The 144,179-nt window shown below is 39.4% G+C and overlaps 2 protein-coding genes across 4 annotated transcripts in view; one reads left to right on the top strand and one right to left on the bottom strand.

Moving 5' to 3' along the window:
* Positions 1 to 60,330: 60,330 nt before the first annotated feature.
* Positions 60,331 to 122,478, top strand: GPHA2 (glycoprotein hormone subunit alpha 2). Its single transcript, XM_053689261.1, has 4 exons — positions 60,331 to 60,482; positions 100,095 to 100,195; positions 118,743 to 118,927; positions 122,341 to 122,478. Exons 1-4 carry the CDS (start codon positions 60,331 to 60,333, stop codon positions 122,440 to 122,442), a joined length of 540 nt encoding a protein of 179 aa, XP_053545236.1. The 3' UTR covers positions 122,443 to 122,478.
* A 10,775-nt stretch (positions 122,479 to 133,253) lies between these two features.
* The window catches only part of PPP2R5B (protein phosphatase 2 regulatory subunit B'beta), a 150,301-nt gene continuing 139,375 nt past the window's right edge, over positions 133,254 to 144,179 (bottom strand). For all 3 annotated transcript variants that reach the window (XM_053720128.1, XM_053720129.1, XM_053720130.1), the window contains exons 11-14: positions 140,167 to 140,286; positions 136,569 to 136,696; positions 135,630 to 135,731; positions 133,254 to 135,473 (exon numbers count right to left, since the gene is read on the bottom strand). In XM_053720128.1, coding sequence (XP_053576103.1) covers positions 135,338 to 135,473; positions 135,630 to 135,731; positions 136,569 to 136,696; positions 140,167 to 140,286 — 486 coding nt within the window. In that variant the 3' untranslated portion in view covers positions 133,254 to 135,337. The remainder of the gene's footprint in view (positions 135,474 to 135,629; positions 135,732 to 136,568; positions 136,697 to 140,166; positions 140,287 to 144,179) is intronic.

The raw sequence follows: 144,179 nt of genomic DNA, 5'->3' as shown, positions 1-144,179 counted from the left end.
AAGGCACAAATGGTTGTAAATGCTTCTTTGGGATCCCCTTTGTTCAGAAATAGCAGACTTATATGGCTTTGGCATTGCTTTTTGGTAATTAGAAGGCCACTAAATGCTGCTGCGCACCACACGTAAATTATGCCCAGCAGTGAAGGGGTTAATTAGGTAGGTTGTAGGGAGCTTGCAGGGTTAATTTTAGCTTTAGGGTAGAGATCAGCCTCCCACCTGACACATCCCACCCCCTGATCCCTCCCAAACAGTTCTCTTCCCTCCCCCACCCCACAATTGTCCCCGCCATCTTAAGTACTGGCAGAAAGTCTGCCAGTACTAAATAAAAGGAGTTTTTTCTTTTTTTTAATAAAAAAAAATTAAAATGTTTTAGCTGTGATGGACCCCTGCCTTAGCCCCAACCTCCATGATCCCCCCCCCCAGCTCTCTAACCCTCTCCCCTACCTAATTGCCGCCATCTTGGGTACTGGCAGCTGTCTGCCAGTACCCAATTTGCCCCAAAAACAAGTGGTTTTTTTGCACTTTTTTGGCCATTTTTAATGTTTTCTGTAGTGTAGCAGCCCCCCACAATACCCCAACCCCCACCCCCACCCACATCCTTATATATTTATTTATTTTTTCATACCTCTTCCTTTCTCATTGGTGTCAGTGGCCATGTAATCGGGCGCGCACGCGCGCCCCCGCACACTCCCGGCACCCGGCGTGCACATAGCACTTACAGGAACCGGATGCCGGGTAGCGATGGGCCGCCCACCCGCCTCCCTGATATGCTCCCACCCACCAACGAACCGGCACCATCGCTACCGGTGCAGAGAGGTCCACAGAGTGGCTCTCTCTGCATCGGAGTCTTCTGAAAAGGTATTGCAGGATGCCTCCATATGGAGGCATCACTGCAATACCCTGAGAGCTGCTGGAAGCGATTGCGATCGCTTCCAGCACTCTCTTAGACAACTGACGTACCAGGTACGTCTATTGTCATTAACTGTAAGTTAATGCATGACGTACCTGGTACGTCAGTTGTCATTAAGGGGTTAAAGGGACAGGGAACCACAAAATTTTCTTTCATGGTTCAGATAGAAAATACACTTTTAAACAACTTTCCAATTTACTTCTATGATCAAATTTGCTTCATTGTCATGTTATCCTTTGCTGAAGAAACAATATTGTACTACTGGCAGCTAGCTGAACACATCTAGTTAGCCAATCACAAGAGACAAATGTGTGCAGGCACCAATTAGCATCTAGCTCCCACTAGTGTAGGATATGTGCGTATTCTTTTTCAACAAGGGAAACCAAGAGAACAAAGCACATTTGAAAATAGAAATGAATTTAAATAATATGCTATATCTGAATCCTGCAAATTTAATGTTGACTTTCCTATCCCTTTAATGGGAAAAGGGCGGTTGTTTAACCTTTGAACTGCTGACTGACTGTAAAGACTCTTGCTTAGAAGTGAAAAGTTATTTTGGATCATTCTGTTTGTGCTTAACATTTCCTGACAAGGTCCACTCCATTACAGAACATTGTATTTTTATTGTTACTTAAAGGGACACTGAACCCATTTTTTTTCTTTTGTGATTCAGATAGAGCATGAAATTTTAAGCAAATTTCTAATTTACTCCTATTATTACATTTTCTTCATTCTCTTGGTATCTTTATTTGAAATGCAAGAATGTAAGTTTAGACGCCGGCACATTTTTGGTGAACAACCTGAGTTGTCCTTGCTGATTGGTGGATAAATTCATCCACCAATAAAAAAAGTGCTGTCCAGAGCTCTGAACCAATTAAAAAGCTTAGATGACTTCTTTTTCAAATAAAGATAGCAAGAGAACGAAGAAAAATTGATAATAGGAGTAAATTAGAAAGTTGCTTAAAATTGCATGCTCTATCTGAATCATGAAAGAAACAATTTGGGTTCAGTATCCCTTTAATATTAGTTTACCTTAGAGAGTAACATTATACCCTCATAACATTATTGGAGCTGGATGTAGGAAAAGAGTACCTATCTATGGTTTGCAAAAGGCCTATTGGACCCCCTTTTTTATTGTGTTTATATTCAAGTGTCCAATAAGCATCAAGCTCACAATTGTCCATTGTCCAAAGGATACCAAGAGAATGAAGTAAGTTTGATACTAGAAGTACAATGAAAAGGCTCCTAAAACTGCATGCTCTGATGCCAGGAAAGTTAAATTTAAATACATGTCCCTTTAAACACATTCAAAATATTTCTTTTGCCTGAAAAAATGTTGAAATAAAAGCTTTAAAAATTAAAAGGGACATAAAACCCATTTTTTTTTCTTTCATGATTCAGATAGAACATACAATTTTAAACAACTTTCAAATTTACTTCTATTATCAAATATGCTTCAATCTCTTGATATTCTTTGTTGAAGAAGCAGCAATGCACTACTGAGAGCTAGATGAACACATCAGCTGAGCCAATGAAAAGAGGAATATATGGGCAGCCACCAATGAACAGCTGACTCCCAACCCCTTAGCCTACCTAGATATGATTTTCAATAAGGAAAAGCAAGAGAACTAAGCAAATTAGATCATAGAAATAAATTGGACAGCTGTTTCAAATTGTATGTTCTATCTGAAATCTCCTATTTTAAATAACAAACATCACTACAGTGTTTCTTTACTACTTGGCTGAGATTGAGGTCAAATTACTCTCATCCCACAGAGTAGTCAGGTGTATGCTGGTGTTTAAAACAACATTAAAATTTAAGCTATGGTCACTTAGCTGTGATTTAGGAGCTAATGTCATTACTTCACGCTAATCCTTTTAGCCATTTTCCTTTAATGTGCACCAAGGTTCAGAACTCTTTCTTGTAATTCCCATGAGGTTTGGTAAAATTACCCAGTGCAAAATAATAGCATAGTACGTTTCAATTTGTAACCAATGCAGATATCAAGAAACTAAAGATAATTGTGGTAAGCTGTACAAAATATGTGTTTTAGGGACTATGCTTTCCTTTTAGATGGTTTTAGACCAGTGGTCTCAAAGTACCGGCACTAGGGCCATATGCGGCCATCAAAATAGTTTAATTTGGCCCTCCCTTGTTTATTAGGTAAATTATTCATTTGGGCCTATCATTTTTTTAGGGTTTTAAGAGGTGTAACAAGTTGATGTTTTATATAGTCACTCACAAGATAAATATAAAGACCAGCATGCATTGTCCATTGTAGACTCACATTATGCACTGATTGGATAAATATCACTTTTTATTCAGTTCCAGAATGATCACTTCACTTGGCACACACAAGATAAAAAATAAATATTTACTGTGTATGTCTATCGGGAACTACAACTCCTACCATGCACTTCTACTTGGGTAAATGTCACTTCCAGTTTCTAGTACATACAGCCCCAGAGCACTCTGTTCATGTGGCCCCCATGGGAGAAGACAACTTGGCCAGTAGCCCCAAGATACAATGAGCTTGATACCCCTGGTTTATACTAATATTCTGCAGGAAAGTTCTCATTGGTGGATGACACAAGAGGAACACTAAATAATACTTGAATGATTCAAATAGAGCACACAATTTTAAAGAACTTTCCAATTTGCTTCCATCATCAAAATGTGCTCAGTCTTTTCATAAGCACACTTTCTGAGGCACCAGCTCCTACTGAACTTGTGCAAGAATTCACAACATATACATATATATATATTTTGTGATTGGCTGATGGCTGTCACATGATACAAGGGGAAGGGAAATGGAACTAACTTTGAAATGTGTCAGAAAAAAAGAATCTACTACTCATTTGAAATTCAAAATATTGCATATTTGCATTGTCTTTTTATTATGCAATATTTCTGTATTTATTGTTCCTTAAAGAGACCTATTGCTTTCTTCTCTTGTTATCCTGTGTAGAAAAGTATTCCTAGATAGGCTCAGGAGCAGCAATTGCTGCTCCTAAAGGGCATTAACTCTTTCAGGCTAGGAAAGCCTTACACTAACTTTTAGTTAACTGAACATAACATTATCAAGGCCAGATTGGCCTACCAGGGTACCAGTAGATTCCCTGTGGGCTGCAGCAGCTGGGGCTGGAAAGCTACAATTTAAAGGGGTGATTGATAGATGCAATTGGGTTGTAGGGTGCCTATATAACAATAATCTGGCACTTTTTATATTACAATCATATAATATATCATATATATTATACTTAAAATAAATATTGGAGGAAGGAGTATCCCTGTAATCTCCTTTGAGAAAAATAGGGTGTGCACAATCTACTGACTAAACGAAAAATAGGGCTCGTCTCCAAATTATACAGTTCTGCTTTTTATTCCCAGCCTGGCCCTGAGCATTATGTTTCTTCCTTCCTGGTTATAAATTGTGCAAATAGTAAACTGAATGTAATTTGATTACTGTTTTCAGTGAGCATTAGCACCACAGCAAAGAGTGGAGGCTCCTCCATAGGAGCACAGCCGCACGTGAACCCCCAAAAAGAATTTGAACCCCCCAAATAAGAAATAAATAAATAAATAAATTAACAAATTAAATAAATTAATCTTATTGGCTTAATAAATCTAATTATATCATTTTTCATTTTGGATTAATAAATAAAATTGCACACCATACAGTTCCCAATGTGCGCCGCCTACAACCCAGCCCATAGCCTTGCTAACCGCACAGCTTTCAGTGTGCGAGTGAGAGCAAGCTGTCATGTCACGTGACGCTTGCACACTGAGAGCTTTGTGTGTGGGAGGCACACATTGGGAACTGTAGGGTGTGCTATACTATTACAGAGCATAGGAGTTTGTTCCACTTCCTGCTGCCCTATTACTGTGCGGGAACTCTAGCCTAAACTTGCCTTGTGTGGCTCAACTGACAGTGAGTGAGAATGCCAGTCAGGAGGAGGAGGTGGGTAATCAAATATATGCTGTGAGAGTGTCTCTGTAGTCATTGACTCACAAGTCAGCCAGGGTACAGACCGTGCCGGTAGGGTTGCCACCTAAGCCATGTTTTTCTGGACACTTATGAGTTACACATGCTGCAGGGTGTGCAGGGAGGAACATGTATTGTGTTTCTGGACAGCACTATTCATATTCCTCCCTGCACACCCTGCAGCATGTGTAACTTATAAGTGTTCTGTATTTTAAGGGACGGGTGGCAACCCTATGTGCCGGTGTTGTGTCAAAATGCAACTCTTGCAAGCAGGGTGGAGACCGATGTTCTTTGTGGAGCTCTGCCCTTGGCGTGTATGTTTGTTTACCCTTTCTGTTCCCTAGAAGTTTCTTTAGGGGGCTTGTATATTACAACGTCTGTCTGCCAGTGTCAATACAGGACTCAAATGGTTAAGACCCTCTCTTATTGACTCCTTCCAAATCCCTCTTAAAACAATGAGTGAAGGTGTGACCTGTCAGGAGGAGACAATCAACAGACGTTATAAGTCATTTAGCCCTTGTAGCCAATGCCTCATTCAAAGTAATAGTGATTACTATTTCTCTGATGTGGTCACAGGAGAATTAAGCTCCTTTCTGTTACCTTCCACAGAGACAACAGAATCCTAACTGCTTTTACATTTTGCATTCAAAACTGTACTTCAACAAAACTATTATATAAAATAAATAAAAGGAGTATTAGAAGTAATTCTGCCATGAGAAATAAATGTTCTCTCAGCTATATTTGTGCAATCAAATGTGAACCTTCATACTTACTTATCACTAAAGGGACAAAAAAGAGCAATAATAAAATGTTTCAATACATTGACCAAATGATGGTTGGCATATGTACATAAACACCAATTACCAGATGGATCTAACTTTAACTATGTGTTTAACCTCTGTGTAGCGGTTAAACACATAGGTATATACACACACACACAAATATATGTATATATGTGTGTGTGTGAGAATATGTACAATTGAAATTGTATTAGCACTATTTCTTAAAAACTCATACTATAAAGTCATTCAGTCATTCACATTAAATTATTTTGCAGACTTACAATACATTTCAAAGTTTTTTTTAATACTCTGCATTGTTTTGTGTTTTTACTTTTTTAAATCATGTGTCTTTTATGCCATTATTTATTTCCTATATATATATTAATTTATTTAACTATGAGGCATTTCACAAGGGCTGAGTTGCTGTACTTCGGCCATTAAAGGGACACTGAATTCAATTTTTTTCTTTCATGATTCAGATAGAACATGCAATTTCTCCAACATTGGTGTGTCCGGTCCACGGCGTCATCCATTACTTGTGGGAAATATTCCCCACAGGGAAAGGCAAGGAGAGCACACAGCAAGAGCTGTCCATATAGCTCCCCCTCTGGCTCCGCCCCCCAGTCATTCTCCTTGCCGCTTTGAACAAGTAGCATCTCCACGGGGATGGCGAGGAGTTTGTGGTGTTAGTTGTAGTTTTTTATTTCTTCTATCAAGAGTTTGTTATTTTAAAATAGTGCTGGCTTGTACTATTTACTCTGCAACAGAAAAGTGATGAAGATTTCTGTTTAAGAGGGCTATGATTTTAGCACAAGTAACTAAAATCCATTACTGTTACCACGCAGGACTGTTGAAACAAGAGAACTTCAGTTGGGGGTAACAGTTTGCAGACTCATCTGCTTCAGGTATGACTAGTCTCCTTCTAACAACACAGGATAATGCTAGATGACAGTCATTTTTCCCCTCAGGGAAAACGGTAAGCCATTTTTCTTTCACCTCAGCAAAAAAGATAACAGGCTTCCCCTTTTTGTTTTTTATGCTGGTAGACACTGTCAGGGGCCAAATCGATTGGTTTTTATTGCAATATCATGGCATATGAAATGTTTTATGAGCTCATATACACTTGGGGACGTTTTTTATTGATTTGGCTTGTTTTAGACACCTAAATCTAGTCAGGAAGGCCCCTTCACTCTAGTGTACTGAGGGAGGAAGCCTCATTTTGGCACTTCAGCTGCGCAGTTGATTTTCAAGGCAGTGCATGCAGTCTCATGTGAGAGGGTCCTGTGGCTCAGAAAGTGACTCCAGAAAGCTTATTTCTGTGGATGGTGACCCCTAAGGAAGGTAAAAGCTACAGCAATGCTGTAGCAGGGATTGTGGTGTATAAAAACGGTTAAATCCAACAATTTGCTCCGGTTTGCTTGTTTTAAGAGCTAGAGTCTCCATATTTGCTGTGCAATACTTTCTAAGCATTAAGACACTGGGGTCCAAATTTCATAAAAATCGGATATTGCCTTCATAGTTTTTTGAACATTCAGAAATAAAGTGTGTCATTTTATTATTTAAAGAGACAGTAACATTTTTGTTTAAAATCGTTTTTATTGCATTGTTTGCCTGCCTAAATCTGTTTAACATGTCTGGGCCATCAGATAACCTATGTTCTGTGTGTGTAGAGACAAATGTGGTTCCCCCTTCGAGTGTTTGTGATGATTGTGCCATAGCGTCCAAACAAAATAAGGACAGCTCTGTTACATTTCATAATGTTGCCCAAGATGATTTATCTAATGAAGGTAGTGGGGATAGTTCTACATCCTCTCCTTCTGTGTCTACACCAGCTTTGCCCGCGCAGGCGACACCTAGCGCGCCAGTGCTTATTTCTATGCAACAATTGACAGCAGTAGTGGATAATTCTATAGCAAATCTTTTATCCAAACTGCCAGCATTTCAGAGAAAGCGTGATTGTTCAGTTTTAAATACAGATAAAAAGGATGAACAATCAGACGCTGACGATGCCTTATCTATTTTACCCTCACATCAACCAGAATTGGCTGTGAGGGAAGGGCTGTCTGAGGGTGAAATTTCAGACTCAGGAAAAATTTCTCAACAGGCAGAACCTGATATAGTAGCATTTAAGTTTAAGCTAGAACATCTCCGCGCTTTGCTTAAGGAGGTATTAGCTACTCTGGATGAATGTGATTCTATGGTAGTACCAGAGAAGTTGTGCAAATTGGACAAATTTTTAGAGGTCCCAGTGCACGACGATGCTTTTCCTATACCCAAGAGGGTAGCGAGCATAGTGGATAAGGAGTGGGAGAAGCCAGGTGTACCCTTTGCCCCACCTCCTATATTTAAGAAAATGTTTCCCATAATAGACCCTAGAAGGGACGCATGGCAGACGGTCCCGAAGGTTGAGGGAGCTGTTTCAACACTAGCAAAGCGCACAACTACTCCTATAGAGGACAGCTGCGCTTTCAAAGATCCTATGGATAAAAAATTGGAAGGATTGCTTAAAAAGATTTTTGTTCAGCAAGGGTTCATCCTTCAACCAGCTACGTGTGTTATTACTGTCACTTCAGCGGCGTCCTTTTGGTTCGAGGAACTAGAAAGGTCGCTCCAGAAAGAGACTTCCTATGAAGAAGTCATGGACAGAATTCACGCATTAAAGTTAGCTAATTCCTTTATATTGGATGCCGCTTTTCAAATAACGAAATTGGCGGCGAAAAACTCAGGTTTTGCTATAGTAGCGCGGAGGGCGCTTTGGCTAAAATCCTGGTCGGCAGATGTGTCGTCCAAGACTAAGTTACTTAATATTCCTTTCAAGGGTAAGACCCTTTTTGGGCCGGAATTGAAAGAAATTATTTCAGACATCACTGGGGGTAAGGGCCATGCCCTCCCACAGGATAGGCCTTTTAAGGCTAAGAACAAGTCTAATTTTCGTTCCTTTCGCAATTTCAGGAACGGACCGGCTAATAACTCCACTGCCGCTAGACAAGAAGGTAACGCGGCATAGCCCAAACCCTCTTGGAAACCCATGCAAGGCTGAAATAAGGGTAAACAGACCAAGAAACCTGCTGCTGCTACCAAGACAGCATGAAGGGGTAGCCCCCGATCCGGGACCGGATCTGGTAGGGGGCAGACTATCTCTCTTCGCTCAGGCTTGGGCAAGAGATGTTCCGGATCCCTGGGCACTAGAGATAGTCTCCAAGGGATACCTACTAGACTTCAAGGGACTTCCTCCAAAGGGAAGATTCCACCTGTCTCGCTTATCTTCAGACCAGATAAAGAAACAGGCATTCTTACATTGTGTAAGAGACCTATCAAAGATGGGAGTGATAAACCCAGTCCCCTCCGGGGAACAAGGTCTAGGTTTTTACTCAAACCTGTTTGTGGTTCCCAAAAAAGAGGGAACTTTCAGGCCAATTCTGGATTTAAAGATATTAAACAAGTTCCTCAGAGTTCCATCCTTCAAAATGGAAACCATTCGGACAATCTTACCAACAATCCAGCAGGGTCAATATTTGACTACCGTGGATCTAAAGGATGCATATCTGCATATCCCAATCCACAAAACTCATCAGTTCCTGAGGTTCGCTTTTGTGGACAAACATTACCAGTTCGTGGCTCTTCCATTCGGTTTAGCCACCGCTCCCAGAATTTTCACAAAGGTGCTAGGGTCCCTTCTAGCGGTCCTAAGGCCGAGGGGCATCGCTGTAGCACCTTATCTAGACAACATCCTAATCCAAGCGTCGTCTCTTTCCAAAGCAAGGGCCCACATGGAAATTGTGTTGGCTTTTCTCAGATCTCACGGGTGGAAGGTGAACATAGAAAAGAGTTCACTGTCACCGTCCACAAGGGTTCCTTTTCTGGGAACAATAATAGATTCTGTGGAAATGAAGATCTTCCTGACAGAAGTCAGAAAGTTAAAGCTTCTAAACGCTTGTCGAGTTCTTCATTCTATTCCTCAACCCTCCATAGCTCAGTGCATGGAAGTAATAGGACTAATGGTCGCAGCAATGGACGTGGTTCCTTTTGCTCGAATTCATCTAAGACCATTACAGCTGTGCATGCTCTATCAGTGGAATGGGGACTATACAGACTTGTCTCCCCAAATTCAAGTAGACCAGGTAACCAGGGACTCACTTCTCTGGTGGTTGACCCAGGATCACCTGTCTCAGGGAATGAGTTTCCGCAGACCGGAGTGGGTCATTGTCACGACCGACGCCAGCCTCTTGGGTTGGGGCGCGGTCTGGGACTCTCTGAAAGCTCAGGGTCTATGGTCTCAAGAAGAGTCTCTTCTCCTGATAAACATTTTGGAACTAAGAGCAATATTCAATGCGCTCCTGGCTTGGCCTCAACTAGCGGAAGCCAGGTTCATAAGGTTTCAGTCGGACAACATAACGACTGTTGCGTACATCAATCATCAGGGGGGAACAAAGAGTTCCTTGGCGATGAGCGAGGTGTCCAAGATCATCAAATGGGCGGAGGATCACTCCTGCCATCTATCTGCAATTCACATCCCAGGAGTAGACAACTGGGAGGCGGACTATTTGAGTCGTCAGACTTTCCATCCGGGGGGAGTGGGAACTCCACCCGGAGGTCTTTGCCCAGTTAACCCAATTATGGGGCATTCCGGACATGGATCTGATGGCCTCCCGTCCGAACTTCAAGATTCCTTGTTACGGGTCCAGATCCAGGGATCCCAAGGCGACTCTAGTGGATGCATTAGTGGCGCCTTGGTCGTTCAACCTAGCGTATGTGTTTCCACCGTTTCCTCTCCTTCCCAGGCTCATAGCCAGGATCAAACAGGAGAAGGCCTCTGTGATTCTGATAGCTCCTGCGTGGCCCACATTCGAACATCCAAATCTAGTTTCTCTGCAGCTGACTGCTTGGAAATTGAACGCTTGATTTTATCCAAGCGTGGGTTTTTCAAATTCGGTGATAGATACTCTGGTCCAAGCCAGAAAAACCTGTGACTAGAAAGATTTACCATAAAATATGGAAAAAATATATCTGTTGGTGTGAATCCAAGGGATTCTTCTGGAGTAAGATTAAAATTCCAAAGATTCTCTCCTTTCTCCAAGAAGGTTTGGATAAAGGGTTGTCAGCGAGTTCTCTAAAGGGACAGATTTCTGCTTTATCTGTCTTGTTACACAAACGACTGGCAGCTGTGCCAGATGTACAAGCTTTTGTTCAGGCTTTGGTCAGAATCAAGCCTGTTTACAGACCCATGACTCCTCCTTGGAGTCTAAATTTAGTTCTTTCAGTTCTTCAAGGGGTTCCGTTTGAACCTTTACATTCCATAGATATTAAGTTACTATCTTGGAAAGTTCTGTTTTTGGTTGCTATTTCTTCTGCTAGAAGAGTTTCTGAATTATCTGCTTTGCAGTGTAATCCACCCAATCTGGTTTTCCATTCAGATAAGGTTGTTTTGCGTTCTAAGCCTGGTTTTCTTCCAAAAGTTGTTTCCAACAAGAATATTAACCAGGAAATAGTTGTTCCTTCTCTGTGTCCGAATCCAGTTTCAAAGAAGGAACGTTTGTTACACAATTTAAATGTAGTTCGTGCTTTAAAGTTCTATTTAGAAGCAACAAAAGATTTTAGACAAACCTCATCTTTGTTTGTCGTTTACTCTGGTAAGAGGAGAGGTCAAAAAGCTACTGCTACCTCTCTTTCTTTCTGGCGGAAAAGCATTATCCGATTGGCTTATGAGACTGCCGGACGGCAGCCTCCTGAACGAATCACAGCTCACTCTACTAGGGCTGTGGCTTCCACATGGGCCTACAAGAACGAGGCTTCTGTTGATCAGATATGTAAGGCAGCGACTTGGTCTTCTCTGCACACTTTTGCCAAATTCTACAAATTTGATACTTATGCTTCTTCGGAGGCTATTTTTGGGAGAAAGGTTTTGCAAGCCGTGGTGCCTTCCATTTAGGTAACCTGATTTGCTCCCTCCCTTCATCCGTGTCCTAAAGCTTTGGTATAGGTTCCCACAAGTAATGGATGACGCCGTGGACCGGACACACCAATGTTGGAGAAAACAGAATTTATGCTTACCTGATAAATTACTTTCTCCAACAGTGTGTCCGGTCCACGGCCCGCCCTGGTTTTCCTAATCAGGTTGAAATTTTTTTTCTTTATACACTACAGTCACCACAGCACCCTATAGTTTCTCCTTTTTCTCCTAACCGTCGGTCGAATGACTGGGGGGGCGGAGCCAGAGGGGGAGCTATATGGACAGCTCTTGCTGTGTGCTCTCCTTGCCTTTCCCTGTGGGGGAGAATATTTCCCACAAGTAATGGATGACGCCGTGGACCGGACACACCGTTGGAGAAAGTAATTTATCAGGTAAGCATAAATTCTGTTTTTAAGCAACTTTCTAATTTACTCCTATTATCAACTTTTCTCAGTTCTCCTGGTATCTGTATTTGAAAAAGCAGGAATGAAAGCTTACATTTTTTTTTTAAATGGTATTTCATTTAATTTTCAAAATTTATATATTGTGAACCCCCATTTGAATAACCCACGAGCCGCCACTGACAGCAAGATGGTCATCTAACATCCTCTCTACTCTAGGCCTGAAAATGTGTATTTGAAACACTATTACCTCCTTCCATGATATGTCAGAAGGACTTATATGGAGAGCAAAGGACCAGTCACATAACCTGTGACCTCTGTGTAAAGTGAATAATGTATGGGGTTTGGTAAGGGTTGTGAATTATGTATGTGTTAGTGTAACTGTTATAATGTAAATGGAAACACAGATGTGTAATAATTGCCCCTTATTACCCCCTAGAGAATGTGAACTTAGAAGAGGCAAATATGAGAGCAGGTGCTGAGCTAGGGGATATTGATAGGCAGGAGTAGATAAGATATTCCAAGTAAACCATAATAACTATTATTGTAGAATTTTTTATTTTATTTGTAGATACAACTTTTTGAGCATACAATGACACATTTGATGTTAAATGCTAGGTAAATAAACCTTTGTTTTTCTCACAGGAAAACATCACAACATTGGGAGTACTGAGAGCCAAACTGATAAGGTACAATTCAATACTATCCTTCACTTCTAATAACTGCAGGTCTAAGACTATCTATCTATCTATCTATTTATCTATCATATATCTATCTATCTATTTATTTATCATATATCTATTTATTTATCTATCTATCTGTATCTATTTATCTATCATATATCTATCTATCTATCTATCTATCTATCTATCATATATCTATCTATTGTTTCCTTACATTCCTCCTCCAATGGATTTATTCTTCCCTGTACCTCTATGATGTACTTTTAAAGTCCTTTTGAAATTAGTACTATTATTATTATTATTAATAATAAGTTGCTAAAATATTCTGTATGAGACTAAGGTTGTTCTTCTCAAGGTCACAGGTCACCCGTATAATATCACTGTATATACACTTAGAATAGCAATCAATCTTTCCCTAGCACGTACTATAACCAAAATAGATAGATTAGATACCTATATACACAGAGAGAAGTGCTCCCCAGGAAAAAATTCCAGTATCTTGTTCTTTGACACGTCACCACCTCAGTTTCTCTTTAGCATCTCCTGGCTGGCCAGTCTGTGTATCGGAAGAGAAGTCGAGGAAAGCTCAACCCTGTAATGCTTACGTGAAAGGAAAAACAAACCTCCAGTCCAGACCTCACTCTTAGCGGTATCCAGAATAAGGCATACAGGCAAAAAAATATTCTTTATTATTCTATATTTAAGAGCTCCGCACACACACACACTTGTACAAAGACCATCTGATGCATTTCGCCCCTCTGACGCTTTCTCAAAGATTTTTATTTAGATTTTTTTGCCTGTATGCATTATTCTGGATACCGCTAAGAGTTGCATCTTTTACAGGAACTTTCCTGAAGAATATCAGTGTCATCCTGCCTAAAAAAGGTCTGTCCACCCTAAAATACCAAGCAATCCTCCTCTGAACGAGAAACATGGCAACCCTAAACAATTGGCAGGGAGTCAACGTCTGGTTTCCCCCATCACCCTTAAGGAGACTTTCCCCAAGGCCATAATACAAATATAAAGAGTAAGAAGCCGTCAACCAGGGACAAACAACAGCTCAGTAGTTTGTTCTTTGGTGGACCACCACCTGGAAACAGATTAGACAGATAATTCACCTATGCATTAAATAAAGTAAAAACTACAAAGTGCAAAACACTACTGTATGCTTTGAGGTGGGAGAGTTTCAAAAATTATATAATGTTTTTTATAATTATATTTGTTTTAGTGTAGGGATTACCCTCCCACCTGACACCTCCCCCCCCCCCCCCCCGATCACTACCTTATCCCTCCCAGACCGCTCTCTAACCCCCCTTCCATTGCTTCCAGCCATGCTTGTTACTGGCAGCCATTTCACATGGTGCAAGGGGGTTAAAGTGAATGTAAAGTTGAATGAATGAGTGTCCAGTTTATAAAAATATTATTAAAAACAGGGGCACCTTCATTCATTAAACTTTACATTGCAGCGTTTTTTTAAAAATACTTACCTTTTTCTTTAGGAAACCCAGACCGACGATCCTTCGCACGCAACTCCTCTGTACTTAGCATATTGATGACGAAACCGGCTTCCTCCAATCATTGTGTGGCCTCAAGAGCTGGATGCTCCGGGGTGCACACCATGATTGGAAGAAGCCGGTTTCGTCAGTGCTGTGCTAGTACAGAGTGAGAAGCGGACTGAGGATAGCCGGTCGCTGGTCTGAGTTTCCTAAATAAAAAGGTATTTTAAAAAAATGCTGCAATGTAAAGTTTAATGAATGAAAGTGACCCTGATTTTAATAGTATTTTTAAAAACCAGGCACTCCATTAAAATGTACATTAACTTTAAATACTTGCAATAAAATTAGATGCATTTATAGTACAGTCATGGACAATTTCTTAACATATGGGAACACCAGCATCAAAGGCCACATATAAATGTATGGGTATTAAACAAACAAATAATTATATTAAAGTGAATGTAAATTTTGATGATAAAGTGCCTGGTTTTTAAAAATACGATTAAAAACAGGGGCACTTTATTCATCAAAATTTACATTTCACTCGTGTTGTGAAAATACTTACCTTTTAATCTTGAGAGCCGCTTCAGCGATTCCCCCGGTTGTCGCAAGCCTCTTCATACGTCAGAAATGACAGATCGGTCATTCTCCAATCACGGCTTCCCCTCGGCAGAATCAGTGTCTGATTCAACGATGTGATTGAAGGAAGCCGGATTCCTCATTTTAAACCCAGGAAGAGGCTTTGCGATAAGCGGGGGAAGCGATGCAGCGGCTATCAAGATTAAAAGGTAAGTATTTTCACAACAGGAGTGAAATGTAAATTTTGATGAATTAAAGTGCCCCTGTTTTTATTCGGATTTTTAAAAGCCGGGCACTTTATCATCTAAATTTACATTCACTTTAATTATAAAAATATCCAGTGACATAGGGCCAGCTGTAGTTGAAATCAAAGTTCAGATCAGCACTTCCGCATTGTGCAAAGAAGCTGAAATTCAGACTTGCAAAAGGTGAGGGGGCTTACACTTTCAGGATCCCTCTCATAGAGCCACAAATAATGGATATGGAAAATACAAGAGAAGGTTGCACTCCATAAAGTATGAACAGTCTTTATTAAAGCTACAGCAACGTTCCTGCCCCTTTCTCAAGCTCAGAGAGAGCTTTATTGCAAGTATTTAACACCCTTGCGAAATAAAGTTCCTAGTTTATGGAGTGTTACCTTCTCTTCTATATTCCTTAGGGACAGCTTTAGGTTAGCTTGCAGGGTACCCTCTTTCTGCTGTTATCGCCCCAAGAGCTCGTTTAAATTGTAAAAAACAAAAGAATGCTAATGGGGAGCTCCTCTGTATAAAACATAACCTTTATTGCTACAATGCCGTAGTCTGTTTGGGAGGGCCGTTAGATGTATTGACGAGTTTATTGACTGCAAGGTTGGCTTGCACTTAAAGGGACAGTCTACACCAAAAATGTTATTGCTTAAAAAGATAGTTAAGGCCTTCACTACCCATCCCCCAGCTTTTCATAACCAATATTGTTATATTAATATCATTTATAACATCTAAAGCTCTAAGGGGTTTATTTATTATATATCGAGCAGACATGATTCGCTATAGCATATGCTGTCTGCATTTATCACTGCACAAGCATTTCTAGTGAAATGCTTGTGCGATGCCGCCCCTGCTCACTGGCGGGCAATTGGCCCCTAGCTAAAAGGTGGCAAACAGGTAAAGGAGCAGCGGTCTTATGACGAGCCTGAAGCATTGGAACTCTGAAACAGCATCCGCTGCTTAATAAACAGAGCCCTAAATTTCTGCCTGTTTTTAAGCCCCTGCAGGCCGTCTTTATCTCAGTCTATTTTATAAGCTTTTCACAGCAAGACAGAGCTAGTTCATGTATACCATATAGATAACACTGTACTCACTCCTGTGGAGTTACAAATGAGGCCGCACTCTTGGCTAAACTGCAAGTTGTAAACAGCCCTGAGATCAGGGGGCAGTCTGCAGAGGCTTAGATACAAGGTAATCACATAGGTAAAACGTATATTAATATAACTGAGATAAGGGGGCAGTCTGCAGAGGTTTAGATACAAGGTAATCACATAGGTAAAACGTATATTAATATAACTGAGATAAGGGGGCATTCTGCAGAGGCTTAGATACAAAGTAATCACAGAGGTAAAACGTATATTAATATAACTGAGATAAGGGGGCAGTCTGCAGAGGATTAGATACAAGGTAATCACAGAGGTAAAAAGTATATTAATATAACTGAGATAAGGGGGCAGTCTGCAGAGGTTTAGATACAAGGTAATCACAGAGGTAAAAAGTATATTAATATAAACGAGATAAGGGGGCAGTCTGCAGAGGTTTAGATACAAGGTAATCACAGAGGTAAAAAGTATATTAATATAACTGAGATAAGGGGGCAGTCTGCAGAGGTTTAGATACAAGGTAATCACAGAGGTAAAAAGTATATTAATATAACTGAGATAAGGAGCAGTCTGCAGAGGATTAGATACAAGGTAATCACAGAGGTAAAAAGTATATTAATATAAACGAGATAAGGGGGCTGTCTGCAGAGGTTTAGATACAAGGTAATCACAGAGGTAAAAAGTATATTAATATAACTGAGATAAGGGGCAGTCTGCAGAGGCTTAGATTCAAGGTAATCACAGAGGTAAAAAGTGTATTAATATAACTGAGATAAGGGGCAGTCTGCAGAGGCTTAGATACAGGGTAATCACAGAGGTAAAAAGTATATTAATATAACTGAGATAAGGGGGCAGTCTGCAGAGGCTTAGATACAAGGTAATCACAGAGGTAAAAAGTATATTAATATAACTGAGATAAGGGGGCAGTCTGCAGAGGCTTAGATACAAGGTAATCACAGAGGTAAAAAGTGTATTAATATAACTGAGATAAGGGGGCAGTCTGCAGAGGCTTAGATACAAGATAATCACAGAGGTAAAAAGTATATTAATATAACTGAGATAAGGAGCAGTCAGCAGAGGCTTAGATACAAGGTCATCACAGAGGTAAAAAGTATATTAATATAACTGAGATAAGGGGGCAGTCTGCAGAGGCTTAGATACAAGATAATCACAGAGGTAAAAAGTATATTAATATAACTGAGATAAGGGGGCAGTCTGCAGAGGTTTAGATACAAGGTAATCACAGAGGTAAAACGTATATTAATATAACTGAGATAAGGGGGCATTCTGCAGAGGCTTAGATACAAGGTAATCACAGAGGTAAAAAGTATATTAATATAACTGAGATAAGGAGCAGTCTGCAGAGGCTTAGATACAAGGTAATCACAGAGGTAAAACGTATATTAATATAACTGAGATAAGGGGGGCATTCTGCAGAGGCTTAGATACAAGGTAATCACAGAGGTAAAACGTATATTAATATAACTGAGATAAGGGGGCATTCTGCAGAGGCTTAGATACAGGGTAATCACAGAGGTAAAACGTATATTAATATAACTGAGATAAGGGGGCAGTCTGCAGAGGTTTAGATACAAGGTAATCACAGAGGTAAAACGTATATTAATATAACTGAGATAAGGGGGCATTCTGCAGAGGCTTAGATACAAGGTAATCACAGAGGTAAAAAGTGTATTAATATAACTGAGATAAGGGGGCAGTCTGCAGAGGCTTAGATACAAGGTAATCACAGAGGTAAAACGTATATTAATATAACTGAGATAAGGGGGCAGTCTGCAGAGGCTTAGATACAAGGTAATCACAGAGGTAAAATGTATATTAATATAACTGAGATCAGGGGGCAGTCTGCAGAGGTTTAGATACAAGGTAATCACAGAGGTAAAACGTATATTAATATAAAGGAGATAAGGGGGCATTCTGCAGAGGCTTAGATACAAGGTAATCACAGAGGTAAAAAGTATATTAATATAACTGAGATAAGGGGGCAGTCTGCAGAGGTTTAGATACAAGGTAATCACAGAGGTAAAAAGTATATTAATATAAACGAGATAAGGGGGCAGTCTGCAGAGGTTTAGATACAAGGTAATCACAGAGGTAAAAAGTATAATAATATAACTGAGATAAGGGGGCAGTCTGCAGAGGTTTAGATACAAGGTAATCACAGAGGTAAAAAGTATATTAATATAACTGAGATAAGGGGGCATTCTGCAGAGGCTTAGATACAGGGTAATCACAGAGGTAAAACGTATATTAATATAACTGAGATAAGGGGGCAGTCTGCAGAGGTTTAGATACAAGGTAATCACAGAGGTAAAACTTATATTAATATAACTGAGATAAGGGGGCATTCTGCAGAGGCTTAGATACAAGGTAATCACAGAGGTAAAAAGTATATTAATATAACTGAGATAAGGAGCAGTCTGCAGAGGCTTAGATACAAGGTAATCACAGAGGTGAAAAGTGTATTAATATAACTGAGATAAGGGGGCAGTCTGCAGAGGCTTAGATACAAGGTAATCACAGAGGTAAAACGTATATTAATATAACTGAGATAAGGGGGCATTCTGCAGAGGCTTAGATACAAGGTAATCACAGAGGTAAAAAGTATATTAATATAACTGAGATAAGGAGCAGTCTGCAGAGGCTTAGATACAAGGTAATCACAGAGGTAAAAAGTGTATTAATATAACTGAGATAAGGGGGCAGTCTGCAGAGGCTTAGATACAAGGTAATCACAGAGGTAAAACGTATATTAATATAACTGAGATAAGGGGGCATTCTGCAGAGGCTTAGATACAAGGTAATCACAGAGGTAAAAAGTGTATTAATATAACTGAGATAAGGGGGCAGTCTGCAGAGGCTTAGATACAAAGTAATCACAGAGGTAAAACGTATATTAATATAACTGAGATAAGGGGGCATTCTGCAGAGGCTTAGATACAAGGTAATCACAGAGGTAAAAAGTATATTAATATAACTGAGATAAGGAGCAGTCTGCAGAGGCTTAGATACAAGGTAATCACAGAGGTAAAAAGTGTATTAATATAACTGAGATAAGGGGGCAGTCTGAAGAGGCTTAGATACAAGGTAATCACAGAGGTAAAACGTAAATTAATATAACTGAGATAAGGGGGCATTCTGCAGAGGCTTAGATACAAGGTAATCACAGAGGTAAAAAGTATATTAATATAACTGAGATAAGGAGCAGTCTGCAGAGGCTTAGATACAAGGTAATCACAGAGGTAAAAAGTGTATTAATATAACTGAGATAAGGGGGCAGTCTGCAGAGGCTTAGATACAAGGTAATCACAGAGGTAAAAAGTGTATTAATATAACTGAGATAAGGGGGCAGTCTGCAGAGGCTTAGATACAAGGTAATCACAGAGGTAAAATGTATATTAATATAACTGAGATAAGGGGGCAGTCTGCAGAGGTTTAGATACAAGGTAATCACAGAGGTAAAATGTATATTAATATAACTGAGATAAGGGGGCATTCTGCAGAGGCTTAGATACAAAGTAATCACAGAGGTAAAACGTATATTAATATAACTGAGATAAGGGGGCAGTCTGCAGAGGATTAGATACAAGGTAATCACAGAGGTAAAAAGTATATTAATATAACTGAGATAAGGGGGCAGTCTGCAGAGGTTTAGATGCAAGGTAATCACAGAGGTAAAAAGTATATTAATATAAACGAGATAAGGGGGCAGTCTGCAGAGGTTTAGATACAAGGTAATCACAGAGGTAAAAAGTATATTAATATAACTGAGATAAGGGGGCAGTCTGCAGAGGTTTAGATACAAGGTAATCACAGAGGTAAAAAGTATATTAATATAACTGAGATAAGGAGCAGTCTGCAGAGGATTAGATACAAGGTAATCACAGAGGTAAAAAGTATATTAATATAAACGAGATAAGGGGGCAGTCTGCAGAGGTTTAGATACAAGGTAATCACAGAGGTAAAAAGTATATTAATATAACTGAGATAAGGAGCAGTCTGCAGAGGATTAGATACAAGGTAATCACAGAGGTAAAAAGTATATTAATATAACTGTGTTGTTTATGCAAAACTGGGGAATGGTAATAAAGGGATTATCTATCTTTTAAACAATAACAATATTGGAGTTGACTGTCACTTTAATAGTCATGGAGCATTTGCAATGGGAGCACAATGAGTACGATTTTTGTGTTAGTACTGCCGTAAAGTATATTGCGCTCCTAAGAACTTTATCACACTTTTGAGTGTAATTATTTACACATTCTGGGGTCAATTTATCAAGCTCCTTCAGGCTGGCTGGAAACCGAAGTTATGAAGCAGCGCTCTAAAGACCGCTGCTCCGTAACTAGTCCACCTGCTCTGAGGCCGCGGACAGAAATCAACCCGCAGGGGGCGACATTGCACCAGCAGTTCACAAGAATGATAAATGCCGACAGCGTATGAATGTGCGGCAGACATGATACGCTACATCGTATCATGTCCGTCCGCACTTTTATAAATATACCCCTCTGACTGTAATACCGGCAGTGCAACAGCACAGGGGTTACTTTGATGTTAGTTTTAAATTGTTACCACCTTTTTTGCCCACTCACCAGAATTCCCCAAAGCACACATTCTTAGTTCCACTGTTTCCTGCAGACACAAAAACTATGGCAGACACTCTTAGTTCCACTGTTTCCTGCAGACACAAAAACTATGGCACACACTCTTAGTTCCACTGTTTCCTGCAGACACAAAAACTATGGCAGACACTCTTAGTTCCACTGTTTCCTGCAGACCCAAAAACTATGGCAGACACTCTTAGTTCCACTGTTTCCTGCAGACACAAAAACTATGGCACACATTCTTAGTTCCGCTGTTTCCTGCAGACACAAAAACTATGGCAGACACTCTTAGTTCCACTGTTTCCTGCAGACACAAAAACTATGGCACACACTCTTAGTTCCACTGTTTCCTGCAGACACAAAAACTATGGCACACACTCTTAGTTCCACTGTTTCCTGCAGACACAAAAACTATGGCAGACACTCTTAGTTCCACTGTTTCATGCAGACACAAAAACTATGGCAGACACTCTTAGTTCCACTGTTTCCTGCAGACACAAAAACTATGGCACACATTCTTAGTTCCACTGTTTCCTGCAGACACAAAAACTATGGCACACTCTCTTAGTTCCACTGTTTCCTGCAGACACAAAAACTATGGCACACACTCTTAGTTCCACTGTTTCCTGCAGACACAAAAACTATGGCAGACACTCTTAGTTCCACTGTTTCCTGCAGACACAAAAACTATGGCACACATTCTTAGTTCCACTGTTTCCTGCAGACACAAAAACTATGGCAGACACTCTTAGTTCCACTGTTTCCTGCAGACACAAAAACTATGGCAGACACTCTTAGTTCCACTGTTTCCTGCAGACACAAAAACTATGGCAGACACTCTTAGTTCCACTGTTTCCTGCAGACACAAAAACTATGGCACACATTCTTAGTTCCACTGTTTCCTGCAGACACAAAAACTATGGCAGACACTCTTAGTTCCACTGTTTCCTGCAGACACAAAAACTATGGCAGACACTCTTAGTTCCACTGTTTCCTGCAGACACAAAAACTATGGCAGACACTCTTAGTTCCACTGTTTCCTGCAGACACAAAAACTATGGCACACATTCTTAGTTCCACTGTTTCCTGCAGACACAAAAACTATGGCACACACTCTTAGTTCCACTGTTTCCTGCAGACACAAAAACTATGGCACACACTCTTAGTTCCACTGTTTCCTGCAGACACAAAAACTATGGCACACACTCTTAGCTCTGCCTTTTTCTCAGGGCCCACAAAAGAGGTCTGCATGTGACCTATAAGCCATCTTTGATATTAACATCTTGAGTACTAACGACGGCTCTGAGCTGACGCAGAGTTTCCCACTCTGGTGCTAACGACATCTCAGAGCCGTCGCTAGCACTCTCCAACCTTGAGGGAGATCTGGGGGCTCCCACCCGGCGATCGTGCCTGTAGAGTGACAGGCATCGCTGGGGCTTACTGTTTTGCATGATGACGTCACTGCGCAACTTTATTTATACTTAACAATGTTAAGTATAGGAGCAGGGGGCATGCTGCTTAGAAGCCTGTATCTCAGGCATATAAGCAGCTGCAGACCCCCAAGACCCACCGTTGGAAAGGTAATCTTTCCAAAAGTGTAAGTCTTGGGGGTCTGCAAAAAATAAAAAAAAAAGTTTAACAAAAATTGTTCAAAAAATAAAATAAAATAAAAAAACATTAAAAAATCTTAGCACCCAGGTGGGAAAGTGCTTAGCACTCAAAGGGTTAAAGGGATATGATACCCAAAAATATTATTTTGTGATTGAGACAGAGATAACCATGCTTGCTTTGTTCCCATGATATTCTGTGGTGAAGAGATACCTAGGTAGGCATCTGAATCACTATATGGCAGGAAATAGTGCTGCCATCTAGTGTCTTGCATATGGATAACATACTTGCAAAACTGCTGCCATATAGTGCTCTAGAAATGGCTAAACTTTTATCCCTAATTTTCAACAAAAGATACCAAATATTGATAGAAGTAAATAAGAAAGTTGTATAAAATTGCATGCTCTGTCTGAATCATGAAAGAAAAAAAAATGGGGTTTCATATCCCTTTAAACATTTCTAGATATTATCACAACGATTGTAAACTGCTGTTTCTGTAAATAGCCCATAGATTACTAAATACACAATAGAACTGAACTTGTTTAGTGTATCCATTTAATTGTAGCAAAGAAAAAAAATTAAATGGACAAGAAACCCAACATTTTTCTTTCATGATTTAAGTAAAACATACAATTTTATACAATATTGTCGAAGTTGCTTCATTCTCTTGGTATCATTTGCTGAAGGAGCAGCAATGCACTACTGGTTGCTGACTGAACACATGAGTGAGCCAATGACAATCAGTATATATATATATATATATATGCAGCCACCAATCAGCAGACAGAACCTAGGTTCTCTGCTGCTCCTGAGCTTTCCTAGATAAACCTTTCAGTAAAGGATAACAAGAGAAGGAAGCAAATTAAGTAATTGAAGTAAATTGAAAAGTTGTTTAAAATGTTCTGTCTAAATCAGTGTTTCTCAACTCCAGTCCTCAGGACCTTTAACAAGCCAGAGTTTCGTGATATCTTAAAGGGACACTGAACCCAAATTTTCTCTTTTGTGTTTCAGATAGAGCAGCAATTTTAAGCAACTTTCTAATTTATTACTATCAAATTTTCTTCGTTCTCTTGGTATCATTATTTGAAAAGAAAGAATGTAAGTTTAAAGGCCAGCCTATTTTTGGTGAACAACCTGGGTTGTTCTTGTTGATTGGGGGATAAATTCACCCACCAATAAACAAGTGCTGTTCAGAGTCCTAAACCAAAAATTGTCTGGCTCCTTAGTTTAGATGCCTTCTTTTTCTCTTGTAAGATGTATCGAGTCCACGGATTCATCCATACTTGTGAGATATTCTCCTTCCCTACAGGAAGTGGCAAAGAGAGCACCCACAGCAGAGCTGTCTATATAGCTCCTCCCTTAGCTCCGCCCCCCAGTCATTCTCTTTGCCTGCTTAACTGCTAGGAAGGGTAAAGTGAGTGTGGTGACAAAAATGTTAGTTTTTATTTTCTCAAGCAAACGTTTGTTATTTTAAATGGTACCAGTGTGTACTATTTACTCTCTGGCAGAAAAGGGATGAAGATTTCTGCAAGGAGGATGATGATCTTAGCATTTTGTAACTAAGATCCACTGCTGTTCTCACAAGGGCTGAAGAGTACAGGATAACTTCAGTTGGGGGAACGGTTTGCAGGCTAAACTGCATTGAGGTATGTTCAGTCTATTTTTTTCTAGACAAACTGTGTTATTTCTAGAAAAGGCTGGCAATATCCAGTATTCAGTAAAAGAGGAATCCAAGCTTGCATAAAGGGCTCATAGTTACTGGTGACTGATAGGAAAAAACGTTTTGGTTTAATTGCAAATATAACGTTTTTTGAGGGACTTTAAGGGGTCTTTGTGGCTTGTTTAAGGGTTATTAACCAACATGGCTAGTTTAAGAAGCACTCTGTTGTGTTTCTTTTAGGCCCCATAGAGTGAGGTGGGAGGGGCCTATTTTCGCGCCTCAGTTGCGCAGTTTCTTTACCTCAGAAGCATCCAGCTACTTCTCCAGAGGTTTCTACTGTATTTGAGGGCTGTAAAGAGGTTTTTTTCCCCACAAATCATTCCTAAAGGGCAGGTAGGCGCCACAGCAGAGCTGTGGCAAGGTGCTGAACGTTATTTTACAGGTTTTGAAGTTTTTTCAATCCGGTTTTTACATTAAGGGGTTAATTGTTTATTTGCAAAGTTACTAAGGCTTTATGATGCTACTGAAAAATTTTTGTTTTGTTTACTGTTTTGCAGAGTTTGTGCAGCTTTTTTTCTCTTAAAGGCACAGTACCGTTTTTGTTTAAAGTGTTATTTACTTTGATTAAAGTGTTTTCCAAGCTTGCTTGCTACATTACTATCCCGTTTAACATGTCTGACACCAAGGAAAATCCTTGTTCAATGTGTTTAGAAGCCATTGTGGAACCCCCTCTTAGAATGTGTCCCACTTACACTGATATGTCTATAAATTATAAAGAGCATATTTTAGCACTTAAAAATATTGCAATAGATGATTCTCAGTTAGAAGGAAATGAGGGTTTAGCATCTAGCTCTACCCAAGTGTCACAACCAGTAACACCCACACAAGTGACGCCAAGTAACTCTAATGCGTCGAATTCATTTACTTTACAAGACATGGCCACAGTTATGAATAAAACCCTCACACAGGTTTTCTCTAAACTGCCTGGTTTACAAGGAAAGCGTGACAGCTCTGGGTTAAGAACAAATGCTGAGCCGTCTGACGCTTTAGTAGCCGTATCCGATATACCCTCACAATGTTCTGAAGTAGGGGTAAGGGATTTGTTATCTGAGCGAGAGATTTCTGATTCAGGAAAGACGCTCCCTCAGACAGATTCTGATATGACGGCCTTTAAATTTAAGCTTGAACACCTCCGCTTATTGCTCAAGGAGGTATTAGCTACTCTAGACGATTGTGACCCTATAGTAGTCCCAGAGAAATTGTGTAAAATGGACAGATACTTAGAGGTTCCTGTTTACACTGATGTTTTTCCAGTCCCTAAGAGGATTGTGACTATTGTTACTAAGGAGTGGGATAGACCAGGTATTCCGTTCGCTCCCCCTCCTGTTTTTAAGAAAATGTTTCCCATATCTGACAGCATACAGGACTCGTGGCAGACGGTTCCTAAGGTGGAGGGAGCTATTTCTACTCTTGCTAAGCGTACAACTATACCTATCGAAGACAGTTGTGCTTTCAAAGATCCTATGGATAAAAAATGAGAGGGTCTCCTAAAGAAAATTTTTGTTCATCAAGGTTTTATTCTCCAACCTATTGCATGCATTGTTCCTGTAACTACTGCAGCTGCTTTCTGGTTCGAGGCTCTAGAAGAGGCTCTCCAGGTGGAGACTCCATTAGAGGATATTATGGATAGAATTAAGGCCCTTAAGTTGGCTAATTCTTTCATTACAGATGCCGCTTTCCAAATGGCTAAATTAGCGGCAAAGAATTTAGGTTTTGCCATTTTAGCACGCAGGGCGTTATGGCTTAAGTCCTGGTCTGCTGATGTGTCATCAAAATCTAAATTGTTGAACATCCCTTTCAAAGGAAAGACCCTATTCGGGCCTGCACTGAAAGAAATTATTTCAGACATCACTGGAGGGAAAAGGCCATGCCCTCCCTCAGGATAAAACAAATAAGATGAGGACCAAACAAAATAATTTTCGTTCCTTTCGGAACTTCAAGGGTGGTCCCGCTTCAGCTTCCCCTGCAGCAAAGCAAGAGGGGAATTCTGTCCAATCCAAGTCAGTCTGGAGACCTAACCAGGCTTGGAACAAAGGTAAACAGGCCAAGAAGCCTGCTGCTGCCTCTAAGACAGCATGAAGGGGTAGCCCCCTATCCGGGACCGGATCTAGTAGGGGCAGACTCTCTCTCTTCGCTCAGGCTTGGGCAAGAGATGTTCACCATTCCTGGGCTTTAGAAATTGTGTCACAAGGATATCTTCTGGACTTCAAAGACTCCCCCCCCCCCCCAAGGGGGAGATTTCACATTAATCAATTGTCTGCAAACCAGACAAAGAGAGAGGCGTTCTTACGCTGTGTAGAAGACCTACATACCATGGGAGTGATCCACCCAGTTCCAAGAGCGGAACAAGGGCTAGGTTTTTACTCCAACCTGTTTGTGGTTCCCAAAAAAGAGGGAACTTTCAGAACGATCATGGATCTCAAAATTCTAAACAAATTCCTCAGAGTACCATCTTTCAAGATGGAGACTATTCAGACTATTTTTCCTCTGATCCAGGAGGGTCAAAATATGACTACCATGGATTTAAAGGATGCGTATCTACACATCCCTATTCACAGAGATCATCATCAATTCCTCAGATTCGCCTTTCTGGACAGGCATTACCAGTTTGTGGCCCTTCCTTTCGGGTTGGCCATGGCTCCCAGAATTTTCACAAAGGTGCTAGGGTCCCTTTTGGCGGTTCTAAGACCGCGGGGTATAGCAGTGGCGCCTTATCTAGATGACATCTTAATTCAGGCGTCGACTTTCCAGCTAGCCAAGTCTCACACGGACATCGTGTTGGCTTTTCTGAGATCTCACGGGTGGAAGGTGAACATAAAAAAGAGTTCTCTCGTCCCTCTCACAAGAGTTTCCTTCCTAGGGACTAGGGACGACAGATGCCAGCCTGCTAGGCTGGGGTGCAGTCTGGAAATCCCTGAAAGCACAGGGCTTATGGTCTCGGGAGGAAACTCTCCTCCCGATAAACATACTAGAACTGAGAGCGATATTCAATGCGTTTCAGGCGTGGCCTCAGCTAGCTGTGGCCAAATTTATCAGATTTCAGTCGGACAACATCACGACTGTAGCCTATATCAATCATCAAGGAGGAACACGGAGTTCTCTAGCGATGATGGAGGTAACCAAAATAATCCAATGGGCGGAGGATCACTCTTGCCATCTCTCAACAATCCATATCCCAGGGGTAGAGAACTGGGAGGCGGATTTCCTAAGTCATCAGACTTTTCATCCGGGGGAGTGGGAGCTCCATCCGGAGGTATTTGCCCAGCTGACTCAGCTGTGGGGCACACCAGAATTGGATCTGATGGCGTCCCGACAGAACGCCAAACTTCCTTGTTATGGGTCCAGGTCCCGGGATCCCCAGGCGGTACTGATAGATGCTCTAGCAGTGCCCTGGTCCTTCAATCTGGCTTATGTATTTCCACCATTTCCTCTCCTCCCACGTCTGGTTGCCAGAATCAAGCAGGAGAGAGCTTCGGTGATTCTGATAGCCGCGCAGGACTTGGTATGCAGACCTGGTGGACATGTCATCTGTTCCACCGTGGACTCTGCCAATGAGGCAGGACCTTCTAATCCAAGGTCCATTCAAGCATCCAAATCTAATTTCTCTGCGTCTGACTTCTTGGAGATTGAACGCCTGATTCTATCAAAGCGTGGTTTCTCTGAGTCGGTCATTGATACCCTGATTCAGGCTAGAAAGCCTGTCACCAGAAAAATCTATCATAAGATTTGGCGCAAATATCTTTGTTGGTGTGAATCCAAGGGTTACTCATGGAGTAAGATTAGGATTACTAGAATGTTGTCCTTTCTCCAAGAAGGATTGGAGAAGGGATTATTAGCTAGTTCCTTAAAAGGACAAATATCTGCTTTGTCTATTCTTTTACACAAACATCTGGCAGATGTCCCAGACGTTCAAGCGTTTAGTCAGGCCTTGGTCAGGATCAAGCCTGTATTTAAACATGTTGCTCCGCCATGGAGCCTACACTTGGTTCTTAATGTTCTTCAAGGGTTCCGTTTGAACCTATGCATTCCATTGATATTAAGCTTCTATCTTGGAAAGTTTTGTTTTTAGTAGCTATCTCTTGGGCTCGAAGAGTTTCTGAGTTATCTGCTTTACAGTGTGACTCACCTTACCTTGTTTTCCATGCAGATAAGGTGGTTTTGCATACCAAACCGGTGTTTCTTCCTAAGGTTGTTTCTAATAGGAATATCAATCAGGAGATTGTTGTTCCTTCTCTGTGTCCTAATCCTTCATCAAAGAAGGAACGTCTGTTGCACAATCTTGATGTGGTTCGTGCTTTTAAGTTCTACTTACAAGCAACTAAAGATTTCCGTCAAACATCTTCATTGTTTGTTGTTTATTCTGGTAAACGGAGAGGTCAAAAGGCTATGGCTACCTCTCTTTCCTTTTGGCTGAAAAGCATTATCCGTTTGGCTTATGAGACTGCTGGCCAGCAGCCTCCTGAAAGAATTACTGCTCATTCTACTAGGGCAGTGGCTTCCACATGGGCTTTTAAAAATGAGGCTTCTGTTGAACAGATTTGTAAGGCGGCGACTTGGTCTTCGCTTCATACTTTTTCCAAATTTTACAAATTCGATACTTTTGCTTCTTCGGAGGCTATTTTTGGGAGAAAGGTTTTACAAGCAGTGGTGCCTTCCGTTTAGGGTACCTCCCTTCATCCGTGTCCTAAAGCTTTGGTATTGGTATCCCACAAGTATGGATGAATCCGTGGACTCGATACATCTTACAAGAGAAAACAGAATTTATGCTTACCTGATAAATTTCTTTCTCTTGTGATGTATCGAGTCCATGGCCCGCCCTGTCTGTTTAAAACAGGTAGTATATTTTTAATTAAAAAACTTCAGTCACCACTGCACCCTATAGTTTCTCCTTTTTCTTCCTAGCCTTCGGTCGAATGACTGGGGGGGCTGAGCTAAGGGAGGAGCTATATAGACAGCTCTGCTGTGGGTGCTCTCTTTGCCACTTCCTCTAGGGAAGGAGAATATCCCACAAGTATGGATGAATCCGTGGACTCGATACATCACAAGAGAAAGAAATGTATCAGGTAAGAATAAATTCTGTTTTCAAATAAAGATAGCAAGAGAACGAAGACAAATTGATAATAGGAGTAAATTAGAAAGTTGCTTAAAATTGCTGCCCTATCTGAATCACAAAATAAAAAATTTGGTTTTAGTGTCCCTTTAACTAGGACACAGGTGAAATAATTAGCTGATGGGTGAGAGCAGGTTAGTAACCATGGTTACTGATCAGCTGATTATTTCACCAGCTGTGCTCTAGTTTCGATATAATGAATATCTGGCCTGTTAAAGGGACATGAAACCCATTTTTTTTCTTTCATTATTCAGATAGAGAATACAATGTTAAACAACTTTCTAATTTACTTCTATTATCTAATTTGTTTCATTCTCTTGGTATCATTTGTTGAAGGAGCAGCAATGCACTAATGGTTTCTAACTGAACACATGGGTGAGCCAATCACAATCGATATATATATATATATATATATATATGCATTCACCAATCAGCAGCTAGAACCTAGGTTATCTGCTGCTCCTAAGCTTACATAGACAAACTTTTCAGCAAAGGATAACAAGAGAAGGAAGCACATTAAATGATAGAAGTAAATTGGAAAGTTGTTTAAAATTGTATTCTCTATCTGAATCATGAAAGAAAAAATTTTGGATTTCATGTCCATTAAAGGGTCCTGAGGACTGGAGTTGAGAATGTCTTATTATGACTTTACTGTCCCTTTAAACTATACATTACAGCTAAAAGGGATAGGAAACCCCAACATTTTCTTTAGTGATTCAGACAGAGCATAGAATTTTAGAAAGGTTTCTTATCTACTTCTATTCCCAAACATGTATTGTTCCCTTCATATTCTTTGTTGAAGAGACACCTAGGTTGTTGTCAGCAGCACCACATGACAGGAAATTGCGCTGCCATCTACTGCTCTTAAAAACGGATAACATTCTTGCAAATCTGCTGCCCTATAGCACTCCAGAAACGTGCACGCTCCTAAAGTTACCTACCTGCTTTTCAACAAAAGATACCAAGAGCACAAAGAAAATGTGATAAAAAGAAAATTGTTGATTTTCGTGTTCCTTTAAAACATGGCAGGTGTTACAATTTGACTGATGATATTTTTCCAAATACATTAAATGCAGGTTATGCTTAAATAGTTTTTGTCGTTGTTTGGCTCTATAAATGTGTAGGAATACAAACAAGATAATATAAAGGTGTTAATAATGAGATTACTGTTAATGAGAGTCATAAAAAGCCTACACGCATGAAGTCTCAGACGCACATTAACAGCTGCACGTACACTAATTAAAGAGGAAACAATCCCGGATTTGTTTTATAGGGAATTCACTTTGTGCAAATCTGCTGTACCATATAATGCTTCAATTACCTCTCCATATATGTCAACCTGTCAAAAAGAAAAAACGCTTTTGTTTGGAAAGGTTAGCTAGGCCTTTTTGCACGGAGTAAATGTTATTGTTTGACTATGTATTTATACGTTATGTATAGGTTATAAACAATGAAGATACAGATGATGAAAGCTGCAAAAAGGATGAACAAGGTATTTTTTATATTTTTTAAACATTTACTTAGTAACATAGTAGATGAGGTTGAAAAAAAGACAGCAGTCCATTGAGTTCAACCTATACAAATCCTAAAGGGACACAGAACCCAATTTTTTTCTTGATTCAGATAGAGCAGCAATTTTTAACAACTTTCTAATTTACTCCTATTATCAATTTTTCTTCGTTCTCTTGCTATCTTTATTTGAAAAAAGGAGGCACCTAAGCTTTTATTTTGGTTCAGGACTCTGGATAGCACTTTTTTTATTGGTGGATGAATTTATCCACCAATCAGCAAGGACAACCCAGGATCTAAACTTTACATTATTGCCTTTCAAATAAAGATACCAAGAGAATAAAGAAAATTTGATAATAGGAGTAAATTAGAAAGTTGCTTAAAGGGACATAATACTCATATGCTAAATCACTTGAAACTGATGCAGTATAACTGTAAAAAGCTAACAGGAAAATATCACCTGAGCATCTCTATGTAAAAAAGGAAGATATTTTACCTCACAATTTCCTCAGCTCAGCAGAGTAAGTTCTGTGTAAAAAAAATATACTCAACTGCTGCCCAGCTGCAGTAAAAAAAAAATAATGAAGAAATGAACAGCAGCAAATCAGCATCAACAGTGCTGAGGTCATGAACTCTTTTACTGTGATCTCATGAGATTTCACTTAACTCTCATGAGATTTCATTGTAAACTTCCTTAAGCTGAATAGGGAAATAAGATGAGAGTGCACAAGGCTCAATCCTTCAGCTGTCCCGGGACAGACATACTGATTTGCTGCTTAGAAGTCCTTTACAATGGGATGTGGCTACGGAGGAACTTTTGACATAAAATATCTTTCTTTTTTACATAGAGATGTTCAGGTGATATTTTCTAGTCAGTTTTTTACAGCTATACTGCATCACTTTCAAGTGTTTCAACATTTGGGTATTATGGCCCTTTAAAATGTCATGCTATATCTGAATCACAAAAGAAAAAAATTGGGTTCAGTGTCCCTTTAATATACTTACAATAAAAAGCATCTGTGGGATTATGACTGAATGCCTCTAAATCAGAATCCCCCCTAAACGCGCTGAACCTGCCGAACCGCCGAGCTTCCATCAAAGATGGAGATTACTGGAGAAGCACATTTTTATTATCAAAGCCAGTGATGACCATACTTCCTAACAGAAGGGGGGGCACAAATCAATATTTTGAGAGCCTCAAGGGCCGCATATAAATTTATAGCTATTAAACACTCAAATAATATTTTCTAAAAATATCAAGTGGCACAGTGTAGACTAAGATAAGGTTGCTGGTTACCCTCTACTTGCTGTTCTCCACTCCAGAGGGATCTTTTGAGTTGTTGCTACCTTGTTTGCCTATTCACTAGAATTATATATTTTTCCTTGGACCATAAAAACTATGGCACGCATTCTTAGGTGAAGATTTAACAAGCAGTGGATGCTGCTTTCTACACCCATCGTTTCTGGCTCACCATAAACGTAAGTTAAAAAGCAGCAGTCTTAAGACCGCTGCTCCTTAACTTCTCCGCCACCTTTTAGGTGGCGGACTGAAATCATCCTGATCCTGATTGACACCCCCTGCTAGCAGATGATTGGCCTCCGGTGAGCAGGGGGGCGGCATTGCACAAGCATTTCACTAGAAATGCTTGGGCAATGATAAATGCCGACAGCGTATGCTGTCCACGTTTAGCGAATCATGTCCGCTCAACATTTAATAAATTCAGCCCATTTTTCTTTTCTTTTTTTCCTGGGGGCCATAAAAACATGGGCTGCCAGTTGGCCATCCCTGTTCATAGATTTTCCTCAAGCTAGGGTGTCTGTAATTATAATGTATTTGGAATATAAGGCGTAGGGCAGGCTATTTAATTATTGTATGCAGCTTTATAATACACAATTTATATTTTTTCCCACATTGTACAGACCTATTCTATTTTCAGAAGGACATAAAGTGGTGCATAGTCTAAAACAATATTCTGGTATTTGGGTGTTTTTAAGATCTCAAACAGATACAATATCTGGGCACTTGCCAGTAGCTTCAGTCCCCAATGTGCAACAAAATCCTTTTTCCGTGTATAAATGTATGGAGGTCCACAACCCTATTATACACAATAATGTGAGCGGAGTGTATAAACATGTCTTACAGGCTTGATGCTGAAGTTCGTAAAAGTTTGCCTCTTACCAGTAGCGGACCTACTCAACAGAGGGCTCTGGTGCAAGATTTTTTTTGGGGCCCCCTAAAGGTAACTCAGTAGAAGGCAAAAGTATTAATATACATTCTGCTCGATATAATGATTTTGAGGATAGATGGGCAGATACATAGATAGATAGATACATAGATAGATAGATACATAGATAGATAGATAGATAGATAGATTATAGGATGGATCTACAACCTGCACTAATTAAAGTCTTCCATGCATCAGGATTTAAACATTCTGCAGACACCTATGTATAGATTGGCTGTTATGGGCCCCCTCCAGCTCTTGGGCCCTGGTGCGACTGCACCTGCTGCACCAATGGTAGTTCTGCCCCTGCCTCTTACCATAAGCCGTGCACTGCTCGAGGAAACTATTGTGTTGGATGGGGCTGACCACCTGATGGTTATGCCAGGAGACCTCCGTTAGAGCCACAGGATCATTCCACTCAATACAAGCACGGTTTTGGGCCCAGTCAAACTCAATCCTAATTCCCAACTCCTCTCACTACCGGACTATGCCAGCAGTTACTGACGTAACTCTGTACAGGATAAAACATTCCCTATGGATTTACCCATCCTAAAAGCATATCTGCAACCATGACTGACTGTTTCTACGAGGCTGTCATCCGGTGACAGGGCAGAAAAGTTCCTCTTAACTATGTTGTGAATCTCTACTGATATCTATACTGATTAATAAACTTTACTCCCTTTTGACTTTGGGGCCTATCATCTAAACGGTCCTCTTCCTTTTGGTTCTGATTAATTGGCCTCTTGCAAAAGACCTAAAAACACTTTTTGGATTACAGATATGTGCATGTAGCAAATTGTTTCCAGATATCGGCTTTCTATAAAGCTCAATCTGTACCTATCCCATACTTGTCCACTTTAGCGTCACATCTAAATAATGAATGGATTCCTATCCAAAATCTGATGTAAACTGAATCCCTACATGATCAGATCCCATATTACCCTATTGACATCCACCAGAGTCTGAAAAAGATTGAAACTTTGAGAAGACACAAATGTAAGTCCTAATCATAGTGCTTTAATCTCAATCTCTGTCATGTCATGGCTGGAGCAGTTAATTACTGTAATCAACTGTACTTCATTAGTGATCTCCCCGTCTGGTTGGATAATGGACCCATCTGTGTGCTTCCTCCTCCTTCCCACCGCCTGCCTTTCTTGGGGGTCTGGAAAAAATCTGAGCTAACTCTTCTTTATCTGCATTATTGGAGTGCCTAAACCAGTAGCTGATTTCTCATCATATATAGATGTGGATGTATGGTATTTTAATATACCGCCCCATGAGGAAGGATGCTGCCTAACTGTTCTAATTGGTCCTGGTTGATTTATCTGATCTGATCTCTACCACTATATCCTGGTCCTGTCTCATCACCTGACCCCGCTCAACAGATTTTGCCTCGCTTTCAGAAAAGTCCACAGTCACAAAAATAGGAAATGTATTAATGCGTAGTCCTCTAGGAATAATACCCAGTTTGTGATACTTTTCAATTGTCCAAATATCCCATTTCAGTTTATTCTCTTTAATCAATAGTATTCTTTTTCTTCAGTTTATTGAGGGAAAAATTGGAATGGATCAGTTGCAAACACACTCTGTAGTTTGCAAAGAGTAATAGTACATCTTAGTGCTCCCATCAACTGAGGCTTCAGTTTTGACACACTTGTAATCCTAGTTGGACAAAGTCACTCGGCCGTGCTCACAGATTTATGAGATTACACTGTAATTAGTCTATCAAACAAATAAAATATCTGGGCACTTGATGGAAGCTTCAATCCCCAGTGTGCAACAAAATCCTTTTTCCATATATATCTATATCTATGGCACACTTCAACCCTATAATACACAATAATGTGAGCCAAGTGTATGAAAATGTCTAACTGGCTAAGCTTGATAACACCCCTAAACAACTTATGGTGCTTTGAATATTTAACAATTGGCTGGTTTCTGTCTTAGTTGTGGCACAGTAGTGAGGCAGCTTTGGTCTGCCTTTTGCTTGAAATGGCAGTTTGTCTTCCCTCTATTGTGACACGTACTTTAAATAAGAGAATCGATATAGGCACATTAAATTGCAATCCTCTGATCTGTGCCCCTTCCTGCTGAATAAAAACGTTATTTCTTTAAATTTTGAAGGAAACATCTTCCACCAAAATAAGTCAATGCCTTGGAAAGAACTGTGTTCACTGTCTAAAATAAACTACTTAACTTTTCAGTTGACAGGGTGTCTTTGATATTGCTTATGAACAAGTCAAAACCAGTATCCAACAGTTGAACTCCTTTTCAGGATGGCACAGATCCAGATTTGACGCCATGATTTTATAATAATGAATCACAATTGCCTATGACTCATGAATGGCTCTACCAAACCTCCTGTTAATCTTCTTTGTAATCTCATAAGTCCCTCAGGGAGGAACCTTTAAGTGACAACGAAGGTAGGAAAACAACAGAGACATTGAAGGCCTCATAAACATTCACACCAAAGTCACGCATGGAAGAAGAGGGTGGACCTAGTCCTTCCAAAAAAACTGATAAGCTACAGATTCGAGCATTAGACACCCTCACCATTCCCTTCATTGGAGACTGTAGCTGGTTCAGAGACCTCTACTTATTTACCAGAAGATATGCCAGACAAATTAAATTTCTGAAGAAATACAGGGTAGTCCAGGCAAACATGCTTCTTAGCTTGCTAGACCAAGAGCAGTGGAGACTGTTTTACTGCGATATTGTGATATTTAAGTAACTCAACGTTTAAAATGTCAATAGCATTGCATTGTTTTTATGATTTATTGATCCTTACTTTTCTATTGAATTTATTTTTTTCTGCTGTAAAATGCCTTACTGAAATGCATATTGATAGTGTAAGGCACCTTGTGGGCTTGGAATGCACTAAGGGTTATTGCCTGGTAGTGAGTCGTAAGGAATGAATGTGTTGGGTATATTGTGGCAAATATTGTGGAGGTGCTTTACTTACAGTTAAATTCTGTGTTCAGTCATTACAAGTCCTCTTCTGTTCCTGTGAAGACAGCGTTTTACCCACCATCCCTTGGATATGCTTGATGGCAGTATAAGTGTTTACAGTTTAGATTGCTGCTAGTCATCCATGGCAAGGTAGGGTAATTCGAGCTAGCCATAGTAAGCTCATGAATTTTAATTGTTGTCTTCCCTTAGTACAGGCTTGTGTGGCCTAATGGAACTGGGGTCTATTCTAGGTTGGAGTATATTTACCCTCTGATAACAGGAGGTCATGGCCTTTGAGTGTGTTGGCAAATGGATGGAGCGATGGCCAGGCTGATAGGAATGGGCAGGTGCTTCAGGTGGTGGCCTGGTTTGCATTTTCCCTAGGGTAAGTAGGCCAGAAGAGCTCCTAAGACCCTATTGCCTTGAGGTGCAGAGCTTTTCTTCTGTTATGTGTGATCAGTCCACGGGTCATCATTACTTCTGGGATATAACTCCTCCCCAACAGGAAATGCAAGAGGATTCACCCAGCAGAGCTGCATATAGCTCCTCCCCTCTACGTCAGTCCCAGTCATTCTCTTGCACCCAACGACTAGATAGGATGTGTGAGAGGACTATGGTGATTATACTTAGTTTTTATGACTTCAATCAAAAGTTTGTTATTTTACAATAGCACCGGAGCGTGTTATTACTTCTCTGGCAGAGTTTGAGGAAGAATCTGCCAGAGTTTTTTACTATGATTTTAACCGGAGTAGTTAAGATCATATTGCTGTTCTCGGCCATCTGAGGGAGGTAAAAGCTTCAGATCAGGGGACAGCGGGCAGATGAATCTGCATTGAGGTATGTAGCAGTTTTTATTTTCTGAATGGAATTGATGAGAAAATCCTGCCATACCGTTATAATGACATGTATGTATACACTTCAGTATTCTGGGGATGGTATTTCACCGGAACTACTCTGTTAAAAGTCACTAATCCTTTTAATAAGTATTTATCATGTTAAACGTTTTTGCTGGAATGTAGAATCGTTTACATTGCTGAGGTACTGAGTGAATAAATATTTGGGCATTATTTTCCACTTGGCAGTTGTTTGCTTTTAATTGTGACAGTTTCGTTTCTCTTCACTGCTGTGTGTGAGGGGGAGGGGCCGTTTTTGGCGCTCTTTGCTACGCATCAAAAAATTCCAGTCAGTTACTCTTATATTTCCTGCATGATCCGGTTCATCTCTGACAGATCTCAGGGGTCTTCAAACTTCTTTGGAGGGAGGTAGATTCTCTCAGCAGAGCTGTGAGAATTTTATATTGACTGTGAATAAAAACGTTGTTCTGTAATTTTTATGTCAAATTTAATTATTGTTATTTTACTAATGGGAACAAACCTTTGCTAAAAGTTGTGTTGTTTTAAAGTTTGATGCTATAACTGTTTTTCAGTTCATTATTTCAACTGTCATTTAATCATTTAATCGTTTAGTACCTCTTTGAGGCACAGTACGTTTTTACTAAAAAAGGTTATAACCAAGTTGCAAGTTTATTGCTAGTGTGTTAAACATGTCTGACTCAGAGGAAGATATCTGTGTCATTTGTTCCAATGCCAAGGTGGAGCCCAATAGAAATTTATGTACTAACTGTATTGATGCTACTTTAAATAAAAGTCAATCTGTACAATGTGAACAAATTTCACCAAACAGCGAGGGGAGAGTTATGCCGACTAACTCGCCTCACGCGGCAGTACCTGCATCTCCCGCCCGGGAGGTGCGTGATATTATGGCGCCTAGTACATCTGGGCGGCCATTACAGATAACATTACAAGATATGGCTACTGTTATGACTGAAGTTTTGTCTAAATTACCAGAACTAAGAGGCAAGCGTGATCACTCTGGGGTGAGAACAGAGTGTGCTGACAATACTAGGGCCATGTCTGATACTGCGTCACAGCTTGCAGAGCATGAGGACGGAGAGCTTCATTCTGTGGGTGACGGTTCTGATCCAAACAGATTGGATTCAGATATTTCAAATTTTAAATTTAAATTGGAGAACCTCCGTGTATTACTAGGGGAGGTCTTAGCAGCTCTCAATGATTGTAACACCGTTGCAATACCAGAGAAACTGTGTAGGTTGGATAAATACTTTGCGGTACCGGCGAGTACTGACGTTTTTCCTATACCTAAGAGACTAACTGAAATTGTTACTAAGGAGTGGGATAGACCCGGTGTGCCGTTCTCACCCCCTCCAATATTTAGAAAGATGTTTCCAATAGACGCCACCACTCGGGACTTATGGCAAACGGTCCCTAAGGTGGAGGGAGCAGTTTCTACTTTAGCTAAGCGTACCACTATCCCGGTGGAGGATAGCTGTGCTTTTTCAGATCCAATGGATAAAAAATTAGAGGGTTTCCTTAAGAAAATGTTTGTTCAACAAGGTTTTATATTGCAACCCCTTGCATGTATCGCGCCGATTACGGCTGCGGCAGCATTTTGGATTGAGTCTCTGGAAGAGAACCTTAGTTCATCTACGCTAGACGACATTACGGACAGGCTTAGAGTCCTTAAACTAGCTAATTCATTCATTTCGGAGGCCGTAGTACATTTAACCAAGCTTACGGCTAAGAACTCAGGATTCGCCATACAGGCACGTAGGGCGCTGTGGCTAAAATCCTGGTCAGCTGATGTTACTTCTAAGTCCAAATTACTTAATATACCTTTCAAGGGGCAGTCTTTATTTGGGCCCGGTTTGAAAGAAATTATCGCTGACATTACAGGAGGTAAGGGCCACGCCCTACCTCAAGACAAAGCCAAAGTTAAGGCTAGACAGTCTAATTTTCGTCCCTTTCGGAATTTCAAAACAGGAGCAGCATCAACCTCCACTGCACCAAAACAGGAAGGAGCTGTTGCTCGTTACAGGCAAGGCTGGAAGCCTAACCAGTCCTGGAACAAGAGCAAGCAGACCAGGAAACCTGCTGCTGCCCCAAAGACAGCATGAACCGAAAGCCCCCGATCCGGGACCGGATCTAGTGGGGGGCAGACTTTCTCTCTTCGCCCAGGCCTGGGCAAGAGATGTTCAGGATCCCTGGGCACTAGAGATCATATCTCAGGGATACCTTCTAGACTTCAAATTATCTCCCCCAAGAGGGAGATTTCATCTGTCAAGGTTGTCAACAAACCAGATAAAGAAAGAAGCGTTTCTACGCTGTGTACAAGATCTGTTATTAATGGGTGTGATCCATCCGGTTCCGCGGTCGGAACAAGGACAAGGGTTCTACTCAAACCTGTTTGTGGTTCCCAAAAAAGAGGGAACTTTCAGGCCAATCTTAGATTTAAAGATTCTAAACAAATTCCTAAGAGTTCCATCGTTCAAAATGGAAACTATTCGGACAATCTTACCCATGATCCAAAAGGGTCAGTACATGACCACAGTGGATTTAAAAGATGCTTACCTTCACATACCGATCCACAAAGATCATCACCGGTATCTAAGGTTTGCCTTCTTAGACAGGCACTACCAGTTTGTAGCTCTTCCATTCGGATTGGCTACGGCTCCAAGAATCTTCACAAAGGTTCTGGGTGCCCTTCTGGCGGTACTAAGACCGCGAGGGATTTCGGTAGCTCCGTACCTAGACGACATTCTAATACAAGCTTCAAGCTTTCAAACTGCCAAGTCTCATACAGAGCTAGTTCTGGCATTTCTAAGGTCGCATGGATGGAAAGTGAACGAAAAGAAGAGTTCTCTTTTTCCTCTCACAAGAGTTCCATTCTTGGGGACTCTTATAGATTCTGTAGAAATGAAGATTTACCTGACAGAAGACAGGTTAACAAAGCTTCAAAATGCATGCCGTGTCCTTCATTCCATTCAACACCCGTCAGTAGCTCAATGCATGGAGGTGATCGGCTTAATGGTAGCGGCAATGGACATAGTACCTTTTGCACGCCTACACCTCAGACCGCTGCAATTGTGCATGCTAAGTCAGTGGAATGGGGATTACTCAGATTTGTCCCCTACTCTGAATCTGAATCAAGAGACCAGAAATTCTCTTCTATGGTGGCTTTATCGGCCACACCTGTCCAGGGGGATGCCATTCAGCAGGCCAGACTGGACAATTGTAACAACAGACGCCAGCCTACTAGGTTGGGGCGCTGTCTGGAATTCTCTGAAGGCTCAGGGACTATGGAATCAGGAGGAGAGTCTCCTTCCAATAAACATTCTGGAATTGAGAGCAGTTCTCAATGCCCTTCTGGCTTGGCCCCAATTAACAACTCGGGGGTTCATCAGGTTTCAGTCGGACAACATCACGACTGTAGCTTACATCAACCATCAGGGAGGGACAAGAAGCTCCCTAGCAATGATGGAAGTATCAAGGATAATTCGCTGGGCAGAGTCTCACTCTTGCCACCTGTCAGCAATCCACATCCCGGGAGTGGAGAACTGGGAGGCGGATTTCTTGAGTCGCCAGACTTTTCATCCGGGGGAGTGGGAACTTCATCCGGAGGTCTTTGCCCAAATACTTCGACGTTGGGGCAAACCAGAGATAGATCTCATGGCGTCTCGCCAGAACGCCAAACTTCCTCGCTACGGGTCCAGATCCAGGGATCCGGGAGCGGTTCTGATAGATGCTTTGACAGCACCTTGGAACTTCGGGATGGCTTATGTGTTTCCACCCTTCCCGCTGCTTCCTCGATTGATTGCCAAAATCAAACAGGAGAGAGCATCAGTGATTCTAATAGCGCCTGCATGGCCACGCAGGACTTGGTATGCAGATCTAGTGGACATGTCATCCTGTCCGCCTTGGTCTCTACCTCTAAGACAGGACCTTCTGATACAGGGTCCATTCAAACATCAAAATCTAACTTCTCTGAAGCTGACTGCTTGGAAATTGAACGCTTGATTTTATCAAAACGTGGTTTTTCTGAGTCGGTTATTGATACCCTGATACAGGCTAGGAAGCCTGTTACCAGAAGGATTTACCATAAAATATGGCGTAAATACCTATACTGGTGCGAATCCAAAGGTTACTCCTGGAGTAAGGTTAGGATCGCTAGGATATTGTCTTTTCTACAAGAAGGTTTAGAAAAGGGTTTATCAGCTAGTTCATTAAAGGGACAGATTTCAGCTCTGTCCATCTTGTTACACAGGCGTCTGTCAGAAAATCCAGACGTCCAGGCCTTTTGTCAGGCTTTAGCTAGGATCAAGCCTGTGTTTAAAGCTGTTGCTCCGCCATGGAGTTTAAACTTAGTTCTTAACGTTTTACAGGGTGTTCCGTTTGAACCCCTTCATTCCATTGATATAAAATTGTTATCTTGGAAAGTTCTGTTTTTAATGGCTATTTCCTCGGCTCGAAGAGTCTCTGAGTTATCAGCCTTACATTGTGATTCTCCTTATCTGATTTTTCACTCAGACAAGGTAGTTCTGCGTACTAAACCTGGGTTCTTACCTAAGGTAGTCACTAACAGGAACATCAATCAAGAGATTGTTGTTCCATCCTTGTGCCCAAATCCTTCTTCAAAGAAGGAACGTCTTCTACACAATCTGGATGTAGTTCGTGCCCTCAAGTTCTACTTGCAGGCAACTAAAGATTTTCGCCAAACTTCTTCCCTGTTTGTCGTTTATTCTGGACAGAGGAGAGGTCAAAAAGCTTCTGCTACCTCTCTCTCTTTTTGGCTTCGTAGCATAATACGTTTAGCCTATGAGACTGCTGGACAGCAGCCTCCTGAAAGAATTACAGCTCACTCCACTAGAGCTGTGGCTTCCACTTGGGCCTTTAAGAATGAGGCCTCTGTTGAACAGATTTGCAAGGCTGCAACTTGGTCTTCGCTTCATACTTTTTCCAAATTTTACAAATTTGACACTTTTGCTTCTTCGGAGGCTATTTTTGGGAGAAAGGTTCTTCAGGCAGTGGTTCCTTCTGTATAATGAGCCTGCCTATCCCTCCCGTCATCCGTGTACTTTTGCTTTGGTATTGGTATCCCAGAAGTAATGATGACCCGTGGACTGATCACACATAACAGAAGAAAACATAATTTATGCTTACCTGATAAATTCCTTTCTTCTGTTGTGTGATCAGTCCACGGCCCGCCCTGTTTTTAAGGCAGGTAAATATCTTTTAAAATTATACTCCAGTCACCACTTCACCCTTGGTTACTCCTTTCTCGTTGATTCTTGGTCGAATGACTGGGACTGACGTAGAGGGGAGGAGCTATATGCAGCTCTGCTGGGTGAATCCTCTTGCATTTCCTGTTGGGGAGGAGTTATATCCCAGAAGTAATGATGACCCGTGGACTGATCACACAACAGAAGAAAGGAATTTATCAGGTAAGCATAAATTATGTTTTCTCTGCTGTAGTACCAGGTAGGGCCACTGATCTCTGCTGATTTTGAAGAGTTAGGGACTTTACTTGCCTCCATCTTGTATTGGAGTTTAAATAAGTTTAGCCAGTTAAATGTTGTCTTTATGTTATTAAAGTGACCGGCAATGGTCTTTTTGTTTATGTGTGTTTGTTTACTTGTTAAGGTTTATATGTAGATTATGGGGTCGATTTATAAAGCTGCGGATTCTACTTCCGACCCCCTCCATTTCAGGTCCACCTGAAATGGAAGTTAAGTAGCAGTGGTCATAAGATCGCTGCTCCTTAACTTGTCCGCCACCTCTAGGCATTTAATACCTTATGCAAGATAGCCTATTATAAATGCAAATTTAGGAACATATGATAATCTTAGGTTGAGTGGTTGATTGAAGAACAATCATAACTTTCACAACAATTACATTTTCCGAATTTGTTAAACAAATCACATCTTGCAACTGTTGATAGCTTAGCATTCCTAGGTCTCAAACGCTTTTATTTCTGTTATTGTAGATCAAGACACAATAAAGATTCTCGACAATCGATCAGAAGAAAACCAAGAGTCATACTCTACCTTGTATGGCATTCTAAGATTCCTAACAAGGTATTACACCTGGCACAGAGCAAGTAATAGAAATAAACGCCTTGTTAAGTTAAGTATGCATGTAACATGTAGTGACATTTTCTCTACTGTGCGAAGAGCTAAGTATGCTACATTTGTATGTTCTTGTATGTGTAAAGATATCATTTCCAAATGTAAAAGCATCTATTTTTGTGTAAGAAAACAATATATTTACATGCACCTTTGCTTGCTCAATAGAATAGACAGTGGTTTTATTTTTAAAATTTTGAAGGATTTAGTGATATTTCTGTAATTTTATTCACTTTATAGCACTGGTTTTCAAACTCATGCCTCCTTAACAGGTCACATTTTGAGGATATCTGAGCTAGGGCAGAGGTAAAATAATCATCTGAATAGCAAACATGCGGCTAGATTACGAGTTGTGCGTTAGGGTAAAAAAGCAGCGTTAACAAGTCCTAACGCTGCTTTTATTACGCCCGCTGCTATTACGAGTCTTGCAGGTTTAGTGGGCACCGCACACTTTTTTGGTCTTACCGCAAATTAACTTACGTAAATTTCGTAAAGGCTTTTTTCTATGGGACTTCCATAGCGCCGGTATTACGAGTTTGCCTGGGAGGCCAAAAAGTGAGCGGTACAGCCTCTACTGCCAAGATTCCTAACGCATTTTAAAGTCAGTAGTTATGAGTTTTACGCTACAAAGCTGTAGCATAAAACTCTTAACTAAAGTGCTAAAAAGTACACTAACACCCATAAACTACCTATTAACCCCTAAAGTGAGGCCCCCACACACATCGCAAACACTTAAATAAATTTTTTAACCCCTAATATGCCGACCGGATATCGCCTCCACTGTAATAAATATATTAACCCCTAAACCGCCGCACTCCCGCATTGCAAACACTAGTTAAATATTATTAACCCCTAATCTGCCGTCCCTAACATCGCCGCAACCTACCTACACTTATTAACCCCTAATCTGCCGCTCCCAACGTCGCTGTCACTATATTAAATGTATTAACCCCTAAATCTAAGTCTAACCCTAACACCCCCTAACTTAAATATAATTTAAATAAATCTAAATAAAATTCCTATCATTACCTAAATTATTCCTATTTAAAACTAAATACTTACCTATAAAATAAACCCTAAGCTAGCTACAATATAACTAATAGTTACATTGTAGCTATCTTAGGGTTTATTTTTATTTTACAGGCAAGTTTGTATTTATTTTAACTAGGTAGAATAGTTACTAAATAGTAATTAACTATTTAATAACTACCTAGCTAAAATAAATACAAATTGACCTGTAAAATAAAACCTAACCTATGTTACAATAACACCTAACACTACACTCTAATTAAATACATTCCCTACATTAAATACAATTAAATAAATTAAATTAAATTAGCTAAATCACAAAAACACACTAAATTACAGAAAATAAAAAACAAATTACAAGATCTTTAAACTAATTACACCTAATCTAATAGCCCTATCAAAATAAAAAAAGCTCACCCAAAATAAAAAAAAACCTAGCCTAAATTAAACTACCAATAGCCCTTAAAATGGCCTTTTGTGGGGCATTGCCCCAAAGAAATAATCTCTTTTACCTGTAAAAAAAAATAATACAAACAACACCCCCAACAGTAAAACCCACCACCCACACAACCAAAAAAAAATACAAACAACCCCCCCAACAGTAAAACCCACCACCCACACAACCAACCCCCAAAGCCTAACTAACAAAACCTAAGCTCCTCATTGCCCTGAAAAGGGCATTTGGATGAGCATTGCCCTTAAAATGTCATTTAGCTCTATTGCTGCCCAAAGCCCTAACCTAAAAATAAAACCCACCCAATACACCCTTAAAAAATCCTAACACTAACCCCCCGAAGATTCACTTACCGGGAGAAGTCTTCATCCAAGCGGCAAGATGTCCTCAACAAAGCTGGCAGAAGTGGTCCTCCAGACGGGCAGAAGTGGTCCTCCAGACGGGCAGAAGTCTTCATCCAGATGGCATCTTCTATCTTCATCCATCCGGCGCGGAGCGGCTCCCTCTTCAAGACATCCGGCGCGGAGCATTCTCTTCCAACGACGTCTTCTTCTGGAATGACGGTACCTTTAAGTGACGTCATCCAAGAAGGCGTCCCTTAGATTCCGATTGGCTGATAGAATTCTATCAGCCAATCAGAATTAAGGTTGAAAAAAATCCTATTGGCTGATGCAATCAACCAATAGGATTGAACTTCAATCCAATTGGCTGATCCAATCAGCCAATAGGATTGAGCTCGGATTCTATTGGCTGATTGGCTGATTGAATGTTCGGGGGGTTAGTGTTAGGATTTTTTAAGGGTGTATTGGGTGGGTTTTATTTTTAGGTTAGGGCTTTGAGCAGCAATAGAGCTAAATGCTCTTTTCAAGGGCAATGCCCATCCAAATGCCCTTTTCAGGGCAATGGGGAGCTTTGTTTTTTTTAGTTAGGCTTTTATTTTGGGGTTGGTTGTGTGGGTGGTAAGTTTTACTGTTGGGGGATTGTTTGTATTTTTTTTTACAGGTAAAAGAGCTGATTTCTTTGGGGCAATGCCCCACAAAAGGCCCTTTTAAGGGCTATTGGTAGTTTAATTTAGGCTAGGGTTTTTTTTTATTTTGGGTGAGCTTTTTTTATTTTGATAGGGCTCTTAGATTAGGTGTAATTAGTTTAAAGATCTTGTAATTTGTTTTTATTTTCTGTAATTTAGTGTTGTTTTTTGTGATTTAGCTAATTTAATTTATTTAATTGTATTTAATATAGGGAATTTATTTAATTGGAGTGTAGTGTTAGGTGTTATTATAATTAGGTTAGGTTTTATTTTACAGGTCAATTTGTATTTATTTTAGCTAGGTAGTTATTAAATAGTTAATTACTATTTAGTAACTATTCTACCTAGTTAAAATAAATACAAACTTGCCTGTAAAATAAAAATAAACCCTAAGATAGATATAATGTAACTCTTAGTTATATTGTAGCTAGCTTAGGGTTTATTTTATAGGTAAGTATTTCGTTTTAAATAGGAATAATTTAGGTAATGATAGGAATTTTATTTAGATTTATTTAAATTATATTTAAGTTAGGGGGTGTTAGGGTTAGACTTAGATTTAGGGGTTAATACATTTAATATAGTGGCGGCGACGTTGGGGGCGGCAGATTAGGGGTTAATAAGTGTAGGTAGGTTACGGCGACATTGGGGGCGGGAAATTAGGGGTTAATAAATATAATGTAGGTGTCGGTGATGTTGGGGGCAGCAGATTAGGGGTTAATAAGTATAATGTAGGTGGCGGCGATGTCCGGAGCGGCCGATAAGGGGTTAATAAGTATAATGTAGGTAGCAGCGATGTAGGGGGCGGCAGATTAGGGATTAATAAGTGTAAGATTAGGGGTGTTCATGTTAGGGTGTTTGGTGTAAACATAAAATGTATTTCCCCATAGGAATCAATGGGGCTGCGTTACTGAGTTTTACGCTGCTTTTTTGCAGGTGTTAGACTTTTTCTCAGCCGGCTCTCCCCATTGATGTCTATGGGGAAATCGTGCACGAGCACGTACAACCAGCTCACCGCTGACTTAAGCAGTGCTGGTATTGGAGTGCGGTATGGAGCTCAATTTTGCTCTACGCTCACTTCTTGCTTTTTAACGCCGGGTTGATAAAACCCCGTAATACCAGCGCTGCAGGAAAGTGAGCGATGAGAAAAAACTGCAAGTTAGCAATGCACAGCTCATAACGCACAACTCGTAATCTAGCCGATGGTTATTTTACCTGCTCTCATGCAAGGAAATTCTGAACATCTCATCCAAGGTAATTCTGAAAACCAGTGCTTTATAGTAATGATGAGTATCTTCCAAAATTACAAATTGTCATGTGAGATGGAAAAATGTGCCCAAAAGGAGATTTTAAATTAGTATTGTAGCTAGCTTCCCTCAAGCAAACATTTTGTAGCATTTTTTTTAATATCTCGTTTATAGACTATATTGCTTAAGATCTGTCAATTCAGAGCTTTGCATACACCTATATACGCACATATATCCATATTTATACAGACCCACACAACAACCAAAACAGACACAAAGCATCATGCCCATACATAACATCCCTACAGACACACAGCACCATAACCATTCAAACCAACCATAAAGATAAGCAATTTTGTTAGTGGCTTATTATTTAGATGACTTCCTAATAATCAGTTTCCCTTAATATCAATGTGTTCGGCCCTATGAAGATAATGAGGTCAATTTATCATTGGTCGGTCCGTCATAATCTGCTCAGCGGATCATGTCCGACAGACATCGATGAATGCAGACAGCATACGCTGTCAGCATTTATCATTGTGTAAGCAGTTCTTGTGAACTTCTTGTGCAATGCCGCCCCCTGCTGATTTTTGGCCAATCGGCCGCTAGCAGGGGGTTTCAATCATCTTGATCGTATGAGATCGGGCGGATTGATGTCTGCAGCCTCAGAGCAGGTGGACCAGTTAAGGAGCAACGGTCTTAAGACCGCTGCTTCATAACGGCTGTTTCCAGTGAGCCTGAAGGCTCGCGTGGAAACAGGGGCATCAGGGGCCATTCAGCCCTTGATAAATTGGTCCCGTAGTGTTGTCTCCCACAGATAAGTCAATATATTTATCCACCAATGTTGCTAGCTCTCATGGGTACAAAACATTCCTAGATAGGTAGTGGGGGTTCATACCTTGGGTGGATTATGGGTTGACTTAGAATTTCACTCTACTAGAGTTGTTGTGTCCATTTAACTATGGGGAGATCCACTTCAGCATTGTGCTACAGTTTTTGATTCAATAATGTTTTTTATACTATAAATCACCTGTTGTCCTCCTCCCCACAGCTTTATATTAAGCTTTTATTACAACATCGGGAGCATTGTGTTTGTTGACATTTGTTCTATGTTCTAGATATTTTTTTTGGAAGAACTGCACTTTACAGAGGCTGCAGATGTCCATCCTTGCCCACTTTCTCAGGTATTCTGCAGTGGTTTTGGTGGCTTCCTGTAACTAGTTCTTCTGTTTTCCCTACTATGAGACAGACATGCTTGAGCCTTTTGAGGGCTTGAACTGTAGAACTTTAATCAAAGGGTGTGCTGCCAGATCAGTTATTTTTGCTTTGTTCCAGAGGAGTGATGTTACTCGCTGCTTTGTCCTTTTTTTGTGTGCAAATTAATGAACATCCCCAATCCCTCTCATACCTTTCTGATTCTGAAAAGTGTACATGAATAATATCATGGTGGACAATTTATTCCCGTATTGCTCAGATGCAGGCCATCTCTTGTTTGTAGTCAGTATACTGTATATTAGGAACTGATGGTTTATGGGACAAGAGTGTGATGTGGCAGAGTTCTTCTTAGGGTAAAGATTTTCTCTACATGGTTGGCAGTGACCATGTGGTGGTATCTGAGTCTTTTTGGAATGATAACCTGGCTCATGGGAGGGGCCTGGTGACCTTGGGTCATTACCTGAGTTGCCCCTTACCTAGGATAGAAAGGCTGTTTGTTTTTCAAGAAGGGCATAGCTTCACCTTCTAAATACTTGGATCAGACTATTCACCTGTGGGGATTGATATGGAACTCATTTTCTGATAGTTATAGTTAATAGTTATTAATTGGTTAAATAATTGTTATCTTTTAGTGACCTCAATAGAAATGGCCATGTCAGTCTATTGTCTACTTCCTTTATTGTTGTATTTGTTTTGTGGTAAGTTTGGAGAGGATTATGTTACTGAGAATGTGATCAGGGTCAATGTCTGACAAGTTGGAACTTTAACCCTTAAACTAGTGTAAGGACCCAAGTGGAACTAGAGAGCACATTATTTTTAACCTCCCTGTAGAAAGCGCAAGTTGCTTTGGTAAATCATGGTTTTGTTATTATGGTGTTGCAATATAAGAGTCGTTTTTTTACCTAATATTTAACTATGCTGTGTTTTTCTCCCTATTTTTCTTTTCTGTTTTTTCCCCTTCAGATTTTCTATGCTCCATTGATCCATTGAGGCAATGAGTCCATAAAATTAGCTGTTTCACTCTAGTTATCCTATGGAAGGAGTCTGGTTATTCTATCTAACCTTCTGTAAGTACACAGACCTTTACATTATTGACAATACTCGGGTACTTGTTTGCCATATGGCTAATAAGCCTGAGTTCCCTATGGTTATGGTTAGTTTTCTTTTTTCCTCCTTTACATATGTGACTGTTTGGATCCAAGTTAGGAAGTCCACTTTGAAGGATGTCCTGATGAATAGAAGGGACTTAGTGGCATAAATGACTGGTTGAAGACCTGGTGTCTCCTATAAGATGAGCTTGGTCATCTATTTTGCATATACAGTAGAGTCTGGTTGAGGGCAAGATCTAATTATTATTTAAAATATTTATTTTTAGGGTTCATTTTTCAATAAACATGAGCACACTGGTGGGGCTATGTTGAATCAGAAATCTCTTGAGTAGGTTCTTTGACTTCACCTTAAAGGGATGTTAAACACTAAGGGATAGATTACAAGTGGATCACTAATTTATTGGACGCCTGTAAATGGGCAAATACTTTTATGGTAGAATGGGCTTGTATATTTTTATTTTATTTTTTTGAGAAAAAGAGCTTAATCGCTTTAGGGCAATGCCCTACAAAAAGTCCTTCTAAGGGCTATTGCTATAGTAACTTTTAGTGTTAGTAAAGGGTTCTTTATTTTGGGGTGTTTGTTTTTAAGTCAGGCTTTGGTTTTAGAATAGGCATAAATGTGTTTTTTATTTTTGGTAATGTTTTTTTTTTATTTTCTGTAATGTTATGTTTTTTATTTTATGTACTGTTTTTATTTTTTTCTGTATTTTATTTTTTAATTTTATGTAATGTTAGGTTTTTTATTTTTATGTAATGGTAGTTTTTTTGTTTGGTAACTTAGTGGGTATTAGTTTAGTATTGTTATGGGGGTTATTAGCTGTTAGGAGGTTAGTGGGTACTTTGGGATGGGGGTTGTGGTGGTTTAGGGGTTACTAGTGTAGCGGGGTACTTTGCGATGTCGGTGTGTGGGCAATTTAGGGTTTAATAGTGTAGCCGAGTAGTTTGTGATGTAGGTATGAGGTGGCTTAGGGGTTAATAGTGCAGCGTAGTAGTTTGCGATGTGGCGGTTATGGGGTTAATAGTGTAGGGGAGTCATTTGTGATATGGGGGTGTGGGGTTTTAGGGGCTAATAGTATAGTTTAGTGCAAATGTTTTCTCTGGCCAAACTCTTTACACAAACTTTCAAATCTTGTACAAAAGTTTGAGAGTTAAATGCGATGGCGTTTGAGTGACCGTATTTACTTTCAACTTGTAATACAAGCGCACATTGTGCTCAATCCAACCCATAGAAAATATGGGGAGTGTAAATTACTGCGAGTTTGCGCAAACAACTTCAAGGAAATTTAAATAGCAAGCCACTTGTAATATGGATTAGAGCGTAAAAAACACAGCAATCTTGCATTCACGTTTACTCTCCTCACACTAACGATGGCGCGTCACTCACATTCTTGCCCTTTGTTATGAACCTCGAATGTTATGCTCAAGAATAATCCCCGTACTGCCCTAGTTCCAGTAAATTATACCCCTAACAACTAATTAACTGAAAAAAGGCAAAAAAAATTGCCCATTAAAATCACTTTACTATAAGTCTTCCTGAAAAAGTTGGAACAACGTGTGGGCTTAATTTTTACAGTGAATCCACCCAATCTTCAATTAGAATAGTTATTATAATAGACCAGGTAAATCTATAGACAAGAGACTGGACAACCTTTTTTTGTAATTTGAAGGTTTAGGATTAGGTTGTTAATAGGTGTTAGGAGGAGTTGGGGATAGTGTTGAGGTTATCAATCAATGGTTTACTGATTGGCAATTGGTAGTATAACATTAAGGGGAATGTTAGCAAACAGGAGAGGATGTGGGTCACGTCAGCCATTATGTTTATTTGAGGTGGAGTTGTTTGTGGTTTTATCTCATTATAAAGATGTCTGTGTCTTTATGGCATGATTTCAAAGTTTACACCTAATATATCTTACCATTTTTATGCAAAATGGAAATATTTTAAAGGAGGAGTACTCTGGTTCGACCCTAGGGCCTCAATGCGGCCTATGAGAGGTCATGGCTGTTATTTGTGTTTTCTGCTCCAATTTTTGTGTGCGTTTTTTGCTTCAATACCAATTGAGATTGCATCTCCATGTCTGTCTAGTGTTTGTCTTTCTTTCATGTAAGTGGCAAGAGTCCATGAGCTAGTGACGTATGGGATATACATTCCTACCAGGAGGGGGCAAAGTTTCCCAAACTTAAAAATGCCCATAAATACACCTCCCACCACACACATACCTCAGTTTTACAAACTTTGCCTCCTATGGAGGTGGTGAAGTAAGTTGTGCTTGATTTCTTCTGTGATAGGCACTTCTAAGCATTCTGAAGCCCAATTCTTCTCAGAGTACAGTGTTTGTCAGAGGGATGTGAAGGGAGTATTGCCTGTTGATTTAGTGGTTTCACCCATGGGAAATCCTTTGAAAGGCTCTCTGTTCTCGGTCGCAGGGATTCATCTCCTGCCTCCCTTTTCAGATTGACGTTATACTCCTATACCATTACCTCTGCTGATGTTTTTCAGTACTGGTTTGGCTGTCTGCTATATGTGGATGGGTGTCTTCCGGTAAGTATGCATCATTATTTAAGACACTCAGCTATGTTTGGCACTTTATGTTATAAAGATTTAATATATGTATTTACTTATATTTGCCAAGAGTCAGGTCTATGTATATTTCCCTTTTTCTGCAGTCTATCAGTTTCAGTATGGAATTTATATTGGGAAGATAATTTTTCTTACCTATGGTTCTAGTTTTCTCAAATTTTACTTCATTTTTCCAAAATTTTCATGGGCAAACTAGACTCGCGAGGATACAAAATGCCGTTCTTTATGGTGTCATTCATGGCGCAAATTTTTTTTGCCACGGAATTGCGTCTAAGGTGACGCAAGTTTTAACATTTCCTGTGTTTATGTTGATGTAAGTTGTTTTGGTGCCAAGTCACGCTTGTTTTGACGCGAGTTTTGTCATTTCCTGATGTTAGTTTTGACAGATTTTTTTTTTTTTTTAACTTCCTTTTGCGTCATACTTGCCGCCAAAAGTTTTTGTATATTACCCCTCTTCCTTTATTGCTTCTGGATCTCTTCATATTATCAAGAGCTTTAATGATTATTTTTTTGCATTTTTCTTTAGCATAACCATTTTTTCCCATTCCTGAAACTGCTATATGAGGAAATTGGATATTTTGTTTATGTCATGTTTTCTAGAAGTGCTTGTATATACCTTTAAATCTCGCCCTATAAACTCCCATGATACCCTTCACCACTCGCCAATTAATGTTTATGTGTGTAGCATAGCTGCATGTCTGAACTAACTGCTGTTGCAGTATCCGGCTACAAACTTCCTAGAAACAAAGTTTCCACTTTTAACCTATGTTTGCTGTACGGGATACAGTTTCACATCAATGACACTGATCTAGGGTTTTTACTACCCTTCCTTGCAAAAGACTTTATCGGAGTATTTCCATTCTCACGAGGAGTTGTCTGATTACAAAGACTGCAGCATTGTACTCTTTGAGAACAAACTCTAATATCTATTTCGTATCAACTAACTTCCACTTCCACTGCGGATCATCTATCAATAATCACCGCTCATAGCGGTATAAATCTCAAGTAACGCCAATCGGATCTTCCACAGACTTCACAGGTTGTTAACCACTTTATTCATATTACTAAAGAGGGACTTTACCTATCCTTTACAGATCTCCACAACGTGTTGGGCGGTAACGTCCCTTCTGCTACGTCACTGTCTACACAATCCATTACGGATATCCTACGGACGATTGGACTGTGTCTCTCATTCTCCAAAATGTACTCACCTTGCACAGACACTAATCTCAGGTACAAGTCTAACAAGGCTTTGAGCATGACAATACCTTGCAAGTAGAAGCTGAAGTTTAGACACTCGACTTCCGAACCTCCGAGACCCCAAGCCAGAATAAACCACGCCCCAAAAAGGCGTCATCTAATACGTCACTAAACTGCAGGTTGTAGCAAAAGCTCTCTCCTGTAACATAATAACAAGATAAATCCCTGTTGCTTTTCATTTCATTCCCTATCTCTGTCAAAAGTGATTTGCAGTTATCTGCAGTTGAGATCCAAAAGCTGTTAACATAATTTGACGAATTCAGGTACTAGCTTACATATTAATTAGCCCATAGAAATGGATCCAGCAGATTTACCTAACATTGTCTACAACTTGTCACAACGTGTTGATCAGCTATCACAAGGACTAAGAGAGCTACAAATACAGAATGACAGCCTCAGAGGCAAAATTAAAGACAACACACCTGAACCACAAGTTAGTTTACCCGACAAGATTTCTAGAGAAAGGTCTTACTTCAGACAATTCAAAAATGCCTGTAATTTGCTTTCCCACCGGAGATCTAAAACATATTGTACAGAGAAAATAAAGGTGCTGACTGTAATCTCCTTTCTCAGAGGTGAGCCTAGGGTATGGGCTGATTAATTTTTTGAGAATGATGACCCTATACTGGGGTTCCTTACAGATTTTTTTGCTGAGATGAGCACATTATATGAAGATACCCAGAAGCAATTGTCTGCAGAAGCCAAAATGAGGTCTTTGAGACAAGGCTTCATATAAATCGTTTTCTTTTCAATAGTATTCGACTTAACTGGTGTTGGTGTTTCAAAAAAGCTTTATGCTGAAACACGTAGATAAGCAGTCCTGTGTAGCTCGCCAGCTCCCTATAGATTTTTGATCTGAACTACTGAAATTACACTCCTTAGCGTGATCGGAATTAACGCTAAACATCTTATGTGAATGATACCAACAACAGTTAAGTCGAAAACTATTGAAAAGAAAACGATTTAAGTGAAGCGATAGTTTGAGGATCTTTACTACTTGTGCCGGTAATCTGACCTCTTGATTGGCTGACCTAAAACCAACACGTGACAGCAATACGTCAGAAGGCTACTAACTGTCACAGAAAACGCCAAGCAAATAATTCCACCCTGGAAAAAGTAATAAGGTCAGAGAAAGCAGTTACTATATCACAGCTTTCGGATTCTGGTGAGTAAGGTCCCCTGGGCTTGTTGGTGTCATATCGATACATTGAATACACTTTACAAAGACAATAACAAGGCAAACTGTATTAAACTGTGTAAAGTGGAGTGAAGTTAACCATTGCTTTTTAACTACAATACGGAGCACAAAGGAATTCTTTTCAACAGTATTGACAAACTTACCTCTTTATTTTTGGGCTATTCACGTATGAGAGCAGCAAATATATATTTATATATAGAATACTCCCGACCTACAAACTTGTTTTAATGAAATGTTATATTGAAATATTTTATAAGGTGCACCTTATTTATATAATTTATTTTATACGTGTTTTCATTGTTATTTTAAACTGTTATCAAGATTACTATTAAAATTGCTATTATAATTTTTTAAGGAGGTTATTACCATTATTATTGTTATTATAAATGTCCTTACCTCTCATTCTTTACTTTATATAAGACATCAAAATATTTTCGCCTAGATTACAAGTCTTGCGTTAGCCTTAAAAAGCAGCGTTAAGAGATCCCAACGCTGCTTTTTAACGCCCGCTGGTATTACGAGTCTGGCAGGTACAGGTGTACCACTCACTTTTTTCCTCAACTCGAGCATACCGCAAATCCCTTTACGTCAATTGCGTATCCTATCTTTTCAATGGGATTTTCCTAACGCCGGTATTACGAGTCTTGGAAAAAGTGAGCGGTAGACCCTCTCCTGTCAAGACTGGTACCGCATTTAAAAGTCAGTAGTTAAGAGTTTTATGGGCTAACGCCGTAACATAAAACTCTTAACTAAAGTGCTAAAAAGTACACTAACACCCATAAACTACCTATTAACCCCTAAACTGAGGCCCCCCCACACATTGCAAACACTTACATCAATTTTTTTAACCCCTAATATGCCGACCGGATATCGCCTCCACTGTAATAAATATATTAACCCCTAAACCGCCGCACTCCCGCATTGCAAACACTAGTTAAATTTTATTAACCCCTAATCTGCCATCCCTAACATCGCCGACACCTACCTACATTTATTAACCCCTAATCTGCCGCCCCAAACGTCGCCGCCACTATATTAAATGTATTAACCCCTAAACCTAAGTCTAACCCTAACCCTAACCCCCCCCAAATTTAAATATAATTTAAATATATTGAAAAATAATTACTACAATTAAATAAATTATTCCTATTTAAAATTAAATACTTACCTATAAAATAAACCCTAAGATAGCTACAATATAACTAATAGTTACATTGTAGCTATCTCAGGGTCTATTTTTATTTTACAGGCAACTTTGTATTTATTTTAACTAGGTACAATAGTATTAAATAGTTATTAACTATGTTATAACTTCCTAGTTAAAATAAATACAAATTTTCCTGTAAAATAAATCCTAACCTAAGTTACAATTACACCTAACACTACACTATAATTAAATTAATTACCTAAACTAACTACAATTAATTACAATTAAATCAAATAAACTAAAGTACGAAAAAAAACCCCCACTAAATTACAGAAAATAATAAAATAATTACAATTTGTTTAAACTAATTACACCTAATCTAATCCCCCTAATAAAATAAAAAAGCTCCCCAAAATAATAAAAATCCCTACCCTATACTAAATTACAAATAGCCCTTAAAAGGGCCTTTTGCGGGGCATTGCCCCAAAGTAATCAGCTCTTTTACTGTAAAAAAAAATACAATACCCCCCAACATTAAAAACCACCACCCACACACCCAACCCTACTCTAAAACCCACCCAATACCCCCTTAATAAAACCTAACACTAACCCCTTGAAGATCACCCTACCTTGAGACGTCTTCACCCAACCGGGCAGAAGTGGTCCTCCAGACGGCCAGAAGTCTTCATCCAATTCGGGCAGAAGAGGACCTCCAGATGGGCAGAAGTCTTCATCCAGGCGGCATCTTCTATCTTCATCCATCCGGAGCGGAGCGGGTCCATCTTCAAGTCATCTGACGCGGAGCATCCTCTTCCATCCGACGACTAACACTAAATGACGGTACCTTTAAGTGACGTCATCCAAGATGGCGTCCCTTCAATTCTGATTGGCTGATAGAATTCTATCAGCCAATCGGAATTAAGGTGGAAAAAAAATCCTATTGGTTGATGCAATAGGATTGAGCTCGCATTCTATTGGCTGATTGGAACAGCCAATAGAATGCAAGCTCAATCCTATTGGCTGATTGGATCAGCCAATAGGATTTTTTCTACCTTAATTCCGATTGGCTGATAGAATCAGCCAATTGGAATTGAAGGGACGCCATCTTGGATGACGTCACTTAAAGGTACCGTCATTTAGTGTTAGTCGTCGGATGGAAGAGGATGCTCCACATCGGATGGCTTGAAGATGGACCCGCTCCACTCCGGATGGATGAAGATAGAAGATGCCGCCTGGATGAAGACTTCTGCCCGTCTGGAGGTCCTCTTCTGCCCGGATCAGATGAAGACTTCTGGCCGTCTGGAGGACCACTTCTGCCCGGTTGGGTGAAAACGTTTCAAGGTAGGGTGATCTTCAAGGGGTTAGTGTTAGGTTTTATTAAGGGGGTATTGGGTGGGTTTTAGAGTAGGGTTGGGTGTGTGGGTGGTGGGTTTTAATGTTGGGGGGATATTGTATTTTTTTTACAGGTAAAAGAGCTGATTACTTTGGGGCAATGCCCCGCAAAAGGCCCTTTTTACGGGCTATTTATAATTTAGTATAGGGTAGGGATTTTTATTATTTTGGGGGGCTTTTTTTATTTTATTACGGGGATTAGATTAGGTGTAATTAGTTTAAACAAATTGTAATTATTTTATTATTTTCTGTAATTTAGTGTTTTTTTTTTTTCGCACTTTAATTTATTTAATTTAATTGTAATTAATTGTAGTTAGTTTAGGTAATTAATTTAATTATAGTGTATTGTTAGGTGTAATTCTAACTTAGGCTAGGATTTATTTTACAGGTATATATGTATTTATTTTAACTAGGAAGTTATTACATAGTTAATAACTATTTAATAACTATTTTACCTAGTTAAAATAAATACAAAGTTGCCTGTAAAATAAAATAAAAAACTAAGATAGCTACAATGTAACTATTAGTTATATTGTAGCTAGCTTAGGGCTAATTTTATAGGTAAGTATTTAGTTTTAAATAGGAATAATTTAGTTAATGATAGTAATTTTATTTAGATGTATTTAAATTATATTTAAGTTAGGGGGGTGTTAGGGTTAGGGTTAGACTTAGATTTAGGGGTTAATAACTATTATAGTGGCGGCTACGTTGGCGGTGGCAGATTAGGGGTTAATAAGTGTAGTTAGGTGGCGGCGACATTGCGGGCGGCAGAGTAGGGGTTAATAAATAAAAAGTAGGTGTCGGCGATGTTGGGGCAGCAGATTAGGGGTTCATAGGGATAATGTAGGTGGCGGCGGTGTCCGGAGCGGCAGATTAGGGGTTAATAATAAAATGCAGGTGTCGGTGATGTCGGAGTTGGCAGATTAGGGGTTAATAAGGGTAAGATTAGGGGTGTTTAGACTCGGGGTTCATGTTAGGGTGTTAGGTGTAGACATAAAAAGTATTTTCCCATAGGAATCAATGGGGCTGCTGTTTTTTTGCAGGTGTTTTTTTTCAGCCGATTCTCCCCCATTGATTCCTATGGGGAAATCATGCACAAGCACGTTTTACCAGCTCACCGCTACCGTAAGTAAGAGGTGAGATGTGGAGCTAAATTTTGCTCTCCGCTCAGTTTTTTGCGGCTAACGCCGGTTTTATAAAACCTGTAATACCAGCATTGTCTATAAGTGAGCGGTGAGCTGAAACTGCTCGTTAACACCGCAAGCCTTACCGACAAAAACTCGTAATCTAGCCGTTTAGTATCTATTTTCAAATGGTAGAGCTTTTATTAGCGCACTCTTGGTATTTTTATGTATTTTATAGTGTGATAGTGGGGATTATCACTCTTAAGAGTTGTTTTTTCTACCTTTGGGTACACTCTTGCTGTATATTCTTGAAGGGTCCCCTACAACCAGAGGAAAGGTCTCGTAGAAGACAGAAAAACCTCTGTATGTACTGCGCTTCCCCTTCTCACACTGTAAAAGAATGCCCACTTCTTCAACGGCAAAATAAGAGTAAGTCAAACAGTTTTACTGATTGTTTCACAAGTAAAGTTACTAATGCAGCTTACTGTACTATATCTCTCTCTCTGCAGTGGGATCATCAAATACTCCACACTGAAGCTATCGTTGATTCCGGAGCATACTCCAATTTCATTGATGCTGTATTAGTAAAGAAAAATAAAATCCCACTGATGTTAAAAGTAGTTCCTATCTCAATCAGAGTTATTGAAGGATATTACGTCATCACTGGGCCTATCACACACCAAACTGTTCCAATTAAGATCACCACAGGTACTGGGCATGTTGAATTTATTTCTTTTGATGTCATACCCTCACCTTTATTTCCTGTTGTTTTATGTATACTCTGGCTTCAATGACATCAACCTACCATCCAATGGGACAGTTTGCATTTAGAATTCAGCTCTTCATATTGTCAGAATACCTGTTATCCTCATCTGAATCTACTACAAATGTCAGAATTTTCATTACGGGATGAGAACCAGGATTTCATAGATGTTTTCAGTAGAAAAGAAGCTGAGACTCTCCCACCACACTGCATCTATGATTGTCTGATAGAATTATTACCTGGGTCCTCTATTCCATACGGACACATTTATCCTTTGTCCCAACCAGAACTAGAGCATTTGAAGATGTATATCAACGAAAATCTTAGAAAGGGATTCATTAGACCTTCGACATCTGCTGGAGCAGGGATCTTCTTTGTGAGGAATAAGGATAACTCTCTCAGACCTATTATAGATTACCGGGAACTCAATAAGAGAACAGTTAAAAACAGGTACCCTTTACCCTTAATTCCGGAATTAGTTGAACGTCTTAGCCATGCAAAAATCTACACCAAACTTGACCTCTGGGGAGCCTATAATTGATCAGAATCAGAGAGGGCGACAAATGACTCACAGCCTTCAGAACTCGTTATGGGTATATGGCTATACCGTGATGCCTTTCGGGCTTTGCAATGTCCCTGCCACGTTCCAATACTTAATTAACAACATTTTTAGAGATCTGCTGGATGTGTGTATAGTGGTGTATTTAGATGACATCCTTATATATTCCAATAATATTAATGAACACAGAAAACATGTCCACTGGGTTTTAGGTCGTCTTAGGACTCATCAACTATTTGCCAAACCCGAGAAATGCCTTTTTCATGTCACAGAAATTTCTTTCCTGGGTTACCATATCTCCTCACTTGGGATTAAGATGGAAGAAAATAAAGTTGAAGCCATTAAGAACTGGCCAATTCCAAGAAACAAAAAGGCGATCCAGTGTTTTCTAGGTTTTGCCAACTTCTACCGTAAGTTTATAAAAGGATTCTCTAACATCATTAAACCTCTCAGTAGCCTTACCGGCACACACTTTCCATTCACTTGGACTCCCGCTGCTCAAGACACTTTTTACTTTTTGAAAGAATCTTTTACTGTTTCTCCCATTTTCCGTTTCCCTAATCCGGAACACCAATACATCCTAGAGGTAGATGCTTCCGAGTATGCCATTGGAGCCATTCTCTCCCAGTGAAAATCTCCTACAGAACCGATACATCCAGTTGCTTTTTATTCCAGATTGATGACAGCACCCAAATTTAACTATCCCATCGGGGAGAAAGAGCTCCTAGTAATTAAAGCCTTCTTTGAACATTGGCGCCATTCATTAGAGGACACTAAAATACCTATACTTGTTTACACTGACCATCGGATCCTGGAATACCTCCAAACAAGTAAAACGTTGTCAGCCCGTCAACTGCGTTGGAGCTTGTACTTCACTAGGTTTAACTTCCATATTACATACCGACCTGGCTCAAAAAATGGAAAGGCTGACGCTCTATCAAGGAAGGATACTAGACCTCTCACTTCTTCTCCCCCTGATACTATTTTATCTACAGATCATTTCCTAGGCGCTACTACTGGGTTTTATGACTTAATACGTTTAGGTCAACATGATGATGATACTTTCCCAAAACAAAAACTCAACATTAAACCAGATGGACTTTACTATTCCAAAGACAAAGTGTATATACCCCCTGCGTTAAGAGACAGTGTTTTGCATAACCATCATGACTCTCCCTTAGTAGGTCAGCCTGAAGTTCAGAGAACCTTGGATTTGCTAAAGAGAAACTATTGGTGGCCAAACATCAGCCAATCCGTAAAATAATACGTAATGGCATGTCAAATCTGTGGAGTTTCACAATCTGAAAAAAAAAACGTCCATATGGGTTTCTGAAACCCCTTCACATTCCAGAAAGACCATGGCAGACTGTCGGCATGGATTTCATTGTTGACCTTCCTTCGTCCAACAACCATAATACCATCCTGGTAGTTGTGGATTTACTCACCAAGATGGCTCATTTTATCCCTTATAAGAAACTACCCACTTCAGCAGAAAGAGCAGAATTATTCTTAAACCATGTGGTTCGGTTACATGGGCTACCTTCGGTTATAATTTCAGACAGAGGTTCTCAGTTCACCTAACGTTTTTGGAGACAACTCTGCACAGTTTTACAGATTGATCACCGTTATAGTACCGCTTACCACCCCCAAACAAATGGGCAGACAGAGTAAACCAGTGGTTAGAGCAATACATCAGGTGTTATTGTTCCTATCAACAGGATCAATGGTTTCACAGTATTCCAATGGCAGAATACGTGTATAATAACTCTACTAATACATCCACCAAAACATCTCCATTCTTTTTAAACCATCGCCTAGATTACGAGTCTTGCGTTAGCCTTAAAAAGCAGCATTGAGAGGTGCCAACGCTGCTTTTTTAACGCCCACTGGTATTACGAGTCTGGTAGGTACAGGTGTACCGCTCCCATTTTTTCCCGACTCGAGCATACCGCAAATCCACTTACGTAAATTGCGTATCCTATCTTTTCAATGGGATTTTCCTAACGCCGGTATTACAAGTCTTGGAAAAAGTGAGCGGTACACCCTCTCCTGTCAAGACTGATACTGCATTTAAAAGTCAGTAGTTAGGAGTTTTATGGGCTAACACTGTAACATAAAACTCTTAACTAAAGTGCTAAAAAGTACACTAACACCCATAAACTACCTATTAACCCCTAAACCGAGGCCCCCCCATATCGCAAACACTATATTACATTTTTTAACTCCTAATCTGCCTAACCGGACATCGCCGCCACTTCAATAAATGTATAAACCCCTAAACCGCCGCACTCCCGCCTCGCAAACACTAGTTAAATATTATTAACCCCTAATCTGCCATCCCTAACATCGCCAACACCTACCTACATTTATTACCCCTAATCTGCCGACCCCAACGTCGCTGCCACTATATTAAATTTATTAACCCCAAAATATAAGTCTAACCCTAACACCCCCCTAACTTAAATATTATTTAAATAAATCGAAATAAAATTACTAGAATTAAATAAATTATTCCTATTTAAATACTTACCTATAAAATAAACCCTAAAATAGCTACAATATAACTAATAGTTACATTTGTATCTAGCTTAGGGTTTATTTTTATTTTGCAAACAGGTGTATAATATGTATTAATACTTTCCCCTTCTGGTGAACCGCAGCCGTCCCACAGTCTCTCCCAAGGTCTGTGTGAAAATATAAGGTGTGCTAGCTGGAGGCGCTGGTTCAGCTTGTATCAGCCGTTGGTATCTTCCTTTCCTTTCCTTCCTCGGTTGTATAACTCTAGGTGCAAAATAGTGGTGCTGAAATATCAGACAATACACCATACAAAGGTGAATATCTACTCACAGTGTATATTGCAGGTTACCGGCTCCTTCCCAATATGAAAAGACAATATCACAGATTCAGTAAAAAAGTTTGTCTTTATTTGGCTCAACGCAAAAGCGTTTTAACGGTCCCAGCCGTCTTTCTCAAGAGCAATAAAAGTGGTTTACAAACCAAAGCATACCTTTCCGCTGCACAGGCGGCCTTTAAATACATGTCAGTTACGCTACCTGCTTCCCCATTGGAGGAGAGCAGGTTTACACCCGATTCAAAATTTCAATTGTAAATTTAAAATAAACATCTAAAAAAACATAAAAAATAATATTAATTATATTAGAAACTATAAGTTTGTTTTAAAATATAAAATTTCTGTAGATATCATCATTTTTGCCGGTTTTGTAGTTCCCTTTAAGGTAGTTTTCTGCTTCAAGTTCTTTTTCAGGTCATGTCAGTGAAGATCACATGTTATAGGTTGTCCAATGAAATTCAGTTTCTGGTATAGTGATGTTTTGTAGTTCCCTTTCAGGTAGTTCTCTATTTTAGGTTCCCATTCAGGTCTGATATGTCAGTGGGTATCACATGTTATCGAATGTCCAATGAAAAACAGTTTCTGATTTTCTCAAAATAAAAAGACATAAGTGTTATTCACAGATACAAAGTGTTATTCACGTATTTTACAGGCAAGTTTGTATTTATTTTAACTAGGTACAATAGTTATTAAGTAGTTATTAACTATTTAATAGCTACCTAGTTAAAATAAAGACAAATATACCTGTAAAATAAAACCTAACCTAAGGTACAATTACATCTAACACTACACTATAATTAAATTAATTCCCTAAATTAACTACAATTAAATACAATTAAATACAATGATCTAAAGTACAACCCCCCCCCCCCACTAAATTACAGAAAATAATAAAATAATTACAAGTTTTTTAAACTAATTACACCTAATCTAATCCCTCTAATAAAATAAAAAAGCCCTCCAGAATAATAAAAATCCCTACCCTATACTAGATTACAAATAGCCCTTAAAAGGGCTTTTTGCGGGGCATTGCCCCAAAGTAATCAGCTCTTTTACCTGTAAAAAAATACAATACACCCCCAACATTAAAACCCACCGCCCACACACTCAACTCTACTCTAAAACCCACCCAATCCCCCCTTAATAAAACCTAACACTACCCCCTTGAAGATCACCCTACCTTGAGACATCTTCACCCAACCGGGCAGAAGTGGTCCTCCAGACGGTCCGAAGTCTTCATCCTATCCGGGCAGAAGAGGTCCTCCAGACGGCCAGAAGTCTTCATCCAGGCGGCATCTTCTATCTTCATCCATCCGGAGCGGAGCGGGTCCATCTTCAAGACATCCGAAGCGGAGCATCCTCTTCTTTCAACGGCAACTGGAACAATGACGGGTCCTTTAAATGATGTCATCCAAGATGGCGCTCCTTCAATTCCGATTGGCTGATAGAATTCTATCAGCCAATCGGAATTAAGGTAGAAAAAATCCTATTGGCTGATCCAATCAGCCAATAGCATTGAGCTTGCATTCTATTGGCTGTTCCAATCAGCCAATAGTATGCGAGCTCAATCACAGCAAAAAAGATTAGGCAGCTGCTCCAAAAAAGAGTGAATACGAGGGCTGACAAAAACAAGGTTAAAAACTTGAAACCTTTATTGAAACATTAAAAATACATAGGGAGTACAGGGCACACAAACTCCCTGACTAGTTTCGTGCTCTGTTGAGCACTTAATCATAGGGAGCACGAAACTAGTCAGGGAGTTTGTGTGCCCTGTACTGCCTATGTATTTTTAATGTTTCAATAAAGGTTTCAAGTTTTTAACCTTGTTTTTGTCAGCCCTCGTATTCACTCTTTTTTGGAGCAGCTGCCTAATCTTTTTTGCTGTGGTCATTTGCGGCTACACCGGCCGCTTATCCGGCAGCTTGCACCCCTGCAGCCTGAACATTTGGTATGCTCTATCCTCCCCCGGACTTGGCTATCACTTCCGCGTCTGCAGCGGCTTGAATCTTGGGAAGTATGCGAGCTCAATCCTATTGGCTGTTCTAATCAGCCAATAGGATTGAACTTCAATCCTATTGGCTTATTGGATCAGCCAATAGGATTTTTTCTACCTTAATTCCGATTGGCTGATAGAATTCTATCAGCCAATCGGAATTGAAGCGACTGCAGTCTGATCCTGCCTCTGATGTTGCTTTAGAAACCATGCTGCCTGAACACAGTTCTACCAAAGCTAAACGTGTCTGTTGTAAATTAACTGATGTTATTTCTCCAGCTCAATTATGTGGCATCTGTCATGATAAGCTTTGCATGCAGATAATATTTCTATTAGTACTAATACATTGTCTGTTGTTCCTTCAACGTCTAATGTACCTTATATTCCTGCAGATGTAAAAGATTATATTGCTGCAGCTATAGATAAGGCTATGTCTGCTATTCCGCCTTCAAATAAACGTAAAAGGTCTTTTAAAACTTCTCATAATCCTGATGAACTTTGTATTGACTGACAGCATACTGAAATGTCCTCTGCTGATGAGGATTTCTCTGGTTCAGAGGATCCTGATTCAGATTATGAATTTGACAAATCTTCCTATTTGTTTAAGATTGATTATATTTGCTCTTTGTTAAAGGAAGCTCTGGTTACTTTGGGTATTGAAGAGTCTAGTCCTCTTGATAAAAAAAACAGTAAACGTTTAAATTCTATATTTAAACCTCCTAAGGTTGCTCCTGAGGTTTTTCCTATTCCATACGCTGTTTCTGATATTATTACTAAAGAATGGTCTAAGCCTGGTTCTTCTTTTAATCCATCTTCTAGGTTTAGGAAGTTGTATCTTTTACCTGTGGCTAATTTGAAGTTTTGGGAAAAAATTCCTAAGGTTGATGGGGCTATTTCCACTCTTGCCAAACGTACTACTATTCCTATGGAAGATAGTACTTCTTTTAAGGATCCTTTAGATAGAAAGATTGAATCTTATCTAAGGAAAACTTATTTACATTCTGGTTATATTCTTAGACCTGCCATTTATATGGCTGATGTGGCTGCTGCTTCAACTTTTTGGTTGGATAGTTTAGCTTGTCAGGTAGAAGATCATGATTTATCCAGTATTATACTTTTGCTTCAACATGCTAATCATTTCATTTGTGATGCTATATTTGACATTATTAAGATCGATGTTAAATCTATAAGGCCGATTTACCAAATGTCTGTCAGACCTGATCCGACACTGCGGATCAGGTCCGACAGACATTGCTGAATACGGAGAGCAATACGCTCTCCGTATTCAGCATTGCACCAGCATCTCACAAGAGCTGCTGGTGCAACGCCGCCCCCTGCAGACTTGCGGCCAATGGGCCGTCAGCAGGGAGGTGTCAATCAACCCGATCGTATTCAATCGGGTTGAATTGTGGCAATTCCTGTCCGCCTCATCAGAGCAGGCGGACAGGGTTATGGAGCCGCTGCTCCATAACTTGTGTTTCTGGCGAGTCTGAAGACCCGCCAGAAACACGGGCCCTCAAGCTCAGTTCAGAGATTGATAAATGGGCCTCTATGTCTTTAGCTATTTTAGCCAGAAGTGCTTTATGGCTTAAATCTTGGAATGCTGACATCGTGTCTAAATCTAGATTATTATCTTTGTCTTTCCAGGGTAAGAATCTATATGGTTCTCAATTGGATTCTTTTATTTCCACTATTACTGGGGGGAAAGGAGTTTTTTTACCTCAAGATAAAAAATCTACAGGTAAATTTAAGGCTCCTAATAATTTTTGTTCCTTTCATCAGAATAAGGAACAAAAGACGATTCCTTCCCCTAAGGCCTTTGGATCCAATTGGAGACCATCTTCAAATTGGAATAAAACCAAACCTTATAAGAAACCAAATCCAGCCCCTAAAACTGCATGAAGGTGCGGCCCTCAATCCAGTTCAACTGGTGGGAGGCTGATTGAAATTATTTCAGGAAATTTAGTCAGGTTTCGTTCAGAATATTGTGTCTCAAGGGTATCAAATAGGTTTCAGAATGAGACCTCCCATGAGAAGATTCTTTCTTTCTCATGTTCCAACAAATTCTGTGAAGGCTCAGGCTTTTCTGAAGTGTGTTTCAGATCTAGAGCTTTCAGGGATGGTTGTTCCAGTTCCTCTAAAGCAGTTCTTTCCAAACTTTTCATGTCGGTGTCACACTTTTTAGACCTACATCATATTGTGACACAGTAATTCAGTTGTACCAGCAAACAGGAGGTTAAACTAACTTATTTTAAGAGATACAGACACATACATAAATAATATAATAACAAAATATATTTACAAGTAACAGTATGTACAGTATGTGCAAGAATTAAAAAAAGTTTAATATCACCAATAGCTACATACTAATTTAATGGGTTGTATGAGGTTGATGGGATGAACAGTTTCTGAATATTTGGTGGAATATTAGATAAAGACACTCACATTTCATCATCAAGCATTTTTAAGCTTCCACTTCCTATCCATATATCAAGAGCAGGAGCAGCAATGCACTACTGGGAGCTAGCTGCAAAAAAAACAAAAAAACACTTTGACTTCTGACTTCAGCTCAGCGCTTAAACTGCCGCCCTCTGCGAGTCTGCTTGACTACTGCCCGCGCTGCAAACACACTGCTGTCCCACTCACTGACTACACATGCAGTCACGAGCCGATTGAAGAGACTACACGTGCAGTCAGGAGCCAATGTGCCGCCAATGGGAATAGTTTCAGTTCCCACAGAGCTGCGCCAATAGGTTAAGAAGATCTGTGACTAACTATGTATCAATCACGTGTCAACCATGTGATATGCATAGCAGGCAGGCGGAAAGTTGGAAACCAAAAAAAAAAAATTTTTTAAATTTTAAATTCAAAAAAATTTGTGCTGAAGCTGCGACACACCTACACACTGCTGCCGACAAACTAACTTGTCACAACACACAGTTTGGAAAGCTCTGCTCTAAAGGAACACGGTTTGGGGTTCTATTCAAATCTATTCATTGTCCCTAAATCATTTTGTAAGAGTCCCAACTTTCAAGATGGTGACTATAAGGACTATTCTTCCTTTTGTTCAGCAAGGGCATTTTATGTCCACAATAGATTAACAGGATGCTTATCTTCATATTCCAATTCATCCAGGCCATTATCGGTTTCTGAGATTCTCTTTTCTAGACAAGCATACCAGTTTGTTGCTTTTCCATTTGGCCTAGCAACAGCTCCAAAAATCTTTTTGAAGGTTCTCGGTGCCCTTCTATCTGTAATCAGAGAGCAGGGTATTGTGGTGTTTCCTTATTTGGACAATATCTTGGTACTAGTTCAGTCTTTTCATTTAGCAGAGTTTCACAGGAAACTAGTGTCATTTCTTCAAAGGCATGGTTGGAGGATCAATTTTCAAAGGAGTTTCTTGATTCTCAGACAAAGGTCACATTTTTAGGGTTCCAGATAGATTCAGTGTCCATGACTTTGTCTTTAACAGACAAGAGACAAATCAAATTGGTATAAGCTTGTCTAAACCTTCAGTCTCGATCGTTCCCTTCAGTGGCTATATGCATGGAAGTTTTAGGTCTTATGACTGCAGCATTGGACGCAATCCCCTTTGCTCATTTTCATATGAGACCTCTGCAGCTTTACATGCAGAATCAATGGTGCAGGGATTATACTCGGATATCACAACTGATATACTTAAATCCAAACATTCAACGCTCTCTGTCATGGTGGTTGGACCATCATCGGATTGTTCAAGGGGCCTCTTTTGTTCGTCCTTCCTGGACTGTGATCTCAACAGACGCAAGTCTTACAGGTTGGGGAGCTGTCTGGGGGTCTCTGACTGCACAAGGGGTTTGGAAACGAGGCGAGGTTACCAATCAATATTTTAGAACTCCGTCCTATCTTCAGAGCTCTTCAGGCTTGGCCTCTGTTAAAGAGAGAACTTTTCAGACAATATCACAACAGTGGCATATGTCAATCATCAGGGAGGGATTTGCAGCTCTTTAGCAATGAAAGAAGTATCTTGGATACTTTCTTGGGCAGAGTCAGACTCTTGTCTAATTTTTGTGATTCATATTCCAGGAGTAGACTATTTGGAAGCGGGCGAGTGGTCTCTCCATCCAGATGTGTTTCTTCAGATTGTACAAATGTGCGGTCTTCCAGAAATAAATTTGATGGCCTCTCGTTTGAACAAGAAACTTCCCAGATATCTTTCCAGATCCAAGGATCCTCAGGCAGAGATGGTGGATGCTTTAGCAGTTCCTTAGTTTTACCAACCTGCTTACATTTTTCCGCCTCTAGTTCTTCTTCCAAGGGTGATCTCCAAGATCATTATGGAACAATCTCATGTGCTTCTGATAGCACCAGCATGGCCTCACAGGTTCTGGTATGCGGATCTTGTCCGGATGTCCAGTTGCCATCCTTGGCCCCTTTTTTTAAGGCCAGACCTTCTGTCTCAAGGGCCGTTTTTCCATCAGGATCTCAAATCTCTAAATTTGAAGGTATGGAAATTAAACGCTTAGTTCTTAGTCACAGAGGTTTCTCTGACTCAGTAATTAACACTATGTTACAGGCTCGTAAGTCTGTTTCAAGAAAGATTTATTATCGGGTTTGGAAAACCTACATTTTATGGTGCTCCTCATAATTTTTCTTGGCATTCTTTTAGAATTCCTCGGATTTTACAGTTTCTTCAGGATGCTTTGGATAAGGGTTTGTCTGCAAATACTTTGAAGGGACAAATATCTGCTCTTTCTGTCTTATTTCATAGAAAGATTGCTAAACTTCCTGATATTCACTGTTTTGTTCAGGCTTTGTTTCGCATCAAACCTGTTATTAAGTCTATTTCTCTGCCTTGAAGTCTTAATTTGGTTTTGAAGATTTTACAGGCTCCTCCTTGTGAGCCTATGCATTCTTTGGACATTAAACTACTTTCTTGGAAAGTGTTATTTCTTTTGGCTATCTCTTCTGCTAGAAGAGTTTTGGAGTTGTCGGCTCTCTCTTGTGAGTCTCCTTATCTGATATTCCATCAAGATAAAGCTGTTTTAAAGACTTTGTTTAAATTTTTACCTAAGGTAGTGAATTCTAACAACATTAGTAGGGAAATTGTTGTTCCTTCTTTGTGGCCTAATCCTAAGAACTCTCTTGAGAGATCTCTACATTCTTTGGATGTGGCAAGAGCTTTGAAATACTATGTTGAGGCAACCAAGGATTTCAGAAAGACTTCTAGTTTATTCGTTATTTCCTCTGATTTCAGGAAAGGTCCGAAAGCATCTGCCATTTCTTTGGCATCTTGGTTAAAACTTTTGATTCACAAGGCTTATTTGGAGGTGGGGCAGTCTCTACCTCAAAGAATTACAGTTCATTCTACAAGATCAGTTGCCACTTCTTGGGCTTTCAAGAATGGAGCTTCAGTTGATCAGATTTGCAAAGCAGCAACTTGGTCTTCTTTGCATACATTTACTAAATTTTACCATTTTGATGTATTTGCTTCCTCAGAAGCAGTCTTTGGTAGAAAAGTTCTTCAGGCAGTTGTCTCAGTTTGATTACTTTGCCTATAATTTGAGTTTTTTTAAATTCAAGAAAATTTAAATATTATTTGGATTATATTTTTTCAGTGGAAATAGCTGTTTTTATTTTTATCCCTCCCTCTCTAGTGACTGTGGATTTCCACATCTTGGTTATTATATCCCATACGTCACTAGATCATGGACTCTTGCCACTTACCTGAAAGAAAAGATCATTTATGTAAGAACTTACTTGATAAATGCATTTCTTTCATAGTGGCAAGAGTCCATGAGACCCACCCTTTTTGGTGGTTATGATTTTTTTGTATAAATGCACATTATTTTTTCCAGCTCCTCTTTTTTGTATGCTTTTTTTACTCCTTTTTACACCTCACTACATGGCTATACGTTAAAACTGAGGTATGTGTGTGGTGGGAGGTGTATTTATGGGCATTTTGAGGTTTGGGAAACTTTACCACCTCCTGGTAGGAATGTATATCCCATACGTCACTAGCTCATAGACTCTTGCCACTATGAAAGAAATTAATTTAACAGGTAAGTTCTTACATAAATTATGTTTTTTGATCTATTTGTTGAATTTTTGCATTGATCTCTGTTGCTGACCTTAGCCTTGATTGCTGACTTCCCTACTTATACTGGACCCATGGATTCCTATACCTGCTGCTGACCATAGCATTGATTCCTGACCTCACAATTTATACTAAACCCATGGCTTTGTATACCTGTTGCTGACCTTAGCTTTTTTCCTTACCTTGCTACTTATACTGGACCCATGACTTCTTATACCTGTTGCTGACCTTAGCTTTCATTCCTGACCTTGCTACTTTCACTGGACCCATGGCTTCCTATACCTGTTGCTGATTTTTGCTTTGATTCCTGACCTTCCTACTTATACTGAACCTATGGCTTCCAATACCTGTTGCTGACCTTAGCTTTGATTCCTGACCTTGCTACTTTCACTGGAACCATGGCTTCCTATACCTGTTGCTGACCTTAGCTTTGTTTCTTGACTTTGCCACTTATACTGGACCCATGGCTTCCTATTCTTGTTGCTGATCTTAACTTTGATTCCTGACCTTGCTACTTATACTGGACCCATGGCTGGTCAGAAATCTTGGCCTTTTCCTGACCTCACCTGTTCCCGTATTTCCTGTTCTGGATTTCCAATGTGCTACATATCTACTGTTAGGTCTGTTAGTCAGGTATTCTACGCTCCACATTATACCTACTGCTTTATGGTCCTCTATTCATTCTACCTCAGCTTCTGGGTTCTAGCTGCTTTTGCCAATTCACAATAAAAAGACAGTGCAATATCACTTCCTCTGATTTTGACATTTTTAGTAGATTTTTTTTCTAATAAATTTCAAAGATTGCATTTATTTCCCTGCCAACTGTAACCATGTGACGCCATCAGCCAAGTATGGACTCATATGTCTACACTGCAAACTCTTGCACATGCTCAGTAGGAGCTGGTATATAAAAAGACTGTGCACAAATGGACAATGGAGGTAAAAAGTTTAATTTTGAATTTAGTGTCCCTTTAATGTACACAGAACTATTCAATTGCTACTTTTCATCAGGATGCTAAGGGGCCGATTTTACTAATGTGCGGGCGGACATGATTTGCTGTAGCGGATCATGTCCACTGCACATCGATAAATGCCGACAGCATATGCTGCTAGCAGGGGGTGTCAATCAACCCGATTGTATCCGTTGGTGCTGATCGTTGTCCCCCGTCTCAGAGGTGGCGGACGAGTTAAGGAGCGGCTGTCTTACGCTAGCAGGGGCCGTCAATCATCCCGATCAGATTGGATCAGGATGATTTCAGTCCGACACCTAAAAGGTGGCAAACGAGTTAAGGAGCAGTGATCTTACGACCACTGCTTCTTAACTTCTGCTTCAGGTGGAATTGAAGCGGAGTCGGTCGGAAGCAGCATCCGCTGCTTTATAAATCGATCCCCCAAGAGTGAGATGGGCGTACCTAGCAAAATGCTGATGTGTTCATTCTAGAAAACACATCATCACTGCAAAGGACATGTTTGAGGCAAAGAACAATTTTTTATTTTAAAGGACATAAAACCCATTTATTTTTCTTTCATGATTCAGATAGAACATACAATTTTAAACAACTTTCCAACTGACTTCTATCATCAGATTTTCTTTGTTCTTTTTGGTATCTTTTGTTGAAAAAACAGGCAGGTAAGCTCAGGAGACCTGCAGCACTATACGCAGCAGTTTTGTGACAATGTTATACATTTGCAAGAGCACTAGATGACAGCATTGTCTTCTGCCATGTAGGGCTTGATACACGTGCACACTGCCTACCCAGGTATCTCTTCAACAAAGAATAACTCAAGAACGAAAATAATTTTCTTGTTATCCTTTGTTTAAAAACAGGGATGTAAGCTCAGGAGTGTGCATGTGTCTGCAGCTGGACCACTATTTCCTGTGCACGTTAGCTATCTAGATATCTCTTCAGGAAAGAATAACAAGAGAATGAAGCGACTTTTATAATAGAAGTAAATTGGAAACTTTTTTAAAATTGTATTCTCTATCTGAATCATGAAAGAAAAATGTTGAGTTTCATGTCCCTTTAATGATTTTTTATGCAGATTAAAGGGATAGGAAAGTCAAAATTAAACTTGTATGATTCAGACAGAGCAGGTTTTTTTAAGACACTTTTAAATTAACTTCTATTTTTAAATGTGCTTCGTTCTCTTGGTATCTCTTGTTAAAAAATAATATGCACATATCATACACTAGTGGGAGCTGCTGCTCATCTCTCTTGTGATTGGCTAACTAGATGCGTTCAGCTAGTAGTGCAATGCTGTTCCTTCAGCAAAGGATAACACGAAAATGAAGCAAATTTGATAATAGAAGTTAATTAGAAAGTTGTTTAAAATTGTATGTTCTATCCAAATCATGAACAAAATGTTGGGGTTCCTGTCCCTTTAACTGTTTGTTTGAATACATTAATACATTTTTTTACACCCTTTGGGAAAAAAGGTCTTAATTTTGTATCTGTTTTTCTTATAGCCTCACCCCATTCCGACTTCTGTTTGGCTGGAGGAATTAGGAGGGGCGCTTTGGTATAACGGACATTTCTGCTGGAGATCTGTATTTAGACTATAATGTTTTTTTATATTTTATTGTATTAGTCTGCTGTTATATGTTCTGATTTTAGCTTCATTCTGTATTTCTGCAGTTTCAATAAAGGTTAAATTATTAAACATTAATGTTTTTCTTTGTGAATATTCAGTCCTAGAGGTAGAAAACTCTGTACACCATGTACCGGTCTTAGAGGTGCCTAAGCCTGAATCACTTGAGTACAGTTAATTGATTTTTCTCTCAGTTAGAACACAGGTAATTGCCAATACAGTTCTGGTCAAATTACACTTTACTTCTGAATATTTCCTGAGCTCATTGCAAATATGATATTTTATCTCCTTAAAAGCTGCAATATGAGTCCATGTATTTAACTACTTAATCATTAAACATGAGACAGAGAGAAAATGGTAAGGAGGCTGTGACGTGAGTCACCAAGATCTGAGGGCCTGTTATGGAACATTCTTTGGGCTGGAGGTACATGGGCTTAAGGATACCCAGAGACTGCATGGCAATGTGGAATTTTATATGCTGGACACCCCATGTACTTTCATAACTCTGTCTTATGTCCATGTCACCCTGTATCCATAAATACAGGATGGGTATAGGGCAAGAGTGCCCCTTGTGGGTGCAATTGTGACTCTATAAACCAAGTGGGCATAAAGGACTTAATAGTTAATAAGAGCTGTTATTATATTCTGTAATAAGATGTATTTTATTTACGTGTCTAATCTGATTGTGTCTCAGGAGTGAGTCTGGGTAAACTGATTGTGTTCCTGTGTGATTATGTTAACTAGACTGCCCAACATCAGATTGTCTGAGTAAACTTTCTTCCCCAGTTAATTAACTTGATATTTTAATCTGTTTTACCTGCGAATAGACACTCAGTACTAAAAATGACCCTAACCTACTTCAAAAAGCTCCATTCAACTTAAAAGTGGAGCGTTAATTTATCACGACGAGCTCACATTCGCATTGCTGTCAACTTGTCATACCAGCGCACATTAGTGTGCACTGGTATTACTCAGTGGAGCGCTAATATTGCTCCACTTGTAATCTGACCCTTTTTTTTTTATTTTATTTTTTTATTGAGGTTATGCAATATACAGGGACAACAAGGTTATACCGCTTACAAATCCAATGTTGGCAATATTATAAAGGTCTCACTGATACATTAAAAGTTCAACATATATTAAAGGTTTGACCTTAACTGGGAAGTTGGTATAGAGTTTCAACGAGACATAGTAAGAGCTATAAAACGTAAACCTCTTATTTATCCATTTTTCAAATATGATCATATTTCCCCTTTGACTCATAATAAATCCGCTCACAAACCTTTACCCTCTTGTAATAAGCTAGGGTCACCTATGGGCCCTCAAAATAATGCCTTTGTCAAGGGAGGGATTTAAGGGGGATAGAAAAACAATAAAATAGAATTTCCATAAGATGCATTTTCTTATGCTTATCCAATAAGCCAATGGGAGTAGGGGGCGGGGAGCACAGATGACGTTAGGAAATTGATATGTTCTGAGTGGTGAGAATAATAAGGTACACTACCAACTAGCATGACTACTGGGTACCACAAAGCTGACATTTTGGGCTGAATTATCACCTTATATTGATTTAAGCTAATACTGGAGTTGGTATACAGCCATATGTTTTGCAGATACTAGCATATAAGTACAATGGCAATCGCTAGTCTCGGGGGTTATGTGGTATTGGTTTACACTATGGGTATGCTAAAGGTTTACAACACCTCTGAATATCATATTAATAGACTGCCGAAGTCGCAGCTAAATCAAAATAGCTGGAGGCTAACAGGGCTCAAAAACTATTTCCTATCTCCTGGTGCTCGTATGGAGAGTGGCATATTTAAAAAGTAATTCCCAACTATGACGTACCCTGAAATATGTAAATTTAACCCAAGTTAAATAAGAACTAGTTTACCCTATATATCTAGAAGAAAGGTACTATCTTAAGCAAACCCACTATCAATAGGAGGTAAAAAAAATAAATATCCCATGTAGTCTTAGCATATACAAGAGGTAATGTGGGTATATAGATATCAGATCTGTGAAGTTTCCCTAGCGAACCACCATTTTCTAAAAAGATAGTAAGCTATGCGTTGTGTAGAGTAGTGGTGTCAACCAGCTTCACGTAAACAGAAACCTGTAAGCTACACTTAAGTGACAACAGAGATGTATAAGTCAAGGTTTTATCTGTAATAGGGGTGTTGTAGGTCTAAATAACCGCTCAATTTGCATGTATCTGTAACTATCTGGGTGTAAACACCATTACCTCATAAGAACTTGGTCCATATTTAACCACCTATGTATGATAGTCACATAAGATATAGAACTATATGAGATAAGGAACATGTAAGGCTATAAGAAAAATTAGGTAAATTAATGCTATGTCAGACAAAGAGAGTAGGAACCTAACATAGAGTCCTATGCCAACATTGTGATACACTTAGCCTATTTTAACCTTGCTATAGCAAGCAAAAAACATTTGTATATAGGAATATCTGTATCTCTAAGGGTCTTTTCTTTGAAAGGAAGTGTTGAACATATTAGCCATATCGCTGGGTAATACCTTTAAAATAAAAAATACTTATTTGGCTATCTATAGTACCCGCATAGGAAACTTGAGAGGTAGGATAAGGAAACATTAAACTCTGGGTGCAGCAACGTCATTTCTAAACTTAATTGGCTTTTAGAATGCAGAGAAACCACCACAGTACAAACAGTGCAAGTCCCCAGATACACACATGCATATAAAACAGAACTTCAAGGGTATACAAAAAATCATCATATACAAGTCTCGTAAAAGAACAGGTTATACCCCTTGAGTCCATGTAATAATCATAGTTGCAATCAGTATCAACCGACCCCATCTATGTGACAGGGCTGACCGCCTAATAGTTCCATCTGGTTTTGTAAGAGCTGTAGTTTGATATACCGACTCCAAGCGGCGTATAGGACCTCTGCACTTTTTTGTATCTTTCCTGAGCAATGTGTCCCAATCGGTGTTGCAGAGACCTTGTCACTCGGTAGCCAAATTTGGTCATTGTGAGGTAATTCTCCAGATCGGTCTCATAGCCATCTATAAGGTACCGGCAGATGGCAGCTCTTGAGAGACTCCACTACCACTGACTGATAATGCTTCCATGTTGTGGATGATCTAGATGTTAGGTCATCAGCATGAGCAGTTTGGGGCATTTCTGTTGTCACTCTGTCTGCAGCACATGGGGTACTTGAACTCGTCATCCCAGATGACATGACTCAGATCTTTATACCCCTTATCCCTACGGCCTTCTCCGTGTCATGTTGAGCATGTGGTGAACGCTGGGGCCCCAGAGCACCACCGCCGTTGCAAGTAACAATGTAGATAGGCTGAAGGGTATTGTGCTCTTCAGGTATTATTTCAGCTCTTTGTGAGAGTGTGCTCAACCTTAACACGACAATCTTCAAAAATATTGCTAATCTCTTGTATAATATATGCTGCTACATCCATATTGAATTTATGCAGCCAGTACCTCTGGTAAAAGCAGCAAACTTGCCGTTCCCGGGTCCCAGTGATAGCGTGGGTCTGAAAATGGCCGCTCTCAAAAGTTCCCAATAGTTAAAAGGCTCTGTATATAGTGAAGTGCCGTCTGTCTGTTGTTCCCCTCTTGACGTTTAGGTGTTCAGATCTCCTGAGCTAACCAATGTCTCAATAATGGTATAATATTCGGGCTTGAACAAACGCAAAAGGTACTTTTTTTTTTTTTTATTGAAGTCATAAATAAATACAGAATATAGGGTATGCCCCAAAACATTTACAAGTCAATGTATACACAGCATAGTTGGGAGAGTATTGCATTCTAGTATCTCAAACATTACCATAAAATGTGGGCTATCACATAGAAAGACTTCAGTTTTGTTGTAGAGTATCATGAACGTGATATAAGCAAAAAAGGTCCTCTCCTAGCTATATACAAAAAAAAAGTACGGTATCTATTCAGATAAGGGTAAGACTAGGGAGGAGGTAACTCTATAGATTTATGGGGGAGGGGGATGCAGCAGGCGAGAGACGCTCAAAATGTAATAGGGGGGAGGGTGGAGGGGGGATGGAGGGCGGAGCCAGCTAATATGTCAGCACCAGGAGCAGGTTTAGTTGGAACCAAAGGACTATTACTTAATATAAACTTAACCATACTCATCCAATCCTATATACTCCTGTAGAGGGAGCCTGAAAACATATATACACAAGCTAAAACCATGAGTGTAATTTGAGAGTAGTCAAGTTGTTCTCTACAAAGTTGTATAGTGTGGAGGGGGGATATTAGATCATTTGGGGCCTAGGGGACCTCAGGGTGAGCCCCTCTCCTAGGGGAGTGCAGCAAAAGGTACTTTTAATATAAAATCTAGCTGGAGCTGATATAATGTGTGTCCGTTCAGCACCAGAGTTAGCTCCATCCCCCATAATCTGACCCTTTATTGCCTAGTAGTTTTTTTTGTGAAAACAAGGAGATTTCGCTTAGCTATAAAGGTTTCAAATCTGCTTAACAAATAAATTTCAACATGCTTAGTAGCCATTTGACAGCAGAGGTTTGTGGGAATTGTAGTTCCAGATAATAGTCTGTTATGAAGCTGTGTAGAGGGGAATAAATAAATGCAGCAGTGTCGGGTAGCATGTGTATATACTGTATATAATTTAAGTGGAATTTAGAGTACATACATAGACACACTATAAACAAACACACTACAATTACATTATACAATACTTAATATAAACAATAAGTAGGTTGTGGAGAATTGAAAAAATATATACACATATTAAAAATGTAAACTTTATTGATAACCATATTAAAATTCCTTCAAGAAAAGAAAACAAGGGTAAGTACATATAATTCCTTTCTGTTATCCGATCAAAGGGTTAACTCTCAATACTACCCTTTCGCAACATCGCTAGTCAGAAATACAGGAAATATACAAATAAGGGAACATTTTAAAATAGGCCACAGGCTTATGGCATAGACGTGCAAAAAAATGATAGTTTGTTGTGTGGTTTAACAGATCTAGCAGGGGGTGTCAATCAACCCGATCGTATTCGATCAGGTTGATTTCCGGCGATGTCTGTCCGCTTCCTCAGAGCAGGCGGACAGGTTATGGAGCAGTGGTCTTTAGACCGCTGCTTCATAACTTGTGTTTCCGGCGAGACGCAAGTGATGTAAAACATTGTATTCCAAAGTTGTTCTGTATTCTCCGTACACAAAGCAGAGATAGATAGCTATGTTTGAAGTTGAAAGAGTGGCTATATTCCTCCCAAATTCTACCACAAACATCCCCTCTTATCCCCTAGTTCCTTTAATAAAACTTACCTCACTCATGCTGTTGAAAATATAGACTACAGGCTAGACACATGTAGACAAAAAATTGTTTTGACTGGATCACAAAACAAAATGTCTTTAATTTAACCTCTGAGATTTATTCATGTGGTTTGATTAATTCAGGTGAAGAAAGAAAGATGGGAAGCACTAAAAAAGCTTATGGGTAGGATATATGGTACTGGAATATCAAACTATAAATAGTAATTGCTTATGGGTCGGATATATGGTACTAGAATATCAAACTTGTAAATCCTAATTACTACAACCTCTGGATGACTGAGGATTATATTGACCTCTATGTGACACTAGAATTGAATGGTTATAACCTCTACGATATGTTAACCTCTATATGACGCAAAATTAAATAATAATAACCTCTATGATATGTATAGACCTCTAAGATAAAATAAAATATACCTCTGAGAAAAAATAAATGGTTAACCTCTTGAGATAACATTTCTAAAATGTAGAAAAATAAAATAAAATAAAATCATAAAATGAAATATAGTCGCAATGTATTATCAAATGGAACTTTACTGTATAAAATAAAAACGTATAAACTTATATAAAATCGTATAGGATCCTGTGTATACAATCTGTCTAAAAGTTGTGGCCCCAACTAAATACCTAAACAAAGTTCTATGTTCATTTTTCACAGTTCTGTGTTCCGATCTTCTCTCTATCGTATATTTCACAGTTCTGTGTTCCGATCTTCTCTCTATCGTATATTTCACAGTTCTGTGTTCCGATCTTCTCTCTATCGTATATTTCACAGTTCTGTGTTCTGATCTTCTCTCTAGCGTATATTTCACAGTTCCTCCTTTGTTGTAATAACGTTTAAAAGAAGTGTGTTTATTCAATACACACAGTGTTCCTCTATGTTGTGAATGCGTTGTATCAAAGTCATGACTTAAATTGCATCAAAGCCGTGACTGCAGCTGTTCTCATGTTAGAGCTTGCATATAGCGTTGTGTATATAAGTGTCCCTGCCGGGTCTTGCCTGGTTCCCCTTACTGGACCTCCGATGGTTGTGCATCTTCTCTCCTGGGTTATAGAAGAGTTGCTTCTATGGTTCTTTTCTGGTGCTGGGAAACTATTACGATGCCTTTCTGATGTTCAACGTATCCAGCTCCTGAGTTCCCGGCAAACTCCTTCTACCCAATTACGTGTGTCTTTGGTCCCACGTGACTCCGAAGAGCCAATCAGGTAACCGCTAAAGACCTGTTATTTCCTAAGGCAGCAGATCAGCTCAGTGTTCCCTCTAAGGCCAGTTTTGTGTGCGGCCCAGCAGTGAAACAGTTAATAAGAGAAACATACCTTGCCATCTGCATTGTACAGTGTTTGCTAATTGCAGGATCCGGTTATTAACAGTTTCACTACTGGACAGCACACAAAACTGGCCTTAGAAGGGAATACTGGATCAGCTGGACTGCAGCTTAAAGAGCCACTAAAGTCAAAATGAAACTTTCATTATTCAAATAAAGCATACAAGTTAAAAAACTTTCCAATAGACTTCCATTATCAAAATGTGCACATTATTTTTATATGCACACTTTCTGAGGCTCCAGCTCCTACTGAGCATTGTGATAGGCTGATGGCTGTCACATGATACAGCGGGAGGGAAAATTGAATTTGTCAGAAAATATTCTACTGCTCATTTCAAATTCAAAGTAAGTGGTATTGGATTGTTGTTTGTTGTGTGTTTGTCAGTTATTCAATTCTAGTGTATTTAGTGGTCCTTTAAAGTAATATCTAGTGCTACTGCTAACAGCCAGCAGCAGCACACAAAAAAGGGGTTGATCACAATCTTGCACTTGTTTTCATTAGAGAATGATTTCAGAACTTTATTAGGTATCACCACTGTGTTTGTAGTAATCACAATCCTAAAATGCTTGTGCCATTAATACCCCTGGAGCTTAAAACCTCCTGAAAACAACACAAAGGGCCAGATTACAAGTGGTGCGCTATTTAATGCTTTAGTGATAACACCCCAGAAGTAAATATTTTGCATGTGCAAGTTAGCGTGTGTATTACAAGTGGAAAGTAAAATGTTTGCTAGTGAGCGAAACCCTACACATGCTAACTTTAGGACTTCGGATATCAGGACTGCGCTAACTTCTTCTCACCATAGACTTCAATGGTGAGCACAGAAAAAAAAACTTATCGCTCTCAAACTAAGCCAACAGGAGATATTAATATTTCACATTCTAATGTTCTTCACATACAGGAAAATGTTATTTTTTATGTTAAATACATATTTCTATATCTATCTATCCATCTATCTGTCTATCTATCTATCTATCTATCTATCTATCTATCTATCTATCTATCTATATTTCTATACCTGTATATATATATATATATATATATATATATATATTCACATAGAGGTATAGATATATATTTTACATTAACAATATCATATAAATATGTATATTTATTTAAAAATAAAAAGACCATTTTTTTCTATGTGAAGAACATTGGAATGTAAAATGTCGGGCTGCGTGCTAGTGCACAGGAAAAATTAACTATCGCAAGGCGCATTATGTCAGTTTTTAATATAAAATATTGCATTGATACAAAAGAAAAGAAAAAAAAAGAATGGAAAAATTAGATTAAACATGGAAAGGACATAACATTGGAGGTCCTGTTTCAGGGCGTAACTACAGGTGTCTCATAGCTTTATCGAGATCACACCCACACTTCTAAGGGGCCCTTTTGGCCCTGCATCAGTATTGATCGCACTACAGCGGGGCTGTGCTCCACTTGTATCATGCCTGGCCGCTCTCTCTCTGTCCACCCCCTGCAAAACAGGGCTCACAGTGTAAGGAAAGTGTATGATTTGCCTTTACAATTATAGCGGCATGCATTCCAAGATGGCCGTCACAGTGTGGCTCTACAGTAAAACCTGACACCATAAATGATCTCCCCAAAACCAGATGTAAGCTTAGATCACATGTTTTACATCTTTTACAAGTTGGAATAAATGGGATAAAATAACTAATAGCTAGATAGTGAAAAACATCTACATCCCCAACCAAGCAGATGTGGTTAGACAGAACCTTGAAGCTACTCTCACTTGAATAATACAGTTCTTTAAAGGGACAGTCTACACTAGAATTGTTATTGTTTAAAAAGTATAGCTAATCCCTTTATTACCCATTCCCCAGTTTTGCATAACCAACATGTTTATATTAATATATATTTTACCTCTGTGATTACCTTGTATCTAAGCCTCTGCAGACTGCCCCCTCATCTCAGTGCTTTTGACAGACATACAGTTTAGCCAACCAATGCAGACTCCTAAATAAATCCACGGGAGTGAGCACAATGTTATCTATATAGCACACATGAACTAGTGCTGTCTAACTGTGAAAAACTTTTAAAATGCTCTGAGTTAAGAGGTGGTTTTCAATGGTTTAGAAATCAGTTTGAGCCTAGCTAGGTTTAGCTTTTCAAAAATACCACCAAGGGAACAAAGAAAATTTAATGATAAAAGTCAATTGGAAAGTAGTTTAAAATTGCATGCCCTATCTGAATCATGAAAGTTTAATTTTAACTAGACTATCCCTTTAAAGGGTAATTGGCTTTCATATTTATTAAATGTTAAAGCTTAGGCCCTAATTGTTACAGCAGGTCATTTTGGTGGCCAACCAATCTTTTCCCTATAAAATGGATCAGTAAATGGTCATCTACTGGGTATTTACATTGATATGATTTGGTGATTTTGGAATTTGCCTTCACCCCATACCTTTCACCCAATTTCCTTTTTCCTCCCATCCTTCTCCCTCTTCTTTGACACATTTTTACAACTTGTGTTGCATAGCGTCATGTGATCCTTATAAATATTGCACTGAGTTGTGGAGACATCCCAGAACAGAAGCTGATGGACATTGTATACTCCCTTTAAAGAAGCAAGGTAAACTGGAGTAACATTTTCACATATAACCTTTAAAGGGACTGAGTACCGTAACATTTTCTCACCTTTAAATAGTTCCCAATAATCCATTTTACCTGCTGGAGTGTATTAAATTGTTACAAATAGCTAATTTACCTTTATATCAGCATTTGGAATAGCTGATTTTGCCTGTGGAATTCCTACCAATAGTGAAAGTTTCTATAACATAGCCAGCCAAATAAATTACACTTCCAGTGGGAGGTAGTAGAGATAAGCAATAAAATGTTAAATAAGTATTGGGCTTTGATATACAGATAGAGATAATATAAATAAGCATGTGTGTGTACAAAAAGTGATCAAATAAGGAAATCTGTTATCCCTGCAAGTTCAACCCATTTTAATTGGTTGTGGTTTCAAAGAACAAAAACAGATATTTCATATACAAAAATAAACCTACATAAGCAATTTCTCATCCACTTCATACTCTGCAGCTGGTATAACAAGTCATTGGAAACACATTAAAGGGACATGATACCCAAATGTTGAAACAAGTGAAAGTGAAGCAGCATAGCTGTAAAAAGTTAACTAGAAAATATTACCTGAACATCTGTATGCAAACAAGGAAGATATTTTACCTCAAAATGTCCTAAGTATTCACACCCCACTGTAAGCAGCAAATTAGTATGTCTGTCCCGGGACCTGCAAGGGAGTGAGCCTCATGCACACTCATGTTATTTCCCTATTCAGTTTAAGGAAGTTTACTATGAAAACTCATGGTAGTTAAGTAAAATCTCATGAGATCACAGTAAAAGAGTTCATGACCTCAGCACTGATGCTGATTGGCTGCTGTTCATTTCTTCCTCTTTTTTTTTACTTGCAGCTGGACAGCAACTGAAGTATAACTTTTTACACAGCACTTACTCTGGTGAGCTGAAGAAATTGTGAGGTAAAATAGCATCCTTTTTTACATTTATCATGGATACTGGGCTGCAGGGATTGATCCCTTACCCCTCTATGACCTCACCCCTGTTATCTCTTGGCAGTTTTGGGCTCCTCAGAGCAACCGTGATTCCCCAGACCTTCTGTTCCCATTGTTTTGAGTATTACATGTCATCTTGAAAGAGCTGGCCGCTGACCGCCACTTTCCCTTCGGCCAGCCGGGCCCCTGGAACTACCGGTCGACCGCATCATCCAGGATTCAGGATCCAGGTGGACGTTTAAACGAGAGCTTTAAAATGACACCCTGGAAGTGCCGCCACTCTCCCGGGATCACCTTGAAAACCGCCACCCCTGGGTACTGGAAATCTGTAGGTTTATGGCTGCTATGGCCAGCGCCAGCCTGTCTAGGGGGCGGGAATGGCGGTAAAACTGTGGCATTGTCTCATGTCTTATCAAGATGAGTTGTATGTATAAAAGATGTGTGTTTGTCCCAATAAAGTCAGTTCTTATTTCACCTGAATGCTAGTCTGTCTAGTCATTTAGATGGGCTCCTGTAATCACTTTCCTGGGCTACATAGCAGCTTGTTCCAGGCAGCGGAAGGACCCCTTTGGCGGAGCTACCCAGTCGGGGTAGCCGGGGATCCGTCACATTGGTTGGCAGCGGTGGGATGCTTACGTCTACCTGGAACGTCCAAACCACCAACTGAAGATCTTGCCGGATGGAGCAGTACCATGGGCTTCGGAAGGAAGAATTGAGAACATTGCTGCAGGCTAGAGGGAAAGTCGCTGGCAACAAGACAAAGGCAGTGCTCGTAGCCAAACTGATGGAGGACGATCGGGCTAGCGAACAGGCTGGTGGGTCGGACAGCAACCAAAGCGGGGGACGGCTCAGTACAGCCTCCACTCAAGGGACTACAATGTCCGACATGCAGCGGCAAGTACAGTGGCAACTGGCTCTCTATGGCCCTAACCCCCCCAAGGAGATCATTACTCGGATAGTGACTGACGCCACCAAGGTACATATGTTGGAGCTTCAGAAGTCTATGGGGGGGTCATGCTGGATCCCCTGGACCCCCCTTCCTGGCCCAAGAAACAACCTCACAGGGCTTTTCGAACATTCCAGGATGATGAGAGCGAGGATATTGACCGCTAACTACAGCTGTTCGAGACTCAGTGCCGGATGCATGGGGTCACTGATGCCGACAGGGTTACTATCCTCATTGGTAAACTGTCTGGTAGGGCCCTGGAGGCTTTCCACACTTTCCCTTCCGGGGATCAAGACAACTATGACCGGGTGAAGCAGCGTATCCTTTCCCGGTATGGACTCACACTGGAGGCTCACCGGCTAAGATTCCGGGGGCTACAAAGACAAGAGGAGCAGCCTTATACCGAGTTTGCCCACCGCTTAGCTCGATTCTTGAACTCCTGGGTTACGGGGTGCCACATCACCACCCTAGACGGAGCTGTTCAACTCATCCTCTTGGAGCAGTTCTACAACCGCACTCCAGCGGAGATAAGGGACTTGGTAAAAGACAAGCTGACCAAGCCGCCGCCCTGGCCAATCAGTATGTGGATGCCTGGCGCCAGGCGTCCACCGACCTCTGGCCTGCAACTCGTTCTACTTCAGCCCCAGCTTGACCCCCAACAGCTTTTCGGGAGCCCCTGACCCTGTCGCTCCCTGTCTACCTGGCTGGAGGCAGCAATTCCCAAGGGTGTTATGGGTGTGGACACCCCGGACATGTTATGTGGAACTGCCCAACCAGACAAAGAAACCCCCCAGCCCAGCCGCCAACTGCACCAATTTCGTGGGGGACTCCTCAAGCCCGCACCTATCAGGCCGCTGCCCATTGTGCACATACAGCAAGCTCCGACCCCTATGCTGAGTGGACAGGAGAAGAAGTGGGTGTCTTGAACCATGTCAGCTCAGTGGGCTAAGACAACCGACAACAACACCGGCAATATGTCTGGGTCAACGGGCAGGCGGCTCAAGGAATGAGAGATACTGGGGCCACCGTTTCTTTGATTCAGCCTCACCTTGTTCCCCCCCCCCCCTCTGGTTGCACTGGGTGAACCCTTGCTGTGGGGGTAGCGGGAGGTGATGTACTCAAGATCCCTACAGCCTGGGTTCATTTGGACTGGAAGACTGACTCCCGCAATGTAGAAGTGGGGGCTATGCACCACATCCCTGCCGAGGTCCTGTTGGGAAATTACCTCGGCCACCTTGTCTCAGCCTTTGTGGAGAATACCTCTCCGGACACCTGCCCAGTGACTACCCACCAGCAGGCCAGATGCCAAGCCACCTCACCAACTCTGGGGACCCAGGTAAGACCTACTACCCCGACTCCTACCTTCCCCCGACGGCCCATTCCCACTAACCCCGAACTTGCCGACACCCCCTCCTGGGCGACCCCCTCCAACTTCGCCAAAGAGACCTTGAGAGACCCGACCCTAGACCCTTACCGAGACCAAGTAGGTGCTGACGCCCAGGGCCCCGGAGACGAATGGTTCCAGTGGGAGGGCAAGCTCCTGTACCGGATCTCCAAGAGGGGAAAAGGACTGGTGCCCAAATGCCAACTGGCTGTACTGAAGAAGTTTCGGTCCAACCTGCTGAAAATAGGGCATGACATTTCCTTAGCCGGCCACTTAGGAAAGAAAAGGACCCACCACCTCTTGACTCAAACCTTCTTCTGGCCAGGAATTACAGCCAATATTAAGGAATACTGTAAATCCTGTGAGGTTTGCCAGAAGGTAGGAAAGGCGGGAGACCATACGAAAGCCCTCCTCCATCCCCTGCCCAGTATTGATGAACCTTTTAGCCGAGTAGCAGTAGACATTGTGGGGCCATTAGCTCGGCCCAGCCCCTCAGGAAAGAAATACATCCTTACAGTGGTAGACTATGCCACCCGACACCCAGAGGCAATCCCCCTGGCCAATATCCAGGCGGAGACCATGGCAGATGTGATGCTCCGGATATTCACTCAACAACTCTAGAAGTTGTGCGGGATTAAACCCCTGCACAGTGCTCCTTACCATTCTCAGACAAAATGGGCTGTGTGAGAGGTTTAACAGGACCCTAAAGCAACTGCTTCAGACGTTCTCGGCCACTCACAAGGACTGGGAAAAATTCCTGCCTTTGTCTTTGCATATCGAGAGATGCCTCAGGAATCCACAGACTTTTCCCCCTTTGAACTACTGTATGGTTGAAAGGTTAGGGGCCCTCTAGATTTGGTACAAGCCCACTGGGAGGGAACCACAGAGGGGGGAAGACCACTCTGTTGTGGGGTACGTACTCCAGCTCAGGGACCGGCTGCAGGACCTGGCTGCCCAGGTCCGCGAGAACCTTCAGGCCTCTCAACACAGACAGAAGCAATGGTACGATCGCAATGCCCGTACCCGAACCCTGATAGTGGGACAGAAGGTCCTCACCCTGAAGCCTGTCAAAACAGACAAGCTACAGGCTTCTTGGCAAGGACCCTACAGGGTTGTGGAACAACTGAACAACGCCACATACCTGGTAGCGAAGTGTTCAGATGAAAGGATCCGTCGGACCTTTCATGTGAACATGTTGAAGGCATATATAGAAAGACCCAGAGATGTGGCCATTATCTGTGCGCTGGCAGTGGAGGACTCTCAAAGTCTTCCAATGCTGGAGCTTCCCGGACCTACTGACAACCCCCAGGGGGTGGATGACATATCCCTAGACGACAGGTTAGAACCTGAACAGAAAAGGCAGGTCCGGCGACTCCTGTAACAGAGAAGTGACATGTTTTCTACTGTCCCTGGGTTTACAACCACAGCTATCCACCGGGTGGAGACCCCAGGACAGACCCTCCTGCGACAGGCTGCCTACAGGATCCCAGAGGCCGTCAGGGAAAGTATGCACCGGGAGCTCCTGGGAATGTTGGACCTTAGTGTCATTGAACCGTCCAACAGTCCCTGGGCCTCCCCAGTAGTGTTAGTACCCAAGAAGGACGGAACTACCCGGTTCTGCGTTGACTACCGTAGACTCAATGACAGAACCACCTCTGATGCCTATCCCATGCCCAGAGTAGATGACCTTTTAGATCAAATCACCCGGGGCCACTTCTTGACTACCCTCGACCTATGCAAGAGTTATTGGCAAATTCCCCTCGACCCTGAGTCCATCCCCAAGTCTGCCTTCATCACTCCCTTTGGCTTATACCAGTTTAAGGTCATGCCATTTGGAATGAAGAATGCCCCAGCCACTTTCCAAAGAATGGTAGACCGCCTGTTAGATGGCCTCCAGGACTATGCCTGTGCATACCTGGATGACATCGCCATCTATAGCGAAACCTGGGAGGACCATCTGGTCGACCTAGGCATCGTCTTAGATTGTCTTTGAGCCGCCGGCCTAACCTTGAAGCCAGATAAGTGTACCATTGTCATCTTGGAAGAGCTGGCCACTGGCCGCCACTTTCCCCTTTGGCCGGCCGCGCCCCTGGAATTACCGGTCGGCTGCATCATCCAGGATTACCGGTACCCTTTGACCCAGGTCGCTGCAGTGGCCCTTTGTCCCAGAGCTCCGCTCTTCTGGGGTTTGCTGCCTCTCAGTGTGGGCCAGAGGTGGGGTGATTGCCTGAAGGGAACTCCCTTGGGAACCGGGGGTTCCTGTTCCCCCTATAACCCCTATTCTCCCTGGACTTCCAGGTGGACGTTTAAACCAGCATAACTCCGGTCCCCAGCCACGGATCACGTCGCTTTTTAGACTGTATATTCTGGGGACCGAGAGCTTTAAAATGACACCCTGGAAGTGCCGCCACTCCCCCGCCACCCATGGGTACTGGGAATCTGTAGGTTCATGACTGCTATGGCCGGCTCCAGCCTGTCTAGGGGGGTGGGAATGGCGGGAAAACTGTGGCATTGTCTCATGTCTTATCAAGATGAGTTGTATGTATAAAAGATGTGTGTTTGTCCCAATAAAGCCAAATCTTATTTCACCTGAATGCTAGTCTGTCTAGTCATTTAGGTGGGCTCCTGCTAGAATCACTTTCCTGGGCTACATAGCAGCTTGTTCCAGGCAGCGGAAGGACCCCTTTGGCGGAGCTACCCAGTCGGGGTAGCCGGGGATCCGTCACAACATTGAGATGCTCAAGTGATATTTTCATTTTTAGATTGGAAGGAACCTGCTATTTGTAACAAATGCATATATTACTACCATATGTTTCAATAAAGTTTTTGAAAAAAAAAAAAGAACTGCCACCATATGCATTTCCTTCTAGCGCAGACTACTCAAGAGGGAAGGACAACCTGCAATTACAAAGAAGTAGCTCCTCTTACTTCTAAGTGGCTGTCAACAGATTTCAAGCAGCCAGAAAGGGAACTGTTAAAATTAAAATGGGCAACCTGGTACTGCCTTCGCCCTAGTGAGGATTAGTTATGTGATTGACCTATTTGTTTATCTGTCTGGGTTTTGTGGGTTAACAAAGATATTACTACTTAGGCAGCCAATGCAATGTCATAAACTTTGATTATTTATTATCCTATAATATTAAAGGCCAAGTGTGATTATCCGAAGCTGTCATGCACAGTAGAGACTGTGCGAGGACAAACACACCTGGCCTTCAACAAACTGACCTGGCACCTGATTCGCGAAGGGGGCGAGGCTGGCCGGGCATGAAGGGGTGGGCTGGCGGGGAGTAATGGGGGTGGGACCGGGGCATGACGGGGGCAGGGGGGGATAGGGCGGGGTGGGTGGGCATGACAGGGCGGGCCGGGCATAACAGGGCGGGGCAGGGCCAGCCGCGGCCATCTGCCATGAGATAGAGAGTGCACAAGAGGGGGGATATAGAGCAAAAGAGGGGTGAGAGAGAGCAGAAGAGAGGGGTGAGAGAGAGCAAAAGAGAGGGGTGAGAGAGAGCAAAAGAGAGTGGTGAGAGAGCAAAAGAAAGGGGTGAGAGAGAGCAGAAGAGAGGGGTGAGAGAGAGCAAAAGAGAGGTGCAAGAGAGAGCAAAAGAGAGGTGGGAGAAAGCAAAAGAGGGGTGAGAGAGGGCAAAAGAGAGGAGGGAGAGAGAGCAAAAGAGAGGTGGGAAGAGAGAGAGCAAAAGAGAGGGGAGAGAGAGCAAAAGAGGGGGGAGAGAGAGAGAGCAAAAGAGAGGGGGAGAGAGAGAGCAAAAGAAACGGGGAGAGAGTGAGCAAAAGAGAGGGGGAGAGAGAGAGCAAAAGTGAGGGCGAGGGAGAGAGAGCAAAAGAGAGGGGGAGCAAGAGAGCAAAAGAGAGGGGGGAGTGAGAGAGCAAAAGAGAAGGGGAGAGAGAGGGCAAAAAAGAGGGGGGAGAGAGAGTAAAATAGAGGGGGGGAGAGAGAGTGAGCCAAAGAGAGGGGGGAGAGAGAGAGAGCAAAAGAGAGGGGGAGAGAGCGCAAAATAGAGGGGGGAGAGAGAGAGAGCAAGGGGAGGGATCACTGTACTGCAAAAAATTGCCCGAGTACATGAGCTTTTTTTTAAATTTCTAATGTAGCAATCGATTTAACAAACACTATTTAGAAGTTCAGTAACTCATGTGGTAGGGAATTTGGTAAATTGATACATAATAGATACAAATATATTACTGTTTTGAATATTGCTTAATTTGAATATTACACTTAAACAGAGCATTAGAAATACTATTACAAATATACTAATTTTCATTTTTCTAATTTGAATTTTGCATAATTCGATTTGATTAGTGCAATATTCAAATTAATAAAAATCAAATATTAAATTTAAAGGGATATGAAACCCAAATTTTTTCTTTCATGATTCAGATAGAGCTTTCAATTTTAAGCAACGTTCTACCGTTAATCACCAATCAGCAAGCGCTACCCCAGTGCTAAACCAAAAATGGGCCGGCCCCTAGGCTTAGATTACTGCTTTTCAAATAAAGATACAAGAGAACAAAGAAAAATTAATAATAGGAGTAAATTAGTAAGTTACTTAGAATTGCTGTTCTATCTGAATCGTGAATTTAAAAAAATGGGTTTCATATCTCTTTAAAGAGAGCATTAGAAATTCTATTACATTAAACAAATTCGAAATAAACAAATGTGTTCAAATTTGTTTCATTTTGGAATGTTGCAAAACATTACCCGATTCTTACCTGCAATACAAGAGAATGATACTTTTGTGTTTGGAAATCCATGCCCAGTGCTGGAGTATTCTACATATGTATTGGGAAGAAACAAGGTTAAACATATGTGTTTTAATGTTGGAATATATCACAGTGATCCAGAAGGGTTTGTTATGTGTTAAGGATGTGCACAGTATTCACCCTGTTCTTCAGGGGTTAATTTATTTTACTTTGCAGAAGAATTTTTCAACCATGATAATATCTTTCCTGAAATAGATGAGACATCAGGAAGTGGAAAATATGATACCTTTTATGATGCCAATGGATTAACAGATTACAACAGATGCTTATTTTTTTTCACTGTGTAACATCATCTCGTTTGCTGCACGTGCTTATTCTATGGAAACTTTATGTGTCATCCAACCCTGACTTCATATACAGTGCTGTGTGTTAAAGGGACACTAAACCCAAATTTGATCTTTTATGATTCAGATAGAGCAGCAATTTTAAGGAACTTTCTAATTTACTCCTATTATCAATTTTTCTTTTTTCTCTTGGTATCTTTATTTGAAGAGCAGGAAAGTAAGCTTAAGAGACGTCCCCTTTTTTTGTTCAGCACCTGGGTGGTGCTTGCTGATGGTTAGCTAAATGCAGCCACCAATCAGCAAGCACTATCCAGGGTGCTGGACCAAAAATGGGCCGGCTCTTTAGCTTACATTCCTGCTTTTTGAAATAAAGATAGCAAGAGAACGAGGAAAAATTGATAATAGGAGTAAATTAGAAAGTTGCTTAAAATTGCATGTTCTATATATCATAAAAGATCAAAATTAGGTTTAGTGTCCCTTTAACACACAGCACTGTATAGTGATATTGAGTATCAAAAAATGTCTGATGATTCAGATAGAACATACAATTTTTAACAACTTTCCGATTAACTTCTATTTTGCTTTGTTCTCTTGGTATCCTTTATTAAAGGGACGCCTTAGTCCCCTTAAAGTCTTACTTTAGATTAATCTGCAAATGCACCTTTTCTATATCATGCAGCAGTAACAGTAAAAATGTTATTTGAAAATGATTGTTTCTGGCCACTTTGAAATGGCTGCCAAGCTCCACCCACTGATGACATCACGTTCTGGGCTGCATAATAAGTTCACTAGTTACAAAAGACTCACTAGTTGGATTCAACAGACTGTCAATGCTATTCAGCAGAGTGCCTAGATGCAGCCCAGATCGTGATGTCATTAGTGGGCGGAGCTTGGTAGCCATTTAAAAGTGGCCAGAAACAATATTCATTTTAAAATAACTTTTTTTACTGTTACTGCTGCATAATATAGAAAAGGTGCAGGAGGCTATCTGCAGCATAATCTAAAGTAAGACTTTAAGGGGACTAAGATGTAGACTGTCCCTTTAATAAAGGATACCAAGAGAACAAAGCAAAATTGATAATAGAAGTTAATCAGAAATTTGTTAAAAATTGTATGTTCTATCTGAATCATCAAATAATTATTTTGGGTTTCATATCCCTTTAAATTTGATGGGTCCTAAAAAAAGACCTAGGACTGCTACTTATGAACCCTTGCGAGTCAGGCTTGCCTATGTCACCAGGCCTTGTTCGTCTGAGTTGGTAAAGATAAATCACCTCAAACACATTCGCTCTGAGTGACTGACAGGCCCTTAAAGGGGCGGCATTCCACACTAAAGTGACCGTGTAATGCTATATCCAAGCAGCGGACCCATTTAATGCGAAGATGGGAGGACAAGTTCCCATCTCAGGAACCTTGTTTGCACCATGTTTAATACATGATGAGGCCCCAAATTTGGAGGTTAAAACCTAAAAAAATCCTAATCTTGTGTCTTGAACCTACAAAAGTTATGTTTTCGGTGGCGCACATAGTTGGGGCCCTAAGGCGTGAAAGCTCCATCTTTAAGTGTATGGAGTAACTACAGGAAGGTACCTGGTTGCAGCTAGCATCTACACAGTCCAGATTTTCAGCAGATAAAACAGGAGGACCTAGTTCTTTGGACAGAGAAGAAAGACTGCCTTGGAATCCTAAGGAAATCGTTAACATAAAGTTCAGACCTTTTACCTGGAGAGACGGGGAGCACAGTTTAATACCTTCATAGAAACATAGAATTTGACAATAGATGAGAACAAAAAAAGGCCCATCAAGTCTACACATAATACATATTACTTTTTTTAGGATAGCCTTATGCATGTCCCAAGCATTTTTTAATTGTTTTACAGTCCCTGTGTTTACCACCTCAATTGGAAGTTAATTCCATGAATACCCTTTCTGTAAGCAGATCTGGGGGTTTAATCTTGAAAATGATTCCTTTTTATGTGAGATGTGTGAAATGAATGGTTTGTAGGTTTAATACAGACACCGTGTTTTAAACATAACAGTCTGTTGCTAGGCTTGTTATCTGTCCTCCACAAAAACACTGGGGACTGGGCTCGATGGTAGGTAGGGTAACACAATGTTCCCCAAAATTTTTACCTTAGCCCCCACTCTTGATCACACTATGCAAAGTTTTCACAACAGGGCAGTCATTTTACCCCTTGGTTGCCAGCAACATAAAAATAAATAATCATACCTCCTAGGGTGTAATAAATGTATTAAAGATCAAGCAAGATTGCCAACTTGGCAACTGGCAAAATCTACTTGAAAAATTCAAACTGTGTGATCCAGCCTGATATATACTGCTTGTTGGCTGATTTATGAAATGTTACAGGAAAATGTGTTTGCAATATTTTATGCTCTTCATTCTCTTGGTATTCTTAGTTGAAAAGCATATCTATGTAGGCTCAGGATCAGCGATACACTACTTGGAGCTCTCTGCTGATTGGTGGCTGCACATATATATACCTCTTGTCATTGACTCACCAGATGTGTCCATCTAGCTCCCAGTAGTGCATTTCTGCTCCTTCAACAAAGAATACCAATAGAATGAAGCAAATTAGATAATAAGAGCGAACTGTTTTTAAAATTGTAAATCATGAAAAGCTTAAAGGGACACTAAACCCAGATTTTTTTCTTTCATGATTCAGATAGAGCAGCAAATGTTATCAACTTTCTAATTTACTTATTTCATAATTTTTTCTTTGTTCTCTTTCTATCTTTATTTAAAAAGCAGGAATGTAAAGCTTAGGAGCCAGCCCATCTTTGGTTCAGAACCTGGGTTATGCTTGCTTATTGGTGGCTAACTGTACCCACCAACAAGCAAGCGCTATCCAGGGTATTGAACCTAAAATGGTCTGCCTCCTAAGCTTTACATTCCTGCTTTTAAAATAAAAGATAGCAAGAGAACGAAACAAAACTGATAATAGGAATAAATTAGAAAGTTGCTTAAAATTGCTGTTCTGTCTGAATAATGAAAGAAAGAAAAAATTGGGTTTAGTGTCCCTTAAAATCGTTACAGAAAACAAAATTACTTAAAATTTTAAAAAAATATACTTTAAAATTACAGATAATTAAATAAAAAGCTGTAAAAAGAAAAACCCTGAAAGTAAAACCACACACATTTCTCTGCGTGTTTTTTCAAGCAATGTTCGAAAACTTGCTGCCAAGTTGCATGAATATCAGGCCATATATTATTTCTACATTTCCCTTTGAATCTTCTAAAAAATATAACACAAAATTGAACAAACATGTTTGAAAATCTGCAGTGAGTCTTTTTAAACCCCCCCCCTATATTTAACATTATTAGATACTCAACACTAAGGGGTGAATTTATCAAGCTCCGTACGGAGCTTGATGCCCCGTGTTTCTGGCGAGCCTTCAGACCGCTGCTCCATAACTTGTTCACCTGCTCTGAGGCGGCGGACAGAAATCAACCCAATCGATTGACACCCCCTGCTAGTGGCCGATTGGCCGCAAATCTGCAGGGGGCGGCATTGCACCAGCAGTTCACAAGAACTACTGGTGTAATGATAAATGCCGACAGTGTATGCTGTCGGCATTTATCGATGTGCGGCGGACATGATTCACTATATCGGATCATGTCCGCTCGCATCATAGTAAATAAGGGGCCAATTTATCAATGTGCGGGCGGACATTATCAGCTGTAGAGGATCATGTCTGCCCCACATCGATAAATGCCAATCGGCCGCTAGCAGGCAGTGTCAATCAAGTCGATCGTATCTGATCGGGATGATTGCAGTCCACCAGCTCAGAAGTGGTGGACGAGTTAAGAAGCAGTGGTCTTAATTCCTGAAGGCTCGCACGGAATAAGCAGCACTGCTTGATAAATCGGCCCCCAGTGCTTTTTTGGTGGGGGTACTCACTAGTACTGAGAACCACCACTGCTATCTCATAACTGGTAATATTTGTAATCATCATGTAAATACTTTGAGGCCCATTTATCAAGCTCCGTATAGAGCTTGTGGGCCCGTGTTTCTGGCGAGTCTTCGAAAAGAGCTACCTTGTCGAGATTTGTTACCTCGACCTGCGCATGCTCACAATTACATAATCACACTCCACATGTTTGAAAGGAATGTGTGGAATGCGATTACGTAATTGTGAGCATGCGCAGATTACAGGTGGAAAATCTTGATGACCACTTGTTCTGTCAAAAACAGCTACCTTGTCTGTAACTGCTACAAAGGGCAAAATTGATCAAAGTGAGAATAAGAAAATGCTCATGTTTGTCGTAAAAAAAAACCTCACAAAAGATATCACTATATTTATGAAAGTTTATGCGCAAATAAAGTCACAACTTTTCATATGTGCGAACAAATTGACTCATGACCATTTGCAAGTCTTTAATATATGCGAAAAGTTGTCTGGAAATGCCTAATTCTTGTATTAATCTCTATTGGCATTTTAAAATGCCCGTATATATTTGCAGTTCTCATATATTATGAAAAAAGGCGCATGTAATATTCGCTGTTTTTAATCTCGCCAATTTGTAGGTTGCAATTTGCGAGGTAGTGAAAAATAAAGCTCGATATTGGCTGTATCTACGGTTAGAAATCGCCCACAACAAGGCGCAGAACCTGAACAATAATAATTAAATAACAAAAAGGTAGAAACAGATTTATAAAAAAGTAAAATAATTGAAAGTGCAATTAAAATAAGTGTACTCAAAAGAACAAAGATCAGCTCCAAAAAACGGGCAATCTTCCTCAGTGAAAGAGCCAAAGAAGAGGCGAAATAAAAAGAACTTTAATATATAAGAAATAACATTCTTACAAACAATCACGTGAGTAATGTATTCTTTTATAATAGGGTAAAAAGTTAAGGTTGATAAAGTGAAAATATTTTCGCAAGAAAACTAGATCAGCCATTTGCTTGACATCACAAAAAAAAAATTGCCCCAAAAATGTCTCTATTTTGATAAATACTGGTGACATTTTTGATTTCACACATTGCAAGCTATTGCGGAAATAATCGTGACTTTTTAGGCGCATTTTTTCGGGGCTTGATAAATTTTGCCCTAAGTCACACTAAGCCCAGTGTATGCGTTGTTAGTCAGACACATATATATGCTGCACTGTAATTCCCCCATCTTCACTATCTTTTTTCCTCTGCCTGGGAGGTACAAGGGGGGCGAAGACCCCCTTATAAACCGCGTTCCTTTGAGGTTCACTTGGGGTGGATGACAGAAGAATGGTGGGCGCCCCCCTTGAACCCCCTCAGGTGGAGGCAAAAAAGATAGGGGAGATGGAGGAATTACAGTGCCGTGTGTATTTGTCAAGATTTGCTAACTGTAATCTGCGCGTGCTGGGGATTACATAAACGCATTCCACACATTCCTTTCAAACATATGTGGAGTGCGATTACGTAATTGTGAGCATGTGCATGTCGAGGTAGCAAATCTCTACAAGGTAGCTCTTTTCGAAAGAACACTGGCACTTTTATTTTACCAAAAAAGCACTGCTCAACACTACAGTAAAATTTTGCATATCGCATCATTATTATAAAGTACAGTATTTAAGTTATTGATTATTAACCTCTTAATGACGTTAGGACGTTTCATGCTGTTGTGAAATGACTGTGCCTTAACAATTATAGGACGACATGGAACGTTGTAACTTCTGTATGCTCCCCCCTCCGTAAAACTTACGTTTGGATCCAACGTATCAACCTGCCAGGCAACACAGGCAGTTCCCGAGGAGCCAATCAGCGCCATTGGAGCCATGTGATCATAGTGATAGGCAGTCACTGATACAATGTGACAGACAATTATTGGAATCATTGCCTATCTGCGGTTCCCTCAAGCTCTCTCTTTCCTCTGTGTGATCTGAGGTGAGAGAGGCAGCGAGATCACTCCTACAAAGTGTGTTAAACAGTTATATACATCTCTAATAGAAAAAAAAGAACCCTTTAGGTGCTGATCACACAGTTATTGCTAGTGGGAACTGGTGGGTGGGTTGAGGGAGTTGGTGTTTGATTGCTGTATAGATCAATGTGTCAAATTTCCATGTATGAAGATTATTTTGGGCAGACCCCATATTTGACCCTGTAACATCTCAAAACCCCATAAAACCTGTGCATGGGCAGTATTGCTGTACTCATGGGACATGGCAGAATATGAGTGTATTATTGCAGTAAAACCTGAAAGGATTAAGATATTCACAATAGAAAACGTGTGTGTGTTTGGAAAAAATAAAATGTATTTAATTTCTCACACTTATTTGGATTTTATTCATATTAAATTATAATTCAAAGATTGTTTCACCACAGATAATACTGGTATACGCTACTAAGCAGCACCACTGTCAACTCTACTACATAGTAGCAAGACACAGCTAGAGTTTGTTGTATAATTACTATTTGCCAAAGTAATAATAGCTTACGGTAATAAAAATAAGCAATAGTAGTTATTAGACTGCCTTAAGAACAAGTGGCAAACATTGATACTAAATATTTGAGGGAGAAATAAAACTACTAATAATCGAAGACATTCAAGCAAACTGATAACTTTTTCTTAGCTGTAACCGTTGATCGGCTCACAATATCTAACACTATACTTGTGTTGTCTTAAAACGCTGGTGTATTATCTAACTTATATAATCACATCACAATACACTATATTACAAATATAAAAGTATAGCTTTAGTATATGGTTGCTAATTTCAACATAACAATTTAAAGGGATACTACCTTAGAAATCCGGAATTACTAATATCAAAGTTGCACTCTAAAATAAATAAAATCCAACTAGTATATACAAAGCAGACATAAATAAGCAAGCTTCACACATCTGTAAATTAAGAGCATAAGTCCCTGGTGATTAATAATACAATAACAATATATTACAAGGGTATCTATAATCTCAAAATAACCTGAGGCTGAATCTTACTTTTGAAATTTTCTACTGAGCATAAGAGAGCATCTGCCACCTTTCCCATTTACAGTAAATGTACTGCAAGCACATTTGATATAATTCTCACGTTGTAGGGAATTAAATATATAGTTAACGTATAGCCAAGTAATCCTCAAATCGGATACTAAAAGCTAATGCCATAACTAAGCTTCATAGTGATTTCAAATCCAGTATAAACTCATAAGTTGCGGAGCATCATCCCTGCATACTTTAACAGGCAATTTCTCAGTTGTACCTTAAATACAAGCCAACAAATAAGGCTAAAAGTACTTATAAAGTACAATATAATTATCAAACAGTACTGGACTATCACTTGATTTTAAGGACACCCAAATCCCAAACACATCCATAAAGTAATACAAGTCAACAAAAAGGAGAAGTGTTTTTAATAACTGTGGGCACCATAATTACCTAACCATTTGCTGTCTTTTAATAATACTTAAATAAAAGTTATTTTCTATTTGTACTTTTTCTGCAATATATTGTTGAACTCATTATTACACTATCAGAGCATAGAAGCATACTTTTCTGACACACTGACCAACTAGTGAGTAATGTCCTTCTAGTAAATATTGTATTATTATGCTTACACACTGCTCCTTAAAGTGAACTATTGTATATATATATATATATATATATATATATATATATATATATATATATATATATATATATATATATATATATATATATATATATATATATATATATATATATATCAATTGATATTTATAGTGACAAGGCACTTAAGGAGAGACTAAAAATCTGTAATAAATATTAAGGTTGCTATTTTTTGCTAAACAAATTATAATTCATATCTAAATATTTGATTTTAAAAGAAAACTGTATTTATTCTCTAAAAAAACCAATATATAAAGAATGTGAAAGAGGTAAATTATGGTTGAACAAATATAGCTCAAATTCTAGGTTCTGTTTACGTTCAGAACTTGGACAATTGCCTCTGTCCGTAAGGGGTTAAATATTCGTCAAAATTACACAGCCTAACATTTTCTTTTAGTGTATAGATATATCTTATCCTTCTGCAGTGCTATGTGTTCATTATCAGTTTGCAGATTTTCGGGTATTACGATACAGTGTATTCATTATCATTGCATAGCTGTTCTTTGTTATTATTTGGCGTATTGTAATAATTTCATCAACTTTCAGATAATGAATTAAATCTTTTTTTTCCACCTTCTTGCACTTGACAGCCCGAGGGGAAGGAGAGGTATTAGAGATGGGAGTTTTAGGGTGAATGAGGTGTGAATGGGCGTGGCTGAGCAATGTACACACAGTATATATACTCTTTAATACAAGAGAAAGGAGCAAGCGAAATCTGAAAATCTAATACTCCTCTACAAGGTAAGAAATTGCGCAGCGCCGTATTCTATATTTCTTTGCTTCTGTAGTATAAAAAGGCAAAATAGATGGTAAAGAATAGTTGTACCAAGAGAAAGATTTGGGCATCATTAGGAAAACCAACTGGTAAAGGGAGACCGACTGAGATCTTTTAAATGGGCACAATGCCTCTCATGCTTCTTTTAACACTGGTACAAGGGGATAATGTAAATATCACTATGAAAAGAAAGACAGCTAATGTTATCAGGGCTGGTTTAGTCAGACAGTTTATTTACTACCATCTCTAGTATAGGGATACAAGTACTGTACCTTGTGGCTATACATAATACAGCTCAGCACGCTGACCGTATAAATATTACGTATACAGTTTTGCTATCTCCTGCATTTGCACAGCGAAATCAACCCTGGCACTTCTAAAACAAGGAGGGAGATTTGGGTATTTTAAGTGAGATAAATTGGTCCCTAGATCTTAGTCACAAGGAGTTAATGGGGCCGATTTATCAAGCTCCGTATGGAGCGTGATGCTCCTGTTTCCGTGCGAGCCTTCAAGCTCGCCGGAAACAGAAGTTATGAAGCAGCGTTCTAAAGAGTTGATTGACACCCCCTGCTAGCGACCGATTGGCCACAAATCTGCAGGGGGCGGCATTGCACCAGCAGTTCACAAGAACTGCTGGTGCAATGGTAAATGCCGACAGCGTATTGCATTTATTGATGTGCGGCGGGCATGATACGCCACATCGTATCATGTTCGCTCGCAAATCAATAAATATACCCCAATGACTGGTCTGTAGCGCAGAATGCAGTCTGTCATCTCTATGATTAAAGGGACTGGAAACCCCAAATGTTTCTTTCATGATTTGGATAGAATAACTTTCCAATTTACTTGTATTATCAAATTTGCTTTATTCTCTTGTTATCCTTTGTGAAGGAACAGCATTGCACTACTGGCAGCACATCTAGTCAGCCAATCACAACAGACAAATGTGTGCAGACACCAATCAGTAGGCAGCTCCCACTAGTGTAGGATATGTGCGTATTCTTTTTCAACAAGGGATACCAAGAGAACAAAGCACATTTGAAAATAGAAGTCAATTTAAAAGTGTCTTAAAATGACCGGCTCTATCTGAATCCTGCAAGTTTTATTTTGAATTTCCTATCCCTTTAAGGAAACCAACCTTAAAAGGACAGTAAAGTTGAAATAAAAAATTCATGGACCAGATAGAACATGCAATTTTAAGCATCTTTACAGTCTACTGCTGTTATCACATTTGCTTTGCTCTCTTGATATCCTTTGCTAAAGAGTAATACTTAGTAGTCTCAGGAGCAGAAATGTACAACTGGGAGCTAGCTGAACACATCGTGTGAGCGAATGACAAGAGGAAAATATATGTAGCCACCAACTGGCAGCTAGCTCAGCCTACCTAGGTATATTTTTCAACAAAGGGTACCAAAAGAATAAAACAAATTTCATAAACAAAGTAAAATTGCATGCTCTTTCTGAACTGTGAAAGATGAGTTTTGACTTTACAATCCCTTCAATGCTTGCTATATGCAGATAAATCACTACGTCTAAATACCAGTAGCTTTATAGAGCTAAGTAGTGTTAGATTATGACCCTGCAACAGGTGTGCAGGCACAAGGGACAAGTGTTCACCATCACTAATTCTTAAGGTATAAATGATGTGGTTTGTTTTACCACTAATAAATATTCTCTATTGCAGATACATCACTATGATCCTTCTATCAGCCCTTTGTGTTCTTGCTGCAGTCATGTCCGAGACACAGAGTTATGAGGGCGGCACTCCAGGATGTCACCTTCATCGTAAGTGACAATTTTTACTTCAATACAACAAGCAAAAAGGAATGTTTAGTATGGACATATTAGTGTAGTAAGAGTGTTAAAGGAAATAGCTATTAATCAGACCATTCAAAATTAAGGTGACAGAAATAGAAGACCTGTGTGTGTGTCACAGTGCCACTGCTGTAAGGGACAGAAACAGGAGACCTGTGTGTGTGTCACATTGTCACTTCTGTAAGGGCCAGAAATGCGAGACCTATGTGTGTCACTGTGTCACTGCTGTAAGGGACAGAAATAGAAGACCTGCATGTGTCACAATGCCACTGCTGTAAGGGACAGAAATGGGAGACCGGTGTGTGTCACAGTGTCACTGCTGTAAGGGACAAAAATGGGAGACCTGTGTGTGTCACAGTGTCACTGCTGTAAGGGACAAAAACGGGAGACCTGTGTGTATCACAGTGTCACTGGTGTAAGGGACAGAAATGGGAGAACTGTGTGTGTCACTGTGTCACTGCTGTAAGGGACAGAAATGGGAGACCTATGTGTGTCACTGTGTCACTGCTGTAAGGGACAGAAATGGGAGACCTATGTGTGTCACTGTGTCACTGCTGTAAGGGACAGAAACAGGAGACCTATGTGTGTCACTGTGTCACTGCTGTAAGGGACAGAAATGGGAGACTTGTGTGTATCACAATATCACTTCTGTAAGAGACAGAAACATAAGACCTATATGTGTCACAGTGTCACTGCTGTAAGAGACAGAAACAGGAGACCTATGTGTGTCACTGTGTCACTGCTGTAAGGGACAGAAACGGGAGACCTGCATGTGTCACAGTGTCACTGCTGTAAGGGACAGAAACGGGAGACCTGTGTGTGTCACAGTGTCACTGCTGTAAGAGACAGAAACAGGAGACCTATGTCTTTCACATTGTCACTGCTGTAAGGGACAAGAACGGGAGACCTGTGTGTGTCACAGTGTCACTGCTGTAAGGGACAAAAACGGGAGACCTGTATGTTTCACAGTGTCACTGGTGTAAGGGACAGAAATGGGAGAACTGTGTGTGTCACTGTGTCACTGCTGTAAGGGACAGAAATGGGAGACCTATGTGTGTCACTGTGTCACTGCTGTAAGGGACAGAAATGGGAGACCTATGTGTGTCACTGTGTCACTGCTATAAGGGACAGAAACAGGAGACCTATGTGTGTCACTATGTCACTGCTGTAAGGGACAGAAAAGGGAGACCTGTGTGTATCACAATGCCACTTCTGTAAGAGACAGAAACATGAGACCTATATGTGTCACAGTGTCACTGCTGTAAGAGACAGAAACAGGAGACCTATGTGTGTCAGGGTGTCACTGCTGTAAGGGACAGAAACGGGAGACCAGTGTGTGTCACAGTGTCACTGCTGTAAGGGACAGAAACGGGAGACCTGTGTGTGTCAGGGTGTCACTGCTGTAAGGGACAGAAACGGGAGACCAGTGTGTGTCACAGTGTCACTGCTGTAAGGGACAGAAATGGGAGACCTGTGTGTGTGTCACAGTGTCACTTTTGTAAGGGACAGAAACAGAGACCTATGTGTGAGTCACAGTGTCACTCCTGTAAGGGACATAAACAAGAGACCTGTGTGTGTCAGGGTGTCACTGCTGTAAGGGTCAGAAATGGGAGACCTGTGTGTGTGTCACAGTGTCAGTTCCGAAAGGGACAGAAACAGGAGACCTGTGTGTGTCACTGTTGTAAGGGACAGAAACGGGAGATCTGTGTGTGTCAGGGTGTCACTGCTGTAAGGGACAGAAACAGGAGACCTATGTGTGTATCACAGTGTCACTGCTGTAAGGGACAGAAATGGGAGACCTGTGTGTGTCACTATGTCACTGCTGTAAGGGACAGAAACAGGAGACCTGTGTGTGTGTGTGTCAGGGTGTTACTGCTGTAAGGGACAGAAACAGGAGACCTATGTGGTCACTGTGTCACTGCTGTAAGGGACTAAAACCGAAGACCTATATGTGTCACAGTGCCACTGCTGTAAGGGACAGAAACAGGAGACCTATGTGTGTCACAGTGTCACTGCTGTAAGGGTCAGAAAAGGGAGACCCATGTGTGTCACAGTGTCACTGCTGTAAGGGACAGAAATGGGTAGGAACCCTCTGGGTCACATATTACCTCTGCTGTAGAGAGACCTTTTTATATCATATCTGGCTATATAAGTCAAGAAATCAAATAGCTGAGACAAATCCTTTGATCTCCTGTGTAACTAAGTAAAAAGAATACTGGGTAACTAAATAAAAAGAATACTGTGTAACTAAATAAAAATATAACTGTGTAACTAAATAAAAAGAATACTGTGTAACTAAATAAAAAGAATACTGTGTAACTAAATGAAAAGAATACTGTGTAACTAAATAAAAAGAATAATGTGTAACTAAATAAAAAGAATACTGTGTAACTAAATAAAAATAATACTGTGTAACTAAATAAAAAGAATACTGTGTAACTAAATAAAACGCATAATGTGTAAATAAAAAGTATAATGTGTAACTAAATAAAAAGAATAATGTGCAACTAAACAAAAAGAATACTGTGTAACTAAATAAAAAGAATACTGTGTAACTAAATAACTAAATAAAAAGTATAATGTGTAACTAAATAAAAAGAATACTGTCTAACTAAATAAAAAGAATACTGTGTAACTAAATGAAAAGAATACTGTGTAACTAAATAAAAAGAATAATGTGTAACTAAATAAAAAGAATACTGTGTAACTAAATAAAAATAATACTGTGTAACTAAATAAAAAGAATAATGTGCAACTAAACAAAAAGAATACTGTGTAACTAAATAAAAAGAATACTGTGTAACTAAATAAAAAGTATAATGTGTAACTAAATAAAAAGTATAATGTGTAACTAAATAAAAAGAATACTGTCTAACTAAATAAAAATAATACTGTGTAGCTAAATAAAAAGAATACTGTGTAACTAAATAAAAAGTATAATGTGTAACTAAATAAAAATAATACTGTGTAACTAACTAAAAAGAATACTGTGTAACTAAATAAAAATAATACTGTGTAACTAAATAAAAATAATACTGTGTAACTAACTAAAAAGAATACTGTGTAACTAAATAAAAATAATACTGTGTAACTAAATAAAAAGAATAATGTGTAACTAAATAAAAACAATACTGTGTAACTAAATAAAAACAATACTGTGTAACTAAATAAAAACAATACTGTATAACTACAGTAAATAAAAAGAATACTGTGTAACTAACTAAAAAGAATACTGTGTAGCTAAATAAAAAGAATACTGTGTAACTAAATAAAAAGAATAATGTGTAACTAAATAAAAACAATACTGTATAACTACAGTAAATAAAAACAATACTGTGTAACTAACTAAAAAGAATACTGTGTAACTAAATACAAATAATACTGTATAACTAAATAAAAAGAATAATGTGTAACTAAATAAAAACAATACTGTGTAACTAAATAAAAACAATACTGTGTAACTAAATAAAAACAATACTGTGTAACTAAATAAAAATAATACTGTGTAACTAAATAAAAACAATACTGTGTAACTAAATAAAAAGAATACTATGTAACTAAATAAAAACAATACTGTGTCACTAACTAAAAAGAATACTGTGTAACTAAATAAAAATAATACTGTGTAACTAAATAAAAAGAATAATGTGTAACTAAATAAAAACAATACTGTGTAACTAAATAAAAACAATACTGTGTAACTAAATAAAAACAATACTGTGTAACTAAATAAAAATAATACTGTGTAACTAAATAAAAACAATACTGTGTAACTAAATAAAAAGAATACTATGTAACTAAATAAAAACAATACTGTGTCACTAACTAAAAAGAATACTGTGTAACTAAATAAAAACAATACTGTGTAACTAAATAAAAAGAATACTGTGTAACTAAATAAAAAGAACACTGTGTAACTAAATAAAAACAAAACTGTGTGAGATTTACCTTCTGAAAGAGGCTGACTTTGTCTAGTTTCATCATTTCTATGCAGCTAATTGACTACAAGATGGAAAAATCAGAGAGCTTTAATAAATCAGCTGCATAGAATAGCAAAGGAACTGGTGAAGCTAGAAAGATTATTCAAGAACTACAGGTACAGGTGGTTGGAGTTATTGACATGAAATGCTTTGTCAGATGCATCATTGTGTACAACAAAGGATCTTTGATCCCTTGTTATTTTAAGAAAAGATTTTAAGTAAGGATAATAAGCACTTCATTTATTGATACATGTTTTTATTGGAGCCTGGGGTTAAATGTGCAACCCATCTGGCAACAGCTTTCTTGAACAGCAGAAACAATAACATGAAAGCCTCATGCTCATATGGCAAAGTAATACGTTATTAAACTAATAGCACAAGCTTCTCTAAAAGGCAAAAATGTTAACATATGAATAAATCCAATTACATATTAGAATGAAGATTTATCATCTCAATGTCTCTGACTTGATAAAGGTCTATTTAAATGTGCCTAGTGAATAGTGGTGATTCTAGGTGGTGCTGGTTTTGCTTGTGGTGCTACGCTCCCCATTCCTCAAAAAAGCTAGCTAGCTGCCTTATTTTAAAGGCCAGTGGCTTTTTAAAAAAAAAGTTATTCTACAAACAACAAGGAGATAAAGGTAGAATGGGGATAAAAAAAAAAGATGAATACATAAGGCAGATAATGACCCCTCTCTATGTACCTGCACTCTTGAAATTTGGCTTTTTGCACCCCTTATCTTATGGCCTGAAATTGCTCCGTGCCTCTGAGCATTAGGGTTGCCAGATTTTCTCTATAAAAGTGCTGGACAACTATTGCCTGAGGGTGCCTGAATATTTGTGGGGCACACAATGACCATTCCCCAAAATTCCCTAGGTGCCTAACCCCCACCATATATAAAACATAAAGCAATTTTTTTTTTCCTTGGCTACAAGTAACAAACAAAGTATTCCACCTAGACCAAGTGGTAATTGCTTCAGGCCTCCAGCAAGCACTGCACTGAAGTTTTAAAGATATACGTAGAAGCCAGCAGACAATGTGCATGCGCAATAATGGAGCATGAGCAGTGCCACTTTTCTGATGTTGCATATGTAAAGAATCCAGGTATAGGCGACCTTTAAACATATATACAATGCTCAGGGGACTTAAATTACAAGAAGATAATTCTCTAAAGTGTAAGGACATTTTGTTATTGCACTGCTTGTTCAACACCTGCAATGTGGGTTTAAACACATAATTAAAATTAGGTCCAGAGCAATGATGTACTAATGGCACCAAACTAAACACAAAAAGGCATATATGTCCAGCCACTAATCAGCAACTGGCCCCCAGTAATGCATTGCTGCTACTGCGCCTATGTAGGTATCCTTTTCAACAAAGGATAGAAAGAGAATTAAGTACATTTAATAATAGAATTAAATTGAAAAGTCTCTTAAAATTGCATGCTCAAAAGGTGTTCGACTCAATCACCTGGGACCATTTTATACTATGCATACTATACATATGCGATCGCATTTTCGATGTTACTGGTAAATGGCTCAACCACAACACCTTTCCCTGTCACCCCGGGAATGTGACAAGGTTGCCCATTCTCTCCCCTTCTTTTTAACCTCGCAATTGAGCCATTGGCTATAATGCTTAGGAAAAAATTAAAGGGAATTCCTCTTGGAGATAAGTGTCTTAAATTATTACTCTATGCAGATGACTTGCTATTATTCCTCAACAACACCCAAGTAGAGATACCTAAGATTTTAGATATAATCTCTGAATTTGGGTCTTTCTCGGGATACAAAATTAATGTAACCAAGTCAGAGTCATTATGGTTAAGAAAGTCATTACAGACAGACTATGTACCCCTTTTAAAATTGCAGAAAACTTTCTAACATATCTTGGAATCAAAATTAGCATAAATTCTTTGAATTGGTATAATTTGAACTATCCCCCTTTATTTTCGAAAATTAAAACAGATCTGATGAAATGGGCTAACCTACCTCTGACGATTACTGCAAGAATCAATTTAATCAAGATGATTGTGTTACCCAAAATGTTGTATTTGATGCAAAATATCCCTATTCTTATATATAGGACATTTATTTGGGGATCTGGTAGAAAGCCTATAGTTTTGTATAAATTAGCCCAATTAAGACAATTTGGGGGATTAGCACTTCCTATATTTCCTATCTACAATAGCATTTGTTTAGCGAAAGTAGCCATGGATTGGCTCACGGGTGGGAACTATGTTGCCTTCTTAGAAGTGGAACAAAAGTTAACTTTCCCTTTTTCTTTAAGTGCCTTATTGCGTTGTCCCAGTAAATCTATCCCAAATAAGATTAAGAAAAATATACTATATACCATATCATTAAAACTTGGCAATCTATCCGGATTATTTTAAAATGTAATCCTTTCATCTCTGACTTACTACCTATTACAGGAAATCCATGCTTTATACCTGGCCTTAATAATATATTATTTAACAAATGGACTTCATCTGGGCTGTCCTTTCTAGTTCAATTTCAGGAGGCTGAAAATCTTAGGGTACACATTTTTGCAGATCTTAAAGAACGCTTTCAATTTAGGAATACAGATTTCTATGCATATCTGCAAGTTCGGCATTGGTATTTTGAAATAATCAAAGACTGTAACATGGAATGGATACACTTAGGCATTAAAATGGTCCTCTCTCTATACAAATTGGGTAAGCACTCTATCAGCTATTGGTATAAAATGGCTATCAGAACTGGGTGAGCTTAATGTGCTTGATATTTGTTCAAAATGGTGCGTAGCTATTCCAATATTAGATGTAGATAAAGTGAAACATAGTATTATATCCATAGAGAATGCTACTCTATCCGCAATGTGGCGGGAATCTCATTTTAAAATTTTAAATAGAATATATGTCTCTCCTGCCAGAACTAATAAATAGTACCCCATGTCTCAAAATCTATGCCCCAGATGTAGCTCTTCTGAGGCTGACCTGGTCCAAATGTTCTGGAGCTGTCCGAAAATCCAACAATTATGGAAACGTATGCAATTCTGGTTAAGTAAGGTGCTATCCACCCAAATTGTGCTTGAGCTACAACACATCCTTTTCTTAATGGATGCAAGGGACAAGATATACAATGCCGACTTTATCAATACAACGATTCTAAGAGGGAGATATCTTATCTTAAAGAACGGGAAGAAGAATAGGGAACCAACTATTAACAATCTAACGTTTCTATTACAACCACGACTTATAATAGAACAGTTTGACAATGCTAACAACTCAGAAACGCAGCAAAACAGATTTGCCTTAAAATGGCTGGACTCACAAAAGCAGCTTCTGATCCCCCTACAAAATCTAGGAATAAATTAACAGGATACAGAGGATTGTATTTTTTCTATTCTCCCCCGACAGACCTGTACGCTAACTGGTAAAGGTTTTAATATAATTTCACTCTTCTCCCACTCTTCTTACAATTAAGAGAACTAGAACTAATTATTTAATATCATTTGAGAATATTGCTGATAAAGTATACCATATGGTTTAGAGATTGTTAATTAATGGTGCTCCAAATCTATGTCGAAAACCCATTCAAAACTGTTATTTATCTTTGGATAGTGCGCACTGGGTTCTAGCATATACATGTATATTATTACTATTTTTCTTATAAGACATTGTATATGTTTGCACTTATGTTTTTATTGCTTGACCTTAATTAAAAAAGTAAATGATAAATTGCATGCTCTATATACACCATGAAAGTTTTAATTTTGATTTGGTATTCCTTTTTTTTTTATTTATTTTTTTATTTTTACTGGAAAACCAGTGGAATCATTGAACTGTACAGGTGAATACTAGACACCTGGCAACCTTATTAAAGGGACAGTCTAGGCCAAAATAAACTTTCATGATTCAGATAGAGCATGTAATTTTAAACAATTTTCCAATTTACTTTTATCACCAATTTTGCTTTGTTCTCTTGGTATTCTTAGTTGAAAGCTTAATCTAGGAGGTTCCAATGCTAATTTCTTAGACCTTGAAGGCCACCTCTTTTGACAATGCATTTGAACAGTTTTTCACCACTAGAGGGTGTTAGTTCACGTATTTCATATAGATAACACTGTGCTCGTGCACGAGAAGTTATCTGGGAGCAGACAGTGATTGGCTAAACTGCAAGTTTGTCAAAAGAACTGAAATAAAGGGGCAGTTTGCAGAGGCTTAAATACAAGATAATCACAGAGGTACAAAGTATATTAATATAACAGTGTTGGTTATGCAAAACTGGGGAATGGGTAATAAAGGGATTATCTATCTTTTAAAACAATAAAAATCCTTGTGTAGACTGTCCCTTTAAGTATGGATGCGTAGATATACTTTACTGCTTGTGCACTGAATTTTCTATAAAGTAGATGCTAACCCAGGCTGGTTTTTACTTTAAATAGATTTATAACCAGCTATAGAAGCTCCTTGGAGACTTCAGTATACATCTAAAATGTTGGGGCTTGGTTAGGAGTCTGAAAATCAGCACAATTTTATTTAAAAATAAGCAAAACTATACATTGTTGCAAATCTAGTGTGTAATGTCCCTTTCAATAGTCTCCTGCCAGTTACATTTTTAAAATGTCCTATGTTCTATACATTACAAATATGAGCCATAAGGACTGCATATGCACTGCCCTATGTGTTACTGTGGCAGCCAGTAAACAAAATGATTGTCTTAGATGTTACTGCCAGTAATCAGGACATTAAAACACGGCTCTATATGTGTTACTAGCAGCAAAAGAGGTGAAACCGTTAAAGGGAAAGTGTACTGTAAAATTGTGTAACTTTAAAGGGACATGAAACCCAGTTTTTTTCTTTCATGATTTAAAAAGACCATGCAATTTTAAACAACTTTCCAATTTACTTCTATTATCTGATTTGCTTCATTCTCTTGATATCCTTTGTTGAAAAGCATATCTATTAGGCTCAGTAGCTGCTGATTGGTGGCTGCTTATTGATGCCTTGTGTGATTAACTCACCCGTGTGCATTGCTATTTCTTCAACAAAGGATATATAAAGAATGAAAAAGGGTGTGTGTACAAGCGCTAAGGTAATCCCCAAGCTGTATCCAAACAGAGATCCTAACCAACCTCCAAAAAATATGCACAAGTAGTAAGAAGTGAATACAGCGCCAACAAGAGGCCAAGGGATAAATATACTCACAGAGAGATAAAAGAAGATTATTTAATGAACCATGTTAAAAAGCATCAGTAATAAAAGACTATATATAAAACATGTAAAAAGCACATATAAATAAAATTACAAATACAGGAATATCTTACAGAAGCGGCTCAAAGGGCCAAAGCTGATAATTACAATAAAAACAGAGGTAATAACAGGTGATCAGTGTGAGTGGTACACCAGAATAAGAGTGTATACTAATAAAACAGAATTAGCCTAAGTACAACTGTAGCAAGTGCATCAAGCAAAAAACTAATAAACAATAATACAAACAATAGTGTTCAAAATTAGTGTTACAAAAATAGTGTTCCAAAAAATAGAAAAATGCACTGCAGTGCAAAAAAAGGGGGGTAGCAAAATAATTGTATAGATACAATCAAATAGTGAGTGAGTGCAAATGGATATAAAAATGCTAGCTACTTAATCCAGTGAGGTTAAGATATAATTAAATAAAATACACAATATGCAATAACATAGAAAATAAAATACACAATATGCAATAACATAAAAAATAAAATATAAAATATAATCCAAAAAAGTGTTCAAAAAGTTGATCAACAAATGTTAGTGAAGAACAAAAATAAGTCAATCAAAACTAAAAAATGGAAAAAATGGGTGATGAAAAGCAAGGTGAAAGTGAGGAAATTGATTCTTTCCAATGTTAGTTACTTTAACAGATCCAAATTCCTGAGTGTGGTTGCTGAAGTAGCTGATGGGATCCTAGCACCTGTCAGCTGCTCCTATGGTATCCTAGTCTTGAGAAAGGCCCTTTTTTGAGGGCAGAAACGCGTTGACATATTGGTAAGCATTACTTTAATCTTTACTTCATTCTCATATTGGATACACTATGTTGTGAATTTCTTTTTTTACAGGGACACTTTTTAGGATACCATAGGAGCAGCTGACAGGTGCTAGGATCCCATCAGCTACTTCAGCAACCACACTCAGGAATTTGGATCTGTTAAAGTAACTAACATTGGAAGGAATCAATTTCCTCACTTTCACCTTGCTTTTCATCACCCATTTTTTCCATTTTTTAGTTTTGATTGACTAATTTTTGTTCTTCACTAACATTTGTTGATCAACTTTTTGAACACTTTTTTGGATTATATTTTATATTTTATTTTTTATGTTATTGCATATTGTGTATTTTATTTTCTATGTTATTGCATATTGTGTATTTTATTTAATTATATCTTAACCTCACTGGATTAAGTAGCTAGCATTTTTATATCCATTTGCACTCACTCACTATTTGATTGTATCTATACAATTATTTTGCTACCCCCCTTTTTTTGCACTGCAGTGCATTTTTCTATTTTTTGGAACACTATGGCCTAGATTTGGAGTTCGGCGGTAAAAGGGCTGTTAACGCTCCGCGGGCTTTTTTCTGGCCGCACCATAAAATTAACTCTGGTATCGAGAGTTCAAACAAATGCTGCGTTAGGCTCCAAAAAAGGAGCGTAGAGCATTTTTACCGCAAATGCAACTCTCAATACCAGAGTTGCTTACGGACGCGGCCGGCCTCAAAAACGTGCTCGTGCACGATTCCCCCATAGGAAACAATGGGGCTGTTTGAGCTGAAAAAAAACCTAACACCTGCAAAAAAGCAGCGTTCAGCTCCTAACGCAGCCCCATTGTTTGCTATGGGGAAACACTTCCTACGTCTGCACCTAACACTCTAACATGTACCCCGAGTCTAAACACCCCTAGCCTTACACTTATTAACCCCTAATCTGCCGCCCCCGCTATCGCTGACCCCTGCATATTTTTTTAAACCCCTAATCTGCCGCTCCGTAAACCGCCGCCACCTACGTTATCCCTATGTACCCCTAATCTGCTACCCCTAACACCGCCGACCCCTATATTATATTTATTAACCCCTAACCTGCCCCCCACAACGTCGCCGACACCTGCCTACACTTATTAACCCCTAATCTGCCGAGCGGACCTGAGCGCTACTATAATAAAGTTATTAACCCCTAATCCGCCTCACTAACCCTATCATAAATAGTATTAACCCCTAATCTGCCCTCCCTAACATCGCCGACACCTAACTTCAATTATTAACCCCTAATCTTCCGATCGGAGCTCACCGCTATTCTAATAAATGGATTAACCCCTAAAGCTAAGTCTAACCCTAACACTAACACCCCCCTAAGTTAAATATAATATTTATCTAACGAAATAAATTAACTCTTATTAAATAACTTATTCCTATTTAAAGCTAAATACTTACCTGTAAAATAAATCCTAATATAGCTACAATATAAATTATAATTATATTATAGCTATTTTAGGATTAATATTTATTTTACAGGCAACTTTGTAATTATTTTAACCAGGTACAATAGCTATTAAATAGTTACCTAGTTAAAATAATAACAAATTTACCTGTAAAATAAATCCTAACCTAAGTTATAATTAAACCTAACACTACCCTATCAATAAAATAATTAAATAAACTACCTACAATTACCCTAACACTACACTATCAATAAATTAATTAAACACAATTCCTACAAATAAATACAATTAAATAAACTAGCTAAAGTACAAAAAATAAAAAAGAACTAAGTTACAGAAAATAAATAAATATTTACAAACATAAGAAAAATATTACAACAATTTTAAACTAATTACACCTACTCTAAGCCCCCTAATAAAATAACAAAGCCCCCCAAAATAAAAAATTCCCTACCCTATTCTAAATTAAAAAAGTTACAAGCTCTTTTACCTTACCAGCCCTGAACAGGGCCCTTTGCGGGGCATGCCCCAAGAATTTCAGCTCTTTTGCCTGTAAAAAAAACCATACAATACCCCCCCCCCAACATTACAACCCACCACCCACATACCCCTAATCTAACCCAAACCCCCCTTAAATAAACCTAACACTAATCCCCTGAAGATCTTCCTACCTTGTCTTCACCATCCAGGTATCACCGATCCGTCCTGGCTCCAAGATCTTCATCCAACCCAAGCGGGGGTTGGCGATCCATAATCCGGTCCAGAAGAGGCTCCAAAGTCTTCCTCCTATCCGGCAAGAAGAGGACATCCGGACCAGCAAACATCTTCTCCAAGCGGCATCTTCGATCTTCTTCCATCCGGAGCGAAGCGGCAGGATCCTGAAGACCTCCAGCGCGGAACATCCATCCGGACCGACGACTGAACGACGAATGACTGTTCCTTTAAGGGACGTCATCCAAGATGGCGTCCCTCGAATTCCGATTGGCTGATAGGATTCTATCAGCCAATCGGAATTAAGGTAGGAATTTTCTGATTGGCTGATGGAATCAGCCAATCAGAATCAAGTTCAATCCGATTGGCTGATCCAATCAGCCAATCAGATTGAGCTCGCATTCTATTGGCTGTTCCGATCAGCCAATAGAATGCGAGCTCAATCTGATTGGCTGATTGGATCGGCCAATCGGATTGAACTAGATTCTGATTGGCTGATTCCATCAGCCAATCAGAAAATTCCTACCTTAATTCCGATTGGCTGATAGAATCCTATCAGCCAATCGGAATTCGAGGGACGCCATCTTGGATGACGTCCCTTAAAGGAACAGTCATTCGTCGTTCAGTCGTCGGTCCAGATGGATGTTCCGCGCTGGATGTCTTCAGGATCCTGCCGCTTCGCTCCGGATGGAAGAAGATCGAAGATGCCGCTTGGAGAAGATGTTTGCCGGTCCGGATGTCCTCTTCTTGCCGGATAGGAGGAAGACTTTGGAGCCTCTTCTGGACCGGATTATGGATCGCCAACCCCCGCTTGGGTTGGATGAAGATCTTGGAGCCAGGACGGATCGGTGATACCTGGATGGTGAAGACAAGGTAGGAAGATCTTCAGGGGCTTAGTGTTAGGTTTATTTAAGGGGGGTTTGGGTTAGATTAGGGGTATGTGGGTTGTGGGTTGTAATGTTGGGGGGGGGGGTATTGTATGTTTTTTTTTACAGGCAAAAGAGCTGAAATTCTTGGGGCATGCCCCGCAAAGGGCCCTGTTCAGGGCTGGTAAGGTAAAAGAGCTTGTAACTTTTTTAATTTAGAATAGGGTAGGGAATTTTTTATTTTGGGGGGCTTTGTTATTTTATTAGGGGGCTTAGAGTAGGTGTAATTAGTTTAAAATTGTTGTAATATTTTTCTTATGTTTGTAAATATTTTTTTATTTTCTGTAACTTAGTTCTTTTTTATTTTTTGTACTTTAGCTAGTTTATTTAATTGTATTTATTTGTAGGAATTGTGTTTAATTTATTTATTGATAGTGTAGTGTTAGGTTAATTGTAGGTAATTGTAGGTAGTTTATTTAATTATTTTATTGATAGGGTAGTGTTAGGTTTAATTATATCTTAGGTTAGGATTTATTTTACAGGTAAATTTGTTATTATTTTAACTAGGTAACTATTAAATAGTTCTTAACTATTTAATAGTTATTGTACCTGGTTAAAATAATTACAAAGTTGCCTGTAAAATAAATATTAATCCTAAAATAGCTATAATATAATTATAATTTATATTGTAGCTATATTAGGATTTATTTTACAGGTAAGTATTTAGCTTTAAATAGTAATAATTTATTTAATAAGAGTTAATTTATTTCGTTAGATGTAAATTATATTTAACTTAGGGAGGTGTTAGTGTTAGGGTTAGACTTAGCTTTAGGGGTTAATACATTTATTAGAATAGCGGTGAGGTCCGCTCGGCAGATTAGGGGTTAATAATTGAAGGTAGCTGTCGGCGATGTTAGGGAGGGCAGATTAGGGGTTAATACTATTTATGATAGGGTTAGTGATGCGGATTAGGGGTTAATAACTTTATTATAGTAGCGCTCAGGTCCGCTCGGCAGATTAGGGGTTAATAAGTGTAGGCAGGTGGAGGCGACGTTGTGGGGGGCAGGTTAGGGGTTAATAAATATAATATAGGGTTCGGCGGTGTTAGGGGCAGCAGATTAGGGGTACATAGGGATAACGTAGGTGGCGGCGCTTTGCGGTCGGAAGATTAGGGGTTAATTATTTTAAGTAGCTGGTGGCGACGTTGTGGGGGGCAGGTTAGGGGTTAATAAATGTAATACAGGGGTCGGCGGGGTTAGGGGCAGCAGATTAGGGGTACATAAGTATAACGTAGGTGGCGGTCGGCAGATTAGGGGTTAAAAATTTTAATCGAGTGGCGGCGATGTGGGGGGAGCTCGGTTTAGGGGTACATAGGTAGTTTATAGGTGTTAGTGTACTTTAGGGTACAGTAGTTAAGAGCTTTATAAACCGGCGTTAGCCCAGAAAGCTCTTAACTCCTGCTATTTTCAGGCGGCTGGAATCTTGTCGTTAGAGCTCTAACGCTCACTTCAGAAACGACTCTAAATACCAGCGTTAGAAAGATCCCATTGAAAATATAGGCTACGCAAATGGCGTAGGGGGATCTGCGGTATGGAAAAGTCGCGGCTGAAAAGTGAGCGTTAGACCCTTTAATCACTGACTCCAAATACCAGCGGGCGGCCAAAACCAGCGTTAGGAGCCTCTAACGCTGGTTTTGACGGCTACCGCCGAACTCAAAATCTAGGCCTATTTTTGTAACACTAATTTTGAACACTATTGTTTGTATTATTGTTTATTAGTTTTTTGCTTGATGCACTTGCTACAGTTGTACTTAGGCTAATTCTGTTTTATTAGTATACACTCTTATTCTGGTGTACCACTCACACTGATCACCTGTTATTACCTCTGTTTTTATTGTAATTATCAGCTTTGGCCCTTTGAGCCGCTTCTGTAAGATATTCCTGTATTTGTAATTTTATTTATATGTGCTTTTTACATTTTTTATATATAGTCTTTTATTACTGATGCTTTTTAACATGGTTCATTAAATAATCTTCTTTTATCTCTCTGTGAGTATATTTATCCCTTGGCCTCTTGTTGGCGCTGTATTCACTTCTTACTACTTGTGCATATATAAAGAATGAAGCAAATTAGATAAAGTTGTTTACAATTGTATTCTCTATGTTAACCATGAAATAACATTTTTGGGTTTTGTGTCCCTTTACATACCAGCTGCAGAGTATGAGGCCAATTTATTAATGTGCAAGCAGACATGATGCGATGTAGCGTATCATGTTCGCCACACATCGATAAATGCCAACAGCATACGCTCTCTGCATTTATCATTACACCAGCAGTTCTTGTGAACTGCTTGTGCAATGCCGCCCCCTGCAGATTTGCGGGCAATCGTCCACTAGCAGGGGGTGTCAATCAGCACGATCGTATAGGATCGGGCGGATTGATGTCCGCGGCCCCAGAGCAGGTGGACAGGTTATGGAGCAGCGGTTACAGAGCTTGATAATTCGGCCCCTATGTATAAGAAATTGCTTATTTGGGTTTATTTTTGTATATGAAATAGCTGGTTTTGTTCTTTGAAACCATTAGCTTACCTCAAAATGGTTTGAGCTTGCAGGGAAATCATTTCTCCTTATTCTATCACTTTCTCTACACACACACACATGCTTTTTATATCATCTCTGTCTGTAAATCAAAGCACAGTACTTAGAGAGAACAATTGAAATTAACATTTTATTACTTATCTCTCATACCTTCTACTGGGAGTGTGATTTCTTCTGCTGGCTATGTTTACACAGTTTTACTTCAGCCTATACTTAAAGGGACATTATATGTAAATGTTTGGTAGATGATCCATTTATATAGCCCATCTGGGAGTGTTTTTGTAACATTGTATAGTTTTGCTTAGTTTTTTTAATAACATTGTGCTGATTTTTAAACTCCTAACCAGGCCCAAAAGTATCAGATGTAGACCCAGGTCTACAGATGTATGCTGCTATTGTTTGTGTAATCTGTCTTTTAATATGCAGGGAAGGTGGGGAGTGTCTGCACTTTCTGCTTTCTCAGCCGCTTTCTCTGAGTGTCCCAGCCTAACTTCATCAACATTGCTAAACTGGAAGCTTCTAAACGTTTTATACTGGATTTTTAGATCAGCATCTGTGCATATTCTTCTTTATATTAGTGTCTATTACATGCACTTATATGAAAATTGGTGTACACTGTCCCTTTAAGACATTTTCAGTATAGGTTGGGATACCACAGGCAGAATCAGCTATTTCAAGTGACAAAACAAAAGTAAAAGAGCTATTTGTAAACAATTTAATACACTACAACAAATAAAATGCATCATTAAATGGGAGAAAAGTTTAGGGTAAAGTATCCCTTTAATTTGTTTGATTCCAGTTATCGTTGTTGCTTCTGCTAACTGTCCAAGATTTTGTTTCTAGGAGCCACCCACGATAATATTATTCAAACTCTGCAGTGACATATGAGCAATTGCTTTTGTGCGATGATTTCTGTGATGCTATTTCAAGCTGTAAGGCAGCAGCATTGGCGTTGCTCATTGTTACTGTGCAGGCGTTTGCTTTGTTACTGAATTTTATAGCTTATTTTATTTGCATTTAAAGAAATAATTCTCATTGTACAGAATTCATATAAAATGTATTTTTATTGTTCCATGTTATGGAGATAATAATTATATCACGTTTCCTTTATTATAATCTTAAATGGACAGTAAACACCTTGTAATTACAAGATATTTCTATTCTGCTGCCACAGAATAACATCTCAGCCAAATCTTAACATTTTTAAAACAAATTAACATTAACTATTTTACTGTAATTAGTTTTCAATAGCCAAATGCCACCCATCTTTTGCCTTATGTGGAGAAGCCAATCTAGGCTTTAGTCCACAGACAACTAGCCATGGTCATAAAGTTAGTATAAAGGGAATTGTTTTTATCAGTTAAAGCCAATTAGGAACAGATGTGTAGCAGGGTTAGTCTTGAGGAGTCAGCAGGTGCTTTTCTAGTTGTGAGAATTAGAAATTGCTCAATTTTTAGAGCTAAATTACATGAGGAGGGGCAAAATAAATAATGAAACTTTATTGCAAAATTGTTTAATTACCCAAAAATTACCCATAAAAATCTCAAAATATTTACTGTCCCTTTAAAGGGACATTGTAGTACAAAGATAACATGCTTTAAACTGTCTATGAGCTCAACTATCATAGATGTGCCAGCATGAAGAAAAATCACTTAAAAAAGTTCTACTATTGGCATAAGTGAGATAAATAGTTCTCAAGCTAAAATTTGCTTTTGTAAAATTGTATTAGGGGCCTTGCAAAACTGGTGTGATCTCTTTAATAATCCAGTCACACTATGGAGCTTTAGAGAATCAGGGCCTATAAATGTAATCCCTAATTCAAGTCCAGCTCTGGAATAGATGAAAACTGCTGGTCCTGTTTCTGTCCCTTACAGCAGTTACACTGTGACACACATAGGTCTCCTGTTTCTGTCCCTTACAGCAGTGACACACATAGGTCTCCTGTTTCTGTCCCTTACAGCAGTGACACTGTGACACACATAGGTCTCCTGTTTCTGTCTCTTACCACAGTGACACACATAGGTCTCCTGTTTATGTCCCTTACAGCAGAAGTACTGTGACACAGTTTCTGTCCTCTACTGATGTGTACATTAAATTTTGATGGAAAAGGGGCTTATTAAAATGGAAAAAAAATGTGTACCATCCTCAAATTCATGTCATAATTACTTATTTTATTAATCCCTTTTCCATAAAATAATTTATAGACACTTATTATGTTTATTCCGAAAAACGAACATTATTTTTATTAACCCTTGCAAAACTATACATTTCAACCCCATTTTGGTACTGTAAGCTTAAATACACAGAAATTTGACTTGTACAAATTTATGCTTAAACCAAACAAATATTTGATGACGATTTTCAAATTTGTTGTTTGTCGACTAGTCAACCTACATATTCTGGTTTACATTAAAGGGACAGTAAACTAAAATATTAATTTCCCTTAAAATGATGAATTACGGAAAATTAAAAAAACAAACCTTGTAATGCGCTTTTATTATTCATTAATTTAATTCTTAAAATGATAGAGTTTCCATTCCTACCAGAGAGGCTGTTGTACATTCTGTGGAAATCAGAACCTTGACATTCGTACATGCTGCATCTCAATTGGTACAGGAGTTTCTTTATATCTTGATTTAATTGGCCACAGCAAAGGAAGTAAAACAAACAACATTCAAATGGCTTTTCAAGGGGTGTGCCCTTAGACTCCAAATCATTGTATAGTATTATAACAAAACCAACAATTAAATGCTTTTAAAACATTTGTTTTGTTTGCAGATCTCTTGCAGTGCAACACATAATTCCTGATGCATAAATAAAGAGTTGACCTGACTGTCTTTTTAAAACAATATATAATTATTTTTTTGAATTGTAATTAGATCATCATTATCTTTTTGTCTCTTTCCCTACAGCATTTAATGTCACTATTAGGAGCGACCGTAGAGGGACATGCAGGGGGACACAGCTCATTCATGCCTGCGTGGGACACTGTGAGTCCAGTGCTTTCCCATCCAAATATTCAGTGTTGGTGGCCAGTGGATTTAAACATAATATAACATCTGTATCACAGTGCTGCACCATCAGTAAGATGCAGAAGGTAAGAGTAGCGGGCATATTATTACTTTTTTATTATTATTTAAAAATTGAAGTAAAACACATGGAAACATAGGTAAAACCAAAAGGCCCATCAAGTCTACCCATATTACATGTTACTTTTTCCTTAGGATAACCGTATGTCCCATCAAGTCTACCCATATTACATGTTACTTTTTCCTTAGGTTAACCGTATGTCCCATCAAGTCTACACATATTACATGTTACTGTTTCCTTAGGATAGCCTTATGCATGTCCCATCAAGTCTACCCATATTACATGTTACTGTTTCCTTAGGATAGCCTTATGCATGTCCCATCAAGTCTACCCATATTACATGTTACTGTTTCCTTAGGATAGCCTTATGTATGTCCCATCAAGTCTACCCATATTACATGTTACTTATTACTTAGGATAGCCTTACGTGTGTCCCATCAAGTCTACCCATATTACATGTTACTGTTTCCTTAAGATAACCTTATGCATGTCCCATCAAGTCTACCCATATTACATGTTACTGTTTCCTTAGGATAGCCTTATGTATGTCCCATCAAATCTATACATATTACATGTTACTTATTACTTAGGATAGCCATATGTATGTCCCATCAAGTCTACACATATTACATGTTACTGTTTCCTTAAGATAACCTTATGCATGTCCCATTAACTCTACACATATTACATTTTACTGTTTCCTTAGGATAGCCTTATGCATGTCCCACCAAGTCTACACACATTACATGTTACTGTTTCCTTAGGATAACCTTATGCATGTCCCATCAAGTCTACACATATTACATGTTACTTTTTCCTTAGGATAGCCTTATGCATGTCCCATCAAGTCTACACATATTACATATTACTTTTTCCTTAGGATAGCCTTATGCATGTCCCATCAAGTCTACCCATATTACATATTACTTTTTCCTTAGGATAGCCTTGCCTGTCCCAGGCATTTTTAAATTCCTTTACAGTCTTTGTGTTTACCACCTCAAATGGAAGTTTATTCCATGAAGCTACCACCCTTTCTGTAAAAAAAAATGCTTCCTTAAATTCTCCTGAATCTGCTACCCTCTAACTTTAGATTGTGACCCCTTGTTTTGGAATTTATTTTTTTGTGAAAAATACTTTCAGCTTCTATTATATTAAGTCCCTTCATATATTTGAAGGTTTCTATCATGTCACCTCTTTCTCTTCCAAACTATACATATTTACATCATAGAGTCTTTCTTTGTATGTTTTATATTTTAGACCATGTACCATTGTAGTAGCCCTCCTTTGGACAGCTTCTAGTTTATTTATATCTTTCTGAAAATATAGTCTCCAGAACTGTACACAGTATTCCAGATTTGGTCTAACTAATGATCTGTAAAGTGGCATAAGAACCTTGCTATTTCTGCTACTAAAACCTCTTCCAATGCAACCAAGCATTTGACTGGCCTTGCTGGCTGCACTGCGGCATTGTGTACCAAATTTTAAATCATCTGAAATAATAATTCCCAAGTCCCTTTCTTCTTTAATTACAGTCAGTAATGTACCATTGAGACTATAATTGGCCTTTGAGTTTTTGGATCCAATATGCATAAGTTTGCTCTTTTTTTTTACCAGTCCTCTAGTTTATTAATATCACAGTTCATTTGATCAACTCCTCCTGGAACATCTACCCTGTTACAAATTTTTGTATCATCAGCAAACAAGCAAACCTTCCCCTTAAGCCCACTTCCAATATCACTTATGAACATGTTAAACAAAACAGGCCCAAGAACTGACCCTTGGGGAACACCACTAGTAACTGATGCCTCATTTGAATGTACTCCATTAATTGAAACCCTCTGTCGTCTATCTTTAAGCCAGCATTCTACCCACTTAACAATCTCAGCATCTATTTCAAGGCAATACATTTTGTGAATACGTTTGTTGTGTGGGACGGTGTCAAATGCTTTGCTAAAGTCTAGATATGCAACATCTACGGCTCCTCCCTGGTCTATTATTTTAGTTACATGGTCAAAGAAATAAATTAGATTAGTCAGGCATGATCTTCCACAAAGTGTTCTTTGTCTTCAAAGTTGTTTGTCTGAAGGAAAGATATATACAAGTCTTTCCTTTAAAAGAGTTTCCATTAATTTCCCTGCAATTGAGGACAAACTGACTGGCCTATAGTTAGCAGAATCTTCCCTACTACCCTTTTTATGAAGAGGGACTACATTGGCAATTTTCCAGTCTTTTGGAACAACTCCTGTTAGAAGTGACTGATTAAATAAATCAGCTAATGGAGTAGCTATTACGAATAAAAGTTCTCTTAGAACCCTTGGATGAATATTATCTGGACCCACTGATTTATTTACTTTTATTTTTGATAAAGTCCTTGAAACCTCTTCCTCTATAAAAAGAAAAGTACTACTCACATTATTATTTACAGTAACATCCCTTAATAGAATCTCACTATCTTTACCATCTGTTGTAAAGACTGAACAAAAGTAATCATTTAAACAGTTTGCTATTTGTTTATCTTCTTCCACTACTCTATCATCATTCTTGAGTCTAACTATCCCTCTGTTAGTTTTTCTCTTTTCACTGATATATCTAAAGAAGGTTTTGTCACAGTTTATTTTACAGATTGTGCTATTTTCTTTTCTGCATCAGCTTTAGCCTTTCTGATTAACTGCTTTGTCATCTTTTGATGGGTTCTCCATTTTTCTGTATCCTCTTCTGAGCCAGTGAGACAACCCTAATACAGTGTTTAGTTGCATCTAGAATAGCATTTTTAAAATATTCCCATTGTTCTTGTACTCCTGTAATCTGTGCCATCCCTTTTAGAGATTCATCTAGATATCTGACCATGTAAAACACGCCTCAGAGTGACACAAACCAAAGGACATATGAGTTTGTCCCTCCCACCAAAGGGTGACACAGACAGAAGGACATATGAGTTTGTCCCTCCCACCAAAGGGTGACACAGACCGAAGGGAGATATTAGTTTGCCCCTCCCACCACAGGGTGACACAGACAGAAGGGAGATATTAGTTTGTCCCTCCCACCACATAGTGACACAGACAGAGGGGAGCTGTTGCCCCCATTCGGAGCTTGATAATTCGGCCCTTAAGGGTCTGATAATCTAAAGTTCACTGCACAGCTGATCTAAGAAGTCTCGCCAGTACAGCGAGGTCCCTGAAAGAATTTTAGAAACACAAAATATATATTAAGAGATATTAATCTCACAATACAAAGTTATGGATGTAAAGTATAGATAGACTCCAACATTACAATTTAAGGTCAAAAATAAATCCCAAAAGATTTATCTCCATGCCAACGAGTTTTAGATAATAGGCCCTAAATCTATTCTTTATATCCAATGTACAACAGACTGAGAATATAGATGATACTGTGACTAATTATAATCTCTCTATCATACAGGTTAAGGTCCGGCTGCATTGTGGAGGATCCCGTCGCGAGGAAATAGAAATTGGCACCGCCAAGGAATGCCAGTGTGATATGTGCCGTTTATCCCGATATTAAGTTTTGCACTAAATTCTACAACATGACAAACCTAGAAAAGGCCACAGCAATGCTTGTCTTCCGTCTGTATTCAACAAGCTAGCGACACCCACCACATGCATAATACACTTCTGTGGTATAGCAAGGTAGCATAGTTTATTCGTTTCTCATTAACCCGATCCCCCTACCACACGTTCCTATTATTTATAATGAATATGCTGTGATTGTATTTATATATTTTATTATTTTTATATGAGACATTTTCATCCTTTCCAAATGACCAAATCCTTATTATATTCTAATATTTATATTAAATGTCGCTGTTCATCTTCTTTGTAATAAAACTGAGTATATTTAAACTGTTTTGTGTCATTTATTTGGGAACTATAGCTATCAAAAACTGATCTGAAACTCCAGCAACGTAATTCTCTATAAATTGTTTAAAGGGACAGTAACATTAAAATTAAACTTTCATGTTTCAGATAGATCATGTGATTTTAAACTACTTTCCAAATTAGTTCTATTATCAATTTTATTTTGTTCTTTTGATATCCTTTGTTGAAGACTAATCCTAGGTAGGTTGATAGAAACTCAGGAGCGGGCATGTGTCTTTAGCAGTCTATGGCAGCAGTGTATGTAACTATGTATAACATGGCTATAAACAATATTGCAAGCACTGATGCTAGATGGCTTAATTTCTTAAAGGGACAGTCAACTCAATTTTTGTTATTGTTTTAAAAAATAGATAATCCCTTTATTACCCCTTCCCCAGTTTTGCACAGAAAACATGGTTACATTAAAGGGTCACTGAACCCAAATTTTTTCTTTCGTGATTCAGATAAAGCATGCAATTTTAAGCAACTTTCTAATTTACTCCTATTATCAAATGTTCTTCATTCTCTTTGTATCTTTATTTGAAAAGCAAGAATGTAAGTTTACAATACATGTTCATTATTTATTATGTAATTTTACTTTAAAAATCGTGTTTTTTTCCCACTGTCCCATGAAGGCTCAAGTGCATCCTGCAATTTATCCAAAAATCTGACCCTGCAACATTCAACAAAGTGGTTGCTTAATTCGTGTAGAACTTCATGTATAGATGTCCCTTTATTGCTACAATAAGATAAAATAAATAGTCAAGGCTTTTTAAGGGATATGCCCCTGGATTGTTGAACTGCAACATTCAACAAAGTGGTTGCTTAATTCGTGTAGAACTTCATGTATAGATGTCCCTTTATTGCTACAATAAGATAAAATAAATAGTCAAGGCTTTTTAAGGGATATGCCCCTGGATTGTTGAATAATGTAATTTTTGTTAATAAAATAACAGTTCCAACGCTTGTATTGCATGCAGATTGTTTTGCAAATCTTTGTATTAGAATTGGAGCACCAATCTTCCAAGTGAAGGTTCTTAAAGGGACACTGAAGGCAAATTTTTTCTTTCGTGATTCAGATAGAGCAGCAATTTTAATCAACTTTCTAATTTACTCCTATTATCAATTTTTTATTCTCTTGGTATCTTTATTTGAAAAGCAAGAATGTAAGTTTAGATGCCGGCCCATTTTTGGTAAACAACCTGGGTTGTTCTTGCTGATTGGTGGATAAATTCACCCACCAATAAACAAGTGCTGTCCAGAGTCCTCAACTAAAAATTGTCTGGCTCCTTAGCTTAGATGCCTTCTTTTTCAAATAAAGATAGCAAGAGAACGAAGAAAATTTGATAATAGGAGTAAATTAGCAAGTTGCTTAAATTTACATGCTCTATCTGAATCATGAAAGAAAAAATTTGGGTTCGGTGTCCCTTTAAACCAAAAATAGTTCCGTGCCTTCAATAAATAACCAGCACTCACAGGATTCTTCAAGGGACATAAAACCCAAAATTTGTATTTCACGATTAAGACAGAACATAGAATTTTAAGCAACTTTCCAATTTACTTCTTTTATCACATTTGCTTCATTATCTTGGTATCCTTTGTTGAAGGAGCAGTAATGCACTACTGGGAGGCGGAGCTAGCTGGACACTTAGAGTGAGCCAATGACAAAAGGTATATAAGCGCAGCCACCAATAAAAGCTAGCTCAACGTAGTGCACTGCTGCTTCTGAGTCTACCTAGGTTTGCTTTTTAGCTGAGGATACTAAGAGAACAAAACAAATGAGATAGAAAAAAATTGGAGAGTTGTTCGGAATTGCATGTTCTGTCTAAATCATAAACATTTTATTTTTACAATTCTAAAGACCTCCGCTCCATAACTCTGTCCGACTGCTCTGATGAATCGCCGGAATTCAACCCGATCGAGTACGATCGGGTTGATTGACACCCCCCTGCTGGCGGCCGATTGGCCGCGAGTCTGCAGGGGGCGGCGTTGCACCAGCAGCTCTTGTGAGCTGCTGGTGCAATGCTGAATACGGAGAGCGTATTGGTCTCCACATTCAGCGAGGTCTTGCGGACCTGATCCGCACTATCGGATCAGGTCCGACAGACATATGATAAATAGGCCTCTTAGTCTCTGCTTTTCAACATGAGATACCAAGAGAATGAAGAAAATTTGATAGTAGAAATAAATTAGAAATTTGATTAAAATTGCTTGTTCTATCTGAATCATGAAAGAAACTTTTTGGGTTGCATATCCCTTTAAGCTGTTTATTCATTTCTGCAAAACAGAAACTTGCAGCACACGGTAAAAGGAATTTGGAGCAAGTAAAATTATCAGCTTTAAAGGGACAGTAAAGTCAAATTTAAAATTAAATGAAATATTTAACAACTTCCGAATGTACTTCTTTTATACATTTTGTTTAGTTTTCTTGGTATCCTTTGTAATCCTAGGTGCGCTCAGGAGTGTGCACGTGTCTTGCAGCAGTGTTTGCAACAACGTTTATAGCAATGTTATAAATAGTTGCAAATAATGCTGCCATAGACTGCTGACATGTGTATCCTCCTAATTTCCTATCAGCCTACCCAGCTTTACTCTTCAACAAATGATAACAAAAGAACAAAGCAAATTTGATAATAGGAGTAAATTTGAAAGTGGTTTTTAAATGCTTTCTCTGAATCCTAAACATTTCATTTTTCCTTTACCGCCTCTTTAATAAACATAAAAAGCTCAACGCGTTTCAACTGTAGCATCCGCCTATTTCAAAAGCCAAGTAAAAACGCAATCTCTGTTTTTAGAGAGATTGGGGTTTCTGGTTTGGGTAAAGTTGTCAGCTGTCTTCCATAAAAATACTGCATGACCCACTGGTGAGCAGGCAGTAAATGTGTACAATGGCACTCTTCTACAAAACTACACTCTAAGTTCAATTTAGACCCTGCCCGAATCATTAGTGAGCTGCTAGATTCACATATAATGCATTTATTTCACACCTTTTGGCTTCTAGCAACAAACAGAACAATGACTTCATTCCCTTGGTTGTCAGCAACACACAGTGAGTAGAGAGTCAACGCCACTTGGCAGCCATATTGGAAATAAAGCTACCATGTTTTCTAAAGGATATCACAGAATGCCAATCTTATCCTGAGTGAGAACAAGTTTTATTTAAGGATGAAAAATGTGATATTTGTGGGATTAAAATAATATGGCTGTAAACCTGATGAACTTTGGTTTCAAAAAAGAAAGTATTAGTTATTGTCAGTCTTTCCTACATGGGAAACCACACAAATAGAGTCTGGCTAACTGTTTATTGTTCCCTATACACTCCAATGTCTCGTGTCACAAGTAAGCTTCTCCTATATATATAACAAATACATTGGCATCTATTTATCAAGCCGTCAACCGCAAATACGCTGGAATTCCACAGCGTATTTGTGGCGAGCCTGATTCCCCTTAGTTATCAAACCCTACAAACCGGCAAAAGTAGAAATCTGTGACATAACATACGATGCGCCGGTCTCAGTCCGACACAGATCAATGCTTACGTCAGTACAGATGTTCCGAACGCAAGTTCGGCACAATCTGACTACTTTTGGAAGTTATCAAATAACTACCAGGTACACTCGGCACTATTCCGGCCCAGCGTACCTGGTTTTCAATCCGCCGCCCTGGAGGCGGCAGATGCCATAGGAATCAATGGGAGTCTGAAAGCAGCAAAAGTTTCTGTTCGCTGCTGCCCAATATCCCTTTGATTCCTACGGGAACGTTTACACCTAACACCCTAACATGTACCCCGAGTCTAAACACCCCTAATCTGCCCCCCCTACACCGCTGCCACCTACATTATACTTATTAACCCCTAATCTGCCGCCCTTGCACCGCCGCCACCTAAATAAACTTATTAACCCCTAAACCGCCACTCCCGGAGCCCACCGCCAACTACATTATACTTATTAACCCCTAATCTGCCCCCCTACACCGCCGCCACCTAACTACATTTATTAACCCCTAATCTGCCGCCCCCAACGTCTCCGCCACTATATTAAATTTATTAACCCCTAAACCTAAGTCTAACCCTAACCCTAACACCCACTAACTTAAATCTAATTTAAATAAATCTAAATAAATATTACTATCATTAAATAAATAATTCCTATTTAAAACTAAATACTTACCTATAAAATAAACCCTAAGCTAGCTACAATATAACTAATAGTTACATTGTATCTAGCTTATGGTTTATTTTTATTTTACAGGCAAGTTTGTATTTATTTTAACTAGGTAGAATAGTTATTAAATAGTTAACTACTTAATAACTTCCTAGTTAAAATAAATACAAATATACCTGTAAAATAAAACCTAACCTAAGTTACAATTACACCTAACACTAAAATATAATTAAATACATTCCCTAAACTAAATACAATTAAATACAATTAAATAAAATCATCTAAAGTACAAAAAAACCCAAAAAACTAAATTACAGAAAATAATAAACAAAGTACAAGATTTTTAAACTAATTACACCTAATCTAATCCCCCTAACAAAATAAAAAAGCCCCCCCAAAATAAAAAAAGCCCTACCCTACACTAAATTACAAATAGCCCCTGAAAGGGCCTTTTGCGGGGCATTGCTCCAAAGTAATCAGCTCTTTTACCTGTAAAAATTTTTTTACAAACTCCCCAACATTAAAACCCACCACCCACACAACCAACCCTACTCTAAAACCCACCCAATCCCCCCTTAAAAAACCTAACACTAACCCCTTGAAGATCACCCTACCTTGAGAAGTCTTCACCCAACCGGGCCGAAGTCCTCAATGAAGCCGGGAGAAGTGGTCCTCCAGACGGGCAGAAGTGGTCCTCCAGATGGGCCGAAGTCTTCATCCAGACGGCATCTTCTATCTTCATCCATCCGGCGTGGAGCGGGTCCATCTTCAAGACATCTGACGCAGAGCATCCTCTTCATCTGGAGTCTTCTTCAACAATGACGGTTCCTTTAAGTGACGTCATCCAAGATGACGTCCCTTCAATTCCGATTGGCTGATAGAATTCTATCAGCAAATCGGAATTAAGGTAGGAAAAATCCTATTGGCTGATCCAATCAGCCAATAGGATTGAGCTCGCATTTTATTGGCTGACTGGATCAGCCAATAGGATTAAACTTCAATCCTATTAGCTGATTGCATCAGCCAATAAGATTTTTCCTACCTTAATTTCGATTGGCTGATAGAATTCTATCAGCCAATCGGAATTGAAGGGACGCCATCTTGGATGACATCACTTAAAGGAACCGTCATTGTTGAAGAAGACTCCGGATGAAGAGGATGCTCTGCGTCGGATGTCTTGAAGATGGACCCGCTCCGCGCCGGATGGATGAAGATAGAAGATGCCGTCTGGATGAAGACTTCTGACGTCTGGAGGACCACTTCTGCCCATCTGGAGGACCACTTTTGCCCGGCTAGAGGACCACTTCTGCCGGCTTTGTTGAGGACTTCGGCCCGGTTGGGTGAAGACTTCTCAAGGTAGGGTGATCTTCAAGGGGTTAATGTTAGTTTTTTTAAGGGGGGATTGGGTGGGTTTTAGAGTAGGGTTAGTTGTGTGGGTGGTGGGTTTTAATGTTGGGGGGTTTGTAATTTTTTTTTACAGGTAAAAGAGCTGATTACTTTGGGGGAAATGCCCCGCAAAAGGCCCTTTTAAGGGCTCTTTGTAATTTAGTGTAGGGTAGGGCTTTTTTATTTTGTTAGGGGGATTAGATTAGGTGTAATTAATATTATTTTCTGTAATTTAGTGTTTGCTTTTGTACTTTAGATAATTTTATTTAATTGTTTTTAATTGTATTTAGTTTAGGGAATTTATTTAATTATAGTGTAGTGTTAGGTGTAATTGTAACTTAGGTTAGGTTTTATTTTACAGGTATATTTGTATTTATTTTAACTAGGAAGTTATTAAATAGTTAATAACTTTTTAATAACTATTCTACCTAGTTAAAATAAATACAAACTTGCCTGTAAAATAAAAATAAAACCTAAGATAGATACAATGTAACTATTAGTTATATTGTAGCTATTTTAGGGTTTATTTTACAGGTAAGTATTTAGTTTTAAATAGGAATAATTTATTTAATGATAGTAATATTTATTTAGATTTATTTAAATTATATTTAAGTTAGGGGGTGTTAGGGTTAGACTTAGGTTTAGGGGTTAATAAATTTAATATAGTGCCAGTGACGTTGGGGGTGGCAGATTAGGGGTTAATAAATGTAGGTAGGTGGCGGCGGTGTAGGGAGGGACAGATTAGGGGTTAATAAATATAATGTAGGTGGCGGCGGTGTAGGGGCGGAAGATTAGGGGTTAATAAATATAATTTTGGGGGCGGCAGATTAGGGGTTAATAAATATAATGTAGGTGGCGGCGGTGTAGGGGGGGAGATTAGGGGTTAATAAATATAATGTAGGTGGCGGCGGGGTCCGTGAGTGGCGGTTTAGGGGTTAAACACTTTATTTAGTTGTGGCAGGGTCCGTGAACGGCGGTTTAGGGGTTAATACATTTATTAGAGTTGCTGCGGGGTCCGGGAGCAGCGGTATAGGGCTAAACAGTATAGTATAGTGTGGGTGTTTAGTGACAGGGTACCAAGAAAGCTGGGAAAAAGCCGAAGAGCAGCGAGATCGATGACTGTTAGTTAACAACAGTCCGCTGCTCATCGCACCGTACTTGGTGCGCGTCTTTTTGACAGCTTTTTTGGAGAACGTATTCAGGTCCGCGGCATCGATGTTAGGGGATCTTAGGCGAGCGTATTGGTGCAGTTGAATGCAAGTAGGTTGAGGGCTTGATAAATAGATGACATTGTATTTTCTTAAAGGGACAGTTTACCCCAAAATTTTCCCCCTTTAATTTTTCCTAATGATCCATTTTACCTGCTGGAGTGTATTAAATTGTTTACAAATAGCTAATTTGCCTTTATTTTGGCATCTGAAATAGCTTGTTTTGCCTGTGATATAACTACCTATACTCAAAATGGCTATACTTAAGTACAGGCTACAGAAAAGCTACAAAACACAGCCAGCAGAAGTGTAAGGGAGATAAGCAATAAAATGTTAATTTTTCATTGTTCTCGCCAAGTATTGGGCTATGGTTTACAGACAGATATAAGTAAATGTGTGTATACACAAAGTGATAAAAAGAGAGATCTGATTTTACCTGCAAGCTCAACCCATTTTAATAGGTTGTGGTTTCAAGGCACAAAACTAGCTATTTCATAAACACAAATATGCCTGAAAACAGTTTCTCATACATTTTATAATCTGCAGCTGGTATAACAAGTCATCACTATACAGGCCCGATCGCCTGGGTGGGAGTCGATGGGAGCCCCCAGATTGCCCTCAAGGTAGATGAGTGCTAGCAACCGCTCTGAGCCATCGTCAGTACCTTACTGGGAAAATTTGCAATGGCTCAGAGCCGTCATTAGCACTTAAAGGGATAATAAGTGTTATTTTAAAATGCACTTCCTTTTTGTTTTCAGAAAGCTGGATTGTGTTCATGGATGCAGCCATAAGAGTTGTCATTGTTAGCCAAGAAGAACTAGCTATAAAAGTATTAGTTGCTGTTTCAATATAATAGTAAAAAGCTGTCATTTAAATAGACATAAAAGTGATGTATAAAATATAACAGATTATTTGATACTGACAGTTTGGGAGCACTGCTTCACTATAAATGCAGACCTCTCAACTGTCTCTTTTTGAGAGGGACAGTCTGTAATTCTAAACTCTGTCCTGCTGTCCCTCTGAGACAGTCATATGTCCTGATTTGCAGAATTTATCATATCCCCGCCCACAAAGAACACAGGCACGCCTACAGACACGCCCACGAGCAACTCAGACATGCTCATCGGCCGGCAAGACACCACAAAATGCCGACTGCCCCCCTCCTGACCGCTAATACCTAGCCACAAATACTGGGAGGTATGTTAATGTTTCTTTGAAACTGAGGACCTTAAAAAAAACTGCCCACTAATTTGTGGTCACATTCCCAGGACTACCAAGCAGTATATTTCTATTTTATTTATGCAACATACAAATAGATAACAAATAATTGTCTAGAACCACCCATTTATTTATTTTTTCATGCAAAAATATTTTAACATGTTTAGTTGCGGTTCTTATCATATGCATGATTAATATTTTTCTCATCAGGTCCTATATTTTTATTACTCTTTTCAAATGTTCTACGTTATTTATTTATTTATTTTTATTAAGAAAATTCCATTGGAGGCACACAAAGGAGAAAATAAAAAAACAAGACATGTCTTTGAGACCCAGCATTTAATTCAGCAGTGAATGGGTTAAATAGTATCTTCACCCCCCCTCCTCTCCCCTCAGTAAAACGAAACAGATCAAACGCTGACTTGTTATAAATACGAAATAAATAAATACCATAAATAATCCTTTAAAAAAATAAAAATCAAAATGAAAACCTTGCACACGTTATTATTATTTTTTTTAGGCTATTTGATACCATAAATAAGAGGAACCATGTCTCCCACACACACACATACAAACACACCCTAGAGGGGGACAGAAATACTGAACCCTCAGTCCATACATAAATTAAATATGTGAACAAGGTGGCAGAAAAAGTTTCTCTCATATTATGCAAGAGAAGCATAAAGATAAATGTTTATTGACAGGCTAGGAAGCAGCCATACCTTTTTTTCTGGAAGGTGTGTCAATTTAGGAAACTCTTTGGGGTGATGGTAAATTGTAGCGTTTTTTGAAATGCTTGGATTTACCAGTGCTATAAAATAATTCCTTAAATGGTCCATTTTGGTTGTCTGTAGGTTATAAGAATATAACCTTAAAGGGACACTCAGGCTTTATTAAATTTTCATGACTCAGATAGAGCATGTAATTTTAAACAACTTTCCAATTTACTTCCATTAAAAAAAATGTGCACAGTCTTTTATATTTACACTTTTTTGAGTCACCAGCTCCTACTGAGCATGTGCAAGAACTCAGACTATACGTATATGCATTTGTGATTGGCTGATTGCTATCACATGGTACAGGGGGAGTGGAAATCTACATAACTTTAAAATGTGTTAGAAAAGAATCTACTACTCATTTGAAATTCAGAGTAAATGCTATTGTATTGTCTTGTTATCTTGCATTTGTTGATTATGCAAATCTGCTGTGTTTACTGGTCCTTTAAGCAAAGGATTCTGGGTGAGAACAATGCAATAGACCTTAGTCTGAACTTCAAATGAGTAGTAGATTTTTTATGACAGATTTCAAAGTTTTCTCTATTTCCACTCCTCCTGTATCATGTGACAGCCATCAGCCAATCACAAAGGCATATACGTATATAGTGTGTGAATTCTTGCACATGCTCAGTACGAGCTGGTGACTCAAAAATAGTAAATATAAAAAGACTGTATGCATTTTGTTAATGGAAGAAAATTTGAAAGCTGTTTAAAATTGCTGCTCTATCTGAATCATTAACGTTTTATTTTGTCTTGAGAGTCTCTTTAAAGTGATGGTAAATCCTAGAGTGCTCAAATAAAGGGGACTTTCAGTCATGAAGTATAACATACTTGATAGTGAAAGTTGCTTTATTTGCCTGCAGCGTATGCCGCGCTGAGTGCCCCAGGCCGCCCACAGCAGAACGTTATTTTATCAGTGAGGTGATATTAGCCAATAGCGTGCTAGCTATCTGGCATAATGCCAGCTGGGCCGCACAGCTATTGGCTAAGAGATGAAAACGTCACCTCAATGAAAAAATAGAGTTCTGCTGTGGGCGGCCTGAGGCGCTCGGCACAGCATACGCTACAGGCAAATAAAGGAACTTTCAGCATCAAGTAATTTATACTTTATGACTGAAAGTCCCCTTTATATGTAGCACTGGTAAATCCTAGCTTTCAAAAACACTAGCACTTACCATCACTTTAAGTATTTGTTGCTTTATGCTGATCTAAAATGTTCTCATCCAAAATCCTTTGGTTAAGGTTATATCCTTACAACCTAGACAACCAAAATTGCTCATTTAAGGAAGCCTTCTCGTATTAGTTCTAGATAATGGGTTCTCAATCTTGCTATTTAAATAACTTTGTAATGCTACTTCTTTTTTTGATTTGTGTTATATAGTTCAACAAAAATAGGTACAGTTTACAGTGTGTGTTGTGTACCCCAATGTAGGTGTTGAGGCATAAGGTTGACAAACATTTTCTTCTAAGAAATTGCACTCAAAAATGTTTGTTCTGGCTACAAGAGGGAATTTCAACATATTTTTTTTTTATAGATATTCCTTTTGCTGTAGGTGGAAAAAGGATTTACCACCAATAGAGCTGTTGGGGTTTTCTGTATTTGCCATTGAGCATTAATACCACAGTATCAGTTCTGCACAAGCATGTATCTTCTGCTAATTCCAGTTTTAGCTTAATCCTGACAAATAAAAAATATATTTGAACAAGTTGGGTTGGAACTAAGCATGGTTGATATATTTGTGTGTAATATCTCTCTTTCACCACAAATAAAATCCCCTCTGGGAGTGGATTACATAACTTTCAACAGAACTTTCTGGGTGCCTTAAACACTCTGGTTAACAGCTTATTAGAACAATAATATAGTCTCTGTATTAAGCAGCAGCTGAATCAGAGTTCAATCTTCTATCGCCAATGGTTGGCATACCCATAATTCATTGTGCCCAGAGATGCTAAGCAGTGAATGCAGGTACTGGAAGTTTACGGTTAACAGATTTTTTTCTTTTTCCCCAGAGGCCATTGCATTTGTAGACAGGGCAATGTAGGATCGCCCAACAACTTTTTTTTCCCCTGGAATTCACAAGGTCACTATAGGATATGACATCTAACAATTGTTTTATAAGTTTATGACATATCCTGAATAACTTTTACCGAACCTTCAGCAGCCAGATCGCTCCTGTTATGGGCACAGAGTGAGATATGCAGAGTCAGATTTTTTTTTTCCCTCCTGGTTGCCTGTGTCCTTACAGATGATAATTTGTATATTCCAATTGATTACAAAGTTTTTCCAATAAGCTTTGTGTGGTTGTGGGTGGAAAATGGATTAGTGGAATTATCCCCCTTAAAAGCATTTGCTCATAAAGAAAGAGGGTTACGAATGACACACAGAGACTTTCCCAGAAGCCTCTGCTCCAAAGACAAGAAGTAACAAGCACAAACTGAATGTAGATACCGTCAGTTTCTTAGGTAGGAAGTGTTAGATGTGGGCCAGCCAACCCAAACAAAATCAATTGCATTTGCAAGCAGAAAACAATAAAATGTTCCACATTACTCATATTTTCCATGTAGCATGCACCATAACAGTATATCAATAAAGAGGCCACTGGATTTTCCTAAAGCACCTACTTTGACGATATGTCAAGTATTAACTATCTGCACTCTTGAATTTAACATACCAGCAGCCATCTTGTTTTTTTTCCAGACTTTTCCCATGAAGGCTCTTTTTTTTCCATGAGATTTGCTATAGTTAGATATTATCTTCAATGATTTGCTGTTGATTTGCATTGTGTAAGTCACCAGTTTTCAAAACAAAGTTTAAAAAATAAAATGAAGGTCTTTGGGTAAGGGACATTTATGGCTACCCAGATAATGTTGCTTCCATGAATCCAGCATGGTGATATTATTATTCCAGGCTGCAGTTAGCTGAGTGTCCTATCGTCCTCTGCACTGAAGGATACTGTTAACTCTTCTCAGGTTAGAGAAATATGTACTGGTGTGGGGTGTGGAAAGTGGCTTCCCAGAAGCCTCTGCTCTTATTGATGGAATAACGGCCAAAGGTGCATGTTGGAGAGACTTTTCCAGAAGCCTCTGCTCTCACAAACAAAAAGTGACAGACAGAAGACTCAAGATACAGGCCTTCCCAGAAGCCCCAGCTTTCAGAAACACAGATTGATAGTTGCTTATGGTTTATGAGGCTTTCCCAGAAACTACTGCTCTCACAGACAGGAATCAACAGAAGTGAACCAGTGACAGACTTTCCCAGAAGCCTTTTCTCTTGACAAACAGGAAGTGAAAGATGCAGGGAACTTCCCAGAAGGCCCTGCTTCCATTGTAAAGGAAGTGACAGATTTTAAAGGCTTTTTCAGAGAAGCCTTATTTCTTAAGACAAGAAATAACAGACGGTGATAGGATCTCCTGCTTCCATTGGGCAGAAAGTGACAGAGATGCCTAATGGCTTTTCCCAGAAGTCTCTGTTGTTGCTGAGGCCTTTATTGTTGCAGACAGGATTGAACAAAATGGTATTTGAAAATAAGACACCACAAAGTATCTTCTGCTGTCAAAACAACAAGAAAGGATGGCTGCTCTGAAATGAGAGGCTTTTACAGAATATTTTCCTGTAGACATTTATATTGGTAGGATCACCAGGAGAGCTTGCAGTGGACTACAACTCTCCCCTCTTCCTGGAAAGAAGTAGGAGATCTTAATATGGGGCAGGTACAATATGGGGAGGGGAAGGGTGTGGCCTGGCTGCAGTGGTCTTCTGTGAGATGATGTGAAACGCGTTGTAGGGTCTTCTAGCTTTTACTTCCTTGACTGTGCTGTAGGTTAAGTTGGTTCATCTGTGCCTTGTCTAGGCCATTCATCTTTTTAAGACGGAGTTCATCCAACTTTCTCCAAAGCTCCTGCCGCTCTTTTTCACGCTTTAATTCCCTAAGGAAAAAAATTAGTCAGGTGTGGAAAGTTGTAATAATGAAAATGTCGCCAATTCCAAGGTCCTATTTTATCATAGAAAGCCACAGGAATATGTTGGCTCTGTCACAGGCCAATTATTAAGATCTTACAGGCTAGTTATACATATGTACTTACTGTTGTCTGTCAAGCTTATATGATGCTGTGAGTTCATCAAAGAGTTTTCCATTCATTTCCATGAAAGTCTTGAGTACATTATAAATCAGGGACACAATCGTTCTGTGGAGAAGCAAAGGGAAATCAATGGATGCATTAAAGGGACAAACAACTCCTTAACATTTATTTTGCTATTCGAAATAGCTAGTTTTGCCTGCTGTATCCCCACCTATACTGAAAATATGAGTAACAAATGTTTTATCTGTAGAAAATCTGTGTAAACAAGACAGTAGCACTAATTAGTCTACCAGTGGGGGTTTGAGGGCAGAGAAATGTTGTATCTAAAATAGATGCTTTGCTCTTTCAACTCCCCTCAGCTATAATTACCATTTTAATACCTAACATAGATAACATTATCAGGTCTGCTTTACTTCCGGGCTCAGCCCACTATTATGGGTGTGTGTTGGAGAATATTTAATACTCTACAATAGGTATAACGAGTAATTAGGAATAAATTAAGTAGAAACAAATGTTATAGTATAGTTTCCCTTTAAAACCTTTGTATAATTTATTGCGTATCATATTCATAGAAATTGTCACTTGTACACAAGTGTCATTGATTATTTGAGAAACTACCAATATTACAAAATAGTTAAAGGCTCTTTGAAGACCCTGAAATAATATCTCAAAGCTTTAAAAAAAGAATTGAAGGGACTATTTTTTCCCTGTTCCCCCTAACAAATACATTTAAAAATGTATTATGGTCCTTTTTTTTTTAATATTTTCTAACTTTTGGTCTGGTGGAGTCCAATACCATCCAGTGACAAAGTGATACCTGAGTACTAGTTGTACACAAAATGCACATTATTTTATGCTTATGAGGTGTGTCACTGTTCAACCAATAAATTTGTGGGAGTTTTCTTTATCAGCCAGTCAGAACTCTTGACGTAATATACTTACTGGTTCCAGTGTTCCTTGGAAACCTGGTAAAGGGTTGAGAATATGAGGGGGAGTATGGTGTGGCAGTTCTCTTCAATCAAACTAAGGATATATTCATTGTTCCAAAAATACAGTGCCCGCTCTGCTACCTGAGAGACAAGAACAAGAGGGAGTGAGAACAGAGATGAGCATAACATAGCAAGAGAAAGGTAGGAACAAGAGGGAGAAGGAAACAGGGGAGACTCTTAAAGATCAAGTGAGAGAGAAGACAGGACACTGTCTAGAGGGTGTTTCTAGACATTACAATTGTAGTATGCAAATATTATCAATCGATTCACAAGATAGAGGTAATAGCCAGCAGTTTGCCAGTAATGTCTAGCAGGGCAGAGGATAAAGCTAATGGCCAGCAGTATGCCAGTAATGTCTAGCAGGGCACATGATAAAGGTTATGACCAGCAGGTCACATGATACAGGTCACAGGATACAGGTAATGACCAGCAGGTCACATAATACAGGTAATAGCCAGCTGGTCACATGATACAGGTAATGACCAGCAGGTCACATAATACAGGTAATAGCCAGCTGGTCACATGATACAGGTAATGACCAGCAGGTCACATAATACAGGTAATAGCCAGCTGGTCACATGATACAAGTCACAGGATACAGGTAATGACCAGCAGGTCACATAATACAGGTAATAGCCAGCTGGTCACATGATACAGGTAATGGCCAAGTAGGTCACATGAAACAGGTAATGGCCAGCAGGTCACATGATACAGCTAATGGCCAGCAGGTCACATGAAACAGGCAATGGCCAGCAGGTCACATGATACAGCTAATGGCCAGCAGGTCACATGATACAGGTAATGGCCAGCCGGTCACAGGATACAGGTAATGGCCAGCAGGTCACATGATACAGCTAATGGCTAGCAGGTCACATGATACAGCTAATGGCCAGCAGGTCACATGATACAGGTAATGGCCAGCAGGTCACATGATACAGTTAATGGCCAGCAGGTCACATGATACAGGTAATGGCCAGCAGGTCACATGATACAGCTAATGGCCAGCAGGTCACATGATACAGCTAATGGCCAGCAGGTCACATGATACAGGTAATGGCCAGCAGGTCACATGATACAGCTAATGGCCAGCAGGTCACATGATACAGGTAATGACAAGCAGGTCACATAATACAGGTAATGGCCAGCTGGTCACATGATACAAGTCACAGGATACAGGTAATGGCCAGCAGGTCACATGATACAGGTAATGGCCAGCAGGTCACATGATACAGGTAATGGCAAGCAGGTCACATGATACAGCTAATGGCCAGCAGGTCACATGATACAAGTAATGGCCAGCAGGTCACATGATACAGCTAATGGCCAGCAGGTCACAGGATACAGGTAATAGCCAGCAGGTCACATGATACAGGTCACAGGATACAGGTAATAGCCAGCAGGTCACATGATACAGGTAATGGCCAGCTGGTCACATGGTAAAGGTAATGGCCAGCAGGTCACATGATACAGCTAATGGCCAGCAGGTCACATGATACAGCTAATGGCCAGCAGGTCACATGATACAGCTAATGGCCAGCAGGTCACATGATACAGCTAATGGCCAAGTAGGCCACATGAAACAGGTAATGGCCAGCAGGTCACATGATACAGCTAATGGCCAGCAGGTCACATGATACAGGTAATGGCCAGCAGGTTACATGATACAGGTAATGGCCAGCAGGTCACATGATACAGGTAATGGCCAGCAGGTCACATGATACAGCTAATGGCCAGCCGGTCACATGATACAGCTAATGGCCAGCAGGTCACATGATACAGCTAATGGCCAGCCGGTCACATGATACAGCTAATGGCCAGCAGGTTACATGATACAGCTAATGACCAGCCGGTCACATGATACAGCTAATGGCCAGCAGGTTACATGATACAGGTAATGGCCAGCAGGTTACATGATACAGCTAATGGCCAGCAGGTTACATGATACAGCTAATGACCAGCCGGTCACATGATACAGCTAATGGCCAGCAGGTTACATGATACAGGTAATGGCCAGCAGGTTACATGATACAGGTAATAGCCAGCAGGTCACATGATACAGGTCACAGGATACAGGTAATAGCCAGCAGGTCACATGATACAGGCAATGGCCAGCAGGTCACAGGATACAGGTAATAGTCACCAGGTCACAGTATGCAGGTAATGGCTAGCAGGTCACATGATACAGGTCACTGGATACATGTAATGACTAGCAGATCACAGTATGCAGGTAATGGCCAGCAGGTCACATGATACAGGTCACAGGATACAGGTAATGGCCAACAGGTCACGGTATGCAGGTAATGGCCAGCAGGTCACATGATACAGGTAATAGCCAGCAGATCACATGATACCGGTAATGGTCAGCAGGTCACATGAAACAGGTAATGGCCAGCAGGTCACATGATACAGGTAATGGCCAGCCGGTCACATGATACAGGTAATGGCCAGCAGGTCACATGATATAGCTAATGGCCAGCAGGTCACATGATACAGCTAATGGCCAGCAGGTCACATGATACAGCTAATGGCCAGCAGGTCACATGATACAGCTAATGGCCAGCAGGTCACATGATACAGGCAATGGCCAGCAGGTCACATGATACAGCTAATGGCCAGCAGGTCAGATGATACAGGTAATGGCCAGCAGGTCACATGATACAGGTAATGTCCAGCAGGTCACATGATACAGCTAATGGCCAGCAGGTCACATGAAACAGGCAATGGCCAGCAGGTCACATGATAAAGGTAATGGCCAGCAGGTCACATGATACAGCTAATGGCCAGTAGGTCACATGATACAGGTAATGGCCAGCAGGTCACATGATACAGCTAATGGCCAGCAGGTCACATGATACAGCTAATAACCAGCAGGTCACATGATACAGCTAATAACCAGCAGGTCACATGATACAGCTAATGGCCAGCAGGTCACATGATACAGGTAATGGCCAGCAGGTCACATGATACAGCTAATGGCCAGCAGGTCACATGATACAGGTAATGGCCAGCAGGTCACATGATACAGGTAATGGCCAGCAGGTCCCATGATACAAGTAATGGCCAGCAGGTCACATGATACATATTATGGCCAGCAGGTCACATGATACAAGTAATGGCCAGCTGGTCACATGACACAGATAATGGACAGCAGGTCACATGATACAGATAATGGCCAGCAGGTCACAGCCCGGAGGATATTAGCAGGTGGTCAAGCAGGTGATGGCAAGGAGCAGAAGTTTCTAGTAGGTAGCCAGCAGAAAAACTAAATATCTAATAAAACATCCACTGTACTAAAATAATGTATTGCAGGGGAGTAGTGCTCAGTAGATGCCCTGCAGGGTTATATCAAAACTATAATACAGAGCAAGATGTGCATGTGACCTTTTGGGGGTACCATGTGATTACTTGGAAGCACATGTAATAATGTCATGCTGATAAAATACTCTTGACTTGACAAGAGACAAACAGAAGAGAGAGAGATACAGAGACAGGAGGGAAGAGATAGAATGAGAAGAGGAAGAGAAGGTGAGAGAAAGAGACACTAAACGTACCTGGAAGTGAGGACTTGAGACACAGTGAGAAATCTGTTTGAAGAGGGGCTCTTGGATCTTCACAAACTGGGAAGGTTCAATGACATCAAGAATCTCTTCCAATTCTCCTAGGAACATCACCTGGCAGACAAAAGAAAACTCGTTAATATGCAGAAAAGGGATTTGTACAAGGGTTTGTAATGTGTGTGTATAAGTGAATATGTGTATCAGTGTATGTGTGTAACAGTGTATGTGTGTATCAGTGTATGTGTGTGTATCAGTGTATGTGTGTATCAGTGTATGTGTGTAACAGTGTATGTGTGTAACAGTGTATGTGTGTAACAGTGAATGTGTGTATCAGGGTATGTGTGTATCAGTGTATGTGTGTATCAGTGTATGTGTGTAACAGTGTATGTGTGTAACAGTGTATGTGTGTAACAGTGTATGTGTGTAACAGTGTATGTGTGTTACAGTGTATGTGTGTTACAGTGTATGTGTGTATCTGTGTATGTGTGTAACAGTGTATGTGTGTAACAGTGTATGTGTGTAACAGTGTATGTGTGTATCTGTGTATGTGTGTAACAGTGTATGTGTGTAACAGTGTATGTGTGTAACAGTGTATGTGTGTATCTGTGTATGTGTGTAAAAGTGTATGTGTGTAACAGTCTATATGTGTATCAGTGTATGTGTGTATCAGTGTATGTGTGTAACAGTCTATATGTGTATCAGTGTATGTGTGTATCAGTGTATGTGTGTATCAGTGTATGTGTGTATCAGGGTATGTGTGTATCAGGGTATGTGTGTATCAGTGTATGTGTGTATCAGGGTATGTGTGTATCAGGGTATGTGTGTATCAGTGTATGTGTGTAACAGTCTATATGTGTATCAGTGTATGTGTGTATCAGTGTATGTGTGTATCAGTGTATGTGTGTATCAGGGTATGTGTGTATCAGTGTATGTGTGTAACAGTCTATATGTGTATCAGTGTATGTGTGTATCAGTGTATGTGTGTATCAGTGTATGTGTGTATCAGGGTATGTGTGTATCAGTGTATGTGTGTATCAGTGTATGCGTGTATCAGGGTATGTGTGTATCAGTGTATGTGTGTATCAGTGTATGTGTGTATCAGGGTATGTGTGTATCAGTGTATGTGTGTATCAGTGTATGTGTGTAACAGTCTATATGTGTATCAGTGTATGTGTGTGACAGTCTATATGTGTATCAGTGTATGTGTGTATCAGTGTATGTGTGTATCAGGGTATGTGTGTATCAGTGTATGTGTGTAACAGTCTATATGTGTATCAGTGTATGTGTGTAACAGTCTATATGTGTATCAGTGTATGTGTGTATCAGTGTATGTGTGTAACAGTGTATGTGTGTAACAGTCTATATGTGTATCAGTGTATATGTGTATAAGTGTATGTGTGTAACAGTGTATGTGTGTAACAGTGTATGTGTGTAACACTCTATATGTGTATCAGTGTATGTGTGTTATAGTGTATGTGTGTAACAGTCTATATGTGTATCAGTGTATGTGTGTATCAGTGTATGTGTGTAACAGTGTATGTGTGTAACAGGGTATGTGTGTCACAGTCTATATGTGTATCAGTGTATGTGTGTAACAGTGTATGTGTGTAATAGTCTATATGTGTATCAGTGTATGTGTGTAACAGTGTATGTGTGTAACAGTGTATGTGTGTAACAGTGTATGTGTGTAACAGTCTATATGTGTATCAGTGTATGTGTGTAATAGTGTATGTGTGTAACAGTCTATATGTGTATCAGTGTATGTGTGTAACAGTGTATGTGTGTAACAGTGTATGTGTGTATCAGTGTATGTGTGTAACAGTCTATATGTGTAACAGTGTATGTGTGTAACAGTCTATATGTGTATCAGTGTATGTGCGTTATAGTGTATGTGTGTAACAGTCTATATGTGTATCAGTGTATGTGTGTAACAGTGTATGTGTGTAACAGTCTATATGTGTATCAGTGTATGTGTGTAATAGTGTATGTGCGTAACAGTCTATATGTGTATCAGTGTATGTGTGTAACAGTCTATATGTGTATCAGTGTATGTGTGTATCAGTGTATGTGTGTAACAGTGTATGTGTGTAACAGTCTATATGTGTATCAGTGTATGTGTGTATCAGTGTATGTGTGTAACAGTGTATGTGTGTAACAGTGTATGTGTGTAACAGTCTATATGTGTATCAGTGTATGTGTGTAATAGTGTATGTGTGTAACAGTCTATATGTGTATCAGTGTATGTGTGTATCAGTGTATGTGTGTAACAGTGTATGTGTGTAACAGTCTATATGTGTATCTGTGTATGTGTGTGCAAGGGTATGTGTGTAACAGGGTATGTGTGTAACAGTGTATGTGTGTAACAGTCTATATGTGTATCAGTGTATGTGTGTAATAGTGTATGTGTGTAACAGTCTATATGTGTATCTGTGTATGTGTGTAACAGGGTATGTGTGTAACAGTGTATGTGTGTAACAGTCTATATGTGTATCTGTGTATGTGTGTGCAAGGGTATGTGTGTAACAGGATATGTGTGTAACAGTGTATGTGTGTAACAGTGTATGTGTGTATCAGTGTATGTGTGTAACAGGGTATGTTTGTATCAGGGTATGTGTGTATCAGCGTATGTGTGTATCAGTGTATGTGTGTAACAGGGTATGTGTGTATCAGTGTATGTGTGTGTCAGAGTATGTGTGTGCCAGGGTATGTGTGTATCAGTGTATGTGTGTATCAGTGTATGTGTGTGCCATGGTATGTGTGTATCAGTGTATGTGTGTGTCCGGGTATGTGTGTATCAGTGTATGTGTGTATCAGTGCATGTGTGTGCAAGGGTATGTGTGTAACAGGGTATGTGTGTATTCGTGTATGGGTGTATCAAGGTATGTGTGTGCAATGGTATGAGTGTAACAGGGTATATGTGTATCAGTGTATGTGTGTAGCAGGGTATGTGTGTATCAGTATATATGTGTATCAGCATATGTGTGTATCAGTTTATGTGTGTGCCAAGGTATGTGTGTATCAGTGTATGTGTGTAAAAGGTATGTGTGTATCAGTGTATGTGTGTGCAAGGGTATGTGTGTATAAGGGTATATGTGTATCAGTGTATGTGTGTATCAGTTTATGTGTGTGCAAGTGTATGTGTGTATCAGTGTATGTGTGTATCAGTGCATGTGTGTATCAGTGCATGCGTGTATCAGCGTATGTGTGTATCAGTGTATGTCTGTGCAAGGGAATGTGTGTATCAGTGTATGTGTGTATGCATTTGTGTGTTCGTATGTGTGAGTATTTGTGTGTGCATGCATGTGTAAATGTGTGTAAATGTATGTGCGTGTGCGAGTTTGTATATGCACGTGTGTGTGCATTAGTGTGTTCGTATGTGTGAGTATTTGTGTGTGCATACATGTGTAAATGTGTGTAAATGTATGTGCGTGTGCGAGTTTGTATATGCACGTGTGTATGCATTAGTGTGTTCGTATATGTGAGTATTTGTGTGTGCATGCATGTGTAAATGTGTGTAAATGTATGTGCGTGTGCGAGTTTGTATATGCACGTGTGTATGCATTAGTGTGTTCGTATGTGTGAGTATTTGTGTGTGCATGCATGTATAAATGTGTGTATATGTATGTGCGTGTGTGAGTTTGTATATGCACGTGTGTATGCATTAGTGTGTTTGTATGTGTGAGTATTTGTATGTGCATGCATGTGTAAATGTGTGTAAATGTATGTGCGAGTTTGTATATGCACGTGTGTATGCATTAGTGTGTGAGTATGTGTGAGTATTTGTGTGTGCATGCATGTATAAATGTGTGTATATGTATGTGCATGTGCGAGTTTTTATATGCATGTGTGTATGCATTAGTGTGTGAGTATGTGTGAGTATTTGTGTGTGCATGCATGTGTAAATGTGTGTAAATGTATGTGCGTGTGCGAGTTTGTATATGCACGTGTGTATGCATTAGTGTGTGAGTATGTGTGAGTATTTGTGTGTGCATGCATGTGTAAATGTG

The sequence above is a fragment of the Bombina bombina genome, chromosome 7, assembly GCF_027579735.1.
Source record: "Bombina bombina isolate aBomBom1 chromosome 7, aBomBom1.pri, whole genome shotgun sequence".
NCBI classification, from domain to species: Eukaryota; Metazoa; Chordata; class Amphibia; order Anura; family Bombinatoridae; genus Bombina; species Bombina bombina.
The sequence above is the reverse complement of the archived record's forward strand: the minus strand, read 5'-3'. Positions and strand labels throughout refer to the sequence as shown.

Bases quoted from the DNA above. Each gene is read 5' to 3' on its own strand.
- GPHA2 (XM_053689261.1), top strand. From the start codon at position 60,331: ATGGATTTCATTGTTGACCTTCCTTCGTCCAACAACCATAATACCATC. The intron at 60,483-100,094 runs GTTACATGGGCT...TCTCTATTGCAG, and splicing joins TTCTTAAACCATGTGGTTCG to ATACATCACTATGATCCTTC. The intron at 100,196-118,742 runs GTAAGTGACAAT...CTTTCCCTACAG, and splicing joins TCCAGGATGTCACCTTCATC to CATTTAATGTCACTATTAGG.